The following is a 144,179-nucleotide window of genomic DNA, read 5'->3' on the forward strand; positions in this document are numbered from 1 at the left end:
CGGTCACTTCCTGTCAGTCACTCTGTGTAGTGTCTGCTATCGCAGCGTGATAGCAGTGAGACCTTCACGCTCGCGTACTGCGATGCATACACATGCGCAGAACACAACAATCTGCTGTCTGCGTGTGTAAGCACAGTTGCGATCCATAATGAATCAGGCCCTATGTTGGGTGCAGTAGTACTCCAGACAATAGTTAGACCAGGGTATAATGTGCTTGGTCAAGATGCATGTGGATGTGGTGTTAAGTTGTTGGTGCTGGTGGCGATTAGTACACATGGTCATACTTGCCTACCCTCCCGATTTGGTCGGGAGCCTCCCGAAAATCGGGTGCCGCTCCTGACCTCCCGGGAAGGCAGGCAATCCTCCCGGCCGCCGGCGACCCCTGCTATCCCCCCGCACTTACATGTAAATCCCCCGCAGCGGGGGACAGCGGTGACGCGATTCACATGGAATCGCGTCATTTTGGCCCCGCCCCCTGCTTCACATTGCCTGTAATATCGGCAGTGTGTAGCGGGGGCGGGGCCAAAATGACGTGATTGCATGGCTCCGCCCCCCGCCCCGTCTGCAAACACTCGACTGGCTGGCCCCGCCCAAGTTTGCTGGCCACGCCCCTCCAGTCATGCCGATCTGGCTGCTCCCTCCTGGAAGGGGGCAGCCAGATTGTCGGCAAGTATGCACATGGTACAGCTTAACCAGCTCTTACATTTTTTGGATCAGGTAGAACAATAAGTGGCAAATGACACATGTGTATCACAGGTGTAACAGTGGTATGCAGTATAAATAAATATATATATATATATATATATATATATACACATATAGGCAGCCTGGAGCTATTACTGACTAATACACCAGGAGATGGCAGCTGTGATGCCTTGTACTATAACAGTGGGTGTAAAGTATACTTCTGGTCCAGCTATGTGGCTCTGGATGGCTCTGGGAGTCTGTTTCCGTCCGTACTCATGGAACGCCAGGAGGTAAAGATGCATGGAGGTCAGGCCTTCACCCCATGGGGCAGATGTATGAAGCTCTGGAAAGTGATAAAGTGCAAAGTGATAAACGACCGACCAATCAGCTCACAACTGTCATGTTACAGGCTGTGTTTGAAAAATGACAGGTGGGAGCGGATTGGTTGGTCGTTTATCACTCTGCACTTTATCACTTTCCACAGCTTCATACATCTGCCCCCATAGCTCCAGGATGTCATAGTGACTGACTGTCGGCTCAGTCTTACCTGTCAGCTGCTGGAGGGAGACAGCACAGGAGGGCACTTCTTCCAACTCATTGTAGCCATAGATGTTCCTGTAGCAATTATCTTCCGAGTATTGTATTCTTGATGCTTCCTTAGCATTATCCCACCATCCCATGCATATAGATAGTCTCTGTGGCTGTACAGTAGGTGCACCTGGTACTTATCTTTTCCCCTCATGCAAAGCTCAGCTGAGCGGATCATAGCATTCTGTGGTGCACAATTAACAGTGAAGTCAGCGGTCAGAGACCCATTACATCACTGCAGGGTTACCGGGGGTGCAGAATAGCCAGCCAGGAGGCAATCAGTTCTGCTCTCCAGATAAGCAGCAGGTGGGAACGGTTGCATGGGAAGACATCGTGTCAATGAAAGTCCATTTGCAGCAGTCGAATCTTATGTGAGTTGAGTCGTTAATACATTAATGAACAGAGCTCCAGGTCTTAGAGGGTATGTCTATAAGGTGTGTGAGGAAGGGAGATTAGGGAGCAAGATAGGGGGAAAGCAAGAAAAGTGGGGCTATGGTGGTGCTGCACGTGGAACAGGAGTACCAGATCCTGTTAATTGCAAGTTGGACGAGGGGGGTTTACACGTGCGCTCCTGTATGTGGATACATGCTGCGAGGGGAGGAAAAAAGGGGGGGGGGTTTGTGGGAGAAATGTATGTATATATGATGGTGGGGTGAGGGGTGAGAGGAACGGGAGGGGGGGGAAGGTGACAGGGGAGGGTAGGTGGGAAAGCGGAATATGGGTGGTTATGTAGTAACAATAGATGGCGTGTATTGGTGTTTGTCTACTGTGTGGGTGTTGTTGGTGTGTAATGAAAAGCCAGACACTTGAGATCGAATCCAACCTGTTTATTGGTGAGTCACAGTGCTCCCCAGGCGGTATCGTGAATGAGATTGGGGTTGAGTGGCGGGTTAAGTGATTTCCTGGTCAGGGAGTTGGTGAGCCCTTTTAGGGGGCTCCTTTCCGTGCGGCCCTTACTTCTGCACGTCCCCTCTGCTGGACCTATGGTCACAGTCTTAGAGGACCAGGATAGTGATGATGTCTATGATAAAGTCCCGTGAAGTGGCAGTGGCGGCGTCCCGCACTGATGTTGCAGTTACCTACCGGTAGGTTGCAGTCTCTAGCCCTTGTACAGATGTTGTGTACTCCGTTATCGGTCCGGTGGTCACTGGCACCCTGCGAGCCCGCAGGGTGTGCCGGACGGGCGCTCGTCACTGCTTTGTGATAGAGGATGATGCGGCGGTCCACGTTCGTAATTCTGTGCCACCTTGCCATGGAGTTGATGATGGGGTACAAGGTGGGGTAGTGCAGTAGTCCTGTGCAGGGGTGTGTTGCCTCCAACGCGTTTCGGCCTTAAGCCTTCTTCAAGGAGTTGCATTAAACGTGAAAATCATTCATTGGTAGTGTTCAATTACTGGATGATTCATTTATGTAAATTGGGCATCTACTGCTACAACTTAACTATAGATCAGAATTCAGAATAAATATTTTTAAAAAGTAAATAAAATATGTATTATATAATCTTCTTCAGCATGTGTCCAGCTGCAGAGAAGTTCCTGCTGTTCCCTCACAGCTCTCACAGGCTTGAAGACACACTCATTTTTGCCTTAGCCCCTAGCGCTGTTAGGACAGGACTGTTCTCTACTGTCAGCACCAGCAGCCAGAAGACAAACCAACCCCCCCCCCCCACCACCCGGCTGGAACATTCCTGCCCTAATAGTGTTTCCCCCTGCACCCCAGGGAGTACTGGGGACAGTAGTGTAGGCAGGAGGGTACTGGCGGTGCTACCACCCTCCCTGCTGAAGTGGTGCCTAACTGGTCCCAGTGCACATACTGGCATTGTCTGAAGCAGGCAGTCACATCTGGGTGCCAGTTCTAAAGGGGCTCCACTGCCGTTTGTTCTACTTTATGCTCCCCAGAGTCTGGACTTCAGACCCGATCTCCGGGAGGCATGTTTGTCTGGCCTCCACTGCGCTGTACATGTACTGAGGAGACGCACACAGCTGTCCCTGAAGTCTGAATCCTGATCAACAACATTGAATGGAGGGACACTGGAGGGAGAGGGTTATGCAGTGTTTCTAAGTGGAATTCTGAGGTTCAGGGTTACAGTTTAAACACGTCTTAGGTTTATTTAACCAGGTAGAACAACAGGTAGCATAGAGACACAGGGATATAACATGTGTAATAACAGTATGGTGCATCCTGAAGCGTGAGGGTATTGCTGTGCATTGTAGTGCACCAGGCGTCATGATGGTAAATGCGCCGATGGATGGTAGCACGGTATGCAATCGGGAAGCCGACTGCCTAAATACCGGCAGCCGGCTTCCCGACTGTCATATCCCGGCAAGGGTGAAATGCCGGGCGTCTAGACGTAGACGCCCGCATTTCCCCGACGCCGGGAGACCGGCGCCCGGCATCCCGATCATAGTGATGCCGGGCGCCGCGAGCGGACAGCCGCGGGAGGGGAGGGTTAGGTTTAGGGCTCCCGGGGGGGACTTAGGGTTAGGCACCCCCTGGGAGGGTTTGGGTTAGGCCAGGGGGAGGGAGGGTTAGGGTTAGGCACCCCCGGGGGGGACTTAGGGTTAGGCACCCCCCCGGGGACTTAGGTTTAGGCAGCGGGGAAGGGGGTGGTTAGGGTTAGGCACTTAGAGGGGGGATTAGGGTTAGGCACTTGAGGGGGAAGTGAGGGTTAGGGTTAGGGGGGTTAGGTTAGGCTAGTAGATACTGCGGCCGGCGGTATTTCATACCCATTCCGGTAGCACTATATATATCCCTCTAATATAGCGTGGTACTTGGGGTACCTGTAGGGCTCTATTCTGCAGGCTATAGTCTGGAGTCTCAAAGAATGCATCCATACACAGAGGTACAAGGGAGGAAAAACGCACTAACGCATGTCAGAGTTCAGGCTTCCCTGTTGAGCTGAGGCAGGTACTAGAGACCGCCGGGTCAGTTACCTTTGCAGTGTGGAGGGAGGCAGCGCAGGAGCACTCCTCATCCAACAGGGTGGAGGTGGGGGTGCTGCTGAGGTGTTATTACTGAATGAGGGGTGTGAAGGCTGCTGGGGCGTTACTAGTGAATGAGGGCTGGGGGTGTGGGTGCTGTTGGGATATTATTAGTGAATGAGGAGGTGGGGATGCTACTGGGGTGTAATTGGTGACTGATGGGTAGGGGTGGTTCTGTGGTGTTATTAGTCAATGAGGGGTAAAGTGTGGGTGCTGCTAGGGTATTATTTGTGACTGAGAGTTGGGGAAGTTGGGTACGGGATGCTAGCGCTTGGGTTCCCAGCAGTTAGAATCCCGATGTCGGCATCCCGTCAGGGTTAGGATACTGACCCCTGTCGGTCGGTATCCTAACCCTCCCCCTATCCCTACCCTAACCCACCGTCCCCGGTGCCCGAACCTAACCTCACCCCAGTGCTTAAACCTAACCTGCCACTCCCCGCACCCTAAACCTAATTCTCCATGCTTAGTGCCTGACCCTCCCCCTAGTGCCTAACCTATAACCCTAATGCTAACTCTCCCTCTAACCCCGCTTCTTACAGATATGTCGAGATAGGAGATAAAGTGAACGGAGATAAGGAACCAGCCAATCAGCTCCTAACTGTAATTTTTTAAGCACAGCCTGTCTGATGGCAGTTAGGAGCTGATTGGTTGGTACTTTATCTCCATTCACTTTATCTCCTTCCAAGTACCCTAAAACCACCAGTACAAACGAAATGTCTAAATAGAAATGGCACAGGATACGGTACTCAAAACAGGTAATGGCGGCACATGCGCAAACAATGCATTTCAACCTGGGAATGCACTGTTGCTTTCCAGGTTATATATATATACTGGGCGATGTTTCAGATTATATAAACAACGTCTGGCGGTCTGATCAGCATTATAATGGGCACATGGGGAGGTCTAAACCAGACATGTGGAGTGGTCTGGGGGGCATTAAAGGGGCATGTGGGGAATTCTGATGGCATGCAAGGAAGTTTAAGTGGCATTTAGAGGGCATGTGTGGATATCAAAACAATAAATTATGATGGATCCCAGTGAAGTAGGACCCCAAATATTTGAAGTGATAGATCCCGGAAATGCACATAATTACAACATGGTGTGATCACTGGTAGTGACAACAAGGACACAAGTTGAATTGTGAAACACCCATACCTGGGGAGCCTATTTTTACATGTTCGCTCCCCCTTGTTGCAAACCTGACTGCACCACAGCACAGAGTGTGGACAGAGAGGAGAGAGACTGATAGGGGAGGGACATATATAAGAGCGACCAACACATTAGGAACTGACATAACAAAGAGGGAGATTGGGACAAGGTTAAACCCTCCCTCCCTACGTTACTATTCTCTTCTTTGAGTCTGTTTTGTATGGGGTGGTCTGGCAGATCAGGAATAATTTGTGGTGTATAGTAGGGACACTCTCCTTCACAGTGGTGTTTTGGCTGTTGGCCTCTATCTGTAGGCCAGCGACTCTGTCTAGCTTTTCGGCTATACATCCAGGGGCAGTACTCTGACCCCCTTTTTTTCTTCTCGAGCCCGCTGCGGGTATGCAGTGTCTGCTAATATACGCTTACTGCTGCAGGGTTGCAGGCCCAGATAATATGTGTTGGCCACTGCGTGGCTGGGTTTGATAGTATGCACTGGCAGTTGCAGGGCCTGATATTATATAAGCTGATCTGCCTGACCCCTCTTCCTTGCCACCATTTTTCTATTCTGCTAGTTTAGTTATTATCAAACTAGCTGGGATACCTGGCTTTGCCCGGGTTGAAGACTGGACCCTGATGTACACCTGCAACCTGTATTTGCTTACATTGTCCTCGCCTATAACCTCATTCCATTGATCCTGAAAAGGACCACACTGTTTGCTAACATGCTTGCAAACAGTGTCGAAACTACCGTGGGTGCAAGGTGTTCGGGCTACTATGGTGCCCAAGCTGCCTCTGTGGCCCACTGCTCCCCCTACACCCAATCACGCACACAAGGTGGGCCAGTCCAGTCAGGGGCAGTGAAGGGGGCCCAGGTGTCAGCAATGTTGATTCGGTGCTTGCCTGCCAGCTGATTACAGCTGGCGCACTGGCAGGCTGTCATGGAGAGACTGTGCTGCCGGTCTCAAGACAATCAGAGCTTGCAGACTGGCAGCCAATCAGCAGTGGCAGCTCTTGATTGGCTGCCAGTCCATGAGTTCTGATTGGCTTGCGACCGGCACCAGATTCAAATTGCGCTGGCGCTGTCTGTCCATGTCTGCCACCAGCTGTAATGAGCTGGTGGCCCGGCCCTAAATCCACACCTGCTGGCTGCTGATGGCACACGGGGAGGTGAGAAGTTCCTGGAGGAACATGGGAAGGTGAGTTGCTGGGGCGACATAATGTGTAAGGGGCACTACTATTGTGTGGAATAATGTGTTACAGCCATGGCAAAAAGTATTGGTTTGCTGCTTCAGTGTTTTCAGACCTTTTTGTCAGATGTTACTATGGTATACTGAAGTAAAATGACAAGCATTTCATAAGTGTCAAAGGCTTTTATTGACAATTACATTAAGTTTATGCAAAGAGTCAATATTTGCAGTGTTGACCCTTCTTTTTCAAGACCTCTGCAATTCGCCCTGGCATGCTATCAATCACCTTCTGGGCCACATACTGACTGATGGCCGCCCATTCTTGCCTAATCAATGCTTGGAGTTTGTCAGAATTTGTGGGTTTTTGTTTGTCAACCCGCCTCTTGACGATTGACCACAAGTTCTCAATGGGATTAAGGTCTGGGGAGTTTCCTGGCCATGGACTCAAAATTTTGATGTTTTGTTCCCCGAGACACTTAGTTATAACTTTTGCCTTATGGCAAGATGCTCCATCATGCTGGAAAAGGCATTGTTCATCACCAAACTGTTCTTGGATGGTTGGGAGAAGTTGCTTTTGGAGGATGTTTTGGTACCATTCTTTATTCATGGCTGTGTTCGTAGGCAAAATTGTGAGTGAGCCCACTTCCTTGGCTGAGAAGCAACCCCACACATGAATGGTTGCCGGATGCTTTGTGTAGTTTAATTTATTAGTAAAGAATAAAGCTAATACAAAACTAATCAGTGGTATTGTTACAATATTTGTGTAACTAACCCATGTGCTCACCTGTATAGAAAGGCAGGGTCCTTGGAGTTTAGAGGTGGCGCGTGTGCGTGAATGTGCATGTTATCATTACTTATTTATTTTTGAGTTGCACATGTATTTCCCTTGTCACCTCCTGGTATGTCTCACCAACCCGAAAAGAGAACACAACTAGGATGGCACTATATTTAAAAAGAGGTCAAACTAACCTAACTGTGAAATTTAGTACCTCTTCCATTCCATGTACGCACACATGGGGGATTTCTTAGTACCCAGTACCTTCCCTTTTGCCCACAAAGCTGACCTACCGCACATTTGCAGCAGCTCCTCGAAGAGCTATGATCGTCAGAGAGAGTTCTCTATGTGCCAGATGTCGAAACTGGATTATTGGCTGAGACAAGATCAGTTTAAAATTGAATCGCAGCGACACCATCTTGCGACTGGCTGCAAGACGCCATTTTGCGAAATGGCCGCCTAAGCGCCATTTTAGATAAACTCACACTTTAGTACATGTGGCGATAATACTGTTAGCATCATGCGAATGCATCTGTGACCATCGCTATAGGTTACGGCGATTCACCAAAAGCCCATTTCATTACTTTACGTATTATAAAGGATATATATATTCCAGAAATGGCTTTACAGTATGCCAAAATTGATTGCATTAGATGAATAGAGCAAATGGCTACGTGACAACTAGCTTGTGTAGATAAGCTTCCTGGACAGTGTCTGCCCTAACTACAGCTGGTCTGGCTCGAATACATACCTACATTAGCAGGCTTCCTGCAATTACATGATTTCAAAGACTAGAGTGCCATCTTAGGTCTGTCTCTTGTAGCTGGGCTATTTGCATTTCACACAAGAGACTGGGAGAATAAAGAGTTTTTCTTTTGAAGCCTGGGACAGGTGGGGGGGGACTGCTGACAGAGTGGGCATGTGGAACTATCTGGCTCAGCATGTCACACTGCTAAGATGTTCACTTAGTGAGAGTTAAGTGCACCCTTCCTCATGCACACATTAATACGTCTTTATATCAAACTCCGAATACTCACACATTACATATTCACACATAAGGTTTAATAAGCTTTAAAGTATATGATTTAAGTTGGTTCAGTTAGTTTAAATGCTGTGAAATAAAGATATTTGATAACTAAGGTTCTATACATGTTAAGACAGCTGTGTTTGGTTTTGAACTGATGCATACTCTTTCAACAGAATTCTGGTACTATCAGTGTGGAGATCGCATCATGCATTCCCAACTTATGGACCGCAGAGACTACAAGCAACCAAATGTATATTTTAGGAACAACTGTTAGGATGCAGCATGGGGAGGCGGGAGGGAAAAGACCCTCAGTTGTTAGAGGCTGGGCGAGTCTATTTGAACCAGCCTGTTAAATGCACTGTAACATATGCTTCTCCCCTGGGAACCAATGGCATAAGCAAGAAACTTCTCTATTGTCCTGTCTATTCTGGGGGGGGGGTATAAACATGTGTGCTCAAACACTGGGTCTTTAGTCTTCTTGCTGAATGCTGACTGACGGAGGTTTTCTTTCTGAATGCCGGGATCTGGTCCAGAGGCGCTGCGTATGTATACTGTACTTGGGTCTGTATAATTACTTTGCGCTAAATTGTACACAGATCATAGCGTGTAACTGACTGTACTTTTACTTGAATAATACTTTGTGCTTCGGAACCACATGTTCTGAGTCTGGAGTCTCTATTTATTGTATGACTGCGTACGCAAATTATCGTCATCCTTAGAGGTTTATAGGAAGGATTTTAGAAGGTACAGACAGGGGTATATAGAGGTTCATTTTAATATCATCACAGATAAAGGAAGATTGCAGAGGGGGAGTTGCTGCAGCCTGCGGCGTGTTAGGGCAGTGCCAGTGGAGAGTCACTGTATAATTGAAGTCAAAGAGTGTGTGTGTGGGGAGACAGTAAGCAGTCCGAGTGTGTTTGTATGTGTGGCCAGTATGCAATCCAAGTATCTTTGTGAGTGTGTAATGCGCAGTCCGAGTGTGTGTAGGGAGGGGTTGTTTGCGGTCCAAGTTGGGAATACACCCATGTACTTATACAATACATTGTAAAAATGTATCTATGAGCTGGATGGAAATTGGACGTACAGTATAAGTGCTCCCAAACTGCTCACCACCTATGTGAAGTCTTATTTTTGCTACTAGTTATCAACATCATCCGTGCACATTTGCACCTAACCTACACTTGGTGCAAAATACACATGTCCAAACAGGTGTATGTTACATCCAACTCTGCATATCCTGCAGTTATGTTATAATGACCTCACTGAGGGCACCCTGCTACAACCCAGTTCTGCCTCTTCAGTCGTACTGTAAGTATGAATGTGCTCAAAATCTCTGCATTGCCTGTACTTACGTATCCATCCATTATGTAATACATACGTATTATATCCAGAGCATGTGTAGAGTGAATACAAACAAGATAATCTTTGCAAAAGGCCTACATTCAGCCCCGTATCAGGCTCATTATGAGTACTTTGTATGCACCTACTGCTAGTTCCAGGTTGTCCTGACTTTGCTTGCTCCTTTTTGCCTGGGAACGCTATATATTTTTTTTTCACTCTGGTCTCTGCTCAAACCATGAAACCTTTATTGTCAAGCTGGGTACTAATCTGGCCTAACTTTTTTTTCAGCTTCAACTTTCAAAAAAATCACTCTGTATAGAGACAAAACTTATATATAAATATTAATTCTTCTTCCATCATTGGGCCTGATTCAGAGCCGTTCGCTATTTGTGGTCGTTCGTTCAAAAACAAGGAGTGGCTATTCAAATGATCCGTTCGCAAATTGCAGTCTGTTCCCACCTCTAAGTCTGAACGAGCGAGCAAAACATACGCTCGTTTATTTGATAAAAACGCCCCCTGGCCGCACGCACCATACGTCATGTCCGCTATTTATTAGATTAATCGAGTACATCGTACAGCGTATGAACTGCTCGCTATTCTTGTGGTTGGTGTTTTCAACCGCTATTTTGCGAGCAGTTCTGAGTTAAAAAAAAACAAGTGACGTGGTCAATGACGCTGCTGTATTAATTATGCACTCCCTTAAAACGCCCGTTTTGACCTTTAAGCACGCCTGTGTTCGGATCTCCACTCCCCGTTTTCAAGCACCTTCCCCTGTTACCACCCACATACGCCTCATTCTGTCACTCAAAATAGCAGGCACTCGCTATATTGCGTGCCAACGATTTTCGGCCGCACTGACTGGTTCGCGCATGCGTACTAAAAACCGTATGCATGCGCAGATGTGCGAACATCGCTCGGAACGAGCGTACTGCCGCTAGCGAGTGGCTCTGAATGAGGGCCATTGTTTGTAACTAAAATATGAAATAAAATATAGGGCACAGTAAAACAATATAACACACATTTTAGTAATACAAGGCATGAAGGGCCTGATTCACCTTGGATCACAGTTGAAGTTAGCAATTTCTGAGTGAGGTTTGGCCTTGTGCAAGTGTACGTGAGGCTGCGATGGTACTCGATTGTACCGATGTTTTTGCAGTCTTGCTAAACATTACAGATGTGTGTAAAGTAAAGTGGGCGTCCTTATGCAGTGCTGCGGCAGCATAGCGATCGCAATGAATTAGCGTACTATGGGGCCTATTCATCAACACTAAAATAATGTTTTTAAGGACATTTTCCTTAAATAACGTTATTTTGGTATTCATGAACAGACTTAACACAGGAGATATCACAGATATCTCCTTGCTAAGTTCCCCTGCGTTAATTTCCACACTCCCCATACATTAGTATGGGGATGTGGAAATTGTGGTATTCATCAAATTCCGAAAATTATAAATTTTTGGAATTTGATGCAGTTTCTATTCGCCACTGTGAGGTAGCGAATAGCAGAATCCACTTACCTGTGTCAGCGTGTGCAGGTCCCCCGACGAGTCCCTCCGGCGCTCTGCTCCGTCCTCAGGCTCCGGAGGCTGGTCTATCATGTGTGCTCCCCAGCAGAGCACAAGAAAGTTTAGAAAAAGAAAAAAAAAAATATTTATTTTTCTAATCTGTCATGTGGTCTGCTGGGAAACCACATGACAGACCAGCAGGACGGAGCCGGAGGCTGCTGCGCGGACAGGTAAGTCGGGGGGGGGGGGGGAAGGTGAGCGGAGGGGGGAGGGGGGGTGGGGGGGAGGTACGAAACTTAACGCATCTGTAGGCAGTGCTGCGCATGCGCTGGTTTTACAGATGTAACAGCGCATGCGCAGCACTGTTTCCAGATGCGATAAGGTAGTGTAGGCAGGGAAAAGTATCTATTTCCCGAAAAGCTGTCATCGTAAAAATGACAGCTTTTCGGAATAGATACTTATGGAGAGGTGGAATGATGAATTCCACCTATAATTAGCTAGAACTCCATGAGAGTTCTAAAGCTAATTATCTCCAGAGAATTTTAATGTTTAATGAATAGGCCCCTATAACAGTTGAACTGCATGCGTAATCGCTATTGCAAACGCAAAAGCGATCCTTCAAGACTTAGGCCCTAAGTGTTTTGAGTGAAACTCCTAGATCAGAGAACACAATTTAGGAGCTGACTGTTAGAACAGCCTGTGCAGATTCAGGGTATACTAAATAGCCAGTTCCTGCCATTACATTGAAACTGCACAGAGATTGTTCAAAAGTAAACCAGTGAGTTTTCAATGTGCACTTGGAATAGTATTCTTTTATTCTATTAATAGAATACATAATAAATAAAACAGAAATAGAATAAAGTTTTTAGTTATATGTTAAATTAGTAATAGCAATAATAATAGCAGTAAAAAGAAATCACCTATAAAAATACAGATTAAATACAGAATCAAAGTGGAATGTATAAATGTAATTACCAGGGGTGGGCTGGGCAGTGGAGCAGGGTGGAAAATACCCCCTACCCCCCATTTTCCACTCCACTGGCATACACAATTTTACAGCACTGGCTATGTGCTACCTATTGCCATAATGAGGCAGTGAGAGGCCATATTATGTTACCTAGCAGCACAGAGTGCACCGACTTAAAACACAACTGAGACTGACTGACTGACTGAGGCTCAATGTGACTGACTTCCACTTATCAGCCTGCCCTGCATTCTGCACTGACAGGGACATCGCAGTACAGGAGTAGGCGTGACTAGCAGCTAAAGAGGTAAATATACAGATGTCCACATCTACTCCAAACCCAGCCCAGCCATACATGGTCCCAAATGCCCTGTCCACATGTTATGAGGTCATGAGATTAGAAGGTAGATGCGCTAAATCCTGAATGGAATACATAACCCTTGAGCGAGTGCTAAAAGGTTTATGGCTTATTCTTAAACAGAGCTTTTGATCACAGCATCAGTTGTGAGCTTTACAAAAATGCACAACTTCTGTAACAGCATAGAATGTAACTATTATGGGACCCTCAAATCAGCAGGACCCAGTCTATTTATCCTGTCAAAGTTACATGTGCATATTGTTTTTATTTTTTTTCACCATAGGGCTCATGTACATTGGGGCCCTACCAACATTTTCTTATAATGCCCATAAATGTCTAGCTCTCATCTTACAATCATTTAGCTCACCTCTCCTGTTTCCAAAAAAAAATATTCATTTTATTGAATTTTCAAAAGATAAACGGGTATAGAACATAGGAAAGGTTAGAAAGTGTGTGTGTGTGCGAGGGGGGAGAAGGGAGCAGCACAACATACAAACATGTATATGAGAAATATAAAGAAAATACTGCAGGTAGATGTTCCCTGGCTAAATAAACTTGTAAAGTAATGAACAAATAGCAAAGAAAGGATTACTTAAGGCCTGCACCAACTATATAGTGTTTAGGAGAAAACTGTTCCAGCTTCAGGGTAATAGATATAAACTCAGGGGTTTAAATGTTTACCAAGACCTTCTGTAACATATATATGACAAGTGTACCACTTCATTGTGGGGTAGGGACATTCCAACTTCTCCATTTTAAAGTGGTTGTGGATTTTAGAGACTACCATCAAGATTGAAGGGTCAAGGGCTGTTTCCAGCACTAGGCTATTTCTGCCCATGTTTGGAAAAGTGTATGACCCAAAACATATGTAAGATGTTTAGAGATGATAGAGGGATATAAATGCAATAACGCAATGTCTGGTGACAGTGTGCAATCAACTTGCAAGACTGAGGATATAAAGGTCTCTACTTCTTTTCATAGAGGAAGGATCAGAGGACATTCCAGAATATGTGTAAAATGAGTCCAGAACCACGCCAGCACAGTGGAAACTGACAGGGACATATTTTATGCAGTGTTTCGGGGGCGAAATCACCTCTCCTTTTTAGAAAAGTCTCTCTCCACAGAGTAAAGTTGTCCTTTTTTTTTGTTAATATTTTCTTCATATTCTTTTATTGATTCTGAGCATTTCAGAAATGACACAATATCATGCAATTCTGACAAGAATAAAGTAGTATCATAAAGTATCCCAAAGGATAGTAAATCGAAATGGAATATGGACAAGTGTTGTATAAATATACACGTAGGTACATAAAAAATGATCAGGTATACATTCAATAATGTTCAATAATGTTTGCTGCTGTATGGACTGGGGGGGGGGACCCAGCTGAAGGTGAACCAATAAACCTCCTGGACCAATAGCCAATCAGGCCTCATAATTGCTATGTAAATATAATTACTAAACTTGGCACAAGGAAGAAAAATTGTCAATCCCTTCAAGACCCCCACCAAGACAGTGGCAAGTAACAAAAGCCCTGGGTCAATGGTGTCCCTCCCCGTGGTGACACCTGGTGCGGGGAGATTTGTAGCGTGCATGGCCAAAAAAAGGGGCATGGCCTCACGGGTAAGGGTGTGGCCTTGTGGCCCAAACCCCCGTTTTAGTCACTCCGTGGGTTCTGCAGGTGCTGACTGTCCCCGGGGACCACTCTATGTGCAGTGCCGGCTCCTTCACTATGTCAGGAGCCGAGTGCTGCACGTAATGCTACAGTGCAGCACCCGGCTCTTGTCACTGAGGAGTCAGCACTTTGGTGTCACTCCTCGGTGGGTGATACCCGAGTACGGCCCAAACCCCCCGCACCCCACTTGTGACACTAATGCCCTGAGTTATTTCCACAGGGAGTGCAAGAGACAGGCACAGGAAGGAAAAAGCAGCAAAGACAAAACTGAGATACTTATCTGGTTCAGGTGGAACAGCAACCGTCTCTTGGGAACTTCCAGCACCAAAGAGGCAGACAGAGCCAACCTGCTCTCCTGACTACTAGCATCACTAACCCCACTACCCCGATACTCTGCTTGGTAATAACCAGCAGTGGTTCTTACCATCTTCACACAAGGGGGCTGCCGATGCTGCAGTCCTGATGCAGGAGACACTGGCATCTGTGTAATGAATTTGGCAGATGCCGGCACCGACACATGCACACAAACCCCAGTGCGGCCAGTGGCACTGCATGTGCACAATCACCAGCTTCTAGGTCAGTGTTGGCTAACCTTGACACTCCAGCTGTTGTGGAACTATATATGCCAGCATGCCCTGCCACAGTTTTAGCATGCCCTAATAGCAAAACTGTAGCAGTGCATGCTGGGTTATGTAGTTCCATAACAGCTGGAGTGTCAAGGTTAGCCAACACTGTTCTAGGTACTGCATCAGCTGCAGCCCCTAGAAATTGGGTAGGGCTGACAGTAAAGCAGAGGAGTTGCCTCCTATTGAAAAACTCCTCCCCCTGGGACTGACTGTTCTTTGTGTGATTGGCAGGTTGTACTTCATAAAGGAAGCCACTGGGCTTCATATGGTAATAACATCCTGCCCTGGTTATAACATCCTGTCAATCAAGAAATGTCTTACTCCATAACCACTTATCCACCAAATGATCAATCACCAAAAAGTCCAATACCCTTATGTGCCTTTTCGCACTTATTAAATAGCTTTTAGTCACCGTAACAAAATGATCTCAAAATAAAGCTGGTCCTTCACTGCTCAAAAGTCTCAGAACTTAGCAGTCAGATTCAGATACCATAAACTTGTCTGCCCTATTTTCCTTTGACTTGAGGAAGCAAGCTATCCAGCTACATGTGACATTACTTAGCATGCTGCATGCTCTTCTCAATTCCTACAGATATCCTAGCAATGCCACATGATATCCACTGATCTATACAAATACACTACTGCTATTTATTATAACATGAGATAGTTCTATCACATGCATACAGTTACTGTGTTTTAATTCTCATGTTAATAGTAACAAAGCTGTTACACAGAACTGAATCTAAAAAAAAAATGAGCATTTAAAAATATAAATGTTTAGCCAGAACATGATAGACAAACTGATTTTGAACTACCATAACTAAAACCCATCAAAAGTAAATGTATTTGTATTTACAATGCATAAATAATGTGGTATAAATATATATGTTTAAATAATGTACATTTGTGGGTTAATTAAAGGTTTTTGTTTGGGTAAATTGTGTGGTTTCTAATTACAAAATAAAACAATAGATTTTCAGGGACATAACTTTCATTTATGTTTTTAAATTATTTACACTAATCTCTTGAATTATAACTGTTCCTTTCTGTTCTTCCTACTGGTTTACCAGAACTGCTTCCAGTTTCCATTTTTGCTAGTGATGTACAGAGAATGTGGGTGCACCCGGTCTCACTTGGGAACTATGGGCCTGATTCAGAGATATCTGCAAACTTCTCCAATTGCTGTAATGGGTCTTGCACACATGCGCAAAGGGTTCTGCATGATCTCTCACAGTCCCCCCTTTAGCTGCAGAATAATTGACATGCTGAGGCATTTGGTGGGTGCACTAAAGGACTGTTCTCCAAAATGTGAGCATGTCGGCCCCATTTTGGAGGTGCGTTGAGCCTATGGTCGGACACAGATTTCCTGGACCTGGCTGTCCAGTTCTGACGGCCAGGCTGAGTAGGTCTCAGCTTATGCAGCCTGGCCAAAGCAGTAAATGATGGTCGTGATGGTGATCCGAGGCGTCTATGGACACTGCTTGCAGATTGCAGATGCATGCAGGAGGTGCTTATTTTCTACAGCCACCTCCTGCTGCATTTGTGTTTTAGTTGGATGGTATAGCACAGCCACTTCCCTGTGGCATACTTGCCTACCCTTCCGATTTGGTCGGGAGCCTCCCAAAAATCGGGTGCCGCTCCCGGCCTCTCGGGAAGGCAGGCAAGCCTCCCAGCAGCTGCCGACCCCTCCTGCCACCCCTGCGACTACATGAGAATCCACAGTAGCGGGGGGGGGGGCTTTGGTCTGTGACGGGTCATTTTGACCCCGCCCCTTGCTTCACAATGTCGGGATTATGTGTAGCGAGGGTGGCGCCAAAATTATGCGATCGCGTGACCAGACCCCCACTCCGCCCACAACTGCCGGCCACTCCCCCAATTTTGCCGATCTGGCTGCCCCCTCCCGGAAGGGGTGGCTAGAATGTCTCTGCCCTGCGGCTGTGCGATGCCGTCTATCTATGAATCAGGCCCTAATTGGCCCTAAGTGCCATTTATGGTGAGCCTCCATGTACCACTTAAGCATTTTTTCCATGTAATAAACATTTTACCAGTAATTTAAAATGATCATGGATTATTTATGTAACAGGTATATTTGAACCTATACACATGCTTTGCTGCCACATACAAATATAAAACAAAACAAATAAACAAATTGGTTTACAAAAAGAACATAATGTTGCACTGGATTACAAATAAAAAAGAATATCCTGTTAGTTTCTGATGGATCAAGAACAAATTATTTGTGGTTTGGGGAGTCTTCTATTCAAAACAACTGCAGCCCATTATATATTAAACTTACCATCCTAGAAGTTCCAAACCCTTGCTTTTCAGTGCAGAGCTGGAAGCAAGTCTCTGGGAGATGGCGCATGCTGTTTTATTGCCACTCTACTCCCACAGAGGCCCCAGTTATGACAGAGGAACCCCACGCAGTGGGTTTCTCTGTTAAGCTGGGTACACACTTGTAGTTATATAGTTCGTTCAAACAACAAATGATATATCAGTAGCCTAAAATATTGTTATATTGAAAATATAATGTTTGCTCTCATTATAGGTGAACTGTGAATGTGATTCCTCACCTTCTGGTTGGCCAAATAGTGTTTTTGAGCTATCTCGCTTGTCACAACCACTTTATTTTGTTTGGTGGTTTTATGGCAGTTTTCAAAACTACTGCTTGAAAAACTTGGTGGCTTATAATCTTCAAACGTAAAAAAAAACTTGGACAGTGATGACAGTGGTGTGTTTACGTCAGTAAATCTGGGATGTTCAAAATGCTTGGAAAACCACACAAAAACTGTTGTTTTTGCAAAACTGACACTTGGTAAATTTAGCCTATGATCTCTTTTGTACATATAGCTGAAGGAGGTAATTCAGTATCAGGCTTTGAATGGTGTATGCTAGCAGATTAAAGATTGTGCTGATAATTGAAGGTACCCATTCAGTGTAAAATAGATGGATGTGAAGCCCTCTGTATTCATGTTTCCATCCAGACCTTCGTTTGGTAATTCATATGAGAAGAGCCAGCAGTGGCCATAATATATGATCAACTGAATACTCCTTTGTCTTGTATTATATGTTACTAATCTCCAGGAAGTAATTTGTGCTATAAACTATCCATTACAGAAATATAGCCAGACTGCTTTTATGTGAACTACAGTCATCAACTTTACACAGAGGTTATATGTAAGCTTTTTTTATTTTATCAGTTTAAAGTGAGAAGTGTATATTGTATGATTGACAAATACAGTGATATTGCGCTTTTAATTCTGACAGAGATAGATAGATAGAAATGATCCACTATACTTTCCCCTACTATATTATTTGGGGTATACAGTAAGTGATGACCTAATTATTTCATACCTCCCAACTGTCCCAATTTTAGCAGGGCAGTCTTATTTTACAGGCACTGTCCTGTTGTCCCACCCATTGGGCCGCAGTGTCCCGTGGGCGGGGGAAGGTTGGGGAGGACACCAACACTACCTTGCCGGCTCTGGAAGAGGCTGGGGACTATCCAGCAGTTCCCTGAGTGCTGGGAAAGCCCCCAGCATGATGAAAACGGGGGAGTGGCTCATAGGTACGGCATTTCCTGCTAGTCCATGCCCCTTGTTGATGGGCCACGTCCCCTATTTTCGGGCGCGCGCCGTAGGCAAGTGTACCTCCCCACCAGGATCAAATGTTGGGAAGTATGTTATTTAAACAAGAAATCCTAGAAAGTCTGCACTTGTTACCATATATACTATGAGTATGAACATGGACTGTGTGGGGACTACCAGTTCCCCTGCTCTAGAGACATCTTTTATCTGATATCTGGCTTCATTAGTAAATTAACACCATTTTCTGTTGTGCACCCTAGTAGGCTCTTTTATCTTCTATTGGTTTAATCAATGCTGGTAGTAACAGGAATTACACTACTAATATATTTTCAGCAACACTATTAGTTGCAAGTGATATATTAGGGGTGTGCACCGGCCACTTTTCGTGTTTTGGTTTTGGATCTGGATCTTTCTTCGTGTTTTGGATCTGGATTGGTTTTGCCAAAACCACCCTTCCGTGTTTTGGGTTCTGGGTTTTGTGTTTTGGATCTGTATTTTTTTGAAAAAAAGCATAAAAACAGCTAAAATCACAGAATTAGTAGGTTTTTCTGCTCCTATGCTATTATTAACCTCAATAACCTTAATTTCCACTCATTTCCAGTCTATTCTGAACACCTCACAATAGTGTTTTTATGTCCAAAAGGTTGCACCGAGGTAGCTGGATGACTATGCTAAGCGACACGAGTGGGCGGCACAAACACGTGACCCATCTAGGCGTGAAACTGCAGTGGCAGACAGGATGGCAGTTTGAAAAACTAGGCCCCAAACTGTACATAATGCAAAGAAAAAAAAGAGGTGTAAGATGGAATTGTCCTTGGGCCCTCCCACCCACCCTTATGTTGTATAAACAGGACATGCACACTTTAACAAACCAATCATTTCAGCGCCAGGGTCTGCCACACAACTGTGGCTGAAATGATTGGTTCGTTTGGGCCCCCACAAAACAAGCTGGCAATTAATCTGTCCCTGCACAAACTGGCTCTACGGAGGCAAGATCTCATCCTCATCCACCGATTCCTTACCCTCTTCAGTGTGTACATCCTCATCCTCACAGAGTATTAATTCGTCCCCGCTGGAACCACAGGTTCTGGAGGCTGGTCTCCCTGGAAGAGTTGATAATTCATTTTATGAACATCATCTCCACATTTTATGGAAGCAACCTCCTACGCCTTTCGCTGACAACGTTCCCGGCTGCACTAAACACTGTTTCGGAGTACACACTGGAGGGGGGGCAACTCAGGTAAAATAGAGCCAGTTTGTACAGGGACCTCCAAATTGCTTCTTTTTCCTGCCAGTACAGGTACGGACTGTCTGACATGCCTACTTGGATGCTGTCACCGATGTAATCCTTTAACAGACAGACGCACGCTTGTCGCTGCTGCTTTGAGGATGCAAGTGCGGCTACAGCCCACACAATTCACAAAGACAGAAAAAAAAAAAAAGAATATTTTTATTGTTTGTGGAGCGCACTTTGAGGGTTACACCACCCTTTAACAGAAAGACGCACGCTTGTCGCTGCTGCTTTGAGGATGCAAGTGCGGCTACAGCCCACACAATTCACAAAGACAGAAAAAAGAAGAAGAATATTTTTGTTTGTGTAGCACACTTTGAGGGTGTCACCACCCTTTAACAGACAGACGCACGCTTGTCGCTGCCGCTTTGAGGATGCAGGTGGAATCTAGACGGGATTTGGAACCGGGGACACACTACCTCCATCATCGCAGTCAAGGCCTCAGTTATACGTTTTGCTTCAGGATGACTGCTGTCGTACTTCATCCTCATCGCTAGGGACTGTTTTAGGGTCAATTGTTTAGTAAAAGTAGTGATGTTCCTACTTCCTCTCTGGGATGATGAACAACTCCCAGCAGCAGCAATAGCACTAGGAGGAAGTGGTTCTTGATCTTTCCCTATTTTATTTTTATCGGAGAAAGTTTGGTCCTCCATTTATGTTATATTGATATATACGTGCGGCTAAAGCGCACACAAACACAGAAAATATTTTTTTATTTTTGCTGGAGAGTAGTGCACTTTGTGGGTTACACCACCCTTTAAAAAATGAGCCAGCCGGCTCTTTACTTATGGGACACAGGCGCACGCTTGGCGCTGCTCCTTTGTTGATGCACGTGCAGCCACAGTGCACACAAGTCACAAACACAGAAAATATATATTTTTTTGGTTTGGAGTGTACTTTGGGGGTTACAGCACCCTTTAACGGTCAAGCCAGCCGGCCCTTTACTTATGACACAGGCGCACGCTTGGCACTACTTTGTTGATGCACGTGCGGCTACTGCGCACACAATTCACAAACACAGAAAATAATTTTTTTTTTGGTTTGGACTGGAGTGTACTTTGGGGGTTACAGCACCCTTTAACGGTCAAGCCAGCCGGCCCTTTACTTATGACACAGGCGCACGCTTGGCACTACTTAGTTGATGCACGTGCGGCTACTGCGCACACAATTCACAAACACAGAAAATATATTATTTTTTTTAGCACTTGGGGGGAGCACCCCTGATGGACAGAGCACCCCCTGGACAACACTACAGCACCCCTTTAGGACTGGGACACTGCACAGGATTTTGGAGTGGACACAGCCCCTATGGAGAACTGACTGCACAACACAGTCCAGCCAGCCCCTATGGACTTTGAAGTAGTGGACATAGCCCCTATTAACAACAGCAGCACAGCACAACACAGCCAGCCCCTATGGACTTTGAAGTAGTGGACAACAGCAGCACTACACTACACTACACAGCCCAGCCAGCCCTAACTCCCACCCTCCCTCTTCACTGTCCACAGCCGAGTGAGAAAATGGCGCCGACGCGGGTACCTTATATAGGATCCAATACCTGCGAGACTCGGAAGGCGGGATGATGACGTTTTGCCTCGATTTCAGATCCGAGTCAGGCGGGAAAAGTCGAGCCTGACTCGGATCGGACTCGGATCGGGGGGGCTCGGATTTCCGAACCCGCTCACCCCTAATATATATATATATATATATATATATATATATATATATATATATATATAGTATTTAGAAAGAAGGCACTCAAAAGGGACTTTAAAATAAAACTTATCTTATGGAAAATACAATTTGGCTCAGGACATTACGTCATACTTAATGAGAGGTTCAGGAACTGAGTTCCTGCTTGTTTCTGATGAAAAATAGCACTGCCTATCACCAATACCCAAACAACCGATCTTAACCCCGTCCCTAACCAAACCCCTAACCCTAATAAGCTAACCCTAAATGAGCAGACTAGATGGTCCAAAAGGTTGTTATCAGCCATCAAATTCTATGTTTCTATGACTTGGAAGTGGCCTACTGTACCAGGACCTGCTGGAGGCTGACGATTTTTCGGGTAACCCCCCACACCCCTGGAAGAGTAAGCCCTTCACCTGCCCACTTCCTAGTGAAGTGGGCAGAATGGGGAGAATTTTCCCGAAGATCAGCTGTCCGTGAGTAGGGGGCGGAGCTAAACAATATGATCCTATGAAAATAATGACAGTTGGCCCCGCCTCTATTTTGATATGCAACATTTGCAGTAATTTCCCATGAGGGGCGGGGCTTAATGACACAAAATGTCCGATCACCACCCAGCTGCTTCTCCTCCCCGGGCTTCTCCCAAATAGGAAGAACAAAAAGTAGGTAAATATGGATTACATACAGCCGCAGAGAATAAGAAATAAAAGGAGAGATCAGTGAACAGCAACTGTGCATTTTAGACTCACTTACACTTACCGTAGGGAGCCGGCAGTTGTTATCATAACTGACTTTGCCAAAGTTCAGAGGAAGAGCTGATTCACTAGTGATACTCAGCACTAGGGGGTATATTTATTACAGTTCAATTTTGCTTTTGTGATTTACATCGACTGAAATCTAATCAAATCAACATTTATATTCACTGTCAAAAACCCACATTTACTGAGATTCAATTTTGAATTTGATGTGTGTTGATTTTGAATAGTGGTTTCGTGTTCGGTTTTGGATGTCCATTTCAAAACCGAACTTAAATTCAAATATAAAGTCGAATATAAAATCGAATAAAATAGAATTAAAAATCGATAGACGGTAAAAAGGTACACAATGTCTAGATAGACACCAGATATTAGACAGTCAATAGATCGTCAGGGACAAAAGGTCAACATATAAGAGGTCCACTTGCAGTGATATTTCTCATTATGGTTCTCTGCGTTTTTTTAAATTTCTTAATGTGTATTTATTAAAAGGATAATGAAGTGGCCGTCTACGGGCCCTGCACCTAGGGTCATCAGGAGTGTATGGGTGGGTTCCGTTTATGCCTGCAGCAGGTGAGGTGGACTTGTCCGATGGGTGCCAGGTCGCTGCCTTCATTAACCTGGCAGCATGGAGTGAGATTTGTGATGCTGGAGTTGCCTGCCGGGACCTCAGCGCTTGTGAGCGTTATTTAGCTGAGGCAAGTGCCTGAGGAATTCATTTAACATATACGAACAGTAAGTTAGCTTTACAAATAAAGGTTTCCATCTGATGTCATGGATGATACGCTAAGAAATAGCGCTATTCTAAACTAGCTATAACATACATTAATAAATAACTCTTAAATTTCATCACTAACAAGTTTGAACAGCTCAAACTCGTTAGTAAATGGAGGCCAGAGTTAAGTACCAGGAGGGAGGGTTAGGCACTAGAAGGGACCGTTAGAGTCGGGCACCTACCCCGACAGTTAGGATTAGGCACCTGGAGGGAGGATTAGGGTTAGGCACCAAGGGGAGGGTTAAGGTGAAGATTAGGGTTAGAAAAAAACTAATGTATCAGCCATTTTTGTGTCGACTTTGATAATATTGACCATTTGTACCTATCAACATTTTACCGTTGGCCATTTAGTGTGTCAACCTATTGACTGTCTAACATCTGGTGTCTATGTAAATACTGTCAACCTTTTTACTATCTATCTCTTATACCACACCCGGACAAAACATATCACATGCAAGAAGCTGCTGTGGTTCCTCTAATTCTGGTTTGTGTACATCTCCAATGGTGCGGCGCCTGCGCATGCATAGGACCTGTTTTGTGCATGTGCAGAATGGGTTCTGCATTGTCGCCAGGGTCAGATTAAGCCTTGTGGGGACCCCGGGGCAACTGAGTTGTGGGGCCCTTGTCCCCCTCCAATACAGCCACAGTGCCCCCCCTTGGTGACCCTCTCACAGACCCCGTCTGTCTCTTTGGCACACTGCGTCTCCCTCCCTAGCGCCTCTCTGTTGGGCGATCAGTGAATAATTATCTATGCACATATTTACATGTTTAATAAATATCTTTTTATGGTTTATTGGGCTAGCGCCAATTATTTGTGACACTCTACTACTCCAATACTACTTACCTCATAGCTACAATCTATACTACTCCAATACCACTTACTGCATAGCCAGAGCCGCAACTAGGGTAGTGTGACCAGTGCCATGGCACAGGGCACCGCAGGGCAGGGGGCGCTGTTTGGACCTGTCAATTTTTCTGTTTATTATCATTCTCACTTGTAGTTTCCTCTTCTTTTATCCCCAACATCTCCTGGCCTCCCCTATCTCTTTCCTGGCTCTTCCCCATGAGGCCATGGCACTTTTTCAGGTGCACTAATCTTATGTCCCGATTTAAAAAATTAGAGGGGGGCGCCAATGCTCTCTCTGGCACAGGGCACCAAAAGGTCTAGTTACGGCTCTGGTGCATATCTGCAATCTATACTACTCCAATACCACTTATTGCATAGCTACACTCTATACTACTCCAATACAACTTATTGCATAGCTACAATCTATACTACTCCAATACCACAATCTGCTTAGATACAATCTATACTACTCCAATACCACAACCTGCATAGATACAATCTATACTACTCCAATACCACTTATTGCAGTTACAATCTATACTACTCAGTTTAAAAGCTAATGCAACCGCACATAAAAAGCAGCAGGATATCAGCAACTATTATTTCTTATAGGACATGACAGAAATATTAAACATAACATAGTAACAACATATTATCCAATGTCTTATTCCATGTAATATACTCAGAAAACATGTATCCCTACCTACATCAGTCATTTGTAGATTACACAATTTTCAGAAGGATGTAGTAAATTACAAATAATTCTCTGGCCATAGAAATACAAATACTACACAGGGAGTAAATAATTATCAGTAGTCAATAATAATACTATACAAGAGAACTAGAATCCCAAGGGAGCAACATTGCATTTTTCATGTACAAGAGGAGCAGCCGGAAACTATGGGATTCTGTCAGTGATTTCCAATAACCAGTCTATCCAGGTCTCTCTATCGTGTTGCTCCTCCCAAGATCCAATTACACCCCCTCCCCCAGGATCACAGACCCTGCGACTGCCAGCCTGTGGCTGTGTGCTGCTGTTACTCCCCTATGCATCTCATTAGAGGTGCTGCTGCTGGTGATAAGCTCTGCTGTTACTACGCCATACTGCAGAGAACAGAACTATTGCATTCCCGGGCACAGGGAGAGCGCTCCGTATCCTCGCTGTGTATAGTAACAGGTAAGAGGCTGCTCTGTATTACTCCTCCTCACCGGACCCGTCACTAGTACTAACAGCTCAGCACATTGCACTACTGTCGTTTTATAAGGAACAAGTCTAAATGCAAATGACTAGCTGAGAGGGCGACCGATGTGTGTGATTGTGCTGAGATGGTGCATTGCTCTGCTGGGTGGAGATAAGGTGTTTGGGGCTTGTCTGTGGGTTGAACCACTCCAGCAGAATGGCTTATACATATTCTGTACAGTATGCACTTTAACTTTTTCCACATGTGACATTTCCCTTTTTTAAAAAATCTGTTCCCCTTTTTGTACTGATTTCTATATACAGTAGCTTGCACCAGAGCTGCCGCCCCTGACTATGAAGTTTGTTTCTGAGAGCAATAACCTTCTGACATTGCTATACAACACAGCGGGCACTAAGCAGGGCTGGTGTATGGTTATATGGCTTTCTGTGCATAGCTAACTAACAATCTGAGCCTCATTTTCTGTGTGTAATAATATGTGACACTATTTTGTTACACCAACAGTTCTCCTGCAATTCATTTTATTCCGATTTTGCTTTCAACCTGTCAATTCATTTATATTTTATGTGTGATCATTTGCAATGAATTTATAATGGTCTGTATTTATATAATATAGTATTGTAAAGTTGCCTTCATTATTACTATCAAACATCTCTATTTTTGTACCAAGAAGTATTTTGGATATTTGCACTTGTCTTAATAAATGACTACACCCCTTATTCATTTGAAATGAGCCAGTAGGACTGTAAAGCGCCCCTTTATTTCCTCGCCCACCTGATTCATTTGCTTATCTATTAGATTCCATGTCCCCTCCCTCACTGCCATTGTTTCCCTCTATGTGAGTGCCCCCTCCCTAGTCAGCATTTTTGTCATACAGCTTTGTGATAGCAGCACAGCAGGGCTGGGAGTGAAAGTTTGTTCGTGTGACAAAGAGGGAATGTGTAGGTTTTTTTTGTTTTGTTAATTTACTTGTATTTTTAAGAAGTACACCCTGTTATGGCAGTGCCTACAATTTAATACAGCTAGTATATGTTGATCGCAACAATGACCTTCCTGTCTTATGCCATTACTTCCCTTTCTGAGCAAATTGGGTAATGTAAATGTCTTAATGCAATTATGGTTTACAACAGACCAGTATCTTGTTTCCTCTTGGTCTGATTGTTCCCTATATGTGATCACCTCCACTGTACGCCGCCTTGTCTTATCAAGGAAAATCAGTAGTGTTACATTTCACCAGTGTAAGAATGTTCTACAGAAGTGGTCTAATTGTTTTGTGTGAAGTAAATGTAAAATGGTCCTGGTAATAAACTGAAATTGCAGCCCGCAGACCTGCACCTGTTAGATGGCCAGTGAGTTTAGCCTTTTGGTCCTGTGCCATTGTAAACACATCAGGACTGTTCGTCCTGGGTTATTCTTTTATCATAAGCCTATATACATTATTTTTTTTTCCCTCCCCCTTTTGGTTTTAATTTCACTTCTGAACTGTATATACAGGTATCACTTTAGTATAGACCTATTTGTGAAATCTAAAGACAACATAAGTGGATATCTATACATCTAAAGCTGGGTACACACATGTCCAATTCTCATCCAATCATACCTCAGACCTACCAGTTGGTCAGACGGGAGAGCGTGTACGCTCACACAACCTCTAGTTTCATCCAATCCTGGTTGTCTGATTTTGTCAAAAATTTTTTAAACCTGCTGAAAAATCAGGAGACCAGATCGCCAATCACCAGACTAGGGAGATATTTATCAAAGACGAGAGAGAAAATTGTGAGAGATAAAGCACTAACCAGCTTCTAACTTACATTTTACAAGCTGTGTTTGAAAAATGACCGTTAGGAGCTGATTGGTTAATTCTTTTTCTCTCACAATTTTCTCTCGCATCAAGTTTTAAGTACATAGGTTAGAAGTGTGTACGCTCTTGAGGCTTGTTACTACAATTCTCCCAATTAATCCCTGAGAGTGGCACCCGGTCTGCCAAAAATTGGACGCGTGTGTACGGTGACACAATCCTTTTAGCGTATTGTTTCAGCATATACAGACCTACTGCAAAATTAGTCAGGTGTGAACGCATAGATTGGGTATTGAATCTGCGACAAGGTCTCTTGTAGGATTGTGTCAACAATCGTCTGGAGTTGGATCCCTGGAGGATTGGATAAGTGTATACCCAGCTTAACTTTACTTCTACTTAACCACTTAGGGGTAGATGTATCAAGATGTCGAGCGAGATAAAGTACCAACCAATCAGCTCCTAACTGTCAATTTTCAAACAGTCTGTAAAGAGGCCCATACACTAGGGGACTGATTGCCTGGCCGTACTGCCCGTTCAGCAGTGATCAGCAGCATTACAGACACTTGGGGAGGGTGCAGGGATGCAGAAGGCCGGGAGGTTTATCTTCTGACAGCTTCCCACTGTGCATTTCTGACAGGTCGCGTCATTTGTGACTGTCAGTTAGCGCACTGTTCGGTGTGGTTGCAGACAATGTGACCATGGCAGGCAAATAGTTATTGCTAGTGTTCTTTTTCTCTGTATAGTGCAATCTTTTTTTGCTTCACTAGAACTGCAAAAACGATGTGTTTATTGTTCTTGTTACATACATCTAGGGCATATGTATTAATAATCGCGGCACTGCCGCAATTAGTAACAAGTTCTATAGCACCAGATATTTTCATTTTGAATTAATATATCAATGCTATGTACTAAGCTTAACCCGCAGGGACAGTGGTAGTGATAACCCCAGCCCCTGCAAGCTACTTACCCGGCATTTTGGAGGAAATCTGGGGGAATCTGGCACTGCGAATGCGCGTAGTCTCAGTTTCTGCTGCCGGACGGACCCTACAGGACTGTGATTGAAAGATCTTTCTCCTGCGAATATGTCTCCATAGGCTTAAAGCAGTTTACACTATCTGGAGATGGTGTAAACTAATGGGGCCAAATTGCAAAATGCTGGTTTGTTTTATTGGGGGAGTTTGGTACATATACATAGTCCCCAATGATAATAATGGTGACTGCAATATGCAGCGATAATGAGCCAACTGCAGGAAAGGTCTGTGAAATCCCCTGCATTAGGCTATTAATATATAGCAAAATGTATAAAATTATGCAGAAACTGCAGTTTCTACATAATGTTATATAAAAAGAAACCTTGATAAATAGGTTGTTCCTAGTCACTTGCTTTTTTTTTTTTTTTTTCTGTACACTTTTTCCCATACAGTACATGGATAAATTTCCACATTTCATTGCATTCTCTGAATAGCAGTAAATGATGATACATAAACATGACCCATTGATGCACAATCACTATTTGCTTGCTGACTTTAACAAATTAAAAATAAATAAAACCATTAACCAGGCAGGTGCAAAAGTATGGGCGCCCTGTCACCCAATAATTGTAGCTCTACTTTGGTAGAAATCACAGCCGCTACTCGGATGTTGACTAAGCCTTTATGCAGGTCCTTTGCAGTGGTATGTGGCTCCTGCTTTGCATATATGACCAGTGTTCTAGCTGTCCTATCACATTTGTTTTGATTTTTTTCAGCTCTTGACTCGATGTCAACTATTCCTCCTAACTTCCATTTCTTAAAGATGTTTCTGACAGTAGGAATTCCAAGCTGGAAGAATTTAAAGATTCCTTTTTATAGCCTTCCCCTGCTATGTAACAGTCAATTATCTTTATTTTCATGTCCCCAGTCAGCTGCTTACTGGAGCCCATGGTTGTTAAGTGTAGGGACAATGTTCTTAGGGGTTAGAAGGGTCAGAGTGTTTATTCACTTCTGAAATTGTATTCATCTGGCTTAATTTAAGGCCTGACAAGTCAATCGCACTTTGGGCTCGATTCAATTGACCGCAAATTAAATAGCGCCGCGAGGGAGTGCAGGGGTGCGAGCAGAAATCCGACAAAAGTACAGGCGCAATGCTGTTTTTTGCCCATAGCGCCTGGAAAACTCCATCACGCTGGGAAATTTAGTCGGAGAATGCCCGTTCTCGCGATTAAGGCGCAAGGGGTGGGAGAACGTGCATTCCCCGACCTAACTGCGCGCAGAATTGAATATCTCCGGGAGCTCCCTCCCGGCGCTATTTAATTCGGTCATTTGAATCTAGCCCTTTGAGACCTTAAAAATATGAATAAACTGGGAGGGTGCCCAATTATTTCCACATGCCACAATTGCGATGTGTATATGTGTGTGTGTATGTATATATATGTGTGTGTGTGTGTGTATGTATGTATGTATGTATATATATATATATATATATTAGTGTTATAGTAGAAAGAAGACTGCGGCAATGCAAGCATTTTCAACAGCAAGTAATATATATTGGCATACACTGGCATTGTATGTCAATACATATTACTTGCTGTTGAAAATTCTTGAAGTGCCGCAGTCGTCTTTCCACTGTGTAAACCTTTTTACTGAGGGCACCCAAGTACCTATTGAATCGAGTGAGTGCCGGTCCAACTCCAACCTGCGTGTATGTAAATATAGTGTTCCCGTTAGGCTGTTTTGCCCTGCCCTATTTCTGAAGACACCCGCCCCCCCCACCTTTCATTGGCAACACCCCCTTTTTGGGCGCATTCAGCGTGCGCTTAAATGTCCTTGCTCTAGGTCCGGCGCCCTGCCTGCCGCCGGACCTAGAGTGAACACTAATTAATAAATATATATACTATACATTTTATAGTCATATGGTAGAGGGCAACACACTTAGCAAACTTTAAATGCAAAACACTAGGTGCAAACATCCATAAAAAATCTAAATAAACAAACACATCATAAACAGATAGAAAGGATCAGCACACAAAGTATTGTAAATGAAAGAAATGTTATTTATTTCACATCACTTGAATTAGCCCAACGGACGTTTCAATCAATGTGCTCCTGATGAAAATCCACATTGATTGAAATGGCCGTTGGGCTAATACAAGTGATGTGAAATAAATACAATTTTTCATCTACGATGCTGTGTGTGCTGATCCTTCCTATCTGTTTATGATGGGTGAGTTTGTGTGTGTGTGTGTGTGTATATATATATATGTGTGTGTGTGTGTGTGTGTGTGTGTGTATATATATATATTTATAATATAATTTTTTTATTTAAATTTGTAGCAAATATGGTAACTGCAAACAATGTTATGTCAAAGGGCACGATTCTATTCAACGCGAAGTGAATATCGCCGGGAATCAGCTCCTGCAGCTATTCAATTCATTCGCGCTCCTAAGCCCGACTAAGGACTTTTTCTCGCATCACTCCGGGCTGCGATTAGAAATCCGACAAAAGTCCAGACGCAATGCTGTTTTCTGCCCTTAGAGCCAGGAAAACAGCAGCGCGCCGTGAAGTTTAGTCGGAGAATGCCCGCGTAAACACCCTGTTTAAGGCGCGAGAACGAGCCTTCTCCCGACCTAACTTCTCGCAGAATTGAATAGCTCTGGGAGCTTATTCCCGACGCTATTCACTTTGCGTTTAATTGAATCGTGCCCAAAGTAGTGTTAATATCTTTTCATTTAGAGATTGAGTAAAACATAGATGTTGAGGGGTCCACAAGCTTTGGCATACAAATGTAATATGAATACAGCCTATTTTAGTTAAAGCAGGGACGGTTTGTTTTATTCATTCAAAGTTTTGGGTTATTTGACAGTTTACCATGTTTCTGACCTTAGTTTACTGTGGACCTATTTAATATATAGAATTATGGTTTATTCAAGTACATTGCTGTATTGCCTTTCCATTCTGTGCTGGATTCCAGTACACCCATGTCTCCTGTGGAGAATTACCGTATAATTATTAGAGAAACATTAGCCTCTAATGGAAGAGTCGTCATACAATTTCTCTATTGTTAATATTGTGTAACATGATGATGTAAATGATCCTCGGGGCATTTGCCTTGGATGTTATTGGATATGAGGAAGAAGAAATGTCCATGCTTAAACAGATACATTATAGTAAAACACATGGTAATTTCAGCACTATTTTTATTGCCTCTCAGACAGATGGTGAATAAAAATTTTTTATTTTTTTTTATTTATTTTTTTTTATCTCCCCTGCAATCCGGATTGGACAGGAAAACTAAGTGAAACATTTTTTGCTAGTTAACCTGTAAGATGATAAACGAATCAGCACTGCTCTAAAACATTTTAAGGGCAAAGATCCTTTCAGGATTTTGAAAAAAGTAAATTTAAGCAACAAAACGCCATGAGATATCAGTGACATTTTGTGGCAGTGAAATTTTGGCGACTACAAATAAAGTAATGGTCGGTACATTACACGATATGTTGCCCGATTCGGCAACATACAGTATACCCACTAAAGACAACCCTGCGGGGTCAGTCATCGCATGACAAATTGAACATGCATGCAGCTCAATCTGTCAATTTGATAAACGACCCCATGCTACTAGATGCAGCTGGTTAACAACATATTGTGCGCACGTTCGCCACTTGGTGCGGTGTCAAACGACTTCACGATATGTTGTTAGGCGCATCGTGCGTCGGCCGGGTACACACATCATCTATTATCACTTCAAATTGATTAACATTTGCTAGTTTTATTGGCAAAAGTTTCATAGAGGGCGATTCAATGGTTTGAGATGAATAGCCCTGGGAAGGAGGACCCGGAGCTATTTAATTCACCGACTTAAGTGCTTCTAGTTGGACTTAACAACACACTGTTAAGTCGGAGAATGCCAGTTAGCGTGACTAAAGCAGGATGCTTAGGTGAGAAGATGGTGTAATCTCTCGGGACCAAACCTGGAAAGCTTTCCTTTGATAATAATGGGGACTGCCATTAGTACATAGGTACAATAGATAATTTTATGTAATAAACTGCTTGATACATAGGCCTCTAAGGTCTCGATCTATTGATCGCGAAGTAAATAACCCCGGGAGGGAGCTCCCGGCGCTATTCAATTCAGCGCACTGTTAAGGCTTTCTTCAGAAATCCGACAAAACTACTGGCACAATGCTGTTTTCTGCCCTTAGCGCCGGCGTAATTTACTTCGTGATCAATTGAATCGAGCCCTAAGAGAGAGATTCTTTGTTTAGGAAAAGCACCTAGCTTTTCGTGTGTTTTGGTCTTTATTAAACTGCTATATTTCGATTACTGGAGGTCACTTACAAAGCATGACTGATATTCAGCACAAACCTCTTTGGTTTTGCATCAGTGTGATGGTCTACATTGCATACATGAAGGATTCCACCTATCCTTTCAGAGGCACACTGCGCCAAACTGCAAGTCCATCCTTTTAACACTTTAGTACCACCACTAAGAAATTTTTGCCTCCTTTATGGTTTAAAACAGCCATGAGGCAAATGTGTTCCTAAGAAGGAAGTCTCATTGCTGCAAGGCGCGCCAGTACACCTATTCTGTGCCTCCACTATGTCTGCTCAGACGACTGCGCAAACACACCATATTGCTCTGCAAACCCTTGAGCCCTGGCAGATAGTTATGTGCACTTGCACAAATCGGAGCCCATGGCCATATATGTGACTGCAAAATAAAATATAAAGTTTTGTTTCCTTGCATTAGTTGAGACTGTGGCTAGGTGTGCAAAGGAAAACTTGTGATGTCAGCTCTACCATAAATGGTGGATAAGCACACAACCGGGTATCATGGTGATGGCCAGCGGCACTTCAGCTGAATGGAATCCCCTCCCCCCCCCTCACTTTTTCCCCTACTGTCTACCTTTTATACAATATATTTAATTACAAATAATGAAAGAAGACATAACATGAGTATTTATCAAGAGGTGACTTTTGTGGATCAGGCGTGGTTGACAAGCCAGCACCATGATACAAATCCTGACCATGACTGTTCATTGTTGTGATGTGTATGGCGTGACCTGGCTCGATTTCATATTTGTAACTCTTCTGTAATTACTGTAGATCTCTGGTCTTTACTTCTTATTTTACAAACAAATTGAGGACGTGCTGCTATCCTTGATCCTACTGTTTCAGGTCACTGCTTGTATTTCTGTAGCTAGCCTCTCTCTCCTATATTCGTGCTTCTGAAACTGGCACATACTGTATGAATGGAAATCTACCTACACAGAGCCACAGAGTTTAGTCTAAATGGGATGCAGGGACTCTGCACACTGTATGAATAGGTCACTCCATTTTAGTTATTCCCTTTCTCCTTCTAGATAATTGCCCACTTGGAGGATAGTTAAATCATTAAGTACACAAAGGGCACGATTCAATTAAACGCGAAGTGAATAGCGCCGGGCATGAGCTCCCGGAGCTATTCAATTCTGCGAGAAGTTTAGGTCGGGGAAGGCTCATTCTAGTGCCTTAAACAGGGTGTTTAGGCGTGAGAACGAGCATTCTCCGACTAAACTTCCCGGCGCGTGGACTTTTGTTGGATTTCTGCTCGCATCCCCGGCGGGATGCGAGAAGAAATCCTCAGTCGGGCTTGGCACGAATGAATTGAATAGCTTCGGGCACTGATTCCCGGCGCTATTCACTTCGCGTTGAATAGAATTGTGCCCAATAAATAGGTATATTTTGAAGAACTAGCAGCATGCACTTGGGTGCATGTGTAAAATCTACTTACATTTCTATATCATAGGTATGTATCAGGTCAACATGAAAGTAACATTTCACATTTTAGTTCTCACTAGTTTTATATTTATAATATGCAGTTCTTACCTACTACACGCTATGCTCTGTGTACAAAACTGCATTAAAATGTGTTCCTATTACAAATCTGTGTATGTGTGTGTATGTGTAAAATATATATAATATATATAATTATATAAAAATTTTTATATTTTTTTCTCTCTATACGTGGATAGCTGTATATAAATTGGACTATCTTCTGCTGTATATAAGGGAAGCAGATCTAGCTCTGGCCTGTCTTTCCCATCACCATACATAACTCACCTTTTGGCTTATTGGTCCAGTTCAACTAGCCAAAATACAAAATTAATTCCCTCTGATATTAATAATCGCTTTAGCCACTTCCTTTAAACCATGAAGGGGTTAAACTAAATGTTCTTTGCTGCTGCTCTAAAGATACAATATAGCTACAGCAGACAATGGAAGAAACAGGTCCTTTCATGTGGTACAATTTATGAGGGGGGCAAAAGGCCTAGCCTTCAAAGCTACAAACGTTTATTTCCTGTGTTGCTTCTGCTGTATATTGGGGTTACAAAAATGTAGATTAAAAATGTGTTTGTGGTTTTTTTTTTTTATAGTTGTGACTATTCATACTTTACTTCTGAGTGCCTCTTGGAGCATTAGTTTTTGTTTGACTGCATGAAATAGATTGGCTTAATTAATAATTGCCACACACTACCCCCCCCACCCAGTAATTTAGTATATTTATGACCATTTAAAGATCAACCATTTTTATGTAGAATTGTGTTGTAGGTTTAATGCAGGGGCGGGGAACCTTTTTCCTGCTGAGGGCCATTTTGATATAACCTTATTTGCGGGCCGTGTGCAGGCCATGCCCCCTCATTGTGATGTCATACAGGGGCGGGGTCACAATTTCCGGTGATTACAGCAATGCCCGGAACATCCCGAGGATGATCCAGGAGATGTAAGGGCAACCGTGTGACCGTCTGAAGTGTCCTAAGGACGCTCCAGGTGGCACTGCTGCATATATAATGGCTGCAGGGTGCCGTTCTAGGCACCCTGCTAGCCAGATGAGGCTAGCAGAAAAAAACTCCAAGGGTCAGATCAAATGATTCCGTGGGCTTTATATGGCCCCCAGGCCTGGTGTAATGTAATATTTGAAGTTGAGAAATGCTGCCTATTCCACTGCTGGCCCTCCTGTTTTCATGGCATTTGGCTGAGACTTAATTTAGCATCAATTGGAACATCTGCTTCTTTCCAGATTTATACGCCCACATTAAATGTACTTTTACCTAAGTCGTCCTGCAGGCTGGTGTTATCCTGCTGTAAATTGTTACAAATAATTTAACACTTATATAGAGCCAACATATACTGTTGCACTTTATAATTGGGAACAAACAGTAATAAAAGAGTCCTGGGTAGAAACAGACAGACCTAGAGGTAAGAGGGCATTAAATACATTGTTGAAGTATTTGTTTTCTTTTCCCAAAAATTGGAGGGTACAGAAAAAGCACTTAAGTCAGAGAATTCCAGTTTTTGAGCCTTAAGCAGGGTGTTTAGTCGCGAGAACCGTCATTCTCAGACTAAAGTGACTGCCGCGAGTCTGTTAGCGCTGCGCTAAGCCAGCAAACATCCAACTAAAGTGACGGCCGCGAGTCTTATCTCCTCTCACCTTCAGGAGGGTGTGATGAGAAATCATTAGTTGGACTAAACAGCACGGTCCATTACATAGCTCGGGAACTCCCTCCCACTGCTGTTCACTTCACACTGGATTGAGTCGCCCACAGTAAGACAAAATGAGTGTGCATATGTATTCTAATGCCATAGGTTTTCTTGCGGTTTTTATCTGAAAAGTTTCTAACTAATCCTGCTATATTAAAGCTATGAGATGTATAGGTGAAAGACTGTGGTTTACCATCTAGTTAAATAAAGAAATGCCTTTTAACCAAAGAAGAGGATGCTGATGTGGAATATTAAAGCAGAATTGTTTTGTTTGCAAAACCATTTAGTCATAGTCTGTAGTGCTTCGCATTACTGCCTCACAGCACTGAGGACTAAAGGGGGGTGTCCACTTAGCGATTTAACCAAGCGATTGCACGATAATGATGTCGTTATCGTGCAATTGCTTGCAAATTGCGCATGCATCGATGCGCGTGGGAAGCGACCAGCGGGCACATCGCCCGTACATCTCGTCAGGTTCAGCATGTGCGGGGATGAGGGATGTGCCTGGACTGAACTTTCAGTCTAGGCACATCACTAGATATACAAACTACAGCACGACAGCAATGTCGTAATCGTGCTCTCATTTGTAGATCTATAAGTGGATACCCACCTTTAGGGGTTTATTTACAAAGCGTTCGGTTGTTAAACCTGGCGCTTCTGATCTTGTTTATGCCAATATTTAAAAGAGTGATGCATTTACTAGCCGTGTCTCGCTAGTTAAAAAACTATATATTTAATATCAGCCATAAACCCAACCAGAATCGTTGGGTTGTTATAAATAAACAATATGATTCACACCAAGGTTCTATTTGTGTAGAATTTGTATGCTCTCTGTTTTTGTATTGGGTTCCTCCCATAATCCAAAATCATAGTTCAATTGGGTTCTGACGAAAAAAAATTAAGCCTAGTGTATGTTTGATAGGAAATAATAGTTTTTAAGCTCTTTTGGGCAGGAACTGATGCGAATTACCAAATATTCTGTGTAAAGCACAGCGGAATATGTGTGTGCTATATAAATAACTGTTAATACATAAATATTCAGTTTCCTCTGTGTGAAGTACATTTTATACACTGAGATGTGACTGGTGCTAAATATTTTCTCCAACTTGTCCCCCAAAAATATAGTTTAAAAATGCCAATATGTGTTATAAATGCTCCCGAATTGTTGGGCGATTTTAACATGCAATTCATACCACAACATAAGTCCACATTGGTGAAGTTTAGATGCTACTAAGGAGGAGGGCACATCTGGATGTGTAGCGAGGATGGTTTTGTAACTAGTGCCTTACCTGTAGAAATTTTGTACAAATCCTGTGGGGGTATGAACTTTAAAACACACATGTAACCTCATAAGCTCTTCCTATATTAATGGATGTATGTATGAGAAGTAGAGAAGAAGTTGTGAAAATAAAAATGTAGATTGTAAATGGAGCTGACATTGTCATTGTACACTGAGGGTGTAATTCTTATCATCCCTTGTCAGTTTTCAAACGGATGACAGCTGGAAGGTGTTTGGCTGGAGCACCATTTATCATATGCAATGAGTTTTATCACTCGTTGTGAATGATAAATCTCATTGATAAATGAGGCCATATTAGGGTGCCCGAGGGCCGAGTTGGGAAACCCTTGTTTTATGTTTCTATGGATTAAAATATTTTATGTTTGAAGAAAAGTAGGTATGACAATAATGACGACTCTGAGGTAGGGTGCAGAAATGACTTCTTATGCTGCAGCTAGAATTCACAAAGAAAGGTCTCCATTACTGAAGGAAACTTCAAAAGCTGAGTCACATGGGCGCATCTGATGAGTATATGTTTATGCACCTGGAGGACTGTAGTTTTCATGTGGGGGAGTGGGGAGGTTTTCAGTGTGTTAAAACTTCTGTTTTATTTTTTTTCCACCTGAAGGACAGGTTTAAACTGAGCAGGTAAACTGGAGTGTTTTTCTTGTACTTTTTTTTTTTTTTGCTGGGTGGACAAATGAAAACTGTAACCTTTAATGCCAGTGGCAAAATGTATTTAGGGCTCATATGGTATGTAGTCGGGATGTAGACATTCAGAATGTGGACGTTTAACATATTGATATTCACGACAGTGACCTAATTGTCAATATTTTCAAAATTTCAACATTTTGGGCGCAATTCAATTGTTTTCGCGGCCCCGCATCTCCCGTCTAAAGTGAGAGGAGATTGCGGGCCGCTATGCAATTGTTCTAGATTTTCGTGCTGATAGCGCCCAAAGTGGTCGGGTTTAGCTGCGTAAAGCAGCCAAACCCGACCAAAGTGCTGGGCGCGATCGCGAAAAGTGATATTTGGGCACCCAAACATGTCACTTTTCGCACATTTCAGCTCTTACCCCCCTGGGGCTGCGAGCTGAAATGTAGCGCTGTCAGCTGATCGTGCCCGACAGGAGCAAGAATTGAATAGCTCCGTCGGGCGCGATGGGGGCAGGAATCAATTGAATTCCGCCCTATGTGTTTCATGTTCAGTCACCTGCATGATGTAGCATGTCCGTGTCACTTATAACAAACTGTGAAGGAGATATCAGTTGTACCTGTTTCTTAAAACCTTTGCCAATATTTCTTGAGGTTTAGCAAAACCTTTGTGGTAAAATCTCTTCTATAGCTGTATATAATAGTAACCATGTAAAAGCACACAACTGTTTTAACACCCTTATCCCCCTTAAGTCTTCTAATTTTAAAACTGCTTAAAATCTGTTGCATAGCATGCCTATTGGTGACATGACATGCATGTAATATTTTTAATTTACATGTTTAAGGTTTTGTGTTTTTTTTTTTATGAAATGAATACCCCTCTCCTCCTGTTTCAGTCCCCCTCTTAAGATTTCCAAAATGTTTATTTTGGTACTACATGTGCCAATGTAAATGTAACATTGTTTCAGCCCCTGTAAACCAACCATTTTGTGTTGTCACATTCTTGCATAGAAAGTGACAGAAGGCTGAGAGACAGCAGGGGAACTCGCACTTTCTATACCTCCCATAGTGGTGTTATCATACATTTGTGAGCAGAGTTCTTTTTTAGATTGAATCAAAGTGATGTATGTTACAGTAGTATGCTAACATGCATCTGACTTGGTGTCTCTCATAGACTGTTTACTTGTGTGATTAAAACAAAAGTTGCATAACGGACATGCATTACATTCCATAAAAGCATGAGCCGCACTATTTTTAACACGCGCAGTCATAGATTGCGGCTAATTAAATCGTCCCCTATTTGTGGAAAATTCCCGTGATGAGTGTTTGCACATCGTGGGAGCTTTTGCTGATCTAAATCGGAACCCCATGTGCAATTCAATTAGAAACCTCAAATAAGGTGGTGTCATACGTGAACTCTGCAGTGTGTGCTCTACATGAAGTGCATGAGAACATGAAGAAATCACCCTGTTCCTGCTAAATAAATAGGTGTCTTTAAGGACAGTGTGCATGTAAACATAGAGGCTATTATAAGGTTGAATTTTACTAATTAAGTAAAAATTTATAGTCAATCATTTGTTGAAATACAAATATGTGAAGTATTTTGGGGTAAATATCTATATTAATGTGCCTATGCACCAATCCAACACATGAACATACATATCCTGTATCATCAAACCCATCTCTGCTTTTCAGAGAAAATTACAATTAGCCACATTTTCAGATTGAAATACTATTAATTTGGAGGGATGTGGTACTGGGCTATGTGTTTATATTTTTACAATAAAACTTACTAAAAACTTAAGTATGTTCTCGTCTCTATGGGCTGTAAAGGAAAATCCTGTAATGTTTGAGATTTTGAGTAACCTGAGAATTGGTACGAACACCTACACTCATTGGTCGATTCCCAGTGATGTGCTGTTGTGTTGTGCAACGCTATAAGTGTGTGAGCTAAAATGAGCCATGTTGCGATGTACAGCACCTCGCTCATAATTAAAATGGCTCCTAGAGATATTTCCACTACCAAATACGAAACAATGTGATTATGGATAAATCCAGTGCTTTTTGCTCAGATGTTGTATGTTGTCAGTCAGGATTTAGCATAACTTATTTATTTACTGTGCTTACTGACCATGAAATAAAAAAAATTGAGCTATAAAGTCAGTGTTGGCCCAAACCAGGACAAATGTTGCAGGAGATTGTGTTATTCGTCTGATTTGTCAGTCTCTTGTGAACAAGCCTAAACTAAGTTAATATCCAAATTTTATTAACTGTTCTGCTCAATATATTTAAATTACATTCATTATAATATTTTTACATCAATGGGCTCGATTCTATTGATCGGGAAGTAAATAGTGACGGGTGGGAGCTCCTGGTGCTATTCAATTCAGCGTGCTTTTAAGGATTTCTGATCGCACCCCTCCAGGGGTGCGAGCAGAAATCTGCCAGAACTACAGGCGCGATGCTTATTTCTGCCCCAAGCACCGGGAAAACGGCATCACGCCAAGAAGTTTTTAGTCGGAGAATTCCCTTTCTCACGACGTAACACCCTGTTTAAGGGGTGAGGGGCGGCAGAACGGGCATTCCCCGATCTAACAGTGCGCAGAATTGAATTGTGCCGGGAGCTCCCTCCTGGCGCTATTTACTTCGCGATCAATTGAATCGAGCCCAACGAATATATAAACTGGTTGTAAGTTATCAATAAACTGCAAAACATATTTATCTATTAGACTTTTGCTGACTAAAGCTGGGTGCACAAACTATATTGTTCTACACATGGAACGATTGTACAAACAAACAATATAGATGGGTCGTTAACGATATATTGTTTGGCAGGAAATATCCTCACGATATATCGTCTCTTTCCGTCAGCTGGCACAAAATGGTGACCATGAAAAGTGACAACAAATCGTTCGTCGTCAATGACATTGTTCATTGTGCGTACACACGGAACAATGACTGCCAACCGGTCGAGATCTTTCTGCATGTTCAAGAGATCAACGACCAGGATCGGCAACTTTTTAAACTATTTGTTGTTCCAATTGATCGAGCCAAAATGGCCAAATTGTTTAAAAAATCTCAATGTGCAAATCAAGATTACTTGTACTGTTATGGTACATTTTCATGACTTGGAGTAACTCATAATGCATGAAAATGGGTCTGGTCTTAGATGTGTACAGAAGAATTTAATGACTACTGCTGCTGAGCTTTGATCTTATTTCGTAAACGTTACTGTGCATTGTACATACTGGTCTAGTGTCTGAGACCTGAGCTGGTATTTAACATGTTTGGCTGGACATACACAAATGTATTATGAAGAATGTGTAGCCTACTATGGTTCTCAAAGCTGGTGCAGAAAAAGTGAGAATTTTTCAAGGTCTATGGCGACATGGAGCAATTAAAAAGAGCAATAGCAAAAGATACATTTATAAAAAAAACAAAAACGTTTGAGCCGTCTCAAAGTGGCATCTTCATTCAGTACTGAGCCTGCAGAATGAAGTCAGGAGTGACTGCTCATATATTTTACATGTGGTGCTGAAATCTAATGACAAGTTTCAGGTTCCCTTGCTGAACAGGCGCCTTTTTATCCTGTGAGCTGCTTTTTAAATATTGATGATTTAAAGTGCCCAGCGTGTTGGGACAGATTACACTTTCATTGCTATTATTCAGAAGAGTAACCGTTTCCCTGCACTTACTGTACACCTGTGCTTATGCTGCAGATTTATGTCTTACTAATAAACTCTGAAGCTGGATGTCAATTTAAATTAGCCAAACTATATGGACCTAAAGTTTTCTGTTCAATATCATGAAAAAGGTAAAAATCTTTGTATGTCAGTAAAGTACTATACAGTAAGCTTGCTCAGACCTGTGAGCAATGTGCAATCCTGTCAAACAATGGAGGTTGGTCAGAGAAAGCATGGTCAGTGGAAACGTCATTCTTCCACATTACTAGTATCTCCCTACCACCTCTCACTGGCTGAAGTTAATTGTTGCAGCTCTCTGCTTAGTCCAAGTTTCAGCTTTGTAGTCTCGGCTGCTAGGTGTGCTATCCATATAGGTGTTACAAGGACTATGTGCGAATGCAGGGGTTTCCAAACTCTGTCCTCAGGGCGCCCTAATGCTGGGTACACACTAGGACGATGTCGGGCCGATATGTCTTTCCGATTCGGTCGGATCATCCAGTGTGTACGGTTTATCTGCGCAATCCCGCATTTGTATGCGATGTAGTCTGTCGGCCGTGCTGCATGGTCAACTGGATGATATCGCATGGTGTGCCGTTGCCTGGAGGACAGTTTGGGAACTACTGTACTAATATATGTGTGAGGTTAAACTTGCTCATCATTTTACCACTTCACTGTTTTGTAGAATTTGGAATGTATTTCTCTCTCCTCCCAAATATGAAATGTTCCTTTCCTGACTACTGCATGCTTATATGTTGCTTTGTTTAGAGTAGAATGTTTGGTATATAAGGGGACATGTAGATTACCTGTAGCCTCTGATCAAACCTGTAAATATCAGTTAACCTTATTGTGCAGTCTTCTAGGTAAATAGTGAGGTAAAGTCTAAGCTGAGTGTTATAAAAATACTCATTACAACCCCCTCTGAGATCCATGATTAGGCAATGAAGAAAAGCTATGAGAGATTTGCAGAGGACACTGGCCTAGCCTGAGTTACCTTGTAAATGGCTAATCTAATGTATGTAACATCTGGAGTGTAATCGAATCTGCCATCCATGCTCAAAATACATTTCCCTGTAATTAAATTAATTTAATGACATAACTTCTTTCGTGATGCAGGTATTAAACAGCAGTCATATCATTTATAAAGTACTAGGGACTATTTTTTTTTGTTTTCTATAGAAGTGTCCTTTACAGTATATGACTCTTCAGTGTGTCAGACTGCTGTATAATATATCCTGTATGAAGCAATCAGACCTTTAGTACAATGTATTACACAATCCAATGTATGTATGAAGGTGATCTTGTGTGTAAGCATGTTCTGCAATAAGCTGTAGAATAAGTCGCGTATGGCATGAAAATATTCTATAGTATGCGCTCTGCTTTTTATCTCATAATATAGTTTTGGTTGGATAGGAAAAATAAATTATGTGTGTACTTATATACGTGTATGTTTGTGCATATTAATACTACATGATTAAGGAGTCATTTTAATAGATGTGGGATTTTAGAGGTATTTATTTTTTGGATCTGTTAAATCCTATCAAAAGCAGTCAAAATGGTTGTACCTTTTAAAGGTATTTGTCAATTTTATTACGGTTCTCATATGGCACGATTCTATCCTGCGCGATGTGAATAGCTCCTGGAATCAGCTCCCGGAGCTATTCAATACACCGCGCAGCAAACCCCGACTAAGGATTTCTTCTCGCAACCCTCCGGGGATGCGAGCAGAAATCCGACAAAAGTCCTGGCGCAAGGCTGTTTTCTGCCCTTAGCATCGGGAAAACAGAATCGCGCTGGGAAGTTAGGTCGGGATATGCCCGTTCTCGCGCCTAAACACTCTGTTTAATGCACGAGAACGAGCCTTCCCCGACCTAACTTCGCACAGAATTGAATAGCTCCGGGAGCTATCTCTCGGCGCTATTTACATTGAGGGCTATTGAATCGAACCCATAGTAAATGAGCTGCAAGAAAACATGCTACTTACATTTTTGCAAACTGAAAAGATGCAGATCCCTGTACAATATGATCTGCGCAGTTCAACATAGAACAACACTTTCTATTACTATTAACGTGTATAGAACCAACATATTCTGTAGATCTTTACAAATGTGTACAACAGATTTTTTTTTTTCCATTTTTCTACACATTAATTTACAAAAGTGTCATATTATTTCCATGGCAACCAGTCACATGACTTATGTTTTGAGCAGAAAGCATCTGGAGAGCATCTTCTCTGCATGTACCTTAATGAATGTAATGTAATGATTTTATATAGATCTGTTCCTACCAACAGCTACAATAGATATTCTGTTATCATTTGTATCAATCAATGCCCCACGTCTTAAGGTGCCCACACACTGAAGGATTTTAGGCATGATTTGCATGAAAACGATGCATCGGAACGATACATCGTTTAAAAACTTGCAAATCGTGCAGCTTCCAGGAGTGATAATGAGACGATGCTCGGTCCCGCGGGTTGTTTGTCGTATCCTCAGATTTTACCTACTGCAGGTAAGATATGGCAATCTCCTTAACGATGCACTGGAAATCATTAAGGATGCACGATAGGTCGTTGGTTACATTGCACAGTTTAGCAAGATATCGTCTGTCCAGGAGTGCCGATGAGTTACACAGGGAGTTGTTCAAGGGAAATCGTTGACATCGTATTTTTTGCGAGTATTTCAGTGTGTGGTCACCTTAAGATTCTGTTCAGGGCCACCTTTACCTTGTTTTGTGTCATTGTATGTTGCTTGTTTGTATTCTCCTTTGACTTTGAGACCAGGTAATGCTTTTCAGGGAGCTGCTGGGCTGAGCCCAGACACTTTCTAGCACTGTCAGCCAACTGTTAGTCCTAGTCCTCCTTTTTTATTTTTCTTCTTTCTCTATCTGTTCCATTCAAATTTTAAAACCTTAGTTATTATGGATCGTGAGTTGTGATCTTCCTTGAAATAATTTTTAGGATTTATTGGTTGGCTCAATAGTATTCTAGCGTCAGGTTATATGCTACATTCTGTTTTGCTTTTTCTGTTTTCTTTTTTTAACTAGATTGACACAATTTAACGGACATACTAGGTTTTAAAATTTTTAATTGTAAAATAATGTAATATGTATCTATATAGAAAAAGGAAAAATTATATATAAAATATATATTTTATTATTATAATTTTTTTACGTAACTTGTTAGCCTGTGTACCAGCTTTGGACAATTCTAGCTAATCTTATTTTTACATATATATTTTTTTTCCTGTTAATAAATTTGCAACTCTAGGTCATATATGTACTTTCACTCCCTCGCTTAGTAAATATGCTTTTATGATGTAGCTTACATAGTTACCTCAAGGGGTATAATGAGCTATATTTCTTGATATTGCCTGCAGATTAAATAAACAACTGTTGCAGAAGGAAGTTGTAGAGGTAGTGACATTTTGTAGGCTGGAGGTCTGCCAATAAAGCTAGAAACTGTACATGGGAGCTCAGCATTCGGATGAGTTTTGTGAGCCGTTATTACATACTGTAATACAACTGCTTTTATTAACCATAACTAGAACAGGAAGGGAAACTTGGAAGGGAACGTCTTCAAAGTTGTAGAATCATTGTAACTGGAAGCTGCTTCAGGTTTGACAGATAATACATGACTCTTCTTTTATGTAAGTCGCCTGATGGTGCAGATTGCATCAAACCTGACCAATAATTGTGCCACATAAGCATTTTTTTTTCTTTGTTTTTCTTTCTGTGCCTCCAGTTTAGAAGATGCCACAAAACACATTGCCGTCCCGTTTTCATTCTTCGCATGTGTATTTAAAAAAAAAAAAAAAAAATTAAGCAGAGGTTTTGAATATGGCCTGAAAGTTGCTGCAATAAACTGTGGTGCACATCATTTTGTGTGTACGCACAACCACACAAAGGGCGGAATTCAATTGTTTACGCAGTCCAAATCTACCGTCTAAAGTGACAGGAGATCGCAGGCCGCTATTCAATTGCTGCCATTTTTCGCGCTGATCATGCCCAAAGTAGTCGGGTTTAGCCACGTAAAGCAGCTATCCCCGACCAAAGTACTGGGCGTAACTGCGAAAAGTGATGTTTGGGCGCCCAAACAGGTCACTTTTAGCACATTTCAGCTCGCACCCTGCTGGGGCTGTGAGCTGAAATGGAGCGCTGGCAGCTGATCGTGCCCGACAGGAGCAACAATTGAATAGCTACGTTGGGCGCGAAGGGGGGTAGAAACAATTGAATTCCGCCCATAGGGGGAAATTCAATTTATCGCAATGTTGAATAGCCCGGGAAGGAGGTTCTATTTAATTAACCGCGATTTTAAGCCAACTAAGGATAATTTCAGCTCGCACCCTCCTGAGGTGAGCGTAGAAATCCAACTAAAGAACAGCATCGCACGGCGCTGAAAGCATACCGGCCGGCACTTTAATCGCGAGAACCGTCATTTTTTGACTTAACCTCCTGTTTTAAGGGCCCCATAGAACTGCTATGGATTGCCGCGATGCTGCAACATGGCATCGCAGAAATCCAACGTTTGATTTCACCAATGCGACAATAAAAAAAATTGTGTTTGTCAAATCGGAGAATTTAACAAGTGAAATCTCAGCGACCCTGCAATGGATCACTGAACATCAATGGTTCTCGGTCTGCATTTCTGACCGGCGGATTGGCATTTCCGCTTCCATTGCGACGATCCGTTGCAGATGTATGGGCACCTTTCGTCTCGCTAACTGGCATTCTTTGACCTAACATCGCGCTGTTAAGTCAGACTAGAAGCACTTAAGTCAGAGAATAAAGTAACTCCGGGACCTCCTTACTGGGGCTATACACACGTCGCGATAATTTGAATCTCCCCCATACTGTTCTGGAGAAACTATTAATTTGAAACAATCCCCCAACACAATATATCGTGCCGTCGTTCAGAAGATTGCATAATGTGCATGCTCTATGTGTGTGTTCTGGGATTTGTGAAATTGGAGTTACCGTCACATTGGGAGCGATTTTAAATTCTGCATGAATTGAATAGCGCCAGGAGGGAGCTCCTGGAGCTATTCAATTCTGTGCGCTGTTTAGTTGGACTGATGATTTCTTCTCTCACCCTCATGGGGATCAAGTTGCTCATTTGACAGGCTGAATAGACTTCAAGCATATCCAGGTTTGTTGAAAATAAGCAAAACTGCATTTTTGTTAATATGGTCTACTCACGAACAATCCTTTTATGTTTTGCATTACTGTATACAGTGTGTTTTGTGCAGTATGTGTCTTTATTCTTTTTTTGTTTCGATTTGTGGGTAAGCCTTTTTTACTTATGCAGAGTAGTGTTTACAGTGCAGTATGGTACTTTCAGATAGGAAATAGCAATATCTGTAATTTACAATACACTATTTGCTTAGTTTTAAGAGTTTGTTTTCAATATTTTTTTTGTTCTTAGTTTTACTTTATTTTTAATGGTTTGCCCCAAGCATAATCTGATAGTATTAAATAAAAAAACATTTTGCTAAAAGCTGGTTGGATATGGTTTTTAGAGCATTTATGCATGACCCCAAAGAACTATAAGAGGCCTATTCATTATCCGTGGCAACTTGGCACGGTGGATACTAAAATATCAAAGCAATTCGGTATTCCTCCGGTATGGGGGCATCTGCTCCAAAGAGCAGCCATCCCCTTGATCCCTACCACCACTGATTTTGCTGCTAATTAGTAGTGGCGGAACTTTATATTAACAGGTCTGTCTTGTCTGTGTTAGTGCACATGCATGACCTGAGTTTGCACATGTGTACTTCCATAGGGGGCGCAGGGACCCGATGGGATTCCTCTTTGCAAGCCTGTCATGTTTTTTTGTGGCTTTCTTTAATCATCACAGGTGAGCTAATCTATTTTGCTGGGTCAGTAATTATCCAACCTGAATCCACAGACAGAAATTCCCAAGCCTGTTGAGAACCAATGCTATAGACTACTCTAAAGCTGGCCACACATCTAAAGATTATCTGTCCAACCAGCCAACTAGTAAATTGGTTGGAATGAAAATCTGGTAAGGAATACAATCAGCAACTTGCTCCCAGACGCTGAAAAATTGACCAAAACTGTTGTATGAACAAATAGTTTAGATCAAACATTTAACAAACTTGTCTGAAAGACCATTTTCATCTGTTTTCTGGCATTTAGGAGTAAATTGCTGATCATCATTTACTCTTATTCCTTACCAGATTTTCATTCCAACCAATCAACAAGTTGGCTGGTTGGATGTAAGTTGTTCTAGTGTGTGGCCAGCTTTAAGGTGGCCACACACAAGTTGATCGTGCCACTAAAGCTGGCCACACACTAGACCAGCTTACATCCAACCAGCCAACTTGTTGATTGGTTGGAATGAAAATCTGGTAAGGAATGGGAGTACATGATGATCAGCAATTTGCTCCTAAATGCCAGAAAACAGATGAAAATGGTCGTTCAGACAAGTTTGTTAAATGTTTGGACCAAAACTGTTGTTTGAACAAATAGTTTAGATCATTTTCCAGCGTTTGGGAGCAAATTGCTGATTGAATTCCTTACCAGATTTTCATTCCAACCAATCAACTAGTTGGCTGGTTGGACAGATAATCTTTAGATGTGTGGCCAGCTTAAGTACATGTGTCAAACGCATAAGTGATCAAGCATTTTCCCAGTCAGTAGGGCCTGTTAACAAGGGCGTAATTAGGTTTTATTTGACCCCATAGCATAAGTTTGTAAGAGCCCCTTTTGTACCATCCAATAGTGAAAAATGTATATAACACTTGTAACTTTGACAAGGAAAATGGGCCCCCCTCAGCTCTGGGCCACATCCCTTGCACCTATGGTTGTTATGCCCATGCTCATGCATGGTCAGAAGATAGCCGTGTACAATTTAGCACCCCCCATCTGACAGCGTTTGCCAATGTCAATAAATCATCCAATTTCTGGTTAGGGTCACATGCTGTGATATTGGGCCAATTTCCCACTTATCATCTGGGATATCACATCAAGGGCCTGATTCAGCAGTGCACTGCTGAACGCAGATTCCCGATGGTTGGGAATCTGCTCTGGGGCCTGACCCGTACTGCGCATGTGCAGTATGGGTCCTGAGTGTTCTCACACAGTCTGGCAGCAGACTCAGTGATTGACAGACAGTTGCTGTTTGTGGGCAGGAGGGTGCTAAGACTGCATCCATTTTCCAAAATTGAGGCGTGTCGCCACTGTTTGGGAGGAGGGAAGAGGCCAGGATCTCTGTCGGCTGACTGAGGTTTACTAGCCACTTTCTCTTATCTGCGGCGGCCGACTTGTGTGACACCACAGGTCACTTAGCTGGCCGATGTTCTCACAGATTATCCGATGCCGCGGATAAGTAATGCATGCAGGAGGCATCGTGATGCCTCCTGCTGCGTTACTTTAATTGCAAGGATGGAATTGCAAAGCTGCTTACGTGCAGCTTTGCAATTCCGTCCTAAGCTGAATCAGGCCCCAAGATAGTTACCAGCATACATTGAGCTGAGACTGCTGCAAAACAGAATATTAGCTACCAGTATAATGGACACCAATATAAAACCCATATGACTTGAAAATCCAGAATGTAAGGTTTCTGGGAATGTCACAATGCCTTCAACCAATGCATTATGTTTGGCTAAAGAGGAACCCCTTTTTCTTTTGTACTTACCTGGGATAATGGTGAAAGAGCAGGGAGAAAGCTTTGTTGCATATTCTTAGTACTTGCAGCCTTTGTATGATGCAGATAACTTGGCTGTATTGCGCATGTACATGACTTGGCTGTGACCGCACACCTGCATGGCTGTGGAGTTCTTGCTGCTCAGTCAAGCCTGAAAGTGTGTTCGAGAAAAGACTTGCTGAGTGCGATACATTAGATTTGCTTGCATGAAAGAACAGAGAGGGATATGAAATGGTGACTAAGCAGGTTGCCACTTATCCCAAATAAAAAAAAAATAAAGTATTTTCTTTATAAAATGTAGGGGTGTTTTTTTACGATAAGGAAGTAAAATTGTTCAGTGTGTGTTTATCTTCCATTTCTGTTGTACTTTTCACATGCAGTCTATTGCTCTTTCTTATCAGCATAGGTGACCTGGTAAGCATTCCTCCCTAATTAGGATGGAAAAACACAGGGCTAGCAAGGCTAAAGGTGGAAAATCTTGCATGCTTGGTTACTAGTATTGAAAGAAGTTACAGGTATCGCATCTACAGATAGAGCTGGATTATTTCAGACCATGCAATGTGGTTCTGTACAGCGCTGTGGAAATTTGTGGCGCCTAATAAATAACTGCTAATAGTAATAATGTGAAGCATTTTGGCTTGGAGAAAATCCACTGCTGCTTCCTATTGTCTCTTGCTCTATATAGTGTAACACACTTGGGGCTTCAGGTCTAATAGATGTCCTCTAACTGTACTGTATGAAAACCTAGGGGGAGGGAGGGAAGTTTGAGGTTCCATCTGGACTTTGCCCAATGTGCGGCTGTGCATATAGTGGGTAATTATGGGAAATTATCGCTAGAAGCAAAAATCTAGCAAGGTTATGCTAGCCAGATAACCCACATAATATTAGTGCCCTCGTGGCTAATTGCATTGGAATCTATAGCGCCTTATACATTTTGTGAAGATGCACTACCATCTGCAATAGAATGTGTTTAAATGAAGGTCTAAAAAGCTCATAGGCTGTACTTACCCTATATCTAGATACACCAGGAGTCTGAAAGTAAGCATTCTGAAATCAATATTGCGATTATAAAATTGCAGAAAAATTGTAGACCTTGAAGCCTGTGCACCTCAGGAGTGTAAATAACATCTAGATTACTGATCACTATTCAGGTCACTTTGAAGCCATGCAGTCTGCTCCCTTAAATTATAGAAGAACGCATCTCTCATAATATGCTGTATAAATGTCAACACAAGAACACTTTTGAACATCCACATAATCAATCAAATTCTGAAAAAAATATTTTCATATTAGGAAGTTTGTGCAAGACAATCAATGAAAATTGTATACAAGTAACTGCATTATACTACTTCTAGCTGGTCAATATGTGGCTCCATTCTTTTGACCACTATGCAGCATTGCCTATGCTTTCCACATGGACATCAGATACTTGCAGCAACTATAAATGTTATTGTAATCTCCTCTGAGCTGTACATACATAGTTCTTGTTTTGTTCAGGTGGACTGAATAGGCTGCAGAGCACAGAAGTCTGTTAATCTTGGACACATGTTTTTCCATTTCATAATGTAAGATTGCTTGTGTTGATGTGACAAAATAAACCAAAGCACCCTCATCACCCACCCAAACCTGGTCCCTTCTAGAGGTTGGGGGAGTTCAATCGTTTTTTTGCGTCCACAGTTCCCAGCTAAAGTGTAGGGAACTATTCAAAGGTTTGTGCCACTGGGCACCCATTATTTCTGCTCGCACCCTCCTAAGGTGGTGAGCAGAAATCCACCCAACGTCAGGCTTTTGGCCGCCCGAACTGCTGCTTAGGCAGCGTGCCCATTAGTTTGCACAGGTTTAGCCGCTTTACACAGCTAATCGCAATGCATTTGGGTGCGGCACTCGTGCATAGCAGCACAAACAATTCAATAGCTCCAGTCACTTTAGTCGGGAGGTGTGGCTGCGAAAAAACAATTGCATTCCCCCAGGTGTGTTAGATTGTGGAGCTATGGTTTTAACAAATTTGAAATGAGAGAGCCTGTGCTTTCAACATCACTGTTATCTTGAACAAATCTACTTCAAGGAAAAACAAAATATTTTAAAACTTGCTCATACTACCCTCATGCCAATGATGCCCCTTCAGAATTTCCATTTGTAGGGAATAGGCAAATCATCTGTCAATGATTGGACCAATTTTAAGTTTAGAATAGCTGATTCAAACGGTAATTTGGGTAGATTTAAAAAAAAAAAAAAAAAGTGTGGTTAAATTAGGTTCTGTGTTGTTATTTTTTTTAATCTCAAATTCCTTTTGAACTGTGCATGAAATATACTGTGCAAAGAGTTGATGTGGCTCTATTTCAGATGAGTCCAAGTAGAATGAATGAGATAAATGTAGTGAGAAAAACTGTTTAGACGACAGTGAATCCATTTAAGTAAAGATAACCGAGTGTGGGCGTTATTTTGCAAATCACTAAAATGATATCTGAATTTTAATATTTAAAAAGATATGATCAATTAGATCTCCCTCATGCTACCAAAACTGCTCTGACCCATTGTGGCATGGACTCCATAAAACCTCTGAAGGTGTCTTGTGGTATCTGGTACCAAGACGCTAGAAGCAGACCCTTTAAGTCCTGTAAGTTCTGAGGTGGGGCCTCCATGACTTGGACTTGTGTTTCCAGCAGATCCCACAGATGCTCGATCGCATTGAGATCTTGTGAATTTAGAGGCCAAGGCATCACCTTGAACTCTGTCATGTTCGCCATGCCATTCCTGAACAATTTTTGCAGTGTGACGGGGAGCATTATCCCGCTGAAAGAGGCCACTGACATCAGGAAATTGGGCCATTCCATACTTGACACTGTAAAACAAATCTATAGCTGTGTATCTTTTGAGTTTTCAGCATCAGTTGTCAAGTTAAATTTATAGCTGTTTCTCATAGGTTTTCTTTAAAAAATAAATAACACAGGCCCTTACAAAGATTTGAGGTGAATAATTAAGTATAAGTTTTCTTTGTCCCATACGTGACATGGAATGGCCCAAATACCGTTGACATGAACCTGCTCTGCAGCAGTGTTTAGGTAGGTGGTACGTATCAAAGTAACATCCACATGAATGCCAGGACCAAAGGTTTTCCAGCAGAACATTGCCCAGAACATGACACTGCCTCTTTTGGCTTGCTTTCTTCCCATATTGCTTCCTGGTGCTGTCTCTTCCCCATGTAAATGATCACACACACACGGCCGTCCACATATTGTAAAAGAGAACCTGATTCATCAGACCCGGCCTCCTTCTTTCATTGCTCCATAGACTAGGTTACGTGCCCATTGTAGGAGCTTTCGGTAGTGGACAGGGGTCAGCATGGACTTTGACCGATCAGCAGCTACACAGCCTCATAAGCAGCAAGCTGTGATGCACGATGTGTTCTCACACCTTTTGTTCAGAACCAGCATTCACTTTTTCATCAATTTGTGCTACAGGAGCTCTTCTGTGGGATCATACCGGCATGGCTAGCCTTCACTCCCCACTCTCATCAGTTTGTCTTGGGAGCCCATGACCATATTGCCAGTTCACTGGTTGTACTTTCTTGGGCCACGTGTAGCAGATACTACCCTCTGCCTCTTGGGAACACTCCACAAGACCTGCCATTTCATAGTTGTTCTGATCCAGTTGCTAGACATCATAATTTGCCCGTAATCAAAGTCACTTGGATCCTTATGCTTACCCATTTATCCTGCTTCCAACACAACAGAGTGTTCACTTGATGCCTAATATAGCCCATCCCTTGACAGATGCCATTGTAACAAGATAATAAATGTTATTTCTTCTTAAGGGTCCATAGGCTCCACAGGGAGACCTTGGGGTGTTGGTGATGGCTTGGACATCCGGGCACCACAGTGTTAATTTTTTTTTTCTCCCAGGATGCATCGGGCCACTCTCCCTACACCCCGCCCCCGAGCCAGAGGCACCTCAGTTTCGTTTGGTGCCCGGCCGGAGGCGGGTCACTGAAGAAGCAGGGGGGCCTTTTACAGCCCCAGAAGATTTAAATAAATTTCTTTACAGAGCGGACAACGTTACAGTCCAGTGGACGTCCACACTGCCGCTCCATCACCCCGCCGACGCCGGTACTGATTCTGGAATCGCGGCAGGACCCCGGGGTCTGTGCTAGGAGATTTTGCAAGATCTCCTACATTGGATCGTTCAACAAACAAAACCGCAATACGATGTGTCACATCATACACGATATGGAAAAACGGTAAGATTTCGACCTAAGATCTATGATGCAGATTTACAACGGCGGGGACGCGCATTGTTATCGTACAAATACTGCACGTTTGTACACGATTGATCTAAATCGGCTATATCGTGCTAAAAATCGCACAGTGTATGGGCCGCTTTAGAATGTCTTCCTTTTTTCTTATTTATTTCTATTTTATTTCTTAAATTGGTTTACATGTCTTTTAGCTAGCAAGCATTTGTCAATACAAGCAAGAGAATGTGTTTCCCTTTATTGGCTTTATATAATTCAAGAGTGTGTTAACTTTTGTTGCAGATTAGCCTGACACAAAAAAGATGATAGTAGTGACTAATTATCGGGCCGATTAGCCGATATATGTCTGATCAGCCTGATAATTGAGTAGTGTGTATACATGAGCATTAGCTGATAAACTGCTTCAAACACTCCTGCAGTGGTCACATCAGGAGGAGATGGGGTTCCTGACCCCCCGATCCCAATGAAGGATAAAAAAAGTAAAGTATGCACTGACCAAGAAACTGAAGAAATTGCTCGGTGTTGAACTCTGAAATTGAACGTTATTTGTAGTTTCATTTATTAATTTATATTTTACTAATTTGAAAAGGTTTTTAATTTTTTTAATTTTAAATACTTTATTTAAATTTAGGCTTAGGGCACTGGTGCATGCACACCATTTTGTGTGGTCTTCAGTGTTTCTGTTCCAGGTCCCCCTGTATCTGTCCTGCATTTTATCTAGGGTTATGGAGAAATTGTGCTGCTACAGGTGGGGGAAATAGTTGGATAGAAATAGTTGGGGGAGAACAACTTCCTGTTTCCACTTTGACATAAGTTGTAAACTGCTGTGTACATAATGTCACTGACCACGGACGTGGTAAAAATTTCTGTTGCTTTGTGAGCGTGTTTATTTTCAGCATTACAAATGTGTTAAAAGAAGCTGCTACAAGAGCATTGCCTGCAGTTGCTGTTTTTAGAGCATGATTGTGTAAAGCATGTTTGCACTGAAATGGAACCCTTTCCTTCATGGCCTGTTGATAGATTAGGCTAACTTTAATCCTACATCATCTTCCCTGGCGTCTTTCTCATTTCTGGGGGTTTCTTCAAAGACCTGATTTCAGTATGCTATTTATCTCTTGTGTTTCCCTTTAAATTGCTGATCACGCAATCTATCAAGCACTGAGGAAGTAAACTCCCATACTTCACTGTTTGGCAGTGTGTGTGCTAATCTGCACAAATAGGAAAATCTGGGAAAATACTAATGGATAGAAAACAATGTAGCAAATGTTCAAGTAGCATAGTTATTTAGTTATACCATGACCTAGCTGCTTAATCCTGGCTATACAAATTTGTCCTCATACACTGTTGTTCAAGTTGCACCAAGTAGCCCCTCTCAGGGGGCGCTAGGACCCAGGCGACTCGGTGCGTTCAGCATCTTTCTTGCTCACAATAAATTAAACTGGGAATGACAAAACCGTTAATAACATTGCTATAGACCACAGGTGGTCATACTCAGTCCTCAGGACTCCAAACCGTGCATGTTTTCCAGATCTCCTCTCAGAATCACAAATGAAATAATTGGCTCCACCTGTGAATCTTTTAAAATATGTCAGAGTAATGAATACACCTGTGCACCTGTTGGTTGACCTGGAAAATGTGAACCATGTGGGGTCCTGAGGACCGAGTTTGAGAACCACTGTACTTGGAGAGAAATAAAGTGGACGGAGAAATGGGGTCTCTGTACTAAGTCTTGGAGTGAGATAAAGTGGACAGATATAAATTACCAACCAATCGGATCCTAACTGTCACTTTACAGGCTGTGGGGTCTATTTACTAAGTCTTGGTTGGATATAAAGTGAACGGAGACAGTACCAGCCAAACCGCTCCTAACTGTCTTTTTTTTCAGACACAGCCTGTGAAATGGCAGTTAGGAGCTGATTGGTTGGTACTTTATCTCAATCCACTTTATCTCTCTCCAAGGCTTAGTACACAGGAGATGATTGGTTGGTACTTTGGGGTGTGTCACTTTATAGACTGAGGGGAAGATGCATTCTACTGATCGTGCCGCTAGAACTCTTCCTGTTTCACCTCTTTACCGAGGCGAAGCAGCACCGATGAGATGTATTAACATCTCATCTGTCAGAGTGGGGGAGTGAAAACTTTCCCCTCCCGCAATCCCTGCCAGAGCACACAGCGCATCAGCATAATGCTGATGCGCTGTCTCTCCCTTCCCGGCCGTCTCCACTGGTCTTGCACTATATCTCGCAAGCATTGCGAGATCTTTCGTGTAGCAGGCAGCCGCTGCAGCCAGGGGCAGTGCTGTCTCTGCTGTGGTGATAGGGCAACGACATCTGCAGCTGTCAATATTGATAGCTGCAGCTGTTGGAAAGGTCAGTGCCACTGTCTGTTCATACATTGCCCAGCATTTTGGTGCTGCTGACGCGATATGTTTGTTAACATTGTTCACACTGGCTGACATACACATGATATATTTGCCTTTCAATTGAACGGCCAATATGTCAGCAGTGTGTAGCCAGCATTAGGAGCTGATTGGTTTGTACTTTATTTCTACTTTATCTCGCTCCAAGGCTTAGTACATAGGGCTTGATTCAAGAACGGGCATTCTCCGACCTAACAGCGCGCTGAATTGAATTGCTCCGGGAGCTCCCTCCCGGCGCTATTTAATTTGCATTCAATTGATTCGAGCCCATAAACCCATGAAACCAAGGGCCAAATGTAATGGGGTGAGAGTTTAGCCGTAAACTCTCTCATTGGTCAAGTTTTATCTTCAAAATGGGAAAACCTCTGAATGAGAGGTTAAATCGTGAGTTGTTTTTTTTTTTTAGTCTAAAAACATGTGAGTTTGCATGTTCTTGGACTCTATTACATTGGCCAAGTTTAAAAAGTCTGAGAGTTTACTGCTAAGCTCTTACATTTTCTAAACTTTCACCCTATTACATTTGGCTCTAATGCGGGCCATATACTGTGCGATAAAGCAGCCGATCTGACGGATTGGTACCATTTGGCTGCTATATCGCACATTGTATGGGCCTGATGTTGGACCGAGCGCTCACCCGTGGGGTCATACATTGCACCCACTGATCTTACTGCAGGATCAGTTGATCAGGGGATGCGATGTGCGATCCCATGCAGCACTAGTTGAGGGGGGGACCCGGCATATCGGGCGGTCGGCCACCCGATTGCACCGTTTGTGGGGACTGCCAGTTATGTCGGACGTTGGATCTCCTGTCACGTGGCGCGGTGCCATCGCACCGTGTATGTCCCACTTTAGTGTTATTTAAGTGACTACACTGGAGGGACAGCAGGTGGCGCTGTTGCTAAATATGTTAGTGTTATCAATCTGTTACAGTATTGAACTCTGTTGTAGAAGATGTGACGGTGAAGTAATGTCTGTTGTTCATGTGTAATACCTGTCATGTCTGTATGCTTATAAACAAGCCAGTTTTACCACACAGAATTTACCAGTGTGTTCCTACTGACAGTCTAATGCTGGGTACACACTTGGCACACCTACCTAATGATAAGTGCATACACACTTACCAGTCTTCTACCGATGTATCTGCATTTTCCTGCCCTGTTGAGACTTCAATCACCGCCAGGTCCCTGCAGCAAGTGTACGGGTGGTCAGCAGGTCACCGGTACACACAGCCAGGCATGGCGATAAATCTGCAAGATATATCTGTAGTGTTCACTCTAGGTCCGGCGGCAGGCAGGGTGCCCGAAAAAGGGGACGTGGCCAAGGAAAAGGTAGCGTGTCTTTTATGACTCGTCACCTTTTCGGCACTCTTGGGGGCGTGCCCGGCACTTATGGACATGCCGGGTAGCCCCCAAGTGCTGCGGTCACTTTAAATGGATGCCAGACGCATTTGACTGGCATCCATTCACCAGCGGTGACCGCTGCACAGACGTTTTTCCCACCCGTGGGACACTGCTGCCGGTGGGAGTGGACAGAACCCGCAGGCTGTTTCAGCGGGGTGCTACACTGGAGGGCAGGGTGCTTTCTGCCCTTCAGAAATAGGGCAGGGTGCGGCGCCCAGCTGAAACAGTCTAGCGGAAACGCTATATCTGCATTAGTTGTGCTGCAAGGCAGATGTGATATATCTGTGAACTACAGATCTATCTTCTATTCAATTGAACGGCCAATATATCTGTCAGTGTGTGCATAGCTTAAGAAAGGTGAGATTTGATCTGCTAATACCACAACCTCTGCTACTAAAAACTACATTGTTAGCTAGCACTGATCAATTTGATGTTCAACCTTTTGTATATCTGTGTGCAACTACGGGTGGGATGTATCATGCATCGCATTGTGTTCCGGCTAGAATGCGGGCAGGGCGCTGACTAACAGGTAGGGTATCCTATGTGTGCGTTCCTGAAAAGGGTGTGTGGCTGACCGGGAGGGGAGTGTTCTTGTGACACTTGAGGGCATGCCCAGCACTTAAAAGTTGCTGGAGTTTCCCCAAGCTCTCCTCTTCACAGTGAATAGATAGTGTGCATGCGCACGGCATCTATTCACCCGGCGGAGGTCGGTACTGCAAGTTTTCCCATCCGTGTGTCACTGCGGCCCGTGGGTGGGTAAGGCACAGGGCACGCTAAAAGGGCAGGATGCATTTTGCTCCTTCAAAATTAGGCAGGGCACAGTGCCCTGCTTAAACAGCCTAGCGGTAACACTACATTGCATATTGCATGATATACAGCCCTCCTCTTATTGCATGCATAGTGGTGTTTATTAACACACTTTGCATTTACAGATGTGATTAAAAATGCAAGGACAGCTTTTCCGATAAGAGCTGTCCTTTACATTTTAAGGACTTCCGTGTTTATGACCCAGGAGTACTATTGCACAGTCATCGGCCAGCACATGCATGAGCCATGGGGGACACTGGGAGGGATCCTGTTGGATCACACTCGGGGATTTATGCGAAAAGCCATTTTTTGGAGGTATAACCACATTTCAGTGTTGGTACATCCCGCAATGAATATGCATCTGTGTAAGGACTCCAATGCAAGTGGCTGTATCTGTTTCTTCTGCTAAATTCCGTTTATAATTAATTACTATTTAGCCCATTGTCTCTAGTACACAGTGAGTGGTGTTTCGCTACGTCTTCCATGCAAATAAGATGCAAAATTGAAAGAAAAATAAAGTACCCTACTCCTCTCGGAGCATCTTAGTCACGCAGGGTGTCTTGCACAATATAGCTTAAAGATGCTAGGTGTCTGAGGACACCTGTATACATATAATTGTGTAAGGCCGTGCCGGCTCCACAATACGCATGTGGTGTTATCCTGGGTGCTTGTCCTGACAGCCCCTAATGCATTGGACATTGATGTATCTAGAATGGGTGCAGGGTGAGCGGTGCACATGGGTCTTGGGGGAGGGGGGAGTGGGGGCGGCCCGCACCTCACCGTACACCCTGCACCCATATAATTATTATACTTATCTCTCCAGGGTCCTGCATCAACCAATCACTGGGAAAATGGCGATGCGGCCATTTTCCTAGTGATTAGTGCATGACCACTAGAGCTGTCTCCAGGAACATAGCGCAGACACCATATTCCTGGAAACTTGCACATGTGCAGTACACTGCAATAAAGCTAAAGTCTTCTGCAATGCCAGAGAGGAGGGAGCCCAAACGGATCCCCTTCTCTCTTAAACCGTCCCCAGTTATGGAGAAAGGGTAGGGTCAGAGCTGTGTTTGAAGGAGGGGGGCGGGGAACAGCAGAGATGGAACAGGGCTGGACATAGAAGGGTTAGTCCCTATTAGTAGAACTGTGAATTTTATTTTTGTTGACAAATTTTATTGTGGTCTCTTCATATGGCACAGTGAAAAATGACAAAGGGCATGTAGATTAGTTGAATGTAATTGTAAAAAAACTGCTGTTTGCAGTATATGGCATTGTAGCTTTCTACAGTCATTGTCTGAAAAGTTATGTTCTGAAGGTTCCAATCCAAATTTTATTTGATATTCTGTAAAATTATATATGTACAGATATGTAAATGTCTGTCTGTTTCTAAAAAGGGTTGTTTTTTTTTTTAATGATTTCCAGCTTGCAGACGTAGACTTTTTTTTCTACAGCTGTCACCTTGCCTCCAGATATGTCTGACTCCTTTTTAACCATATTGAGCAAAGTAGTGAAGCATCACATCATGTGTAACATAGTGACCTCCTTCTGCTGACTAATTCTGTAATAAAAATAATTTTAATACATTAGCTTATGGGGCCTAATACTTGTGTAGTTTAGCCTGTTTAACAAACTGTCCAAGCAATAGATTTGGCTGAGTCAAATGTCTACATAGACTATTTCTTGTCTGTAAAAAACAATTGTGCAACTGATTAGCTCATGTGCTGTGGGGTTTCTCATTGTTACTGTAGTTACCCCTGGGTCCTGATTGCCGGTGTTCTGTCCACGGCCGAATCTTCATCCACGGTTTTGGAATGTTTCTGACCTCAAAATAACCTGGACACTTCTGTTTTTATTTTATTTTTTATAAACTGGGTGACAATTTTATTAGGGGCGACCAGGATAGAAAAAGGTGTCCACAATTTAAATACCTATTTGTTTATGTATAATTTTAAAACCCTAAATTACTTTAAGGGGTAAATTTACTAAAGGTTGATTTTAGATCAATTTAATTTTGATCATTATCGACTAGCTTTTCTAACGCAAAATCCACATTTATCATCCATTTAGTTTCAACTTCAATTGAAGTTGAAACCCAACGGATGATAAATATGCAGGTTTTGCATTTGGAAAGCCCGTCGATCGATTTAGATCGCTTTTTAAATCGATCTAAATCGACCTTTTTAGTCAATTTTAAAGATGTGCGGGTTCAGTTTTACTTGGATATGTTTGGATCTCAAAAACTGCATCTTATTGGCTATCACATGTTTTGGATAGCCAATAAAATTAAATCCGAACTTGCGGTAATTTTGGCAAAAAGAACGGAGTAAAACCGAACCCGCACTTCTCTAGTAAATTTACCACTGAAAGAGAACAGTTAACGAATGTCTGTCTATATCACTATCAATCCAATTCACTATTACAAATCGTTCATGGGTTTGGGCCTAAAGTTGTTCAGAGGTAAGTCACATTTCCTAGTAATGCTGCTTTATAACGTGAATAAAGCCGGGTACACCATAACCGACCCGCCAATGCAACCCTGACGGAAGGGTTGGGACCTAATTTCATATAAACATAGCGTAATGACTGTACATAATAATCGCTGCTTATCGCAAATAGTATTACGCTATGTTTATATGAAATTAGGTCCCAGGACAGATGATGCGTAAAAAGGGCTGCCCTGGCAATCATTACTTATGGATGTGAAAGCCGAATGTGATGAATGCGGGTCCATGACATCAGGCACTGATCGTACAGCCGGCCAGGGGGTGTGGCGAAAAGTACGAAGAAAACTTCTCTACCGTGCTTTTCTCCATTTCAGCAGGTAAAAATATGCAACACCATCTAGAGATGGCATTTGTCAGAATAGATATGAGAAGCTTTGCTTTTTTCATATCTTTGCTTTGCTATATAAATACTGTTCCTGCCCAGCCCCCATTGCTACCTGCGGAAACTGCAGGAATTTGACAAATCTGTGATTTTGCTGGAGAAAAGCTTATTTTTTTTTGTATTTTAGTTGACTAAATGGAGCACTAAGTTCCACTTCTCTTTCCCTCTTCTACACTTCCCCCTCTTCCATTACATTTCCCTGTTCCAGTATTCTCTTTTGTACTTTCTGACACTTCTATATTCTCTACTGTGCTAATTCTTTCTCCATTACTCTTCCCATTTCACTTCTCTCCTTGGCACCCCTAGTCTCCTCTTAAGTCGCAGTTTCTTTGAAATCCCTTTCTCTTAGCTGGGTTCTGTCAAAAATATCTGCAACTCAAGCTCTTGACAGATGAAGCTGGCCTGTGACAGCCGCAGAAGGGTCACTTTACCAAGTTAATTGAAAAGGAAGGTGGAAACCGTTGGCAAAGGACCAAGAGGTCTATTTATTAACGAAAGAAATGGCTTGTCTCAAGAGTTTTAGCTGGAGAAAACCATACTCTTTTCTCTTTATTTAGTTAGTTGAAAATTGCAGAGAAATCACTGACTTCTCCGTATTTTCGTTTTTCCATTCTGATCCTGCAGCTCCCATAGGTTTTAATAGGGGCTACGCAGGAATGTTATTGACATAGATGAGAAGCTTCTCTAGATTACGTCATGGGGTCGATTTCCACTGTTTTTTTTAAGGTTCTCTAATTAATGGGTGCCCAATGTTACAATTCAATTGTTTTTGGGAGTCCATTAATTAGCGTACTTGCCATGCTTCATTATACCTGGTTTAGCTGCGTAAAATGGCTAAACCCGCCTAAAGTCCTGGTTAGGAAGCCCAAATAGCAGTTTGGGCGTCCAAAAACCAGGACTTATTGAATATTTCTGCTCGCCACCTCAGGATGGGGTGAACAGAAATGTTGCCAGCTGTTTGCGCCTGTACGGAGCAACAATTGAATTGCTCCGTCATGCGCCCACCACTGCCAGCTTTAGCAATTGAATTACTCTGTGTATCCTTCGTAACTGCAGAATTGGAGAAAATCAGGGAAGAGACGTTCTCTTCCTGCATTTACCCAATGCAGCCAGGTGCGTCAGGGTGGGTGCCCTGTGGACCCTATGGACCTCGAAGAAAAAGAGTTATCAAGGTAAGTCCACCATAACTCTAATTGTCGTCTTCAGGGTCCATAAAGTTCCACAGGGATACAATGGGGATACCCTAAGCAGGTCCCCTAAGGGTGAGGGACGCTCCTGAGCAGAAAGGAGAACTCCGTCGCACAAAGGAAGCATCCTGAGAGGCAAAAGTATCAAAGGCGTAGAGCCTAAGAAAAGTGTGGACAGAAGACCACGTAGCTGCCTTGCACAATTGTTCAGCAGAGGCACCACTACTAAAAGCCCACGATGGCCCTACAGACCGAGTAGAATGCGTTGTCATCGTGTTTGGGACAGGGAGATCAACCTGTGTATGAGATTGTCTGTCTGTCTGTCTGTCTGTCTGTCTGTCTGTCATACGTAACCATCAAGCCATGGTCTGCTTATTATTAACTCATTTGTGAAAATCATACAATACAAAAAGAGCATCTGATTGTCTAACAGAGTATGTACTCTCCACATGTATACGGAGAGCGCGAACTACATCCAGGGAGGCTTCACCTACAGAGATGTCTGGAGCCTGAAAATCTGGAACTACAATTTCTTAATTTACATGAAAACGGGACACTACCTTAGGTAACCCTCCCTTGTACGAAGAACAGCTCTATTCTGGTGAAAAATAAAAATGGGGAGCGACAAGAGCGCTGCCAAATCAGAGACTCTGCGTGAATAAGAGATAGCAAGGAGAAGTGTCTTTGCTGTCAACCATTTCAAATCCATAGAGTCCAAAGGTTCAAATCGGGGAGCTTGTAGCCCCTTAAGAACCAAAGACAGAACACACGTTGCTACTGGTGGGACAAAAGGAGGCTGAACTCATAGAAATCCCTGACAAAAAATTCTAACTGTTAAAGAAGCCATATTTCTCTGGAACCAGACTGTCAATGCAGAATCCTGCACTCTCAAAGTGGCTAGGCGGAGACCAAGGTCTAAACCAGCCTGGAGAAAAGCGTGAACACCATTGACCAAAAGAATGCTAAACCCTGTAATAAATATGGGAGGAGGCAGGCTTTCGTGGCCTAAGCATCCTTTGAATCACAGAACTGGAAAAACCTTTTGGCTTTTAAGATGAAAGATTCAAGAGCCACGCCGTCAAAGTCAGACGCTGTAAGTCCTGATGCCAGCAAGGACCCTGTGTTAACAGATCCTGCCATAGAGGAAGAGGATACGGGCTGACTATGGATAGATTCTGTATGTTGGTGAACCAATGATGTCTGGGCCAAGCCGGAGCCACTAGTATTATTATTCCACCTTGCTTGAATTTCCTGAGGACTCTTGGGAGGAGGGAAATTGGAGGAAATAGATACAACTTGAAGTCCCATCTTACTGCCAGTGCGTCCACGAATGCTACTGTTGGGTCTCTGGATCTGGACCCGTACCTGGGGACCTTGTGGTTGTGACGTGATGCCATGAGATCTATGTGTGGTAGACCCCATTTGTTCACCAAGAGCTTGAAACACTTCTGGGTGGAGAGACCACTCTCTAGCGTGTGTGTCTTGACGAGTTAGGAAGTCTGCTTCCCAATTGAGGACTCATGGTATGAATATTGCCGAGATGGCCGGAAGATGATGTACTGCCCAAATCAGAACCTTTGTCACTTCCTTCATTGCTGCATGACTGTGTGCCTCCCTGATGATTGAGAGAGGCCATTGTAGTTGGGCTGGATTTGGACCGGCCTGCCCTGTAGCAGGTCCTGCGCCATAAGTTCTTTTTTATACTGCTCGCAGTTCCAGAATATTTATTGGAAGATGACTTTCCTGATTTGTCCATCTTCCCTGAAAAGCGTGATGACCCGTCACTGACTCCACTTCCGTGAAGACTGACGTCCGTGGTGAGCAGCAACCAATTTGGAATCCAGCATGGGCGCCCTTTGTCCAGATGATCCATTCTTAGCCTCAACAGGAGGGAGAGACGAATCTCTGGAGTGAGAAGGATCCTCTGGGACTTTATTAGATGATACTGTCCATTCCACCTGGAGAAAATCAATTTTTGCAGAGGCCTGGAATGAAACTGCGTATATCCCACTATGTCGAAGGTGGATACCATTGATCCGAGGACCTGCATCGCTGATATGATGGATACCCTTTGCTTGCATAGCAGTTTACGTACTCTCAATGATAGGGCTGCAATCTTGTCTTGGTAGAAAGATCCATTGTGCCTGAGAGTCCAGAAGTGCTCCCTGATGTACCATCTGCTGTGTTGGAGAAAGGGGATTTCTTCCAATTGATGATCCAGCTGTGCTTTTGTAGGCCGGCTATGGTCAGCTGAAGATGGTGTTGTAAAACAACTAGAGTTTGTGCCAATATCAGAAGGTCGTCCAGAAATGGTAGTATTCTGATTCCCTGACGCCTGAAAGAGGCTGTCATGACTGCCATTTTCTTGGTAAATACCCGAGGGGCTGTTGATAGGCCAAAGGGCAGCTCCTGGAATTGATAATGTTGCTGTAGGAGAGCAAATCATAGAAATTGTTGGTGGGATAGCGTAATAGAAACATGCAGATACGCATCCTGAATATCCAGGGAAATGCCTCTGGAAAGTGAGAGTATACCCCTGAGAGACCACTTCTTAGACCCAAGCATCTGTTGTTGTTTGATACTAGTAATCCGCAAACTGAAGAAGTCGGCCCCCCACCCTGGGATCCCCCAGGAGGAGGCCTGCCCCATCAGGCCGAGGTTTTGTTGTCCTGCTTAGAAGCTGTACGTCTGGCCTGTCCAGACCTCTTAGTTTGTCGCCTGGTTGACCTGCGAAAACTAGACAGCCTGGAGGAAGACTGTTCCTTTGCTCGTCCCTGAGGACAAAAAGACCAAAAAGAAAACAGCTTAGACTTCAATGTAGCCGTAGATGGCAGACTTGAAGATTTTGAAGCTGTAAGAGGATATATTATCTTGGCTAACTCTGCTCCAAAATGTCTATTTCCATAAAAAGGTAAGGATTCCAGAGCCTTCGTTGATCCTTTATCAGCTTTCCAGGATCTTAACCAAAGGACCCTGCTTGCCACTACTGATGCTGCTGATGCTTTAGAAGCTAAAATTCCAGCATCTACGGCAGCTCCTCTCAAATAGGAGGCCGCTTCCCGTATGTGGGAGATATACTTCCTGTGGTAGCATCTGGTAGAGAGTCTTCCATTGCCCCCGTCCATTCTTCAACAGCTTTGGCTACCCAGGCTCCATCCATAGCTGGACGAGAAACAGCTCCTGATGATGAAAATATTGCCATAGGACATGTTTCAATTTTCCTATCTGTAGAATCCTTAAGAGAAGATGCTTACGGAATAGGCACATAGCATTTCTGACTAAGTGCATCACGTGAGCATCCACAGTAGGAGGTACCTCCCACTTAGTACATTCAGAAGCTTGGAAAGGATACAACAATGTTAATCTTTTATGAACATAAAACAGTTTATCCGGGATACTCCATGCCTTTTCCATAAGCTGAATGAGCTGCTAGAATTTAGGAAATTTCGTTTTGACCAACTTCTGTTGTTTAAACACTGGAGCCTTCTTACTAGGGGCTGGTTCATCATCCTTAAATACCTAGGATGGATTTAACCGCCCTCACCAAAGAAGGAACATCCACTATGGATGGTCCTCCTCTCCCGAGCTAGACCTTGGAGAAGTACCCTGCGCATCAACTGATTCTTCTGATGATGCGTCTGAACCCATATGCTGAGAAGACTGAGAAAAAGATAACTTGCGTTTAGGCGCCTTAGTAACTACCAGTCTGCTTGCAGCAGCCGACTGAGCCATACTCTGACTTGAGTGGGCATAAGCATCCATCCAGGAAGGATGTATAGGAGGTGTAAACTTAGCATGCTATGGGTACCCCATACAAGGAGGCATTATGGGAGTAACCGTATGATCCACAAACTGCTTCACAACCTGAGACAAAGAGGACACCCAAGATGGCTCTTGTACAGGGACTGGTATACTGGACTTGTGAGGTGGCTCTTTATAAAAGACGGCACACAAACCATCCTTTATCAAGTCCTGAGAGATCAAGCCCGCTAAACAGGTTTTACATGAAACCAGCACAGGGGCCTCCCCCTCCTGATTGCCTTTACTGTTTGACATATCAATTGTAAAGGTAACAATGCAATGTAATGTGACAACCTTCACGAATAACAATTAAATGTGAAGTACAAGAAAAAAAAAACACATCTGCAACAGAGGGATGAGGAGAAAGACAGACAGTGATAGTTATAACTGACAGTCAGAAATAAAAGACAGTATTAACACAGCAGTTAGCAGCCCGGGTCGCAGCATTGCTGCTAGCAAGCTCAGCCGAGACCCGCCTAAATCACCAGCTCTATTACTGATGTTGCGGCCCGGCGGAGGTAGATGGAGTCGCGGTACATGCGTCTTAATTCAGACGCTCTGTACTGCCAACCCAAAAACATAAAAAAATTAAATAACACAAAATAAAAGCTTAGGACTGCCTGAGCAGTCCCCTGTTTAAAAGGTGCGTCTGAATCCTGAACGCACCAAACTAACAACTGAAGACCTGTGGCTGGGGTATATTTGGAGGAGGACTCGAGGTGTCCTGGGAGCTGAAAGCTTTAACTGTTTGATGCCTGGATCTCTCCAACCACATTACCCATGGTATCCCTGTGGATCCCTATGGACCCTGAAGACGAAATATTAATTTGTACTACAGTTGATATAAAATTTTACATGCAATTTTTAGGTTTGACTGTACCATTTTTTTCTGCAAAAAATATTAAGGCTAAGTATGTTTGTGTGTGTGTTACAGTGATCACTTTATCTGCCGGAAACCTCCTTAATAGTCACTATGCTGGAAGCAAAATTACCCCTTTCAGTGATTACATGTCAGACCCATTGTTTACTGGAGCTTTTTTCTTTTCCTTTTTTTTTTTTTTTTTTTTTTTTAAATTATTGCTTCCCTCAGATTGTCATACAGTTTACAGCACACCATACAATTGCAGGGCATTTGCATCACTTCCATCTCTGCAGTGTTATGTGATGCCCTATACGTTTGCCACATGACATATTGTATAACCCAGTCAAAACACATCCTCTTAAAGAGACTTCCGAAATTGAAATGAGAGCATTAGGAAATTGCAGGAGATTCCCATACACGCTTGGCAGACTGTGCCCCTTGCTATGCAGTTTATATAAGAATAAAGTAGCGGTTATACTAAATTGTTAATGAGCAACCATATGGCCTTGTGTTAGTTTGTAGGTGAATCTGCAATAAGATGTATGTATTTGCAGCTGACCCTACAGTATATAGGGCTTTAAACACTGAAGGAGATTTTCTAAATTATTTTACAATTGGATATTAAGAAGTCGGGCAAGAAAATAGCAGATTAAGCTTCATGCAACGTAATTAGTTTGTGCTTTTAGGCAGTGATAACCCTTATGTTGCTTACACGTTAACTGGGATACAACTGAGGAAATCTGAGATGGAAAGAGAATTAGTACACTAATAAAATCTTTAGATGCTTCAAAACAGGCATAGTTGAATGCGATGCCAACCACATTACAGCTGTGTAAATCAATTGTCAGACCAAATCTCAAATATGGCATATGATGTTTGGCACCAATCTACAAAACATTCACAATAGTAAAACAAGGACTCATTTCGGATTAATGTAATGCAGTAATTGTGGATTCTAAATGATGGATTGCCCATGTAATCTACAATATAATTTGCAGTTGTATGTATTAAGATATATACATATTTAATAACTCAGGCATTTATTTTTGTGAGTGAAACCGGTAACAATATTATCAGTTTAGTTTAAACACTATTAGTACAGTACCTGTTGTGTGTGATGTTTGTCATATGGATATGACTTGTCACATGCCACAAAAGAAATGTGTGGTAATTCTGTTCTATTGCTGAAATGTCCAGGCTACAAAACTGGTCTGTCACGTGGTGATTGTGCAAGTCAGTAATAACACACTGGTAACCTTAGTCCCTCACTGGGCATTTCAGTGTTGCCATATAACCTATATTAGGCTTTACATGGGTATTTTCACATCTATTCTACTGTCCCATATTAAATGTAATGTTACCCATTGCCCACAGTGTACTATAAAAGGACCAATCAATAAAACCTTCACCCAAGGCTGGTTGCTAGGAAGCATCCATTTCACTTGTGCAGTGTCTGTCAATCGATTCATTGTTACAGAGCAAAGCATGCTAATGCTGTACTGTATTTCAGCTCATTTGTGACCTAATTTTCTATTTTAATGTATGTAATCTATCAGACATCAGGGTCGCTGGAAGTAGGCAACTGTTTTACTGTACTCTAGTAGGTTTTACTATTATAGTAAATGTTGTGATATTTATCAAATATTTCTTTCTGACTAAGAAGCCTTCCTGTACTAAATGAAGAGTATTCTTTGGTATGCTTAACTGCGGTTTAGTGCATTGTTTTGAATGCTGGTCTTATTTTAGTACATATCTGCCGCACAGCAACACAGTTGTAAACTTGCATTCATCTCATTAAGAGTGCATTATAAACACAATGAGATGCTTTCAAATATTAATTTGTATGTGTGTTTGTCATAAACAAGATAATGTCCTGTTACAACAAAGGAATGCCAATAAAAGCTAAAAATGGATAAAAGCAAACAGATTCTATAGAATATTTATTCCTCATAAAATGTGCGGCATCTCAGGGAAGAGCTCTTTCTGTGTGTCCTCACCTTTGTGTATACTTGTTGGCCAAAGTCAACACACCTCTAAAACAGTTCTGCTAAGATTGCAGTGAGTGTCATTTGTACGTCGGCATGTCAGGGTTATGGAATATCCCTCTTTTGCAGTACTATCCTGTAAAAACAACAAGAAATGTTTTATGACCTGGCACTCCATTCTAACGGGGTTATTATTCTTCCTATCATTACTTTTATATATTATTATCATTTATTTATATGGCGCCACAAATGTTCCGCAGCACCTTACAAAGTACATAAACAAGTTGTAGACAAGCGACTTACAGAACAATACACTACAGGACCAGGACATGGATAATATATATTGCTACATTAGCGACCATAACACCCAGATAAGCAACAGAGCATAAGCAACCAAGTGTTAGGTGCCCTAGTGGGTGGGGAGTAAGAAGTAGATGAAACTAAAGTAGGGAGAAGCACAAGAGGGTAGAGGGTCCTAATCGTAAGAGCTTACATTCTAAAAATATAGAACTCTTATTGAAAGAAATCCAGGCTGAGACTGAAACTGTTACTACTATAATTATTTTAAGTAAGCAAGTATATATGATTTTTCTATAGCATTTCAAATAGATTTTTAACCTTTGTTAATAATGGAGAGCTCTCTTGATGCACTCAGTAACTAATGTATTATTATTTCTTTGTTATGTAACACACCACTGTAATTATTCTGTGCAGTGCCGCTGTGCAGTACTATTTTACTTCTGTGCTCTAAGGATGTTGACTTTGGGGCTATTTCAAGGTAACTGTATGGAATTGGCACTTTGACTGATTTCTGATGGGAACTTTTGAACACCACCCAATAAAATTTGGTGCTCTAAATAATGTTGTAAGAAGTGTTTTAAAGAGAGAGGGAATAAGCTGTAGATCGCCATTATTTCTAATGTAACAAAGGTAGAAGTACTGATTCTTTCTAATGTATCAGAGCAAGGGAATTTGTACTGATCATAAACTTTTATTTTATTTATTTTTGATACTCTAAATCTGACTTTGTACTGCCGCCATGCTAAATACATCTCTGAACTTAATGGGTTCAATTATCCTAAACACATTGACATAGTTTCCATCTATAAAAGCATTACATCAAAGAAAACAAGCTGTTAAGAACAGAAGCTATTTAGGAGGCCCTTTAGGTATGTATTGTATCTATGCCACTCTGAACTCTAGCTTCCGACAAAGCTTATTTTTTGGCATCTCCCCAAGACATGTAACACAGAAATGTTAGTTCTATCAGGTACTTAACAAACCTGCTCCTAAACATGACCTGTTACTGAAATGTAATTTCCCTTTTATCTGTGTATGGCATAAGTGCAAAGTATGGTGTTAGGAAGTAGAATTCAAAACATATATTTTTGTTTGTTTTTCCTTTTGCAGGACGGAATAAGACACAAGGACCTCTGCATCACAACTGAGATGTGCAAACTAACAAGTAGGTTTGTTCACTACATAGGCCACTTAATAAAAAAATAATTCTATACCTGCTGTATGTAGGTTTGTTTGCTGGCTAAGGGATCTATTTACTAAGCAGTGTTAGGACACAGAGTGAAAAAAGTGATAAGTGATAAGGTGCCAGCCAATCAGCTCCCAACTGTCATCTCACAGGCTGTGTTTGAAAATGACAGTTGGGAGCTGATTGGCTGGCACCTTATCACTTATCACTTTTTTCACTCTGTGTCCTAACACTGCTTAGTAAATAGACCCCTAAATGTCACACGCACGTTTTTTAGAGCCACATATGACACAAAGATCTCCTTTTGGATGTCTCTACGTTATATTAGGACCATTTAAAGACCACCAATCCTCAAATACATATATATCCTATCTGAAAATCTAATTTAATATTCAAAAGCAATTTCTTTTGGGATTTGTATTTCTATTTCCAGTACCATGCTAGGTGGATAAGAATCTGTACCGGTTCTGTCCCTAAATAACCTTATGTTCTGCAAAACATACCAGTGTGTCCTCACCAAATAGCTTTCCTCTTGCATATGAAATTGATTGCACTTTGATTTAATTAAATAATACCTGTATAGCATTATAATTTTATTTCTTTGTTGTAGTTTTACCACATTTATACTTTTATTAAAGACTAATCCAAAAAAGTGATCAAACTTTATTTTTCTACTTCAGGGTCCATAGGGTATCCACAGGATACCTTGGGGTATAGGTGTGACGTCAGTCGCAGGGCACCAAAGAGTTAAGCTTTCAGCCTCCCAGGATGCACTAGGTCCCCCTCCTATACCCCGCCCCCGGGCCAAGGCACCTCAGTTTTAGTTTGGTGCCCGGCCGGAGTCGGGTGCACCTGTTGGAGTGGGGGCTAGAAGAGCCCCTGAAGCTTATTCTTCATGCAGCTGTGGCTGCACAACTGGATGAACAGCATGGACAGTCAGTCATGACGTCCATGCTGTCTTCCCTACACCCCGCCGGTACCAGAACGCCGGTACTGATCCGGGGATGCTGGTGGGCGTCTGGGGTCACAGCTAGCGGTGACCCCAGATGCTCCGGACCATGGCCGGATTCAAGGGGGACAGAGGTAAGCAGCGGGGTCCCGCGGTGGGTCCCCGCTGATCACATGGTCCTAAGTCCCCAGGCAGGGGGCTCCCTGGGGACTGGCTGCAGCGTGGAGCCAGGCGACCAACCTGCGCTTCCACTACCCCCTGGGACAGCGGACCGCAGCAGAGCGGTAGCGCTGCGGCGTCCCAGGGGTTAAATGCATGCCAGGGGAGCGCGCCTTCCCTGTCTCACAGCCGGCGCCTCCCCCGCTGCACACAGCCCTCTCTGCACTGTGCTGACTGGTCCTGTGTCAGCGCTCCTCCCCCAGGCCAGCCTCCTCTCTGCTCCTCGGCAGCCATCTTCTCCAGAACGCATGGTGAACGCTGCTGGAAGCGCTGGACGGAAGCATCGTGGTCTGGGTCCCCCCGCATACCTCTCCTCCGCTGTGGTCAGGTCTGTGTATGCAGCGCTGTGTCCTACCAGGCCCTGTGTCTGTGTAGTTGAGTGATCAGCGCTGTTAGTGCAGGAATTGTTATTTTTCTGCATTGTATGTGACTGTGCTAGCGCTGCTGCCTGTAATCTTTTCTTCTCTAAACTGTCAGCTTTATTACTGTCCCTGTTCTTTCTGCTAAAGCCCTTGCGGTGCGGTGCTGCAGGGTGGTCTCTCGCCTATTTAATACTTAATTGGTGAGAGAGGTCACATACGTGGTGCCATCATGTCTGAAAGTGATTTTCCCCTCCGGCTACAGTGTACCACGTGCAAAGTACCGTTAGCGGAGGGGGAGGGTAGCGCGGAGGGCCTTTGCCGGCAGTGTTTGTCCATGGCGCGGCCTATTACGGTTACAGCACCGGTACAGGAGCCGCCCTGGGCTTGTTTCGCTCAGGCGTTAACAGCTTTAGTGGGCCAGTTAGCTCCGCAGCCCGCGTTTACTCCGATGGGTTTGTCCCAGCAGTCTGTGGTGTCGTCACCCATGCAGGGGTTCCCACGACAATTGGTGGTACCCCACAGTCTCCCTATTTCCCCGCTCCCGGGTTCTCAGGAGCCAGCGTGGGTTAACTCCCTGACGAGTTCTGTACAGCACTTGTCGGATGTGTTGCAAGGGGAGTCTGTGATGCGGTCTCATAAAAGGCCGGTGGCGTCTCTGTCCGCTCCTTATGAGGATGACGAAGGGACGTCTGATGATGGGGAGATTCTAGATCCTTACGATCAGGAACCTCTCCATACTAAGGACGCTGATGCTAAGTCCAAAGTATATATTCCTGGACTTATTCGGGCGGTCCGCACAGCCTTGGTGATTGAGGACGAAGTTCCCCCAGCGGCTAAATCTAAGTATGCCTTTTTCAAAGATGTGAAGGGCGATGCCACAGTCTTTCCTCTTTCGGGTCAGTTGGTGGACCATTTAGAGGAGGCGTGGAAACAACCTGGCAAAAGATACCAGCCGCAGAGACGCCTGGCGGTAGCTTATCCGTTCGCGGATAATTATTTTGCGAAGTGGGAATCCCCTCCACAGGTGGATTCTCACGTGACCCGTCTTGTCCGTAGTGCCACATTGCCGATGCCATCCATGTCCTCCCTTAAGGATGCTACGGACCGCAAGGTAGAAATCTGCCTGAAGTCCGCTTATTCCCTTGCAGGGGGGGCAGCACGGCCGGCTATGGCCATTTGCTGGGTTGCCAGAGCGATGGAGCGCTGGGCGGATTCATTAGAGGCTTCTTTTGAATCCGACTGTCCGGCCGATCAGGCGGAGTTGATTGGCAATCTCCGTGATTCGGCCACCTACATCAACGAGGCGGCTCTAGACATTAGTACTCTGGTGTCTAGAATTTCTTCAGCAGCGGTAGCTGCTCGTAGCACCTTGTGGCTGCGATCCTGGAAGGCGGACGCAGATTCCAAGAAAGGTCTGGAAGCGTTGCCGTTTACCGGAGAAGTTCTCTTCGGTCCGGATCTGGATAAGATTGTGGCCACGCTGGCGGCAGCCAAATCTGCCTGTCTCCCGTCGGCCGCTGCTCCTTCTGGTTCGGGACCATCGTCCTTTCGGTCATCTAGGGCCCAGGGCAGGCCCAAACCACAGTCGTTTCTTCGACAGGCTGGCCCTAAGAAATCGGTCAAGCCCCGGAAGCAGGCATGGAGTACCAGACGTCCGGCCCCCAAGCCAGATGACAAGCCTGCGGCCTGACGGTCCGGGCCTCCCTTTGGGGGATCCCAGGGTGGGAGGCCGCCTGCTACAGTTCGCCCAGTGTTGGTCGACCACTACGACAGACACTTGGGTTCTGGAGGTGGTTTCCCACCGATACGCCCTCTCCTTCCGGCACAGACCCCCGGCTCGCTTCTTCACCACGGGTCTCCCATCAGACCGGAACAAGGCTACGGAGCTGCGGAAGGTATTGCACACTATGCTCCAGGCTGGAGTTATAGTGGCGGTTCCATTCTCCCAGAGGGGCCAGGGTTTCTATTCAAATCTATTTTTGGTACAGAAACCCAATGGGTCATATCGTCCGATTCTCAACCTCAAAGCACTCAACAAGTCTTTGCGGGTCCCGAAGTTTCGGATGGAGACCCTACGGTCCATCATTCTGGCGCTGGAACCTGGGGACTACTTGGTGTCATTGGACATACAGGACGCTTACCTGCATGTCCCTATTCTTTGGCGCCATCAACAGTTCCTCAGGTTTGCAATCAGCAGCGACCACTTCCAGTTTCGGGCGTTACCTTTTGGCCTGGCAACAGCACCACGTGTTTTCACCAAGGTGATGGCGGTCATGGCGGCTTCTCTGCGGCTGCAGGGAGTCCGCATGTTGCCGTATTTGGACGACCTGTTATTGGTGGCAGGATCTCCAGAGCTCCTGTTACGCCACTTGGACCTGACCATTGCACTGCTGCAACGGCACGGCTGGCTAATCAACTGGCAGAAGTCCACTCTAATCCCGTCTCGGAGGATTCTGCATCTTGGAGCCTTATTGGACTCGGGACAGCAAAGGATCTTCGTGACGGAGGACAAGATCTCTGCTTTACAGTCAAGGGTGCGCAGTTGTCTGCACAGCCGCCGGGTGTCCTTACACTCGGCGATGAGGTTACTGGGCTCCATGGTGTCGGTGTTCGACATGGTGGAATACGCCCAGTTTCACTCCAGACCTCTGCAGCACCTGATCCTGTCCAAGTGGAACGGGCTGACTCAGTCTCTGAAGTCCCAGACGATTGTGCTCACCCAGGAGGTTCGCCTGTCCCTTACGTGGTGGTTACAGACGACCCACCTCAACAAGGGACGTCCGTTCTGGGTTCCAAATTGGGTCCTGTTGACAACGGACGCCAGTCTTCGGGGCTGGGGAGCAGTTTCGGGTCCACACTTGTTCCAGGGCAGGTGGACGCCGACAGAAGCGGAGCTTCCAATAAATATCTTGGAACTCCGTGCGGTCTTCAATGCTCTCCAGCAGGCACAGCGGTTTCTCCAGGGTCGCCCGGTGCAGGTCCAGTCGGACAACGCTACCACCGTGGCCTACATAAACAGGCAAGGAGGAACTCGCAGTCGGGCGGCTCTCGTAGAGGTCTCTCGGATCCTGGTTTGGGCGGAGCGCAATCTTCCGGCCATATCAGCGGTCTTCATCCCGGGAGTGCTCAATTGGGAGGCGGACTTTCTAAGTCGCCAGGACGTTCATCCGGGGGAATGGTCCCTGCACCCGGACGTTTTTCAACTACTGGTGGACAGGTGAGGTCTTCCAGAAATTGACCTCATGGCGTCCCGGCACAACAACAAGTTGCCGGTGTACGGGTCTCGCACAAGAGACGAAGGGGCGTCTCTGGTGGATGCTCTGTCCGTCCGGTGGACGTTCCGGTTCGCACACCTGTTCCCTCCGGTCTCCCTTCTTCCACGGGTAATCCGGAAATTCAAACAGGAAGGAGGGACGCTCCTGTTGATAGCTCCCGCGTGGCCCAGACGGCACTGGTTCTCAGATCTTCAGGGTCTGTCCGTGGACATTCCTCTGCGGTTGCCGTTACGACCGGACCTTCTGTCTCAGGGTCCTTGCCTTCACCCGGACCTAACTCGGCTGTCTTTGACGGCGTGGCTGTTGAGACGGCCATGCTGAGGTCCCGGGGGTTTTCCAGCTCTGTGGTGCGTACCATGTTACGAGCTCGGAAACCGTCTTCCGCGAGGATATACCATCGCGTGTGGCATACGTTCTTCCAGTGGTGTCGACCGAGAGGTTATGCACCGCGGGAGTTTCGTCTGTCTCGGATTCTCGCCTTCCTGCAAGCGGGACTAGATCATGGGCTTCGCCTTGCTTCTTTGAAGGTACAAGTTTCGGCCCTATCTGTCTGGTTTCACCGTAGGATTGCTACAATCCCGGATGTGCGCACCTTTATGCAGGGTGTTCTCCGCATTCAGCCGCCCTTTGTTCCACCTGTGGCGCCTTGGGATTTGGCTGTGGTCCTGAGGGCTCTCCAAGGACCGCCGTTTGAACCACTGGGCTCAGTGGATCTTAAATGGCTAACAGCTAAGACTGTTTTCCTTCTGGCCATTGCTTCGGCCAGACGTGTTTCTGAGTTAGGGGCTCTTTCTTGTAGACCCCCTTTCTTGGTTTTTTATGGGAACAGGGCAGTGCTCCGCACTCGGCCCGAGTTTCTTCCCAAAGTTGTTTCCCAGTTTCATATTAACGAGGAAATAGTTGTTCCGGCCTTTAACTCACCGGGTCTTTCCGTGGGTGAGGCCTCTTTGGATGTTGTGCGGGCCTTAAGGACTTATGTTGACCGCACTTCTTCGTTTAGGAAGTCGGACGCTTTGTTTGTCCTCTTTGGCTTCCGTAAAAAGGGTTGGCCTGCTTCAAAGCAAACTTTGGCAGCCTGGATCCGTATGGCTATTTCTGAAGCTTATCTTCATGAAGGCCTACCGGTCCCTCCTTCTCTGAAGGCTCATTCCACTAGGTCTGTGGGTCCTTCGTGGGCAGCTCGACGTGGTGCCTCGGCAGTTCAGATGTGCAAGGCTGCTACGTGGTCTTCTGTCCATACCTTCGTGAGGTATTACAGGTTTGACACCTTCGCCTCTCAGGATGCTTCCTTCGGGCGGCGGATTCTCCTTTCTGCACAGGAGCGTCCCCACCCTTAAAGGATACTGCTTTGGGACATCCCCAAGGTATCCTGTGGATACCCTATGGACCCTGAAGTAGAAAATATGAGATATGGTAAGAACTTACCCTTGTTATCTCTATTTCTACGAAGTCCATAGGGTTCCACAGGACTCCCGCCCTGTCGCACCTGTGCTGCAGATGGGCTTTGCTCTGGTCACCGGTTTTCCGTCTCCCTCTGGTGAGAATGTGATTCTTGTATGTGTCCAGATCTTTGTTCTCTCTCTTCCTTCTCCTCCTCCGGCCTATGGCTTGGTAACTAACTGAGGTGCCTTGGCCCGGGGGCGGGGTATAGGAGGGGGACCTAGTGCATCCTGGGAGGCTGAAAGCTTAACTCTTTGGTGCCCCGCGACTGACGTCACACCTATACCCCAAGGTATCCTGTGGAACCCTATGGACTTCGTAGAAATAGAGATAACAAGGGTAAGTTCTTACCATATCTCATATTATTCTCTATTATTAATGTTGGTAATATTCATTTTTAATTTAGGTTTGTTCTATTTAGTTCTGTTTTGTTTAGCACATAACCTGGACTGGGGAGTTGAGATAATGTATCCTGTGTAAAGTCTGTAATCTGATTTATGTTTATATAAGTTTTTTTTTTTATATATAAATAACTCTTTGCACTTTTGAAATTTTTAAACTTTTTTTTTTAAAAAACATTTGTTGGTGAGCGATATCATCCTGCACATATTTTCCTTTTTTAAATTTTAAGTGACTTTGCGGTACACTTATTTCACTCTCACTGCTTGCAGTTTAATAAATGATGAGCATCAACAAGCTGCTTAAGAATTGAAAGGTTTCCTAGCAACTGGCTGTATGAGAGATGGCAGCCCAGATTTAGCCAGCCTTTGTTTCATCGTGCTTGTTGGTATCGGAGTACAATTGTTCAGTAAAGAGAATGATAAACGTCCTGCCAAATGGATGCTGGGGAAATGTGAGACGTTGACCTGCTCAGGAATACAGAACAAAGACCAACTCACCCAGCTAGTGTTTAGTATGCATGTACCAGATTTCGCTCACACTGGTAAACTGCATACTTGAATGATTTTCTTCATATTTAGAATAGCAAAACCTAAATGTAATTGTACTGGACCATACAACAGCCATTTATTCTCAGCTGGAAAGAACTGAACACATTTTATTACTGCTAATACAGAGTGCAGTTTCTCTCCCAGAGAGATACAGTGGGTAGTCTATAGTATTTGCGTCAGATGCTCCCTGAAATATTGTACTGTGGGTGATCTTGCCACGCATTTCACTCACTCCCATTCCTCTATTTTGTACTGAAGCTTCCATGGAGTGGTAACTATTAGGCCTGTTGCACACAGGTTTATGCATGTGTACACTCAGAGTCCGCAAATGGACCGGTATATAAGTTGGTCCAACAAAAGCTAAATAAACCAGCACATATCAGGTATCCTGCAAGGACACCTGCATTCTATACATTTGGCTACCATTGCTGTCTTCATCTCAGGCACTTCAAAATGCCATCAATGATAAGTGTTTGGCTGCAGTTTAGAAGCATGTTGATGTATCTAACCTTAGTTGAACTCAGTATGTATGCATTTATTTATTTTGATACATTTACACTACTTTCTATACTTTGGTTAAGTCGTGGGACACCCATTTTATTAGTTTCTGATATCTCTCATTTCCTGTTTCTGGAAGTATTACGATGAAATTATACTAAAATAAAGTGTCGGTACTGTTGAGTAGCATCAGAAAAAAAACAGAGTGTGTAGAGGAAGTAGTCTGACACTTTGTAATGTTCTTACACACTTCCTATATTGCTTTCTCAGATGGATAAAAGAAGAGTGGTGTTCACATGTCAGTCACATCGAGGCATACGTCGCCCGGCAGAGCTCTCTACTCAGAGTTGATCGGCCATACTTGCTTCTGATCGGTTTGTCCTATCCACTTCAACACAATTGTTGCATTGTATCCTGTGCTTTCTGGATTTGCAGCTATGTTTTCATGTCACAAGGCGTTTGAAATGGCATTACACTTACTCTGCATGCTCCTGTGTTTTGTACTGGGGGCTGAAGCTCCAGAGCCAAGGATCACATGGCAAGAAACAGGTAAAGATTGATTTGCTGCTTGGATTATTTGGTAGATGAGTCACACTTCTAAGCTATCTGCTTCTCTGATTTCTCAGTGATGTGACACCTCTTAAACGTATTATTTTTACTGTGATTGGTAAACTCTTGCCCTCACAGCTGTTCTTCTAGCTCCAATGCATAATTATAGCTTTCAAGTTTTCTAAATTCCTGCTATACTTTATTTCATTTTAACCTCTTCCTTGTGATAAGTGTTTAACTAACTGTAACTCTTCTCTAAATATAATGGAATCGTACCTTTTAAGAGTACAAGTTTGGTGTTCCATATTGGTTAAAGTAGTCACACTGTACATTTTTATTTGTTTTGTGTACTTTTCAAAGGAAATTTTTTTTTCTAGTTGTTAGGATGCAGTTATGTGTTATAGATTTTATATATGTTTTGATAAGTGACTTGTTCTAAAGCCGAGCATGTCTGTGTGAAGGCATTCACACATTTCATTCCTCCCCCACTTCCCCCTACCTCCTGTAAGTGATCTCATAAGCTAATGCTCCCCATCCACTAGAAGACAGGCAAAAGACTGCACGATTATAGACATTATAATCATGCAGTCGTTTGTCTGTTTATTATGTGATGTGCCTACACTGAACGAGCAGCCGTTCAGTGTAGGAACATCAATCATCTGCTAACATGCTGTCAGGTTTGCACGATGATAGATGGTCTAAAACGACCAGCGGGCACGCGCCTCGCTGGTCGTTCTAGACATTTTAGTGAACGATCTTCAAACGATTAATGAACAATAACAACAACGTTATCGTTCAATCGCTCAATTTAATCACCTAGTGGATGGGCACCTTAAGAGGTGGTGCCAGTTATCTGTGGGCATGGCTGTCCTTCAGTGATGACATATAAAGCAAGTTGCCTGCAAGAACATTCCTTTTTTCCATAAATTTTTTTTTTTTTCAATCCTTTCCTGGCCGGCATTTTTCATGGAAATATCAGGTATTGATTGTCAGTGGTAAAATTTCAAATAGCATTAAAGTATATATGTTTAGTCTGTATTTAGAATCAGCATCTGTTTGTAAGGTTTACTGCTTTGAACACCTATTTTGAACACATTTCTTTATATGTGTACAACTGTCCAGACATTTGCTAGGATGACTTTCCTACGTACTCTAAATACATTTTCAACTTATTTAAGGTTTAGGACTAAATGAAGACTTCCTTATTTATATTTACAGAAATTAACGTAATTCGTTTCCAAGAGCAAGGAGTATTTAATTATTCCATGTTGTTACTAAGTGAGGAGAAGGATGTTCTATTCATTGGGGCTCGAGAAGTCATTTTTGCAGTAAATTCTGTGAATATTTCAGAGAAGCAGCATGAGGTGAGTAATCATTTGTTTTAGTTCCCTAAATGTTGTATCTGAATTTATAGACACAAGGACCTACAAATATCTAGTGACTGTACTTCAGCGCAGTAGATGAGGGTTCTAGTGGGTGAGGGATCTAGTGCCTGTACTGTGGCACAGTGGGTGAAGGATCTAGTGCCTGTACTGTGGCGCAGTGGGTAGGGGATCTAGTTCCGCCTCCTGTGATTTATGCAGTTTTTAAAGCAACTTCTGTTAAGTGTCGTGCAAGCTCCGTCCACTGAATGCAGTGCACATTGCAAAATTTTTCCCACATAACCGCATTCTGTCAAATCTACAGATGTCTACATACATCTTATTTCCTTGGGCGTTAAACAACCGTTCTAGTCACGCCATGCCGTTGCGTGACTCTAATGCTGAGCGTCTATTCTTGTATGCGAATAGAATTCAGGAGCTTCTGCTGATTAAAATGATATGCGGTGTGCCTATATTGCGTGTGCGTCTGCGGGTGTATCTGCATGCAAAATGCTACGTTAGTGTCACAGCTGTAGATACTACTATAACATAACATTACGCATGCAGATACACTCGCACACAGATTATAGGCATGCTGAAAATAATTTTAATTAGCAGAATCTGCTTCTGCATTCTATTCGCATTTTTGTGCTAACAAGACTCATTTGAAATTAAAAGTTGCTCAAAAACATGCTCTGCACAACAGACTTGCACAAAGCTCACACTTTATATAACACGACTTGTAGCGCACGGAGGTAAGCTGTATGTGGATATGTAAATACTAATTTCCCTTCCCTTTTCAAATGTACTTGTGTGCAGATTATAAGCCATCTTGCTTTTTCTTTTTTCTTTAATTTTTTTTTTTTTTTACAGAGTTTTTTTTTTATGCAAGGGGTTACTAAGTAGACGGAAAATTGGAGCAGCAATCTGTGGGCAACAAAATACAGGGAGAAAATAACAATAATTCACACTTGTTAGTTAATTGTGCATGAAGTGACACTTTATAGCGTATACCACCACGCAAATGCTCATATTTTACTCTCCGTAAGAATTGAAATGAGTGCAATATCAGTTACTGCCTGGGCAGAATAACTGTACTTTAATAGTCATTGCAGGGTTTTGTTGGTTTTCTCTTCATGCAGTTATAGAGATCTCTTGTGCCAGACACTAACAGATTCCTAAATAAACGGTTCTCAATTTCTCTGTTCTAGGTTTACTGGAATGCCTCGGAACAGAGCAAAGAGTGTGTCCGGAAAGGCAAATCCGAACAGGTACAGTCATTTTTCATCGTACAGCGGACGGATTCGCAGTTGAAACTTTTTTTTTTGTTAAACAAATAGTAATACAACTGTTATGCTTACAAAAATGTACATGTGGTGTATTACTTCTCCTCGCCAAGAAGCCGTGACTCTCCATACTGCAGGAATCCATACATGCATAGACTTTTTATTGTCAGTAGAGCTTTTAATTATGCTTGTTTATCCTGAAGGGAATGTGAACAGGTTGTGGCAAAATTCTGCTCCAAACTCTAGGTAACAGGGCATCCCCCTTCCCATCCATGGTAATTGCTGCTACCATTATCTGTCACAGCAATCTGCTTGCAGCACAATGTTCTCTAATATACTCTTTAGGTTGCAATCGGAATTGACTATTGTCATGTATGCTCACCCATGATTTTATTTCATAAGAGCAGATTGCAACAACCTGGTACTACTTGTAATCTGGTTTGATTATTTTACACTCGTGGGTCATACATAAATGTTCTAAATGTTTCTTTCTCTTTAGAATGAATGTTTGAACTACATCCGAGTGCTGCAGCAGCTGAACGAGAACATGCTGTATGTTTGCGGAACTAATGCTTTTCAGCCCAATTGCACCTCTCTGGTTAGTTTTGATACAGTGTGCTCTGTTTTAGTGTGGTCATGTTACATGGGATAATGAGGCAATCATTTGCTACTGGGTTGTGCTATATTTCACTTCATTAGGAGCTCTCAGAGGACTCCTTATGGCAGACACAGGAACATTTTGGCTTTAGAAATTATTATTCAGTATAATCAATCCAGCAAAATGACATTGAGATTTCTTGCACAATGCCTCCTTGTCCTGCAATCTACTATGCTGCCATGTGGTTATTACCAGTACTATAGACCAGACCATTCCGGACATTTAGATTGTGTGTGAATATTTAGAGACCTTCCTGAATCCAGTTTTATGTATTTATAGGTACTAAGTACTTTTACTTTAAAGGAAAAATATGAAGATGGTAAAGGAAGGTGTCCTTTTGATCCTGCACAAAGTTACACTTCCGTCTTGGTTGGTAAGTGAGAAATTCTATCTGTTCTTAAGTGTGCAAACAAAATAAGAGAAGAACAAGTGGGGGGACACCATTACATGCGAGCTGCGTGTATATCAGCCATTTACGGTAGGCTGATCCCTGCTTGCACCTACACAGCCTGCGAGGAGAGAGAAGCCTGCTGTACGCAGCTATTGAATCTGGCCTGTACATTTTTAGTATCTGCATGGAGCCTTTGAAGGATCAAATAATGTTGTTATTATTATTATTATTACTGCATAAATACATATTCACCACCTTATTTCAAGGCCAAAGACATAAGTTGTCATATTGAAAACAGTATAGAATTAGGGTATGCTCATTGACCGTGCTTTTATACTAACAATTAATGAGCTCCAAATTAACAAATTTAAAGCTGCACAGTATCAAAATGTATTGATCCTTTTTTTTTTTTTTTTTTTTTAAATAAACAAAATCCTACATTTGATATTATTTTTATTATATTCTATTGTTCTCTTGACTAATCCTGATTTCATTTTCCCCCCTAAAGATGGGGAACTGTATTCTGGAACCTCCTTAAACTTCCTAGGCAGCGAGCCAATCATATATAGACACACCCAGCAAAGTCAAATAAGAACAGAGTATGCTGTGCCTTGGCTTAATGGTAAGTAAACAAGTTACAGATGTGTCCTCATACACTATTGCTGTAGTTACGCCAAACAGTCTTTGTCAGCGTGCCAGGTCCTGTGGCACTCTGATTGCGCCGAGCTCTGTCCTCGCTAGTGGCTTTTATAGGTCTTAATACTGGACAAAAAGTGATTTGTTCATAATCACTCTCTTTAAACCACTATACAGGTTGAGTCCCCCCATATCCAAATATTCCAAAATACGGAATTTCCTGAAATACAGAATTTTGTGAGCGCGACTGAATTAGTGACACCTTTGCTTTCTGATGGTTCAATGTACACAAACTTTGTTTGATGCACAAAATTCTTAAATATTGTATATCTTCAGGCTGTGTGTATAAGGCGTTTATGAAACGTAAATTGTGTGTATGTACACAAACTTTGTGTGATGAACAAAATAATTAAAAAAATATTGTGTAAAATTACCTTCAGGCTATGGGGTCAATCCTATTATTCGCGAGTTGCCGTTGCAACGGCGTTAAAACGGCAGCAACAGACCGGCACCTCGCACCCTTTGCGGCCGGTTCCGAGCCCGAATTCACTGAATTTTGCTTGGAGCTCTATGGGGCTGTGAGCAAAATTCAGCGAATCAGGGTTGCAGTAAAGTGCGGCCATTGCCATGATGACTCACACCACCGGCGAGATCTTCGCGGCTAATAGTGTGTCTAAGGTGTATATGAAACATTAAATCCATTCTGTGTTTAGAATTGGGTCCCATCCCCAAGATATCTCATTACGGTATGCTAATATTCCAAATTGCTTGGGTTCAGATGTATTTTGGATATGGGAGAGTCTGTACTAGTAAACTGTTTAGACTTGAAAAAACAAAACCTCACATTTATAGTAATATTGCTCTGTTCTAGTCGTTCTACCTAATTTATGTACAATGTGAATAATTGTCAAACAGGGAGACCTACATTGGTTGCATTCAATGTTGTACTGAATACGCACACCTCAGGCCAAGCACAGATCAAACACGCTTTCACTTCCACAAATACACTTTTCAGGGTTGAGAGGGATACAATTATGAATTGCAAAAATAAAACCTTTTAGGTGCTACTTACTTTGTCGATAGCAAAACTTATCTGGTATAGCGCTATAAAAAAATATATATTTTCAGGTACTGTATGTTACTTTGTTTTTCTTATCATGGCTTTTCTTCTATTGTGTGTGTGTATATAGAACCCATATTTGTGCATTCAGATGTAATCCGTGCACCTCAGAATAATCCAGATGGCGAGGATGACAAGGTGTATTTCTTCTTTAATGAAGTGTCTGTGGAGTATGAATTTTTTAATAAGCTTCTAATACCAAGAATAGCCAGAGTGTGCAAGGTGAGTAGAAAATCAGTCTGCCATATTAAGAGTTGAGATTTCTAACCGATCTACATATAGTCCACATACAAGTGCACAGCTTATCGTGGATGATGCCTGCTTTGCTCTCTTGCTATTTATAATATTATAGGTCTATATTTGCGTTTTTATATTGTTACAGTAAAAAGTTTATGTAAATTATTGGCATTTGTAATCCTCTGCAATTGGGATTTTATATACTCCTTCATTGAGTACTTGCCTTCTTCCCTTTAAAATCACACTAATCCCATGGCAGCTTTAGATGGCTTAGTGCCTGATTCAGAGCTGTACACTAATGGCATAGCTGCTGTGTCTTTGGACACAGCAGCGATTCTAAAATATGCCAATACCGCAGGAGGTGTCTGAAGAAAAATGCCACCTTCTGTCAGCATCACAGATCCGCGTGCTGTGTCCGAGTTTGCTCCGGAAGATGCAGACCCTGGCCTCTGCACTCTCACAAAATGGATGCGGTATGTCTCCGTTTTGGGGAAACGGACGCAACCTGTCAACCGGGCTGCGGCATCCAGAGCACTGCGACCGGCGACGTCAGAAGATTATATTTTTAAATTTGTATTATCATAATTCCATAATCCCAAACTCGGAGAGACGATCTATTCATGGCCGGCACTGCACTTGCTCTTTTTTTTTTTTTTAGTTTTGGTGTCCAAAGTTGTCTGACCAGTGGGAAAACTTCACCGGTGTGGGATATGCCATGTGGTCTGTGTTGCCTAATTGGTTTTTTTTGCTACCCTTAATCTGGTATGCAGTCGGGAAGGTGGTGGACCCAATCCCGACAGCCGGCTTTCCGACTGTCATATCCCAGCAAGGGTTTAAAGACAGACTTCTATATGCCGACGCCTGTCATTAGACATATGCCAGGAGCCCGACGCCCGGCATCCAGATCGAAGGGACGCCGAGCATAGATAGCCGCGCGGTGGGGGACTTAGGGTTAGCTCCCACTTCCCCAGGGAGGTTAGGCTTAGGCTAGGGGAAGAGGGGTTAGCGTTAGGCACCCCCGGGGGGACTTAGGTTTAGGTGGCGGGGAAGGGGGGGTTAGGTTTAGGCACTGGGGTGGGGGAGGTTAAGGTTAGGCACCCCTTTGGGAGGGTTAGGGGGTAGAAATAGGTTAGTCAATACTTTACCTTTGGACGATCGGGATTTCCTGCTCTGCCGGGTTGCCGCTGTCTGGATTCCAACCACCGGGGATGGGTCTGGCGGTAAATCATACAGATTCCCCTTAATCCATTACACTGAAGCATATTTGGGGACACATACGATAGCCCTTACTTTAATGGTGCTCCGGTCACATGGTTGACGGTGACCATGTTGACATTCATAATGTCGGCACCATGTCATCATCCTTAGAATATTAACATGTCCAGAATGTCGACATCTTAAATGTTTACATGTAATATGCTTACATTCTCAGATTAGGCTTGTGGAGGGGGGGTAGTTTATGGTTAGGCATAAGGTGGAGGGTAAGGCATAGGAACCCGCCAGAACCCGGAGGAAGATGCTGGTGTCCATGCAGCTGCTTGGACCAGGTAAGTGACGTTAGGTCTACATTATATCACGTCGACATGCCATCCGTGTAGACCTTATGCACATCAACATGATAAATGTGGAGCTAACATTTTAATGTTCTGTATGCTTGGTTATACAGGCGTTGGTAAGGGTTTCAGAAAGATTTATAGGGGAAAGAGTTTTATAATTTTTTTTACCCTACCACCTCTTAGAAAGTGAAGTCTGGCAGCCTAACCATATTACTATTGGTTTTGTGCACTTCACGCCTACATGAATGGAAATGATTCAATAGGAACATTTCTACTTCAGGGTCCATAGGGGTCCACAGGGTGACCTTGGGGTATAGCTGGATCCTGGATCCTCGGGCACCACGGAGTTAAAGCTTTCAGCTGCTCCCAGGATGCACTTGGGTCCAACCTCCCCTATACCCCGCCCCCGAGCCACAGGCACCTCAGTTTTAGATGGTGCCCGGCCGGAGTCGGGTCACCCTGCGGGGTGGGCTGCTGGAGCAGCCCCCTAAAGCTTTTAATTTTTTATTTAACTTAGTTAAATTTATTTATTTATTTTTTACTAACAGTTTTTCTACAGAGCGGCAGCGCTGGGCTGTCTGTACAGACGCCCACGCTGCCGCTCCTTCTCCCTGCTGGCGCCGCGACGCCAGCACTGAACTGGGGATCGCGGCGGGGGAAGCCAGAGTCTGTACTAGCCGGACTCTGGTTTCCCCCGGGACTGCTGCCGGAAGACGCCGGGGAGATCAGGTAAGCCGCGCACCGCTGATTAGCGGCGGTGCGCGGGTTCCTTTCAAATGCAGTCCCATGCCCCCGGTCTAGGGGACAGACCGGGGGCGCTAGCGGTGGCGGCGGGCCCCCCCTCCAGCGGAGGCATACCCCGCCAGACCACTAGACCACCAGGGTAAATTAAGCGGCAAGCGGGATGCCGGCAAGCCCTGGGGTTAATATGCTAGCCAGGGGAGGAAGCCTTCCCTGTCTAGCGGCTCCTCCCCTCAGCTCAGCGCGCCTTTCAGCTCGGAGTCTGGCGTCGCTGAGCTGCAGCTACACGGCCACTCCTCCTCTGAGGTCTCCAGCGGCCATTTTCTCTGTGGCAGCGTGGATACTCTCAGGGAGCACGCGGACCGGTCCCCCTGTGTACCTCTCCCCTGCAGAAGGACAGTGTACACAGCACTATAGCCCTCCCAGACACTGAATCTGGGCAGGTTGATTGTAGTGGAAAGGTGCAGTGAGTATATCTTCCTGCATGGTATGTGACTTTTGCTAGTGCTGCCTGTCTGTGTCTTTTTTCTACTTACTGTCAGCCTGTACCTATCCCTTTCCTTCTCCTACAAGCCCTACAGGTGTGCGGGGGAAGGGTGTTTCTACTGACCTCACCTATATAGATCACGTATTTGTGAGGTCCGTCACATACAGTTGTGTGCTACACGGTGCCATATTGTGGGCTGTTGTTCAGCACACTGGTGAGTGCGCACGTTTTCTTCCTAAGTCATGTCTGAGGAGGAGATTGAGCACTCCGGGGCTCCAGCATTGTTCTCCTGCAGGCGCTGTTCTGCAGGAGTGGATAGGGAGGATTTGTCACAGGACGGCCTGTGCGGACGGTGCCAGGCGGTCCCTGGTACGTCTAAACCTCCCATTTCGCAGGAGCCACCATGGGCGATGTTTTCCCAGGTGCTGGTGTCCATCGCGGACCGTCTGTCGGTCCCGACTGCCGCCCCTACTAGGGCGTTGCCCCAGCCTGCCATCCCCCATTCCCCGGGTGTCCCACAATTATTGCAGACTCCCCCGGGGTCTCAGCCTGTTGGTCCCTATGCGGGGTTGCCAATGTATATTCAGTCCACCCCTGTGGCACAGCCGGCTGTGGTGCCGTTTCAGGCTCCTGTGACAGCTCCTCCACCCTGGGTGGATGCGCTTTCCCACACTGTCCAAGATTTGGCGGCAGCATCTTCGGCTTTTCAGTCGATGTTGCGCAGTGACGTGCCCTCCAGGGCGTCTAAACGCTCAGTCATGGCACAGGCTGCGCATCTTTCGGATTCTGAGGGGTTCTCGGATGATGGTGAGGTACAGGATGACTCAGCCTCAGATGCCTCAGTCCAGGAGGTAGACACTAAGTCTTCCATCAATGTGCGGGCTCTGGTTAAGGCGGTGCGGGCTATTCTTCTGATTGAGGATGAGGCACCCGCTCCCAAGTCAAGGTATCCCAGTTTTAAAAAAGCTAAGGTTACTTCTACAGCGTTCCCCTTGTCTGATCAGTTGACTGATCACATGGCGGTGGCCTGGCAGACGCCCAGTAAGCGTTTCCTGCCACAGAAACGCTTGGCGTCCAATTATCCATTCCCGGAAGCGCATTGTAAGAAATGGGAAACTCCGCCTGCAGTCGATTCCCATGTAACACGCCTCATCAGGAGTGCTACTTTGCCATTGCCGTCTATATCCTCGCTGAAGGATCCTACGGACGGGAAGGTGGAGACTTGTCTAAAGTCTATTTATTCTCTCTCAGGGGCTGTAGCCCGGCCGTCCATGGCCATCTCCTGGGTGGCCAAGGCCATTGAGGGGTGGGCCAACGCCTTGGAGGACACGTTTACGGATGAATCTCCGGACGTCCAGAGGGCGTTGTTAGGACAGATGAGAGATGCCGCCTCCTACATTGGAGAAGCATCTTTGGATGGTAGCCTATTGACCTCTAGGGTTTCGGCGGCAGCAGTGTCTGCTCGTAGATCCTTGTGGTTGCGGTCTTGGAGAGCAGACGCGGATTCAAAGAAAGGCTTGGAGGCCTTACCTTTTAATGGGGAATTACTATTTGGTCCGGACCTGGACAAAATAGTAGATACCCTGGCAAAATCCAAGTCGGCCTTCCTCCCTTCAGCTACTACACCTGCTAAAGTCCGGAGCTCGGCGTTTCGTTCCTTTCGGGTTCAGGGCAAGGCAAAGGGTCAGTCCTTCCCGAGGCAGTCCGCACCCAAGACCGCCTCAAAGCCAAAGAAGCAAGCCTGGAGTGCTAGGCGCCCTTCTTCCAAGCCAGAAGATAAGCCTTCTGCGTGATGGGACGGGCCTCCCTCTGGGGGACCCCAGAGTGGGAGGCCGACTTCTTCAATTCGCCCAGTGCTGGCACAATACCACCACGGATGCCTGGGTGCGAGAAGTGGTCTCCCAGGGGTACGCCCTGTCTTTTCGGCACAGGCCGCCTTGCCAGTTTTTTTGCACAAGTCCTTCTCAGGACAAAACCAAGGCCTTGCAGGTTCAGGAAGCCATAGAGGCCTTGCTGACGGCGGGGGTCATTATACCCGTACCACAGTCTCAACGTGGGATGGGGTATTACTCTACTCTGTTTCTGGTGCAGAAACCCAATGGCTCTCATCGCCCCATCCTCAATTTGAAGTCCCTGAACAGGTTTCTCAGGGTTCCCAAATTCAGGATGGAAACTTTGCGTTCCATCATACTGGCGATGGAACCGGGGGATTATATGGTCTCCCTGGATATCCAGGACGCCTACCTCCATGTGCCTATAGCAACATCGCACCAACGGTTTCTGCGGTTTGCTATTCTCCACAACCACTACCAATTCAGGGCTCTACCCTTTGGTCTCTCCACGGCACCAAGGGTATTTACCAAGGTGATGGCGGTCATGGCGGCTCACCTTCGGAGCCAGGGGATACGGTTGCTACCGTATCTAGACGACCTCCTCTTACTGGCAAGCTCCCCGGAGGTACTGATCCAGCATCTCCACCTGACGGTCGCTTGTCTACAGGCGCACGGCTGGTTGATCAACTGGAAGAAATCCTCCCTCATCCCATCACAACGGATGGTTCATTTGGGGGATGGTTCATTTGGGGGCCCTGCTGGACTCTCGTCAGCAACGGACTTTTCTGACTCCAGAGAAGGTCTCCTCCTTACAGCTGCGGATTCACAGTTGTCTGAGCAGTGGCAGAGTGTCGGTGCACTCAGCGATGAGAGTTTTGGGGTCCATGGTGTCGGCATTCGACATGGTGGAGTTTGCCCAGTTCCATTCCAGGCCCCTGCAGGGGCTGATTCTTTCAGAATGGAACGGATTGCCACACAGGATCCGCTCTCAGATGCTGGTGTTGTCCTCGGAGGTGCGTCTGTCCCTAGCCTGGTGGCTGCAGACAGCGCATCTCCTGGAGGGGCGCCCCTTTTGGATCCCGGAATGGGTTCTGCTCACGACAGATGCCAGTCTCCGGGGTTGGGGGGCGGTGACAGGCTCCTTGTCACTTCAGGGTCGTTGGTCGGCGGAGGAATCGATTCTTCCCATCAACATCCTGGAACTGCGGGCAGTATACAGAGCCCTGCAGTCGTCCGGCACCGCTCTTCACGGAAGGGCCGTTCAGGTGCAGTCGGACAACGCCACCACGGTGGCGTACATCAATCACCAGGGAGGGACTCGCAGTCGAGCTGCGATGTCGGAGGTGTCCCGCGTCCTGGCTTGGGCGGAGCGCTATCTTCCAGCTCTCTCGGCAGTTTTCATCCCAGGAGTCCTCAATTGGGAGGCAGACTTCCTCAGCCGTTACGATGTGCATCCCGGGGAATGGTCGCTTCATCCAGAGGTATTCCAACTACTCGTGGACAAGTGGGGGCTGCCAGAGCTGGACCTGATGGCGTCCCGTTACAATCACAAGCTGCCTGTGTACGGGTCAAGGACAAGGGACGCAGGCGCAAGTCTGATAGACGCGCTGTCGGTGAAATGGCTGTTTCAACTGGCTTACTTGTTCCCTCCGATATCTCTGCTGCCTCGGGTCCTGCGCAAGTTCCAACAGGACGGAGGCACACTGATCATGGTGGCCCAGAAGGCCGTGGTACTCCGATCTGCGGAGCCTGTCCATCGACGCTCCGTACCTCCTACCTCAACGGCGGGACCTGTTGTCTCAGGGGCCCTGTCTTCACCCGGATCTGGGTCGACTATCTTTGACGGCGTGGCTCTTGAGACAGCCGTCCTGAGGTCTCGGGGCTTTTCTAGCTCCATTATTACCACCATGCTGAGGGCGCGCAAGCCTGCTTCCGCGAGGATCTATCACAGAGTGTGGCACACTTACTTTCAGTGGTGCGAGGCCAGAAACTATGATCCCCAGGTGTTCCGAGTTTCGCGTATTCTGGCTTTCCTTCAGTCCGGTTTGGACTTAGGATTACGCCTTTCTTCACTGAAGGTACACGTGTCTGGTCTGTCGGTGTGGTTCCAGCGCAGGATCGCTGCTATGCCGGACGTACACACCTTTTTCCAGGGTGTTTTGAGAATCCAGCCTCCCTTTGTGCCACCTGTGGCCCCGTGGGATTTGGCGGTGGTTCTTAGGGCCTTACAGGGTCCTCCTTTTGAGCCCTTGGAGTCAGTGGAGCTCAAGTGGCTAACTTTTAAAACTGTTTTCCTCTTGGCAATTGCTTCTGCCAGGAGGGTTTCAGATTTGGGGGCGCTTTCTTGTCGTCCCCCTTTTCTGATTTTTCATCAGGACAGAGCGGTGCTTCGCACTCGTCCTGATTTCCTGCCTAAGGTGGTTTCCAGGTTCCACATTAATCAGGAAATTGTTGTACCAGCCTTTCAGTCACCTGATCTTTCGGCTGGGGAGACTTCCTTAGACGTTGTAAGGGCACTCCAGGTTTATGTGGACCGGACTAGTTCTGTGAGGAAGTCGGATTCTTTGTTTATCCTCTTTGGTTTTCACAAGAGGGGTTGGCCTGCCAACAAACAGACTCTAGCCCGTTGGCTTCGTTCTGTTATTATTGAGGCTTATATGCAGGAGGGTTTTACCTGTTCCAGCCTCTGTTAAGGCTCATTCCACTCGGTCCGTGGGCCCTTCTTGGGCTGCTAGCCGTGGCGCCTCTGCTGTTCAGCTCTGTAAGGCGGCCACCTGGTCTTCCATTCAGACCTTTTTGAGGTTCTATGCGTTTGACACCTTTGCCTCTCAGGATGCATCCTTTGGGCGCCGGGTTCTCCTATCAGCACAGGAGCGTCCCCGCTCTTAGTTGGACTGCTTTGGGACATCCCCAAGGTCACCCTGTGGACCCCTATGGACCCTGAAGTAGAAAACAAGAGATATGGTAAGAACTTACCTTTGTTATCTCTGTTTCTACGAAGTCCATAGGGTCCACAGGGCACCCGCCCTGACGCACCTGGCTTCATATGGGCTCTGTGACTGGTCACCGGTTTTCCGTCTCCCATTTCTGTGAGTATGGTTCTTGTGTGTTCCAGTCTTCCTTCTCTCTGTTTCGTCTCCTCCTCCGGCATGGGCTGCTTACCAACTGAGGTGCCTGTGGCTCGGGGGCGGGGTATAAGGGAGGTTGGACCCAAGTGCATCCTGGGAGCAGCTGGAAGCTTTAACTCCGTGGTGCCCGAGGATCCAGGATCCAGCTATACCCCAAGGTCACCCTGTGGACCCTATGGACTTCGTAGAAACAGAGATAACAAAGGTAAGTTCTTACCATATCTCTTGTTTTCTGGCTTATATAGTTATTAAAAAGGATCCCTGGTCACATGTCCGTTTTATGTTGGAAATGGCTGGCTGTATTTGAATTTAGGGGGGTTAATGTTTGTTTTTTTTGTGCACAAGTGAAGCATGAACACACATTTACATAGCTTGGCTACTGTACTTGTAATAAGAGCTATTTGTGTCAGTTATTTATGTGCACCTCGTAAGGCCAAAGCTAAGTGCTTAAGGAGGATTAAGCCAGAGCTCCACACTAAAACTCATTGCATTTAGTATAGATAATGCTGTGTAGGACCTATTTTTTATTTATTTTTTATTCTTCTAATTTCTTTAAAGTGCGATACTAATTAAATTACGTGCACATTTTTGTAGCTTCATGGATATTTTCCTCCATGTGATTAAATTAACACTGCAGCCACTTTTCTGTAGGTTTTCTTTACTGATTATAAAAGCTGTTTGTGCAAATTCCAGTTGAATTAACTGCTTCACATGCTTAATATTGACACACACGATTTTTTTTTTTGCTGAATAGTGATGAAAACATTGCAGTGATAAGTGCTGATAAAACCAAGCATGGTTATTACGGTTTGTTAGTAAATAGGTCCCTGAATCTCAATCTAGTCACCTCATCAAATATTTTTATTTCCAAACCATTGTATTTCTGTGCACTCAGCAATGCAGTATTGGGACACCTGTTACAATCTGATTGTGCTAAATCAAAACCAATCTGTATTTCTCCAGGGATGCAGTCAGGAAGCAGGCGGTCAAAATGCTGACCGCTGGCTTCCCGACTGTCTAATCCTGGCAGGGGTCTAATGACAGGCGTCGAGATACCTTAGGGTTAGGCACCCCCCGGGAGGGTTAGGCTAGGGGAAGGGGGGGTTAGGCACCCCGGGGGGCGGTTAGGGTTAGGCACCTTCCCCCCCAAAACTCCCCCTCCCCCGGAGGGATTAGGCTGCGGAAAAGAGGGGGGGGGGGGGTTAGGTTTAGACACTTACAGTGGGTGTTAGGGTTAGGCACTTGGCTGGTGAGGTTATGGTTAGGCACCCCTAAGGCAGGGTTAGAGGGGGCGGGGGGGTTAACTTAGTAAATAGAGAAAATACGTACCTGTCGGGATCTTCACTGCTGGTGTTCCAGCGTCGGGATTCGAACCGCCGGACATGCGGATCCCTTTCTTCACATACAATTACAGTTTTCATCTGGCAAAGCAAATAAGTATTGTTTGTGCGCATGCACATTTAGGACATTACAAGGATCCTGAAGCTTGAATTAAATGAATCCTTATAAGATGAACAATGTCCACCTAATAAATTCACTCATATTGGATCTTTTGTCACATCTTTGTGTTTTTTAACATTTGTTTTAACATTTAAACCTGCTTGCATGCATATATGCACAATTGTTCAGCCTGGTGAAAGCTGCCAACATTATTACTTGTAGTTGTTTGTTTTTTCCACTAACTCCTTACTCCTCTCACATGTTTAGGCAAGCATTTATATAAGTCAGTGCATAGCTTGTGCGTATTACTTGGGATGCTTTGAAACATATTTTAAACAAAATTTTTTTTTTAACAGACTCCACATAAGGGAAACTGTATTAAAGGTGGAAGACATATCCCTTTACTATATACTGCTGTAAATGCAAATCCACTTGTCACATTATTGTGGCTAAGCTTTTTACAGTGTCAACTATTTATCTACTACAAATATGTCCGCCCCCTTGAAACCAGTGTACATTGGTCTTTCTAAAAATCGTTTGCTTTCAGTTAATTTGCACTGACAGACAAAGGCATTTTAAAACACATTCCATCTTTTGTATTTACATTGGTGAACCTAAACCATTTGACTGCCTGCCTAATATGCTGTTACTCATCAGTGTACAACCAAATTAGTTCTGACCCTCTGTGGTATGGACCTTTTACAAGACCTCTGAAGGCGTCCTGTGATCTCTATCACCAGGACGTTACCAGCAGATCCTTTAACTCTTGTAAGTTGCAAGGTGAAGCTGCTGGGGATCGGACTTGTTTTTCCAACACGTACCACAGATGCTTGATTGGAATGAGATCTCATGATTTTGGAGATCAGAGCAACAACTTGAAAACTTTGTCATGCTTCTCAAACCCTTCACAAACAATCTGTGCATTGTAGCCGAGCACATTATCCTGCAGAAAGAGGCCTTTTCCATTGGAGAGTATCATTGCCACAAGAACCCATCATTTTCATGTCCACATAAAACGACAGGAACTAGAGTTTCTTAGCAAAACATTACTCTCCCTCCACCAGCTTGTTTTCTTCCCACAATGAATCTTGGCGTCTCATTTCTTTCCTAGGTAAACCACGCACACATACTGAGATTCATTGGACCAGGTGACCTTCCATTGATCTAAGGTCCAGTTCCGTTGTTCGCATGCCAATTGTACACTCTTTCGATGATGGACATAATTACACATTATTCCCATCACCATCATTAAAATTTTCAGCAATTTGTGTCACTGTAGCCCTTCTGTTGGTTCGTACCAGACAGAATGTTCACCTTGTGCATTGATAAGTCTTGGTACCAACAACCTGTTAGCGGTTCATGCTTTTTTTTTTCTCTGACCACTGTCTGTAGGTAATCACCGTAGCTGGCCTTGAGTGTCCCACAAACCTTATCATTTCTAAACATGCTCTAATCCAGACATATGGCCATATAGACTTGGCACTTACCAAAGTCACTCATATCTTTACAGTTGCCTATAACTTCTGCATTCAACACTATGACTGTGTACCAAATGTCATCCTACCGGCTGATCTTGACATGAGTCGCTTGTTATAAGCTAGTTGATGTCAATCGCTTCATGTGGGAGTGGTGATAAAGTTTTGGCTCATGGGTGTTTATCGCCATAATATATTGCATTTTAATTGTTATCTTTTGAATTGCACTGAATCTGAAACATACACCTTAAAGTAAATAAGTTGATTTTAGATTCAAATGTGTGACCAGACTATTTTATCAATACTAAGATTTGACATCTAATTGTTTGGACAATGTTGGTTGTACTAATATTACTATAGTGATCAGCAGGACATATTATTTCTGGCTTCTGTAAAGACATTGGTATATAGAAGGTCCCAATGCATTATGTAGCAGCCTGTGTCATGATGCACAGAATGAAGTACAAATGTGTACTAGAATGTCTTTCCGAAAGACAAGCCTCATCCAGTTTGTGAATGGCTTCTAGCAGCTTCTATTATGTACATGTCACTCCTGTTGTAAATTGTTATATAATGGCAAAGAGCTCCTTGCAGACTGCATACTAGAGACAACCAATAAATATTTTAAACCCTAAGATTTCCTATCTAGCCAGTCATCGGCAGCCATGAATCTAATTTGGTGTTGATCGAAGCACTGCTTGCTTTTTTATTAAAATTGGAGGCTAGTGTGTCCAGGTAATAACAGCATTCTGCCTCTAACACCCCACAAGCGTTCATTTGCAATTTAGCACACTGGCTATGTTGAATATGTATTAGAGCTCTCCCTTCCCATATTTTCTTTAAGTGTTTTAAGATGCCTCTGACAGACTGTTTTTGTCTTAACTGGTGATGACAGGTGGAAATTCATACTAAGCTGTCATCACTCAAACTAAAAAATGAGCCCGGCTGTCTGCTTCTATCACTTGGTCATAGAAGAAGCTGCAGAGTTTCATAACTGGCACTCTCCATTGTATGTGCAGATGCATTTTATTGCTTTTCATGAGCATCTTCAGCAGTTGTGCTAATGGTACCTTAATTATAGTAATTAAACAAGGCATCATTCCTCCTATAGATGTATTTGCAGAGATATTTTAATGGTTGTTATTAACAGAAAGCAGAAAAACTATTTGAACTGTTCGGGTGAGGGCAGTTTCTATATTCTGCCTAATATTACGTCTTTACAGTCGGATATAGTCTTTACAGTCGGATGCAGGGAAGGATCAGGTTTATCCCTTATTCCTGCGACTCTAGAGATATTAGTTGAGCTCCATTCCCCGCACATAAGCATAGCTTTGTCACTAACAAATTATCTACACATATATTAATAATCTTAGAATCTTTTCTTTTTACATATAACACTTAATGGCAGGGACAGCCAAGCTAAAAAAAAATTTGACCAAGAAACTAAAAAGTTTTACAAAACAGTGAGTAGAGAACACAGTTCCCCTGTTATCCAGTCCCTTTTAGCTGCGTTTTGACAATGGAATCACTATAGTTTGACGGGAGAACAGCGATCTAGTTTCTCACTCACAGCAGTGTCAGGTGGGCCTTTTAGAGTGCCCCATTTTCTATGCCATGTTTAAAAAATAAAATGTGACTATTCACCTAGAGCAAACCTATGAATTTTGGTATATATTTGGTTAAACTGTGCCAGTTCAAAATGCTGGTGGTCTGCAGCTAAAAAGGTCTCCTCTAATGCTGAACATTTCCAGGACAACCTTCGCCCCTGAGAGAAACTAGCCCCAACAACTACTGACTTCAGCTGTGATCTACTGATCCAGCCACCGGTGTGAGTGTGTAAAGGATTCACTTCAAGCCCCAGACCACTGTCTTTGAATGCAACTATAATTATATGTAATGTGATACTCCCTGATGGATTCTTTCCTTGATATCCGACATTGCTATGATACTGCGGTCTAAGGATAATTTTCTAAGCAGTGCCCATTACTGCAGCTTTAATAGTGCTAGTTCTTATTTGCAGACATTTTGTAAATGGAGTTATTAGTAGGTTTTTGTTTTTTTTAGAATACCAACATATTCAGGATAAACAATTGGGTCTATGATATTCATGCATAAATATCTATCTATTATATATAATTCCAATTGGTGCCTGAGGTTCTATTTACTAAGCCTTGGATGGAGATAGTGAATGGAGATAACGTCCCAGCCAGTCAGCTCCTAACTGCCATATCACTGGCTGAGCTTGAAAAAATTACAGTTAAGAGCTGATTGGCTGGGACTTTATCTCCGTTCACTTTATCTTCATTCAAGACTTAGTAAATAGACCCCTTAATGATCCATCGCCCCACTACATGCCTCTCAGCTTATGTCCAACTTCTAATTCATGGTAGAGTGCCATTGTCATAATAAAATCATGTCTTTTTTTCTTTGTTTACCTTTGTCGACCTATCCATGCCAGGTCAGGATCAAGGCAGCTTATTTAAAGAAATGGCTGCTTGCTTTAAACTAGTTGTTCGGGTGGGTAGGGTACGGCGTGAGGGATGCCAGCGGTCAGAATACAGAGAGCGGCATCCCGACTGTCAGATTCTCGACTATTTTGGAAGTATCCTAACCCTCCCCCTAACCCACCGTTCCCTCTGAATAACCCTGGCCTTATTGCCGTGAATGTGAATGTTGTCGCAGGATTCTGATCGCCGGTATCCTGATCTCCCGATGCCGACTACATCCCTTTCTGGTTACACATTCTGGGTTGTATTGTTGAAACCTCTCAAGAGACTTATTTTGTTCTCATGGAGGTTTATTTACTAAAGTGAGAGTTTTTAGAAGTGGAGATGTTGCCCATAGCAACCAGTCAGATTCTATTTAACATTTGACAAGTAACTTCTAGAAGATAATCACTAGAATCTGGTTGCTATAGGCAACATATCAACTTCTAAAAACTCTCACTTTAGTAAATATACCCCCTATTGTCTTTGTGTTAGTATTTTGAGTCCTCATGTTAAATCCCTACTTTATCACTGCCCTACATCTTGCTACACACCTATTTTAAACCTGCCCTACATAATGTTACAGCTTTACTTTAAATTGACCCTACATAATGTTGCAACCCTACTTTATGCCTGTTCAATTTCATCCCATATACATGATGTGACGATAAATGTCGTAGCTCCACACAGCAGTTTACATACCAAGCTGAGAACTTTAATGTCTTCCCACCAGTCACCTTGCAAAATGTAAATTTTATTTTCCTTACTAATCCTACAACTGAGAAGGGTAAAGCTTCCTGAAAAACATTGGCTGCTGAACCCTGCGTCTCCAGTTTTATTGGTAACCCATTCAGCTCTCTGCTTAGGTATAGGAAGTGGTTGTGTGCGATCATTCAGTGTATTAACAGTTTTAGGAGGCTGTAATAACTGATCCTTGAAGATAATCCCAAGCACCTCAAGAAGCCATTAGAACATCCCTGAGTCTCCCCAAAAGCTCACATTCTCACCACTGATAGCAGTGATTACTAATCAGGAAGGGGTTGTGTGCTGATTGCACACAACCCCTTACTATACTGAAGTGAGGGAGCCAAGAAGACTCTTGGGGCCTCAAAATGAGCGAGTGTTTCAGGGGAGAGATTAAGGGTTTCCTCTATATAGGAAACTGTATGGGCTCTGACCTTGCAAAGCGGCTGTTCCTCAATTTAAATCTTGATGAAGAAAGTGCTGCCCTATCATTTACAATAGGGGGTGTTATAATTTTACAGCTCTACTTTTTGTCCGGATCTTTGCTTTGTTGATGCTGGAATGCTGACATGAGTATTACTATTGAATTCTTTATTGCATAATCAGAGGTGTCCTCATACATCTTGCCTCCTTGCGCGTTAACAGCCATTCTAGTCGTGCCATACCGTGGCGTGATCCTGTAGCGCTGAGCGTCTTTTTGTGCGACTTTTTACCTTCAAATGCGTCTTTATTTGCAGAGTGATGTGGATAGGACGCACAACCAGCTTCTGCTGTTTAAAATATGTGGCAAGCCTATAGTCTGTGTGCTACTGCGGGTCACAACCGCTTCACTGTAACGTAGCATTTGCATGCAGATGCACACGCAGTCGCACACAGAACATAGGCATGCTGCATATAATTTTGATCAACAGAAGTTGCTTGTGCATCCAGTTTGCATGACTGTGAATAATACACACTAAAAGGTAAAAAGTTGCATGAAGAGAGGCTCAACACTACCGAGTCACACAGCTTTCACGCTTTGTGTAACGCCACTTGTAGCGCACAATAGATGTATGTGGATACATCTGTACATTTCAGCCTAATGGGAATATTGCATTCATCTAGAATTAACACTGTTTTCATCTGGAAGCCATGATCTTCAGTTATAATGGAACATAAACTCATTGGTCTCAAAATACATTGTGGTTATATTTGAATGACTCTCTCCTAGTAATTAAAACTAATTTATTGTCCAAAAATGTAATGCAGTTTCAAGAGAACCAAATTTACCCTCTGGAATAATTAATCTATTAAGGGGTGACTGATGTTGGGAGAGATGAGGTATTTAGCTCTTGCAGAAACCAAGTAATCTGTTGCTATATGACACAACCTGAAAGGAGGTTTAAAACCTTAATATATTTGTCTACTTCTACAACACATTCCAATGATCTCTGCCTGTTTTCTGTACACATAGACTGAATGGAGTCCTATATCCGATTCCTTATTAACACCTGGGGATCACACATACTGTAGTGTTAGTTTTGCAAAATGTTACTGTTGTGTTAGAAATGTTCTCATGTATTACCACGCACCATCAGTATCAATTGTACTGGTAACCGCACAATACAGGAAAAGTGCATGGAAAATAAAATAATAAAATTTAATAAAATAAAAAAATGATGAATCATGTGTCTAAATGTCTCATTTTCATGCGATTTTATCCATTTTCCTCAGCTCATGTGTATGAATTAGACCTGTGTCATTCGTGGGACTTTTACTAGCCCCACATAGAGAAACCTAGAATTATCACTAAACCATTTCCTGTAAAATTAAAACATTGGGTTACATTTATATACAAAATGTTTCACAGAAATATGGTGATTGATGTTCTGGTTGCGGTGGGCATCGCATATTCTCCTCCTATGGATTAGTTTTGCAATTGTGTTATACAGTATACTCCATTTAGAAATCTTTGTTCAGAGTCTTTGGTGTTTTAGTTTTTATGATGCTGGTTTTTTATATATTGTATAAATTACATTTTCCAGGGTGACCAGGGGGGTCTAAGAACATTACAGAAGAGATGGACAACATTCCTCAAAGCCAAACTGATCTGTCACTCGCCAGACAATAATTTAATTTTCAATGTCGTCAATGATGTTTTTATTCTGAAACCACCACAAGTAAATGAGCCTGTAATCTATGGAGTATTTACATCTCATTTGTAAGTAGAAATCAGTATATTCTAACTACTTTTCCTTGTTATACAATGCAAAAAATGAATGTGGCTGTGCTCTTCATGTGTGTGGCCTTCTAACCGAGTTCTCTACTCTATTGTATTGTGAGAGGATTATCACACTTTAATACAGATTCTGAAGGCCCAAAAATATGACAGAGCATATCCCCCCCCCCCCACCCCCCTGCATCCATAACCCAGGCCTGGCCATCCTGTTACTCCCCAGCTGTGATGAAACTACAAGACCCAGAATGTCCTGCCAAAGTGTTAGCATATTATGCAAAACTGTGGCAGGGCATGCTGGGAATTGTAGTTTCAACAGATGTAGAGCCACACGTTGGCCAGGCCCGCATTATCCCCTGTCTATAGTATCTTGACTTGCTGGGCTGACCTAAAACAGCTGCCCCACCAAATAACAGCCTGGCGCTAATATACTACAAATGAATAATAGACCACAGCTGCAAACACCTATGGGTCTGTGTAACCCCAATAAAAGATCACCTGCTGATGATCCCAAACAAAGATAATACACTGATGGTGTTGCGCTAATTGGATTTGTAATTACAAATAAATACTTAACGTGGCAGAAATGAATTCAAGACATCAAATAAATCTACCATGAATTTAATAAATACACATTAAGCATATCAGTAATGGTACACAAATGACATATAACAATCACCTTAATATTGTAAAAGTCTGTACAGACTATCATATATATACCTTTGGAAAACATTCCAGCACTACCCCTTGTCAAAACCCGTTGGTAAATTCAAAGGGGTTATTAGGACTCTCATATGTGGACTTTGATCGGGTGAGAACTGTCAGATTAAGATTGGTCACGGTTTACATGCAATATACAATTTTTTTATATTTTTATGTTTTCTTTAGTAAACCTGTCAGTTATGCAGGTTTCTATTAGGAATCAAGAGGTTCCATGGTAATATATGATAGTCTGTACAGACTTTTACAATATTACGGTGATTGTTATATGTCATTTGTGTACCATTACTGATATGCTTAATGTGTATTTATTAAATTCATGGTAGATTTATTTGGTGTCTTGAATTCATTTCTGCCACGTTAAGTATTTATTTGTATTTGTAATTACAAATCCAATTAGCGCAACACCATCAGTGTGTTATCTAAAACAGCTGCCGCCTAGAAAGCCTGAAAGTGCCCCCACCCAGAGCTCCCAAGTTCCAATATCTGGCTACAACCTCGGAGGGCGCAAAGTGTGATGACTCCATGGTAGAGTAGAAATGGGCACTGCTTTGCACCTTTACCACCACTTGGCACTACAGGGCACTTTACTATGCAGAGTTGCAGCTTTCCTGTGATGTGATGATGCCCCAGCCCTACATGATCTACAACATTGGTGAAAATAAAAATTGGCAATACTGCTTTACCATAACATTTATGTTCCTGCATTATTTTTTTTGTTGTTGGAACGGAACCTCCTCAGCTTTTCTCTTCATTTAGTGGGGAAACGTCTGCTGCAAAGTAGACAAAACTCTAACCTTGCTCAGACCCTGCACAAAAGGATATCTGCAAATGTTGTCAACCTTATGACTTCTCTTGTGCTGGGCACAATTTAGTAAATTCTGTCTTGTTGTAGTTTCTATTAAGCATCATTTAAAGAGTGTATCACATTGTGAAAATCGTATCCTATATAGTATAGTAATTGATGTGATTGTGTATACTATGCATGCTCTTATTATACAAGCCGTTCTTTCACACAATTATTCTTGCTGATGCACCTTGAAGAACTAAGCCCTCGACCTTCTTAAGACACCCATTTAGAAACTGCACAATTTTATAATGTTTGTTAAGCATTACATTTCTATTAGTCACTTTGTAATTGGAATTTTTTTTTTTAATTGCATTAAAAATCTTTTGAAATCTCCTTTTGTTTTGAAAGGAACAATGTTGGTATGTCAGCAGTGTGTGCATACAGTGTATCTACTGTGGAAGACATCTTTGCAAAGGGAAAGTACATGCAGAGTGCCACGGTGGAACAAGCGCACACCAAATGGGTGCAGTTTAATGGGGAGGTTCCCAAGCCTCGCCCGGGAGCTGTAAGTTTCTGTTTTTCATAATTACAGGAAGTGTTGATTTAATAAGGGACTGCTATAATTAAACTTTACACCGCTGTTGCTTTATTACTTGTATTACATGGAGGAACCTTTTTATGTGCAGCACAATTAATATGAATGTAACATTGTGTTATAATAGCATTTTCTCTTAGTAACATTTGAAAAAGTTTTTGTTAAATTAGGCAATATTAGTCAGTAAAACTATTGAATTTTCCTTAATAGTAAATATATTGATTATTTGAAATTTTTGCCCAGATCAATATAAAATATGCTCCATACTGTATGTATATGTTTAAATTCACAAGTGGCGTTATGAAGAGCAGACGAGTGCCAGCAGAATGTTGTATGACCTGGTTAATGTGCTTTATTTAGACCGTTTCTGAGTACATGCTTATCCTCGCACACAGGAATCCACAACAGTAGTGCATGGAAAACACATAGATTTTTGATACATTGAGTAGGTCTCCCAGCTAGCATGTAATGCTTTTATAGTATTACTAAATATTTCCTGGAGCACTGCAAATACAACAGACTTCTCTTAATTTACACACTATTTAAAATTATTTATTCTATTAATGTATAGCAAAATGCTCAGGTGCCGAAGTAAAGATACCGTTTTTTCCCAATGAAGTTTTACATTTAGTACATTGAAATTTTATATTTCCATGTTGATAATCCTTCATTTGAAGACTTTTAGCAGCTCACTAGTGTATGCAGGAAAAATATCGCACTCTTAAAAAAAAAAAAAAAAAAAAAAAAAAAAAAAAAATCCTAACTTGCAAGAAGATTATTTTTGGAATACATATCCATGGCAATGAAAAGAACATGTTCTCTGCACTCTGTAGGCAGCTGTGTTGGATTTCATCCTAAATAACACAGATTTGTGTTCTATTTTTCAGTGTATAAACAATGAGGCTAGATCCATGAATTACAACAGCTCACTTAACATGCCGGACAAGACTTTACAGTTTATTAAAGACCACCCTCTGATGGATGACCCCGTGATTCCTATAGGAAAGAAACCCAGGCTAGTGGTCCACAATGTGACGTACACGCAGATAGTTGTGGACCAGGTCAAAGCACTGGATGGCAACACTTATGACGTCATGTTTATCAGTACAGGTATATATTTTTTTAGTTTTTGTGCACTACTAGCAATAAACTTTTTTTTTTTTGTATCACTCACACATGCAGAGTTTCTTAGGACTGTCCTAGTTTCCCATTAAAAAATATTTGACAAAGAGAGATCCAACCTAGGGATGGCACTCCTCTAAACAATAGAAACTACCTTTCCTGGGAGCCCATCAAAAGATGCTGCAAAGGTGGCACTCATGCCTCCATGCTAATCAAAATATCAGCCCAGTTTTATTTCCAAAGAAAAAATAGGCTGATGTGGTTTTGATTAGCAAGTCCTGTGAGTGTCACCTTTGCTGTGTGTGTGTGTGTGTGTGTGTGTGTGTGTGTGTGTGTGTGTGTGTGTGTGTGTGTGTGTGTGTCTTAATATGTAGGCCTGTTTTCTTAATAGGTTTACTGTTACTAATTTCCAAGTCATCTGTTTAATACCATGTTAGTATTATGTTTACACAGTTATTCCGGCCCAAATAGATAACAGTCTAACGGAATGCATGAATAATATTACTTCTTGCCACATCACTTTGTAAGGATACCGATTGTATTACATATAGACAAAAACCTTGATACACAAGGTTTTCTCTGCTATAGTTTCCTAATTGGACCCTACACTAGACCTGTGTTACATATTTAGCTTGAATGCAATTCACCTTTTCTTTTTTTACTTTTTATTTTATTCAGATTAATTAATTTATTTTTTTTTGGCTCTATGTAGATAAAGGTGTGTTACAGAAAGCTGTCAGCCATGACCATGAAATGCGAATTATTGAAGAAATATTGCTATTTCCTGACCATCAGTCAGTCCAGATGTTGGTCATTTCAGACAAGCAGGTAAAAATAACTTTTTCATTTTCTTGAGACAAAAAAAAGTTAGATGTGATTTGTGCATGCTGCAGTGGCGGGAGAAGACTGGGAACAGAGGGCTAGTTTAACGGATGGCAGGGGAAGGAGTAGCTCAGGTGACCCGGCAGATGCTGGATTCATTTATTTACTAGTGTCATATATTTTGTATATGTGTGTTTATATGTGTATAACTGATGCTCTTCATGTTCTGACCGTTTTATTTTATATTTTAAATAAGATCTTCTTGATCAAGATACCCTGAACCTCATGGACATTTTACTTACCTTTTCTCTGAACACCATTCAGTCAGTGTGAGAATAGACTTTTCACTAATTGATGTTTGAATATGAATGCTTCCACTACTCTACTGAAACTGCCCTGACAATCATCACCAGTGACCTTCTCCCCACCAACCCTATGGATCTCTTCTCTCTCCTCATTTTCCTTGGTGTGTCTGTCTCCTTCAACACTGTCGACCGCCCCCTCTCCAACCTCCACACCATCAATGCCACAGACAGCCACAGCTGTTTATTCTTGGTTCTCCTACCTTTCTAACCAATACTTGGTCTCTAACTCTACCTCCCCCTCTTTTCCTCTACCTGTGCACTTGGTCACCTTTATGTTCTCTCTCTTTCTACACCTCCTCCCTTGGAAATCACATCATGATGACTCTTAAATATACCTTTTTGGTCTCCTTGACCTCTATCTGTGTGTGCTTGTGTCTCAAACTGCCTTTCTACCATCTGATCCTGGATGTCTGTTCACTTCCTGAAACTTAACATGGTTAATGCTGGGCATACACTATACAATCACCTGGGCAACCTGCAGTTTGCACAATTAATTGCACTATGTATGCATGTGACCGATCCAAAAAATATCGATCGGTCGGGCATGCTGGATCGTCCTACGTGTTCATCCAATACAATATTTTGTAAGTTAAGAGTAGGCCACTTCGGGCAGTGTATGCAGAGGCACGGCTGATGGATCGACACTTCCCTTGTTCCTTCACAGGGAAGGGACGGGGAAATGTCTCCTCCCCAGGGGAGTAGAGCAGATATCGGTTGTCTGTGAAATATCTCAGTGTATGCCCTTGATATCTGTTGGGTATTAGTCTGCCAGATAAAATGCCTGTCAGACCAATAGGCATTTTATCTGCCAGTGTATGCCCAGCATAATACTGAACTCCTTGTTTTCCTCACCTCCAGGGTCCTAACACCCCCCTCCCCCTTACCTCTCCTTTGACAACATCACACTCTTCTGTGTCTTGTAGCTTTCACAATCCTCAACTGGATGCATGAAGGACTCTTACATGGCAAAATATCTTTTTATCTATTTTTAACATTTTCTTTATCTCCAGTGATCATAGGATACCTGTTTTCAGTTCTGTACTTAGTAGACAGTCTTCTTAATGTCATGATGTCACAGGAATAGTTGTCCTTCCCACTCTGTTCTCAGCTGTGCATTTTCCGCACCTTCTGAATGAAAGTCAGTAAAGCTGCACATCCACTAGGCGATATTAATGAGCGATTGAACGATAGACATCATAGTTCAATCGCTCTTTAATTGTGCACTATAATGTTGGAAACGACCAGCGATGCGCTCTCCCACTGGTCGTTTCCGACATCAATAATCGCCTGAACATGCTGGTCAATCTGCCGATAACGTCAGATTGACCGTGTTCAGGGATGAGAGTGGGTGTCTGCACTGAACGATATATCGTTCAGTGTAGACACTACAGGATATCGGGAACGACTGTACGATTACGATCAACTATTACTATCTGCTAGTGGATGTGCCCCTAAAGCTTTCCACTTGGTTTATGCTGACCCCCAGCTGCTCCCTGCCAGTCACATACCTTCTGTTGCTCCATTGCAGTGCGGGAGATGGATCCTGCCATCCGGTATCGGTCAAGTTGGTTGGGGCTTGACTACTGTCTGGGCTCTCCCCATACATCCTATCTATCGTTAAAGCTGCTTTTCCTCTCATTTGCCTTTCTCTACACACACCACCTGCCTCCGCCCTCTGCAAACTCCTACACTGGCTAACTAACTCCCTCAGAATCAAGTTCAAATTGTGCAAACTTGCTTATCAATTAGTTTATCACTCAACCTACATTGCCAACCTCATATCTGTCCCCTCACTCCCACCTGCCCTCTCCGTACCTCCTTAGACTGTCCCCTTACCCCTACTCTGGTCACTTCCTCCCATGCCTCCCTCCTCTGGAATGCACTCCCTTGCCAAGTCCGACAGTATTCCATTCTCCCTAGCTTTGAAAGTTCACTGAAGACACACCTTTTCACCAAAGCCCATCATCCCTCCTCTTAACTCCTCCCTCATTTTCTCCACCTACCCTTCTTGTCCACCTTCCAACTGTTAACCCTCCTCCTTTCTGTAGAATGTAAGCTCTAGGGCAGGGCCTACTTCCCTCTTGTATTTCCGCTTGCACTATCCTTACCACCAGTTCCTCTTGTTTCAATGCTGTCTGCTCACCCATTTGATGTGTACAGAATCATGGAGAGCTGTTATGCATTCCCACTGTGACTCACCACTGCCTGCTGACTACAGCGAGTAGCCCTGCCCTACCCTTGTACTTATCACTCCTTGACTGTGTTTATTGAAATGTTTGTAGTTGTGCTTTGTACTCCTGTGATGGGTTACTGTTGTGCATTGTATTACTGTCTTTGTTACCGCTTGTACAGAGCTGCCCACACTTTATGGCACCTAACAAATAAAAGCCAAAGCTTCAGTTTTAATCATCTTCTGTTCTGTCAAAGTTCTGTGGGCACACACATTCCATCCAGAGCTCAGTTCACCATTTTGTGTATGGTGTGCATCCACAACGGAGCCCAGACTGAAATAAACTCCATAGGTGTATATATCCAATGTGGAAACCCCTCAGTTACCAGTGACCTCAGAGTCTAACCTGACTGAAGAGAAAGCATAACATTAGATATTAGATGTGTAAAAAAAAAAAGGGGGCATATTGAAACCAAAAAAGATAAAATGTGCAGTTCTAGTGTCTGCACACGTTTATGTAGATAAATAGATTTACGATGAGCCGTGTAAATGTTTGTATATATTAATATTGGTTTACACTGGCCTCTTAATTTATCTTTTCTTTGTTTCTCTACACTTCTTATAATGGTTTATATTCTTTTTATATCAGAACAAAAGATATATCTATGCCAGCTCCAACACTGGGGTGGTGCAGTCTGCTGCTGCTTTCTGTGAGAAGTTTGCCTCTTGTGCAGAGTGTGTTCTGACCAGGGACCCTTACTGTGCCTGGAATCCACTCAAGAATTCTTGTGTTGATATTCTTCAGGAGACTGACAGGTATATATAATTCATCTGCAGATCATTTTAGTGTGTGCACCAGCCATAAGCCAATCGACAAAATGAAAGGGTATTGTGATACCTTATTAATATACTTCCAAAATGTTACTGGCTTTAGTATTCATAGAAGGTTATTCTATGAAGCCATTACAAAAATAAAAGTTATTAGTACAATGTATGTAAGAGTGTTCTGTAGCTTGTTAATAATGGGAAGAAGGATAATTGAGACAAGTCTGCATATACTTCCTATTTGTACGTTTATTGATGGACTCCACATGGTGCAACTTCGGGCCTGAAATTATATTGTAATAAACATTTGTTCTGTCAGTTCATACAATGTATGGAAAGTTTTGATATTATATCATTATATTTGTGTGTGGTAAAATTACTTTGGGGTTCTATGTGTGGTTTATTATTTTTTATTCATTAAAACATCTAAATTTTAAAGTTCTATATAAACTACTTTCGTTGCAAAAATTCATATATCTTACATATACAGGTATGTTTTCAATCCATCATAAAAATACACTGTACATTAACAAATGTATAGGGAAGTCTCAGAACATTTAACGTGTGTATTTTCCTCCTGCAGTAAATACTTCCATGTGCAGTGTACCGGAGTGTCAGTAACATAAAATCTATATTTACTAATCACGGATCACAAAGTGGATTAACAAAATTTAATCTAGGATAAAAAGAGATAAGAAATACTGATCTAGCCTAAGCATACAGGATTGATGCTGGCTCGGCTTTTTGTGTTGTCTGTTTACAGCTTTAATATACCTTTTTTTTGTCTTTTTTTTTTTTTTTTTCAGATCTTTGATTCAGTCATTACATGGAGACTCCTCTCAGTGCCCAGGTACATTTCATTTGCATAAATTAATTAGCAAAGTGAGAATGTTTTCTAATAAGTTTTAGTGAGATTGTAGGACATTTTGGGTTTGCTTACAGGTAATCAAAATTCAGAATGACTAGTGGGGTTCTATCGTAGATATGTCTAGATTTGCCAACTCATTAGTCAGTGACATAAAACATATCGGTGTACATCATGCTGATCTATAAATGGGCCCTAGCACGGTATTGGTTCACATCAATGTAAATCTACTGTGGGGCATGAACATGTGGAGTTAAACAAAATCTGCTTTAAGGAATTAAGGTTTCCTCCAGTGGTTTTATTTATTTATTTTTTAAATGAACCATTAAAATTTCAGATTCATTTAACAAAATGGTTGTTCATGTATACCCCACTTTTTTAGATCCTACTGATAAAGGAATCCGGGAAAGTGTGAGATATACTGTCAAGGAAGGAAGCTCTGTAGAACTGAAATGCTTTTTCAAGTCTAATCTGGCTTCAGTATTTTGGACATTTAATAATGAAAGCCTGAAAATGAAGCCGCCTAAATATCTACTGCACAATACTTTATTCATATTCAATGTGACTAAATCGGACGTTGGCACCTACCAGTGCTGGTCACAAGAGCTTGTGATGGATAAAGTTTATTCCCAGCTGGTTATCAAACATATGTTGGAGTTGGAAAAGACGCCACTTCCTTTGCCAAGCACAGCACATCCACCAACACATAGAGAAGGATTAATTGAAACGACTCGGGTTTATACAATAGCGAAAGAAAAGACCACCAAAACCTCAACGACCCAGGCAGCAACTTCATCTGTTGGTGTAACCCACCTAAACAACAAAGTGACAACACACATGGTCCCTCTGACAGAGGTGTTTTATTCCAAACCTGATGTTGGCATGGGAAAGGCTTTGTATTTGTCCAACGCTAATGATTGCTCCCCACTTATTATCCTGGTCATAGTGTTCTTTCTTCTTTTCATAAGTTTGCTGATATACAATTGCTACAAGGGATTCCTCCCAGCCAAGTGTCTAAAGTATCGTGATAATGTGCTTCCTGGCAAGAAGTCTCCTCTGAACTTGAAAGACTGTGAGCAGGGTGTGAAGGAGACCTTGGTGGAGAAAGTGTGTACTGAGAACCAGTGTGGTGGGCCACCTAAAGCACCTCATGACACAGGTTATGAAACTGAGCCAGACTGTAGGAACGGAACCATCACACATAAAGAGGATGAGACTATAGAGGAAACAGAAAAGGACCAACCATTTGACGTCAATTGTGAAATAAAATATGCGGATTCTGATGGTGATTGAAAGGGAGCCTCTCTACGGATTGAATCTTTCTGAGCCACAATCAATAGGGCTACTGTGCAGTCCAGTCTCACTCCATTTCATAAAATGATATATGGATTTTATTATATATCTCTTAAAGCCTGGTGTGCTATGATCTATTTGTTTTTTTCTATTTTATTTACATTCCTATTTGTTTTTTTGTTTTTTTTTCTTCTTTGCAGAAGACTGATCAGGTCTATTCAGTCATTGTAGAATGCTGAATTATAACGTTAATTCCAAATTGGAAGTTAATTATTTATCAGATTGGTAAAGATCTTCCCACCTTGGGTCACATCTCTTCTTTATAGTACTTGAAGGTGTAATGTTCAGAGCAAAATTTATAATACTGTACATATAATTTGTTTAATTTTACCTGTGATTTTGCAGCAAATCTGTTTTCAGTTGAATTGCTTTCTCTGCGGGGGGGAAGACAAAAAGTAGTAAGTTTCCTTCCTTTTACCATGTACAATGTGACCTGTGCCAGAGTATACGTGGAACAAAGAGTTGGAGTGCAGGAACAGACCGTGATGAACGGTTATAGGTTGTGGCTGGAAGCGGAACATTGACATTATTTGTTTAAATAGGAAAGTAAATAGTAACCTATTTCCTGTGGACACCAATGACCTGTATATTGGTTTGAGAATTTCAAGCATGTCCAGAAATCCCTGCAATACTAAGACGTTGGTTATTCGTACGCTAAGCCATCACAATGGTATATGGACTATAAGGGAGAAAATATTAACTATTTCAAGACTTTCTTTTTTTTATTTTTTTATTTACCTGTGGACACACTGGAGTGACACTGCAGAGACTGATAAACTGCAGAGTGCTGACCAAACCACTGAGGGACTGGAATTGGAAAGCATTGTAAGAGTAATATTATTAAGGGCTTACTATTTACCAGACCGTTGTAGCACAGCTCTTTGCAAAAGACAAAAAAGCACCCTGTTCTTGCTGTTTATATACTTTCTGAAAATAATTCTTTATTTTTCTATATGAATTCTGTATAAATGTTCATTCCGAATGCCCGAATATTAAAGTATTGTTTTATGAAACGTGTAAAGCCTTATAATTTTACTGTGTTTTCTGAGTCTTTCACCCATTTGCTGAATCTCTCAATTTTTCATATTTCACATCCGTTTGATCTCTTTAGTGCATGAATTTCTTCTCAGCAGTATTATGTTCCTTTATAGTTTTTCTTTTCATAGAACCCTCTTTCTCTCTCTCTCTTCTGTCCCTGTCTATCACACAGCCTCATCTCCCATACCTTATTCTCCTTCTACCACCTCCTTTGTGTCTTCTATGGCTTCCGAATTACATCCTTCACTGTCCAGCATGCAGCCCAAAGTACTGCCTAGTACAAATACGGAAATAATCAAATTGCTGCCTCCTTATCTAAGTGATCAGGGCCAGTTTGTTCACCTACATGGAGAATTTCACCTCTTCTGTCATGCAACTGGTAAGTTTAAAATTGTATTGTCCTCCATGTTTTGAATAAATTAGTTTACATTATTTCTTCTTAAAGATACGTTAACCCTATTTATTCTGTCCTCTTTTGGATTTGCCAATGTAACAAATAAGAGAAGAATATATAATTGTTTAATGCACTAATTTACCTTCTACTGACGTGAGTAAACTGCATGCACAGAGCCATTGATTTTGTCTGAGAAATGATGGTAATGTTACAGAACAATGGCCTCTGATTTTATGATCATCTTCTCATATCAAAATAGCTTGTGGGCATATTCTAAGAGAGTCTGACATTATTGGGACTGTGGTATGATGTAATTGGGGTGGGGGGACACTAATTTAGGGCTCTGAAAAGAACGAATAATGGGGAGCTAGTCGTAAACCATGTAGGCGCTGCAGTGGTGGGTAGCATACACGTGAACTACATGGACTAGGAGCACGCATGTGTATCTAAAGTACAGTTTTAAGCATGGACTGCCTTTTAAACATAGTATGTTAATCTGGGCAGAGGATTAGTTGCAGCACTACACAATATTGTTATGGTAGCTTGGCAATTGTCATTAGTAACTTATACAAACGCCTCTTTTGACATCTCCTTTGGCCAGTTAAATGGAGTCGCATATAAATCCTTAAAGTAGACCTGTAGCCAATACATGATGGAAGAATTAATTTTGTGGGCTTAACTCCATTCGTTAGGAACTAGTGACATTACTTAAGAATATTCATTAATATTAATGAAGCCTAATTTTATATTCATACACGTGTTCTTGCCCACCTAGTCTCAATATGCCATGCAGCGTAATATGCCTGGCGTGAGCCGTCAGGTCCAGTGCAACTCTGCTAGCTTTTTTTTTTTTTGGTGGAAAACTACTAGCACACAGATCAGGGGCATTTTAAGAGCGGATGGGGTCCGTGTACAGACTCCGTGTGGGCCCCCTCCTCTCTCTAGCAGTGCCACGGCGGGTGCAGTAGACAGTGGCGTAACTATAAATTTTGCTCCCCCTGCCAAAAATATTTGACGCCCCCCCCCATGGCATTTTGGTAAAAATAATTACAGGGCCATTTATACGCAATTTGGCTCCCAGTGCAAAAGTTAAAAATGTGCTCCACGCCCCTAGACAGTTTGCAGTATTTTTCCTCCTTGTAGTAATACCCCTTACACATTATGCCACACACTAATGCCTATTACCAAAGTGCCACTTACATATTTGCCCCCTGACACCATTTTATACCCCACAGTAAGGCTTCTAATTACTTTTAAATTACCTGCTCGTTGTCAGGGGTCTTATACAGTGCCCCCAGTAGTGTCCCCACTATGCAGTGCCCCTTATATAGTGCCCCAGGTAGTGGTCCCCCTATGCAGTGCCCCTTATATAATTCCCCCAGTAGTAGTCCCCCTTATATAGTGCCCCCAGTAGTCCACCCCCAGCAGCAGTCCCCCACCTATGCAGTGCCCCCAGCAGTAATCCTCACCTATTCAGTGCCCTCGGTTGTGGTCCCACCAGTGCAGAGCCCCCAGTAGTAGTGCCCCCAGCAATAGTCCCCTCCCCCCAAGCAATGCCCCCAGTAGTAGTAGTCCCCCCCCCAGCAGTGCACCCAGCAGTACCCTTAGTAGCAGTCCCACCCAGTATTAGTCCCCCCAACAGTTCTCCTAGCAGCAGTCCCACCCAGCAGTGCCCCTAGTAGTCCCCCCCAGCAGTACCAGTAGTAGTAACCCCCCAGCAGTAGTCCCCACCAGCAATGCCCCCCAGTAGCAGTAACCTCCCAGCAATGCCCCCCAGTAGTAGTCCATCCCCCAGCAGTAGTAGTAGTAGTCCATCCCCCAAACCACAAGAGGGGCTGCGGGGGTGGTAGTTACACCACTGGCAGTAGAGTAGATTCAGGCTTAGTGCCAGAATCTACTGCACTGGCGCGCATCTCCAGGAAAATGGTGCCCGCCCCCTTTTCCTGGGGACAGCAGTACTGCGCATGCGTAAATCACCGGGAAAATGGCCACCACCATTTTCCCAGTGATTTCTGCTGCTCTGCAGCATGGCCTGGCGCTGCAGAGCAGCACTCTGGAGACAACGGAGAGGTAAGTTTAAAGACTATGTGGGTGTGCGGTGTGGGCTCCCCTGGACTCGGGCCCATGTGCACTGCACGCCCTGCACCCATTATAGATACACCCCTGATACAGGTGTGTCTTTGCCGCACACATATACAAGTGTCACATATCAGATTAATAAGCACAGTCTCCAGGTGCATCCTAGTTGCATCACATTGCTATTTAGACACATCTTCGGCAAAAAAAACGGAGTCTCGCAGAACCAGATGTGCAGAGAAGGGCTGTTTGATGCACCTACAGCAAATACACATCTGTGTGCTGCTGCTTCCTAATGGGCAGGCTGTATTCTCATTAGCATTATTACTTTATTTTTAAAGAGCCGACATACTATGCAGCACTGTACCTTGAGGGGTATCTTATTAAAAATAACATACAATGACATGAAACAATCTAATAAGTGTGGGGGAACAATTTATAGATAGAATAGTGGAATAACTTTTTTAGCTGTTGGAAGGAAAGGGAGTGTGACTACTGCAAGGCAAAAGCATTATCAACCATAATATTAAAGCAGCCACTGACATTAAATTAACCTCCTTCCTCTTTTGGTTCTGGTGAATACTCCTGTGGTCATCCCCCACCTACGAGTAGTTGTGAGCCTGGTAATGTCTTTGGCATCATGCTCACTGCTTGACATAATCAGAACACTTGTTCCTCCAGTGACAAAATTCGGGGTGGTCGCTGCTGTAACCAAGAAGGCAACAAAGATCACCTGGGAGGATAAAAATGACAACCGTAATGGCAGTGACTGGGCCCAGCAGCACTTCCAAGCTATAAGAATGACTGTCTATTTCTGCTAGCGCATGATTTCATAGGCCTGGAAAAGTGGGTCAGTCCCATCAGGTTAGAAATAGTCAGCAAGAAAAAAATGTATGTGAGAAAGAGTAACAGACTATTATAGCCTAGTAGCGCTGCACCGATACAAAGGTACAGTTCCTATAACATCAATGATAAAGCGCACATCTATTTTAAGAATTGCACGCACATACTATGACTATCATTACCAGAGCCATAACTAGACTTTTTGGTGCCCTGTGCCAGAGGGAGAATGCCCCCCCACCCCCATTTTTTAAATAGGGACATAAGAGAGGGCACCTGAAAAAGGGCCATGGCCTCATGGGGGAAGGGTCAGGGAAGAGATAGGAGAGGCCAGGAGATGCTGGGAGTAAAAGAAGAGCAAGCTACACGTGAGAATGATGATAAAAAGGAAAATTGACATGCCCAAACAGCGCCCCCTGCCCTGTGCCTTGTCACTACCCTAGTTACGGCCCTGATCATTACCATCAGTACAGCCAGTATATACAATACTGGTTTTGGTTAAATATCTATCTTAAGGTGGATGGTTCTGAATGATGATTGTCCTTTAGTGTGAAAATGCTGATAAAAAAAAGGCCAATAACGGTTGTTTCAGCTTGTTGGTTACATCAAACATGTTTGGTTTAACCGACCAAACCAGCCAATTCTTGTTCCAATGTAGGTGGAAAGCACAGAAGTAGGCGGTTGTCTAACTTTGGTATTTTACTATATTACAGAAATGTTTCTGGCTCTATAATGATTTGGATAATCAGGGGCAACAAGAGGAAAGATGGTTTTAAAACACCTGGGCTGTCCTGGGGACCGTGTTGCTTTATGCTTGGGTACACACTATACGATGTATCGTACAATATATCGTTCGGACATGGATCGGAATGATATTTCATACACAAGTGTGGATGCCAAATCGATCGTTCACCGCAATGTCCCATCTGCTGCTCTGCACGGCAGATGCGATGATGCAATAAACGACGCGCTGCTGTTACATGCAGCATGTAATTACACATTGTGTCATCATACAACGGTTTGTGCAGTATGTGCGATATATCCTTACATCGCATAACACCGTCGCTGGGTCGCTCCATCGCATGGTGTGTACCCAAATTTAGAGGTGTAGTTGCTCCCCCAAGGTGTCATGGCCTCTCCCCATCTAGCACTTTGCCAGTGGCGAAGCTAACATATTCACGATGTGACATAACATCCCCTGCACGACTTTCAATAGACGTAACATGCTCTATGCCACTGTTTCCGAAACAGTGGCGGTTCTTGGGGCGGGCATGCAGGGCTATTGCCTGGGGCGTTGCTTCCTAAGGGTGCAGCAACAGTGTCCCCGCCGGCGCCATCTCAGTGCCCGCCCGGCCGTTGTACCACCGTTTTACCCTACAGCAGCTGTCCCTTGCTCCCTCCCAGAGTGAGGGGCGTGGCCACCAACATCACTGAGCGCAGAGGAGATAGGACCGCAGGGACGGACCACCGAGAGAAGTGCGGACAGCAGCCATTGAGCAGAGCCCATGATGGCGGCACTGGGTGCGAGTGAAGTCATCGCGCTGCCTGGTGAGCGGGGAGTGGCAGGGGTTGCGGACATCCCAGGTGGGGTGGAGCTCTATATTGGACAGGCAGCTGGCGATGACCGCTGGGCACGGGGTGCAGGTGCCCACACTGACCCCGGGTCCTCTGTTCCCTGATCTCCCCTTTAGAGACTTCAGGATCACACGGCTGTGATAGAGCCTGATCTCCCTGTGGATGTGACCCTCGCTTTATCCTCCTTGTACTATTTTAATGATGATGGCTGGGTGCTGCAGACCTGGCATTTGCCAGGGCATAAGATGTGGCCCCTGCTGTAAGTTACACAGGCATATTATAGTGTCACTTATGTGCAGTCATCCTGAGACCCTCCTTACAATGAAAAGGGATAGTGTACAAATGCTGGAAGTGATCATTTATAGCCCATATCCCCATGTTCCTTTCTGTCTTGTTAATGTTTTGCCTATAAACTTTTTTGCTCTATATTAGTGTGGCATAATGTATTATAAAGGGCATTACATGTGTGTGACATAATTGTGTGTGATGAATTGGGGGAGTTCTACAAGGACATGCCCCTTCCCCAATCTGCCATGCACCCTTTCCGGAAGCGCTGTGACGCTCGCAGAGGAACACCATCTGTAAAGACTTCTTCTTTTTTTTTTTTGGGGGGGGGGGGGTTTTCAACTGGGAACTTCCGCCCTGAGCTCCACAATGTCTAGAACCGTCCCTGCTCCCAAACTCTGCGCCATGGCATTCAGCCCCCTCCGTTGAAACTCTGTTACTGGCCATATTGGTTAAATTGACAAGTGTAGTCTCGCTACTCTGTTACCTCTAAGAGTGAACAGATACAATCACATTGTTTGTCTGCCTGACAAGTTAGGTTTACATCGTCCTCTCTTACAGTCTTTCCCACATCTCGTAACTGAAGTGATTAATCACAGAGCAGTAAGGTTAACTCAAACATAGTCAGGCACATAGTCAGGCCCTCTCCTAAAATATGCAAGCAAGTACCAAATATCCAACACCACTGGGCCCTTGAGACACCTTTTTGTGCTCGTTACAAAAGAATAAGCAGCACTGTCGCTTTCAGGTCTCTTTGCCAGCCTGGAAAACCATAGAGGGGTACCTGCAGTATAGGCCCCCCCTCCCCCAATCATGATTCCAACCAGCCCCAGGCCACTTGCCATGGTTTCCCCAGGGGAGTTGGGTCCACAAAAATGCATGCATATGGGATTTGCCAACCCTGGTACCAATAGCACCAGGGCTCTTTATCATAATCGAAGGCCATAGTTGCTGCGTTTTCAGCAACTATGACAAAGCCAGGAGGCATGGTACAGCCAAGTTCTGCCCCGGGGTTGTGACGTCACGCTCACGTCGTCATGACCCCACCCCCCAGATATACAAAGTCGCAATTGCTGGAATTGTAAAGCAGAGGGCAGGACTATGGAGACACGATTCATTTGGCAGTTAATGAAATATCTCCTGCTGCTAAAAGTGTTGCACTGTTACATTTCTCACACGGAGATGAGACTGCAGGACTGCTGACCAAGGAAAAGGCTGGGTAGAGGAGTGGCAGTCCTTCCACAACTAGAGCTGGCTGGACTGAGGCTGCAGAAAGATGGCACAACACAGAGAACACTGTGCTAGCAGCGGCTGGTCACTATGGTCTGAGGAATGTCTAGAGCAGGGGTTCCCAACCATGGTCCTCAAGGCGTACTAACAGTCCAGGTTTTAAGGATAGCCATACTTGAGCACATGCAACTTAATTAGTACCTCAGTTATTTTGATTAAACCATCTGTGCTTTAGCATGGAGATCACCAAAACCAGGACTGTTAATGTGCCTTGAGGACCGAGGTTGGGAATCACTGGTCTAGAGACTGTAGTGCAGCTAGGACGCTAGACAAGGAATGAATAGACATGGTAAGCTGCAGGGCAGGAGCGACCAGGACTGTGGTATGCAGGATTTTAGACAAGGCGGACAGGACTGGACTGGCAAAGACAAGACAGAGAGGACTAGAGTACGGGCAAGGCTGGAGTAACCAGAAAAATACAAGGCACAATGATGTGGCAAGAATACTGGTGGGAGTTCAGACACAGTCCAAGGTGCGGCTAGCAGGCTGTGGTGCAGCTAATAGAGTCAAGATGGTTGCAGACTATGATGTGGCCAAGTAGCCAGAGACGAGACTTGAACAGAGTGGCCTTGAGGGCTGTGAGTGACTGTAACAACTGAGGTGTGATTACTGAGCCTCCAAGGTACGGACAGAGGGTCTCATTTAGACCCGCTCGCGAGCGCAGGACGCTCGCAAGCGGGTCGATAGTACCCAAATGCGCACGACGGCTGCTCATGTGCGAGACCCGGCGAGCGACGGGGAAGCCGTCGCTCGGGGTCTTGCACCAAAGGGGGCGTGCTGTCGATGGTGAGTGACAGCACGCCCCCTTTGGTGGGCGTGCCTGCCCAGACAGAGGCGTTCCCATGGGAACGCCTACCTTCTGGGTCCGGCCCCACTGACATCACTAGTGATGTCAGTGGGAGTGATTTTGGGTCTGATAGAGCCAAAATCACTCCAGGGCTTACGGCAGCGAGACCCTACCGCAGGGTCTCGTCGCAAGCCCGATGGTCGCGATGGTCTTGACCATCGCGACCATCATCATGGACGCTCGCATATGCTGTGGGTGGTAACCCACAGCTATGCGAGCGTCCAGGAGGACGCACCAAAAAAAAACAAACGCTCTGATTCAGAGCTGGTGCTCCTTCAGAGCGTCCGGTTCTGAATCAGGCCCAGATTTCAAAGCTGCCTTGTGGGTCGCAATGCGGCTAGTGAGCCGTGCTTGTATAGACAGAGTCCAATGCTGCCTAACAGGCCGTGATGCGACTTAGATGCAGCTTTGAGAGCTGTAATATACTTGCCAAGGGTGTAGCCTAGTGGCCGAGATGTAGCTTTGAGAGCTGTAATATACTTGCCAAGGGTGCAGCCTAGTGGCTGAGATGCAGCTTTGAGAGCTGTAATATACTTGCCAAGGGTGTAGCCTAGTGGCCAAGATGTAGCTTTGAGAGCTGTAATATACTTGCCAAGGGTTCAGCCTAGTGGCCGAGATGCAGCTTTGAGAGTTGTGATATACATGGCAAGGGTGCGGCCTAAGAGCCATGATGTGTACAAACACAGTTCGAAGCCTAGCAGACCATAATGCAGGAACCAGACAGGAGACAGGAGAACTCAGAAGCGGCAGGAACACAAACTGGAGGCAACAAGGTGGAGAACACTGCAGGTAACATTAGCTGAATACAGACTGACACAACTAGACAGGAGTGGTCATAATACAGCAGGGATGAATACTGACAGAATCAGGATACAAGAACAGTTGAACTTGGTAGACCGGCAAGAATTTAGGTAACGGTGAACAGAGCAACATACACTGGTAGTCAGACAGTATAACCGGCCCTGAGTGCGGGGCTTGCTGTAACTTATGTTATGTAGGATCCAATCAGAGCCATTCCCTGCAGAGAGCCTTTCCTAATGAAAGGCTAGTGTGCAGCTGAAGTCTGCACACAGGCAAGATTACAGCTTAGAGCTGATAACAGAAGACATGATTTCCAGCTGCCTGCAACAGTCGGAACAATGACAAGATATGATGCAGTGTTCCAGTATAACTATAACTGGGAACTGCCACCAAGATTATCTGCTAACCGCAGATCCTAACATGCACACCTGTTAGCCTTTGCACGCTAATGCAAAGTTATTGCTTAGAGGGAGACATACAGGTTAGGTGAGGTTTGTTAGGACAGTGGTTCCCAAATTGGGTGCCATGGGGCACTGGCAGGGGTTCCACAGGTTGTTGCTCCAGGACCAAATCAATTTATGGCCAATGTAATAGGCAAAACCAGTGATAGTAGCTGCCAATCGCAAAATGTGTGGACAAAACTGTAGCATAATCCCGTCCACCACCATATAATTGAACCTAATGCTGGGTACACACTGGCCGATATATCAGCCGTTTAACTGGCCGATATATCGTGGGTGCACAGCAGGTGTGTAACAGCGATATGTCTGAACGACGTCGTTCAGACATCGTGTCGGCTGTGCAGCACAGCCGATGGCTGATATATCTGCAGATAAATCGGCACATGCTGTGTGTACGGCAATCAGCCAACCGCCCATACACTTGCTGCAGATGCCGTCGGTGACGGACATCGCAACTAGACAGGCACATGTAAATGAACGCCCATTTATGACGTCCGGCATGACACACTGACGATTGGTAAGTAGTTGTAGTGTGTACCCATCGTACAGGTAAGCACAATTTACTTAATTTATTTTTTCAAAATTTACAATCTAAAAAATTGTGTTTATAGATGCCGTGAAATACATGCTGATATTTTAGGGTGCCGTGATTAAGAGAGTTTGGAACCCACTGCTCTAATATATCTGCTGTGATGCCTTGTCCTCCTTTCTATGGGGGCTGCTTAATTGCCGAATTTACTAAACTGGACTTTGGCGCATGCTCAGTTCTGCAGTTGGGGGCAGAAGCAGAAAGTAAAGTGATGGCATATGCAATTACTTCTTACTCATTGAGTAATAATTAGTAACACACTTGTTTGATATAAATGTAACAGGATGTGTACGCAAAGTATCTTTGTATGCAGTTGCTGTATTTACATTAAAGCCATACGGCCTAATGGGATGTGGTAATAATGTTGACATGTACAGTGTTGAAATGTCAACATTAAACATGTCAGCATCTACAGTGTCGATGTGAAATGTTGTATATTCTGCACAAACCGGCAGTGGAGGGTTATGTTTAGGCACCAGGAGAGGGTTAGGCTATAGGAGAGGAGGTTATGGGTCAGGGTTAGTCATACTTACCAGGTGGAAGCGACACAGGATCAGCCGGAAGTAAACCTGAGGACAATGCTGGACCCGCCGAACTAGCCATACCAGGTAAGTCACCTCTAGACCTCCAGGAACATTTTGTTGACATTCTAATCATGTTGACATTTCATCAGTGTTGAGGTGGTCAATGTTAACGTGCTGCTTGTTGACAATATGTATATTTACAAAATGTGTGTGTCAGGATGGTAGTTATCATCAGCATCATTTATGACCCCATTGGCAAATTATAACTTTCAGAAAATATATTGTTTCATTCTCCGCTATATTCTGTGTTTTCTGTTTTTGGATTTCATATGTTCGCACTCTTAAATCTAACAGTATGATTTTTTTTTTCTTTACATATCTATCCTGTCATTCTGATTTTCTTTTTATTTAATTCTAAGCAACCAATATTGGCTTGACAAGAGTAAGTACAATATTCAGGTCCTACAGAAAATGTTACAGCTATGCTGTTTTCTCAGTCACAATCTGAAGTGTGTGTTTATACAATTTGTGTGCTTAGAGCAGACAGATTTTATCATGGTGTCACATAGAATACCATTGTACAAGTGCACAGAACCTTGCAGTTGCATGCTAAAGCTGTCAATATCGTGTCCTTTCAACTAAATAATGCACCTCGAGCGACAATAATTCACTGAATTGAAAAGAACCACCACTAAAACAAATGTGATATCACTATATTATCTTCTCTGGTTGTGCCTAATTTACATAATTTTGGTCAGTACTAAAGGTGCATACACATGTAACGATTTTCTGTCAGATTTTCCCTTGAAAAAGTGAAAGATTTTTGCAGTGTAATGAAAGATTTTTACAACGATGAACGAAAAATGTTCCTTCCCTTAATGAAAATCGTTATGTTGGTCAGTCTGAAATGGACGATGAACGATAACTACAAATGGGAGCGCACTTGAACGATTATCGTTTATCGTTATAACTCAGAAACTGAACGATTTTTTTGAACGATAACTACTTCGTTAACGACAAATCATTCAAAAAATCGTTGTGTGTATGCACCTTAAGGCTTAAGGCCCCCATACAGCTACAATGTATTGGGCCAATCCACCGATCCCCAGACACTCGGGTAAGGCATCAGTGAAATCCAACATAGATTGATTTGCCGATCATAACAAAATATGATCGTGATCAACAAATCACTGATTTTCTGGCGGTTGAGTGTTTGATGGCTGATGGACGGCATTTCCAACTCACGGATCAGCGTTTTTGGTTCAATCGGGGGATCAGTGAAACGCCCACCTACCGTATGGGGCCCTTAACTCCTGTATTAAATTGCCTAGTTTTTTAGTTAATAGACAATTGGAGGTACCAGAACATAATCTTTGCACAGGCAAAAGAAAATTCCCTTTGAGTGCCCCACAAAGGGAATTTTTTATTTTTTTCTTTTGCCTGTGCAAAGACTATATATTAGCCAATATATTTTTTTTCCCGGGAGCACCACCAACACCTTTCCATTTGGTAGGAGTTCACTCCATTGTTGGTTCATTAATACTACAAATTATGTAATTATCATTTTGTTTAAACAGATCCTGTGCATCTTTTCCCAGATCCCTTTTCCCCTAAGGTTTTTACTAGGTACCAGAACATGTCAGTTGCTGCAGTTTGGCAGACCTGTCATAACATCTGTAGCGATGGAAACCAATTTGCCAAATGGGATCGGTATGAAATACCGACGGTCGGGATCCTGACAGTCAAAATCCCGACCTTGGTATCACAACAGGATTAACATACCGACACTTGTTGTTCGGTATGCTAACCCTACCCCTAACTCTTCCTCTTTGGTGCCTAACCCTAACTTCCACCCCCTAGTGCCTAAACCTAACCTTCCCCTCCTAGCACCCTCAACCTAACCCTCCCCCTAGTGCCTAACACCTAAACCTAACTTTCCCCCCAACCCCGCTACTTACCTTTGGCATCCCAGCGTTCGGGATGCTGGCGCCGGGATTATGACCGGCGTCTTTATTCCAGCACCAGTAATATAAGCGCTGGCACCCCGACCTCCGGGATGCCGAACACATCCCATGTTTACTTATTCTAGTAGGTAGAGTGTGGGAGGAGGTCATCAGTGAAGATTAGAGGCTACAGTCATTGGAAAGGTGAAGCTGAGCAGGCGGGAGAGAGCAGGTGTGGATAGCGAGACAGGAGAGGTTGAGGACTTTGAGGTGAGTGGGAGGAGTTTCAGTATGAATCGGAGTGGGAAAGGGAACCAGTAGAGCAATTGGAAGAGAAGGACAACACAGGTGGTGGAGCAGCAGGAGAGGAACATGAGGCAGCCAGCAGGATAGACTGAAGGGGGCAATGAGGTGAGAGGTAGGCCAGTGAGAAGTAATACAGGCAAAAAATTAACAGAACTTTAGTGCGTTCCAGGGTGAGAAAGGGACAGGTCCTGGAAATGTGGCAATTGAACCAACCGGATTGAGAGATGGACTGATTGTGAGAAGAGAAGAGATGGCAAAATCAAAGATAACAACATTTAGATACAGGTTTTGGGCAACAGGTTTAGTCATTGGTGAGGGGGTAGGCGGGACAATGATTTTAGTTTTATAGAGGTTTGTTTTAGGAATCTGACCAGGAAGATTAAATAGCTGCTGTTTTTCAGAGGTCCCTTTATTGCAGTCAAAACTAATAGATAATACGTTTTGCATCAAAATAAATGTAAAAAAAAAACAAGCACTTTTGACCTGGTTAGATGTATGTGTATCTGATGTAAACCTTCATACATCAAGATCTGCCCATCGGCCACACGAGATGTGTGCAACTTGGCATACGGAGGTAAATATGTTATTTGTACGGAATCTGTATGTAATACCGGCAGCTGCATCCCTATTTTTACATGTAGCTTTTTTATCTTAAGTTTTAGAAACCTATGCGCCCCTACTTCACATCAGTCCCTTAATATTTATGAATATATGCTGAGATTATAGTTTGTGTATATTCCTGGCTGCTATCTAATTTTCGCATTAGCAAGGACTGTTATGCTGGGTACACATTGGCCGATATATTAGCCGATCAATTGATCAGCCAATGTAGGTTGTGCCTGTCGGCCAGAGTGTACCAGCGATATGTCTGTGAACGACATTGCTCACAGACCTATCGCGTCGGCTCTGCTGTACAGCCGATGGACAGATATATCTGCAGACATATCTGTCCATCGGCTAGTGTGTATGGGCGATCAGCCGATCGGCCGTACACATGCAGCGGCAGCGCCCCCGACCTGCCCCACGGCCAGCGGGACCTGTAGCCGCCGGATAGATGATTGTCGTTCAGTGTGTATGGACGACCATCATCTACAGATATATCTGCAGATCACTTGATCTGCAGATATATGTCAGGTGTGTACCCACCTTTACTGGAGAGGACAGAATGTGCAAGGTGAATGTGGATGTGATTACCTCTGTACAGATTGGCTGGGGGCAGTTCTTTGTAATCTGCCCAGCCTGGTTTCTGGAGCTTTTTTTGGTTAATGTAAGTAAGCAGCTTTAACAGAACTACTAATTATATCAACTGACAAGTGGCTTAAACAGTGAGAATCATCAGCCTGCATAGTTGCATTTATATGTTCTGTAGGTGTGGATAGTTTTTATTCTTACCTAGGTGTCATATTAACGTTTTCTTTCCCTCTCTCTCTTCAGGGCCAAAAGATGCACATTTCACATGGGAGAAGGATGGTGTTACAATGGAGAGCTGTGCCAAGGAAGAGTTACACCCACTGGCTGATGGGAATGTGCACATCCTCAGCTGGGTGAGAGATATTGCCACTAAGGATGCAGAGTATCATTGTACTGTTGAATCAGAAGCTGGACTGAAGTCATCAAAAGTGTTTATCAGAGTTACAGGTAAATGCCTAATGCAATATGTGCAAAGGTTTTGTTTTAGAAGTATTAACCCGTGTAATGTCACCAAGTTCCCAACCCATTGTAGGTCTGAGAGACGGCAGCTATAAGGAAAGGGGGAGATTTAGGTAAGTTGTCTCCCCTATTTGAACCCCTGCAGCATCCTTAGGTTAAGGTGGCTTATAAATAGATATCTGAGGGGTGAAGGTGTATAAATTGTAAACACCCCAGTGATGCATTTCTACGCTAATTTGCTGACATTAGACCTCTTTGTATGTGTATCTATGACATAAGTGCCATTTAGAAAGTGCTGTAGTCACTGTCAGTATCTGTTAGCTAAGCCTTTATTGGGGTTAAGGGTGTTTTGTATGTTTAGAGCAAATACATAAATGTTAGAACAGTGGTCAGTCTTTCTCTGTTTGGCTGTTTTTACAATTTCTGTGTTAAGCCTCCTGAAGCTACTAGGTTAGCCGTGTACTGGTCACTTACCCAGCAACGCCTGGTGAGCAGGAAGTTGTAAAGGATTCCTTTTGTGCTGGTCTGATAACCAAAATGCAATTCACCATGTTCTGTAACACTTGTCCTTCTCATTTCCTTTTTATATAGGCTCGTTAAATCAGGGCTGGTCAAATGAACTTTCCAGATGGAAAAGTGCAGTTAGTGAGCACAGCACCATCATGGAGGGCTGGAAGAAGACCTGGGTATAGTCATTATGGTTATCATTGTAGATTTACGTTTGTGTTATATTATCTAATGATTCTAACCAATTAGTGTGTTTGAGATCTAGAATGCTTTTGAAAGGATTAAAAGAAACAATATGCTGTTAAGAACTTTCACTAATATGTATGTAAGTTTGCATGTGCTGTGCAGTTGATTGTAATATATTATACATGATTTTGGGGATGCCTGCTTCCGGTTCCCTCCAAAACAACAGAAATCTAATATGCACTAGGAGAAGTGTTCCCCATCATCCACTTTAATTCACATATCTGTATTTTCATTTTAGTGATCCTTTAAATATGAAATGGTGTGTACTCAAATACAAGGGTGCAAAAGGTTTTATATAGCTTCTCTTCTGTGTTGCTGCTATTGTTTGAACTTGTCTGCACAGGGCATCCTCCCTCCTGCCTGGGGTTGGTGGTCCTCCCTCCTGCCTGGGTTTGGTGGTCCTCCCTCCTGCCTGGGTTTGGTGGTCCTCCCTCCTGCCTGGGTTTGGTGGTCCTCCCTCCTGCCTGGGGTTGGTGGTCCTCCCTCCTGCCTGGGGTTGGTGGTCCTCCCTCCTTCCTGGGGTGGGTGGACCCTGGAAGCTGCTAGTGGCATTGTCTTTCTCTTTCCAATAACTACATATCAGTCTCCTGTTAGTCTGCACAATCGCATCCCTTCGAGGCCCCCAAGACACTGTTGCAATGGGGCCCAAGATTGCTGCTGACAGTCGATAGGGATAAACTCAGTAGAAAAGAATCCGGCTTTCCAAGTGTAAATTAGAATGCAGGTCTAAAAGCAGCATATTTTCCTTGGTGAGAAATATTAATCTAGTCCATGTATGCAGTCTACATGCACTTACCAGCTGAAATGTACCATATTAAGCCTCCAAATAATATGTAACTTTTGTCTGATTCATTTTATTTCTATGTATGCATGTCATTCGGTTTCATACCACACTGCCTACACTTGCCCCAATTGAGTTGTTGGCTGCCCCAAGCTATGCTGAGAGATATTGAAACCATTCTCTATTGTTTTAGGAGAGTTGCAACAAGAAAGAGGTCAACTAAAGACAATGAGAAAAATGCAGCAAGATGATTGTGGATAAGCAGCCAAGCTCCCATGAATAGTGTTTTATGATGGGGCAGGAATGGAACTGCCTTCCAGTGTACAGTAACCCTGGAGAAGTATACATTCATCTCAGAAACTGTGTTGCTGCTTTGTGCGTTTTTATACTTGTGCAGTTGTCAGGGGGAAATTTGTCATATCATAGTATGAACTCTTAATACACACACATCTCCTTGGATGGCTTGTCAGATGGATCCAGAACCCAATCATATGGATAGACAATTGTTTTCCATAAAAATAGCTTACATTTCATATTATTTGGAGTGATTTCACATTTTTTTTAATTGTAGTAATATACCAATTAATCATTTGTTTTGAAGTTTTACTTTATTGTACTGATGGATAATGGACATTCCCTATTACATTATTAGGTTTGTATTACCCATTCAGGATTGCAATAGAGTAATGAATATTTTGACCATTCCCATTAAGTAAGTAATTTATACATAAACTATCAGGCTATATATTTAAAGACTGTTTTGCACATCTATATTTTGCCATGTAATATAGATTTTTTTTATTTTATTTGCTACTACTACACTTAATGGTCAAGTATAAAGTATACTGGAGATAAACTTGATATGCTAATGATTATGAACAGCAACACCCCATCCACTGTATTATTATTACTATTATTTTTTTATTTATGGGTTCTTTAAACTTAAAATACTCAGGGCCTGATTCAGTAAGGATCACTATTGCAATTGCGCACGCAGTCAGACGATTGTTGTGTTCTGTACATGCGTATGCATCGCAGTGTGCATGCATGAAGACTCCACTGCGATCGGTACTGCGATCGCAGTGACTACGCAGACCCATCGCTGAGTGATTGACAGGAAGTTCTGTTTGGGGGGTGGGGTCAGAGAAACGCAGTGTCAGTGCATTTGAACAGGGACATGCATAATTTAGCCACTGGGATGCCCTACACAGCTTGAGCTCTCACTGTGTGCAATGAAGTTAGCAATTTCTAAGTAAGTTCAGGGCTGCTGTAACTTTGCGTGATGGACCGATGGTACTGCTATTTAGCGAAGTATTATGGATGTGCGTAAGGGGATGTGGGCATCCTTATGTTAGGCTGCGACTGCAATAGTTATCATATTTTCGCAGTGGATCTGCTTGCGATTACGGTGCTGCGATCGCAATAGCGATCCTTACTGAATGAGATCCTCAGTTTCATGTGAGTTTCCCTCGGTCTTGTTCAGTCAGGAGTTAGATAAAAATCCCCATTTTTATTCCTCTATATTTAATTTATTTATCTTTAAGCATCCAATAAGTAGGCAGGCTTAATTATAAAGCAGTCCTATGTCCTTAAAGGCATAACATTTTTGAAGTTTAAGACCAGAGATGCGGGTTGGTTTAATTGTAATAGTGATAAATTCCTTGAGCTGCTTTTGTCTACAATGCTGCTGCCAAGTGCTAGGATCACTGTCCAAGCTTGGCTGAAAAGGGCAGATCACTTCACCTGTCATTGAAACCTGTAAGGTTGGGAGATGACAAAGGGGTCAATACAATTTTAGGTGTGAGTTGGTTTGTGCGAGCTGTTTTCATGGCAAACTCGCACTACTTTCCCAGAAGAAATCGTCTTTTGTTTTTTTTGTTTGCACCCCTCTGAGGGTGTGAAAACATGTGTGAAGGTAAATATGTCGGGGGACAGTGCAGAACCCCTATGATACCCCACCACCCAATATTTTTGAGTGTTAAAAAAATGGCCTCAAATGACTCCAAAATCAACTTTTTCATCAGTTTAGGCCCCGCAAGTTTACTTAAAGTACTTTTTAAATGAAAAACAAGTGCATTTGTTTTTATAATTTTCTTACATTTCTTTGAAATTCATTCACTCAATCAAATTACCACTAAATCATCTTTTATTTTCTACTTTTTTTTTTTTGCATTTTTCTTTTTAATTTGTTTGAGAGTAAAGGAAAAACAATGAATAAATCAGCCATTTGACACTGTTTAAAAACCTCCAGTACTTTTCTTGTGCCCACTAACAGCCTTCTATATGATTCTGTTAACAAAATTGTCACTTTTGGGGGGTCCAGGATGGTCACCCCACTTATTTTTATGCACTTCTCCCAGGCTGCATGTTGTAGAAAATTTGCACACACAGCGATTCTCACGGATAGGCATTTCTAATTGGATCTCGCATTTCTATAGATTGTAAGCTTACGAGCAGGGCCCTCTTACCTTCATGTCTGTCTGTTACTACCCAGTTTTGTTCTTACAGTTGTTTCTAATTGTAAAGCGCCACGGAATATGCTGCGCTATATAAGAAACTGTTAATAAATAAATAAAATTATTTCTCGGGAGTGCGCACTCATGCAACGTTTACGAGTTCATGAAACTCACTTTTGCATACTCGCACCTAATTGGATTGGCCCCATAGTGTCTATTTTTTACATTTATAGAATGATTACTGGGCTTTGGTTCTGTGTGCACAGAGTTTTATGTAGCATCTTTATTATTAGTATTACAATATTGTATTGCTTCCTCTCTCTGAACCTGTAGCTTCCACAATTTAATTATTTTACCCGTTTTTTTTTTTTTTATAACTATAACTTGCATTGTTATTAGGTAAAATGAAAGAAAAATAGATATTTTCTAAAGTCTGGTAGGGTTTAGCAAACAATGGACAAGGTATGTATGAAATATGTGGGGTTAAATGCAACTTTAGATTAACCCATTCTCCTTCACCAGTTTTTTTTTTTTTTTTTAAATGTTATACTTATTGAAGAAACTTTTAAGGTTAATAAAATAATAAACAAGATCAAACAAACAACTATATTGCTTTCTTGTGTGTGTTTTTGTTTTGTAAAGCACATACATAGGCGCACAACAGTAAAAATGAACAGTCTAGACCAATTATGATCAGAGGATGGGAACGTTTTAGCGAATTAATTTTGGGTATAATACATATGTAAGAGGTCCTATATGTTCTATTTTTTTATTTTGAGTTGATTTTGAGCTGGTGACTATTCCATCCCTGGCCTCCTTCCAACAAGATTTGTCAAGAGGTAGCCCGTTCCCTCTCATGGTGGCCTGGAGAGTCAAGAGAAACCTTTATAATTAGATTATAATTTGGAGTCTTCAGGCAACTTTTATCAAACCGGAATAGTTCCCTTAAGGTATCACTAGTGGGGGGAGAGGAAAGGAAATTCCTAAAATTGTGAAAACACAAAGAACAGGATAAGAGGGGAAATATTCTCAAGGACATCATCCAGAGATGCTCATTATTTTGTATGTATGACCACTTTTATTCGGGACTGAATCCAATATTTAAACTGAGTATTGGACAGTCCTGAGCATAGGCAAACGCAGGGGGGGTTTCCGGCTGCCTGGAAACCCCTCTCACCAGCCTATACCATGACCACAATAGAAATAGTAATATAATAGAAATGTACTATCGCTGCATGTTCTTCTCAGTATCACAAATGAAATAATTAGCACCACCTGTGGATATTTTAAAATGTATCAGCCAATAATAAATAACCTGTGCACCAACTATGAGATTTGGAAAACATGCACTGTTAGGGATGTGATCCTGGTCCTGTATATGCTGGAATTATGATACACAATACACTTTGTATGACACACATTAAAGCTGGGTAAGTGCTAATTATGCCCTCATCATGGACTGGCCACACTCACTCTAAAATCAAGCATTTGGAAACCCCCCTCTAGAAATCCAGCGTTTGCCGCTGCTGAGCAGAAATCTGGATTTATCCTAAAGTAGAGTAATGGGGAGATTTGCTGTGGAAAGTTTAAACAGGAGTTTGGTCATAGAGTTCAGTCAAGGCAGCATGTGAATGTTAGGTCACAAATGAACTGTCAATATTCTGTGATGTTTGGGGACCTTGTTCTTTCACTTCATAACTGTGCCTAGCTTCTTATTTGCCTCCCATTTCCCTTCTATCATCCTTGCGTAGCCACATACTAGCTTAATCACATTGGGTTAGATATGATATCCCTACAGTCACAAAAATCTGTCAGTATTCTAAGTAGTATAACCCTTACCCTAGCCCTCCCCCTAACCCACCCCTCCCACTGCCTAACACTCCCCCCACTGCCTAACACTCCCCCTAACCCTAAGTCTCCCCCTGAGCCTAATACCTCCACAATCTGTCAGGATGTCGCTGTCCGCATTGTGACCGCCGGCATGCTGACTGTTGGGATGCTGACTACATCTATATTGATGGATAGGTTACTGCCTCCAGCAAGATTGTTCTGCTGTGAAAATTCAGCTGAACTTACTGGCTGTATGCTCTATCCCTGCCCACTTCAATCCTGGAAGAAAAGACCAGAATTTTAATTGGATATAAAAAGATGCTAAGACCCTAGCCAAATGCAAAGAAATTGAAAAATTATTTGATAATAAATTATTTAAATGTACCGTATATACTCGAGTATAAGTCGACCCGAATATAAGCCGAGGTACCTAATTTTACCACAAAAGACTGGGAAAACTTATTGACTCGAGTATAAGCCTAGGGTGGGAAATGCAGCAGCTACTGGTAGTAATCCCCCCCCCTGGTAGTGCCCCCAGTAGTAATATCCCCCCTGGTAGTGCCCCCAGTAGTAATTCCCCCCCCCCCCCTGGTAGTGCCCCCAGTAGTAATCCCCCCCCTGGTAATGCCCCCAGTAGTAATCCCCCCCCTGGTAATGCCCCCAGTAGTAATCCCCCCCTGGTACTGCCCCCAGTAGTAGCCCCGTCCCCAGTAGAGAGAGACGTACCAGTAATTAAAAAAAAAAAATAAACTTACCTGAAACCCCGCTCCTGGTCCCCGACGCTGCTACCGGCTCCTCCGGCCGCTTTGCATTATGGGAGAGACGTCATGACGTCTCTCCCATTACCCACTGCGGGAGCCGGAAGATGGCTCCCGCAGTGGGAGCAGCAGCAGCCGATGAGAGTCTGACAGACTCTCATCGGCTGCTAATTACAACAAACACACAGCTGCCGTTGCCGGCGGCTGTGTGTTTGGCACTGTGTAGTGCTGACCGAACCCTGTCCGGTCAGCGCTACACACGCGGTGCAGCTGTGTCACAGAGACACAGTCTGCACTGTGGCTCGCATGGTACGCAGCTGAGTGAGGTGCCTCCAATATGTGGCGTCCTACTCAGCTGCGTAACGGGAGAACTGGTCCTGAAGCATCACTCGAGTATAAGCCGAGGGGGGGCTTTTTCAGCACAAAAAATATGCTGAAAAACTCGGCTTATACTCGAGTATATATGATAAGTATTGCAGAAGTAGTAATCTGTTTATAAAAAGTAGAGATGATGAATATTGATTGTATAAATGCAGTTTGCATAAGTGTTAAGATTACTTAAGGGGCGCCTAATGAAATATTGTAAAACCTAATTTTCGTTCCTGAAATTAATAACCTTGTGTCTTGTACATTAAAATTACATCCAGTCTGATTAATTTTGTTTAACAAAAGGTATTCATCCCGATTATATGGTTTACAGGTTCAAACTTCTGCGGTAATTGTTTTACTAATTCCAATTTTATATATATATATATATATATATATATAATCACATTTATTTATTGCTGTATGACAGTAATGGGCAGTATCTCTGCAAACACAAACAATGTAAATCAGAGAATAGAAGAAATGAAATCCCTTTTGACCAGATACAAGCTACATTCCAGGGAAAGATGCCTCTTGCGTGTGTTGTTGTGTCTGCACTTATTGTGCAGCAGGAAATGGGAAGCTGTTTGCTCATTTCCACACTCGCAGTGCTCAGGGCCTTTCTGCCCACAGTAGTTTCTGCCTTCTGTTCTGGAAGGTAAATATGGAATGTTTCCATATACATTTATAAATGATATAAAGTAAATGATTAGTGTCTCCTTTTGAATTAGTTTAATAATCCAGTTTTTGATGGGATTCAGAGTTTCATAAATTAATGTATTCCCCAAACCTGAATTGGTTGAGGTTATAATTATATATTTCTTATATTTTTTACATAATGTTTAATAGTCTTCATTCTAGCACCCTGCACCTGTCACAACCCGTGCAGTTCCTCTTTCCTGCCTGGGGTGGTCACCCTCTGCTCTGGTGCTTCTAGCACACTCAGCTGATGCAACAAACTGCTCAGATACAGACCAGACTAGCAGCACCAGAGCAGAAAGCGACACCCCAGGCAGGAAAGAGGAATTGCACGAGTTGTGACAGGTGCAGGGTGCTAGAATGAACACTATTTCATTTATACCAGTTATTTGCTATTGAGCAGTTTTGGAAGTGTGCATTTATCCATTTTAGCAGAAAGTGTGTATCACCAAATCTCTATATAACAAGTTATCAGTGCAGACCCTATTACTTGTAGTCTGGGATAGTACATCATGAAGCTGCGATTCATTATAAAATAGAGAGATAAAGAACCCTGGCACAGAGTTTGTGCAATTAATTTGTTCTGCTGCTGTTACCGAATGGTCAGTCTTATTATAACACTCGTACAAAAGAAGAGTGGAGAAACCGCACTGAAATAATCAATTTAATACATTTTATTTAATAAATAAAATAGTTATCTGCAAATGGCACACATTAAGGGGCCTATTTATCAACCCTTCTTTTTTTATTTAATAATAAAATTATATAGAAACATCCATTTCTTTGTTGCTATGTGCTAACAGCCTTATGCAGGATATTTCACAGAAATCTCTTACAGAAGAGCAATTAGCACTGCAGATCACAGTCCACATTATTATCAATGGTGACTGATCTGACCCCTAAGTACCAAACTCCGAAAAGCGTACCCATCCTCAGAGGGTGTAAACCGCTTTGTCTATGGAAGCAATATCACAGGAGAAGGATCTTAGGATACCCCTCCAGCCGGCTCCTGAATCTGATACTGTGCTAGATTCCCCCGGAAAAGTCTCACAAATATGAAAGATTCCACCAATATGCCAGAGATGTATCTTGCAGGAACAGAGGATATCACTATCGCTGTCACTGTGAGTTACATTTCTTACATAGTGGGGGATAATCACGTCAAAAATTATTCCTGCTGCGATGTACACTGAAAAATATTGCTACATTTCTTTGTACATGGGCCCTAAATACTAAATGTGTGCCATTTGCAGATAAACTGGCTTAATTTAATAAATACAATCGTTATTATTCATAAGAATAACAGGACTAGCTGCCATGGCCGCAGTTTCTTGTAGTAGTGACATCAATCTCCTATTGCACTGTGTTGCCACTACAGGACACAAGGATATCCCACACACACTATTGTCCCCTGAATCTGCTTGTGTCATTTTTGCCATGAACACTTAATGGCAACACCAGTCTGTGTGCGCACCATGCAGGGCCGGCCCTAGCCCAAATTTTTTGGTAAGCGAATATATTTCTTGGCGCCCCCAGGCATATTGTTGCGTGCGCCTGAAAAGGGGCCACAGTCTCATGGAAAAAGCCATACCCATGAGCCACACCCCATTTTTGTCACACTGGATGATTACCCAGTACTCCGGGAGCTGCTGAGAATTCCCCCAGTCCCTCTCTAGTGAATAGATGCGGCACGCATGCGCATGGCAATTATTCACCGCTTGCTCAATGTAGCTTACCCGCCTTTTGTTTTGCTTTACGGAGGTTAGCTATGGCTACTATGTAGGTGTATAGAAGTCACCCATTATCACACACACGTCAGACGTTGTCTTACATACCCACAGCAGTCATTCATTGACACACACACACCAGTCTCTCTCGCACTCTGTGTCCCATTGTCTGGGACACAAGGTAGTTTATTATGAGTATCTGGGTAATATAATGGAGCAGAGCAGGCTTAGGTGTCAGTCTAATATAAGAAGAACCAGGGACAATAAGTTAGTGAACTTTAACCATTGGGGTCTGATCCCAATATCAGAATACTTGTTAAGGGTTCGAATACCCAGATTACATTAAAAAGCCGTAAGAAGACCTCAGGTAGTGACCCTGTAAAATTCTTCACCCTTCCAGTCCTGCCACCTGCAGTGTCTCAGTAATTGTTTAATGTGTATGACACAGGAAACTGAGGCAGAGCCTGTCTCATACAGATCAGAAAGAAAAAAAAAAACGGAGTGTGTCCCCCTGATTTATGTTTTGTGTAATAATACTATATGAAGACAATTTGACGCTGGGGCACAACCTTTACCTGCCTCCTGGTGCCTGAAGAGGGCTAGCTGCACCCTTAACCCTGAGGCTACTTCTGCGACCCACAGTTCCATAATTGCACCAGCCTGGGGGGGAGCCAGAACAACATGACGGGGGGGCACCATGACAGGTGGGAAAGTGGGTGTGGCCTCACAGCAAGGGGCTTGACCTATAATGGAATGCCGTATCCACAAGCGCCGATCCATCTCAAACGCGGGCTGCAGCTCCCACTTGTCCAGCCCTGTCTGCGCCTGCGACGTCATGACATCACGTCGCTCTTTACAAGGGGGCGCCCATTACATACAAGTGCGATGCAGCTGTGTCAAAGTGAGTCTGCCCGCCCGCTACCTTGTGTTCGTTAAACAAATAAATTACCATGGTCGCAGCCAAGGCGCTCTCCACTATCTGGCGCCCTACGCAGCTGCGTACCATGCGTAATTATAGAACCGGCCCTGGCACCATGGCTGTGTGCGCTTTGATGGAGGCTAATTAAAAGCTGCTGAAAGGAACTACTACAGAGGTGAGTACAACTTTTGAAGGTCCTTTTCACAAATACATTTCACTAGAAATAAATATTTGTGTGGAGGTCCGGAATTAGGGTAATCCGGGCCGCTCATCTCTAATAAATATATATATTTAACAGGGCCATAACTAGGGGTGTGTGAGCAGTGCGGCCGTGCAGAGCTCTGTGGGCAGCACTGCGGCTCTCCCATGGCCCCTGCATTGGCTTTCCAGGCACCCTGCAGCCATAATCTCTGCACCAGAGATTCTGGCTGCAGGGTGAGCACACCTGAAGCATCCTTAGGATGCTTCAGGCATGCGCACCACTGCCATTACAGTCCCCCGGAGCATCCTGAGGATGCTCCAGACATTGCTGTAATTCCCAGCGTCTGTGGCTCTGCCCCCTCCCATTAACTTCACATGGAGGTGGTGAGGTTTGCGCCGGGACCACTGGTTTCGGCTGAGAGAAGATATATATATCTCATGTGCAAGTCCGATGATTGGCACTCTCACATCTGTAAAGTGGCTGCCCGGGCAGTGGCGGAACTAGGTGCGGCGCAGCCGGTGCCTTGCACTGGGGCCTGCTGTGGTGCCACCTGCATCCAACAACGCTGCTGCACCCGCTGCCAGTGTCCCCCGGGCCCCACAGTATTTAAGTGTACTGCAGACCGCAGTGAGAGCAGTCCGCACTACACAGTAACAAACACACTGCCGCCAGCGGCGGCGGCGTATTTGTTATAGTAGCCAAAGATAGTCAGACAGACTCTCATTGGCTGCTGCGTCCATGGAGGGAGCCGGGCTCACTCATGAGCTCTGTCTCCCGTAGTGAGTGATGGGAGAGACGTCATGATGTCTCTTCCAGAGCAGAGGAGCTGACAGCGGTGGGCGCAGGAGCAGGGATTTAGGTACGTGGGTTTTTTTTGTGTGTGTCATATATGTAGGGGGGGGCATTACTGGGGGCACTATATAAGGGGCACTGCATAGGGGGGACAAAGCATATTCTTGGCAAAGCACCTGGGCCCACTAATCTCTAGTTCCACCACTGTGCCCGGGTCTCAGTCTAAAGGGGCCTATCCATTACACGACTTTGTGAAGAATCTGACCAAAACCAGGAGGTTTTGGTCGCATTGTTCACAAAGTCATGTAATGGATAGCCGGGAAGGACCAGCGATGACTGTGCACGCTGGGTCCTTAACGACCCAGACTATCTACTGAACATGCCTGTCAACCTGACGATGCTCAGGGCCATATCTTCCATTGGGCAGTTGCCCAAGGGCCCGAAGCTTGTATGGACCCACCAACCCGCCACCCTGCAGCTGTGGCCAGTTTGTAAATTTGTGATATTTTTATAAGCCGGCCACCGGTGCACTGTATTCTGATCTAACCTCCCCCACCCCATGCTCCCCCTCGGTGAAGAGTACTCACCTCAGTCCTAGTTTCACTTCATCTGCGGGCTTCAGACCAGTCTCTCTGCATGTGTGGGAGGTCTGATGGGCATGCAGGAGGGTTTAATTTTATTGACCATTTACATTTTTCCAGTGAATGGGTGGGTAGGGGCCCACACTGCTGTAGGAAACAACCCTGACGACGCTAGTTTGGTTCGGAATGTTCAGAGATAGGAGGTCGGACTCCTGCACTGAATGATGTTCAGTGAACGCCGTTCAGTGCGGGCACCGCACCTCGTTGACCTGAAGGTCTGAACGCTAGACATTCAGTCTTTCAGGTCGCCTAGTGGATAGGCCCCTTAAAACAGAAAGCGAATGCGGCGGCACTCCTAGGACTTCTTAATAACTAGAAATAAAAATCAAAGAGCCAAATGTATATACCAACATTTCGCGTATTTAATTACCCTTTTCAAGGAACCAACAAAGGGTAATTAAAGACCCGAAATGGTATATACAGTTGGCTCTTTGACTTTTATTTGGAGTTATTAAGAAGTCCCCGGAGTGCCGCCGCATTCATTATATAATAATAGTGAGAAACCAGCACTCCCTTTGATCTCAGGTGCCTTTCCCCAATATGTGTATAGTCGCTATCCCATGGATGGCATTCAAAGAGACTTATCGGCACAGAATAATTACGTCATCGGATCTCTCTGGGGACAGAGCAGTGTGGACACATGCACTGGGTGATCATTATAAAAGGTATGTCACTGAGTGCAGTCTGGTGACTATGTATGTATGTGTATATATATATCTCTATATATATCTCCTCTACACAAATTGATATCCCCCTCATCTCAACTGTAGAATGTTCTGACGCATGGAGATCATTGTTTAAGTCAAATTTACCCTTTCTGTTTAAAAATAAGTTATCATACATTCAGAGTAACTCGGCTCCGGACCTGAACCCCAGGATTGTGGAGCTAGAACCTGTACTTGATTTTCTGGGGTAGGAGCCTTTGTAAATGTCCCCCGACTAAATATTACAGTAGAAGAAACTACTTGCTTTTCTCTACCAAGCATACAGTACTGGAAACAACATCATGTGAGTTGTTAGCACCACCTGCTGGATGTTGCAGAATGTGGTTATCATTGATGAGATGCAGCTTTAAAGATTAGATTGAATAAGCAACTTTACAATCTGGTCCAAAAGGCGTGGGTCAGACCTCTGACAAGTTTATACATGCTAGCAGCAGCAAAATGTTATAAGTGCCTGAATATAATGGAGGATATCTACCTTCCAAAGATTACAAATAGAAATTTGCCTATTGCAACCAATCAGATTCTGGCCATCATGTTATAGAATGTACTAGATAAATGATAGCTAGATTCTTAATGATTAATATGGAGAACATCTGTACTTGACCTCTTTAGAAGGTTTAATAAGTCTCTCCCATAATCTCAGTACGAGTGACTGGAGTGAGACACACGTTGCTGGGCTCCTCTACTCAACACAACTTTTTTTTTTTTTTTTTTTTTATATATTGGTACATTAGTGTCTAGCAACTGGACTATTTTTGTCTCTCATTGCCAGTTCTGGTCTCTGAGTGTTTGCATCTAATTATGTGTTTGACTGTATTACTCTTCTTTTTATACTTTGATTAAATTGATTATATATATATATATATATATATATATTTATTAATTAATGTTAGAGATGAGCGGGTTCGGATTCCAGAGATCCGAACCCACCCGAACTTAGGGGATCCGAGTCGGCTCAGGTTTTCCCGCCTGACTCTGATCTCAAAACGTCATCATCCCGCTGTCAGATTCTCGCGGGTTTTGGATTGTATAAAAGGTCCCGCTATCGCCGCCATTTTTCATTCCGGCTGTGGAGAGTGCAGAGGAAAGGAGCTGTGCTGCTGTGCATAGGGGCTGGCTACAGTTGTGTTGTCACTCAGGGGCTGGCTGCTTAATGTCCATAGGGGCTGGCTGTTGTCCATAATCCATATAGGGGCAGGCTGGCTGTTGTCCTGTCCATAGGGGCTTACTGGCTGTTCTGCTGTGTTGTCCAGGGGGTTGCTCTGTACATCAGGGGTGCTCTTCACCCCCAGTGTAGAAAAAAATAAACCAAACATTTTTATTTCTGTGTGCGTAAGCCACACTTATAATCAGCAACGTAGGTGCACAGGTGTACTGCCTGTGTCATTTATCAAAGGGCTGCTGCATAATTCAGGGGTGTCCCCCCCCCAAAAAAAAAATATATATATATATTTTTTTTTCCCTGTGTGTGCATGTTAACTCCCCAGTGTGAAAAAAAAATAAAAAAATTGTGTGGTTGGTTGTGTGCATTAGCTGCGCTATAATTGCTTGGTAACATTGATGTAAGACCGCAATGAGTATGGAGGACAGTCACATGACACGAGAGAAGAATCTACATACCAGTAGCTGCCAGCAGCAGTAATGATGAAGATGCAAGGCCGTCAACATCATATATGAAGGCCGATGTACCGGGGCTTAAGTCAGGCCATGTAAAAAAAAATGTAAAAAAATCAACTTTTACCCTGTTAAAGAAAAAAAAATGTAAAGCTAAGTCAGCTTTAGAGAAACAAAAAATTTGCAATATGTCATTCACTACACGAAGTGGCAAGGAAAGGATAAGGCCTTGGCCTTTATTTATGACTGATGGTTCTAGTTGTGATTATTTAAGTCCTTCTGCTTGTAGCAGAGGTGCAAAAAAATATTAAAATTGTCTCCGAAAAGTCACAGATCCCTGAGGAGAGTCCAAGTGAGTCCGCGGTTGCCATGTGGGAGCCTGACCTTTCTAATACTGTACTTGAAGAGGATCCTCCTTCCACCATTTGTGTGCCCTCTGCAAATGTGGGGATGAGCAGCAGAAGTCAACATGCTGAGGTAGAAATTGAGGATGCTTCTGTGGAATTGCATGAGGAGGATATTTATGTAGTTGGCGATAACAACAAAGATGATGAGGATGTTGATGCCAAGAATGTTTGTGTAAAAACTGTAAATCATACAACAGTTGTTGCCCATGGTGGGAAAAATACCATTGTTTGTATGCCTGGGCAAAGGACCAAAAACTCCACATCTCATGTGCGGAATCATTTCCACCCAAATCCGGACAACCTTTGCCAAGCCATTTGTAACCATTGCCATGTAACAGTGAGTAGAGGTAAGGACCTTAACCATCTTGGAACCTCCTTCCTGTTACATCACTTGCAGTGCATTTATCAAATTGGAAAGGGTATTGAAACTTTGGGGACAAAAACCCAAACAACAATCAGTCCAGTGTCCCCTAGCTGCTCCCTTCTATCTGAATCCAAGCGCCTGCAATATCCACCACCAACACCTGCATCATCAACAACCTCCTCATTCGTGATCAGAAGTAGTCCTGCATCCAATATCATAAAGACTGACTCCTCTCCTATCCATTGTTCCTCAGAAGGATCCTTGAGTGTTACACCTGCTGCTGTTATGAGTGGATCTTCATCACAGAAGGGGACCAGGAAGAAGACTACTTTTAGTTGTTCTAGTTCAACCAAACAATTGACTGTCACACAATCCTTTGCATTGGTGAACAAGTATGTCAGCAGTCACCCAGTTGCACAGCGGATTACTGACGCCATAACAGCTATGCTAGTATTAGATGTGAATCCAGTATCCACCATTAGTGCAGTGGGTTTTACACAGATAATGGAGATCCTGTGTCCCCACTACTATGTTCCTTCTAGATTCCACTTCTCTAGAATAACAATTCCCAATCTGTACAAGGACATTAAAAAAAAAACTTATTAATGTCCTCCGAAATGCTGTTGTCCCACTTGTCCACATATCTGTCCACTTAACCACAGATATGTGGACAAGTGGAACAGGGCAAACTAAAGTTTACATGACTGTGACAGCCCACTGGATAGGTGTATTGCCTACAACAGTGCAAACAGCAGCAGCATCTAACAAATGCAAACTCATTCATAGGCAGGCTACTCTGTGTATCACCGGTTTCGCTAAGAAGCATAATGCTGAGAACCTCTTAGAAAAACTCAGGGAAATCATTGCAAAATGGCTTACCCCATGGACTCTCCTCAGGATTTGTGATTTCTGGCAATGCCAGCAATACTGTGCGAGCATTACATGTGGGCGAATTCGAACACATCCCATGTTTTGCTCACACAATTAATTTGGTGGTACAACATTTGTTTTTAAATAACAGGGGCGTGCAGGAGATGCTCTCGGTGGCCCGAAAGATTTCTAGATATTTTCGACATTTAGCAACTGCGTGTCGATAATTGCAGCACCAGCAAGAACTGTTGAATTTGCCTTGTCATCAGCTGAAGCAAGAGGTAGCAATTAGGTGGAGTTGTACCCTCTATATGCTTCTGCAGATGGAGGAGGTGCAAAAGGCCTTCCAAGGCTACACAACGGCCTATGACATAGGGAAAGGATCGGGAATGCACCTTAAGTCAATCACAGTGGAGAATAATTTCTGTGTTGTGCAAGGTTCTTAAACCCTTTGAACTTGCCACATGTGAAGTTAGTTCAGACACTGTCAGCTTGAGTCAGGTCATTCCCCTAATCAGACTTTTGCAAAAGCAGCTAGAGAAACTGAAGGAGGAGTTGAACTAGAGTGATTCTGCTAAGTATGTTGGACTGGTAGATCAAGCCACCTCATTCACTTCAACAGGATCCAAGGATCGTCAATCTCTTGAAATCAGATCACTATATTTTGGCGACCATACTTTTATCCTCGGTTTAAGTCATATCTTGTGTCTTTCTTTCTGACTGACATAAATCCAGAAATTGTAATGGCAACAGACAGCATCTCCTGCATGCCACTTTCATTTTTTTTAAAGAAAATTCTGAATTAACTGCTGCTTGGTGTGTCAACCTGGCGGCACAAGTCGTACAACAGTAACATTCAGCCAAGGGTTCTCAGCCCTCAAGGCTGCTTCATGGCCCAAAGGCCACCTGTCGTCACTCCTCACCAGTCCTCAAGGCTGTAACGGTCACAACTTACCAAGAGTTCCGGCCCTCAAGGCTGTTGCAGGACTGGTTCCTTCCTAATCATAGGTCTGCATTCCACTACTATTCAGCCCGGAGGCTGCATCAAAAATTAAGTATCAACTACCAATTCTACAGCCAGTGGCTGCACCAATTATTAAGTATCAACTCTTCTTAAATCAGCCAGTGGCTGCACCAATTATCAATTCTTCAGTCAGTGGCAGCACCAATTATCAACTCTTCTTACTTGATAATTGATGCAGCCACTGGCTGAAGTATAAACTCTTCTTACTTCAGCCAGTGTCTGCACCAATTATCAGCTCTTCTTACTTGATAATTGATGCAGCCACTGGCTGAAGTATCAACTCTTCTTATTTCAGCCAGTGGCAGCACCAATTATCAACTCTTCTTACTTCAGCCAGTGGCTGCATCAATTATCAAGTAAGAAGAGTTGATAATTGGTGCTGCCACTGGCTGAAATAAGAAGAGTTGATATTTCAGCCAGTGGCTGCATCAATTATCAAGTATCAACTCTTCTTACTTCAGCCAGTGTCTGCACCAACTATCAATCCTCAAGGGGTACCCCAACCATCATCTTTGCACAGTCCTCAAATCTATTTATCACTCAGTTCTGAGCCAGCTAGCTGGATGCAACCTTTTGGCCCTTAACTGGATGAAAAAAATCAATATTGAAAGCTGTGAGGTGGTCATAATTGACTGGAAACAAGTGGAAATAAATGTTATTGAAGTTAATAATACTGTAGGAATAAAAATAGGCCCATTTTATGTGATTTTAGCTGTTTTCATGATTTTTTTTAAAGAAAAAAATCCAGATCCTAAACCAAAACACGGAGGTGAGGTTTTGGCAAAACCAAACCAGATCCAAAACCAAAACACAAGGGTTGGCGCACATCTCTAACATATATCACACATTGGTGTCACAAGGAGGGTGCGAGCCGCATCCGTGAGTCACCCGCCGAGGGGCGACACCAAAGTGCTGACTCCTCAGTGACAGGAGCTGGGTGCTGCATTCTGCTCCTGCCAGTGAGGGAGCCAGCCCCGCACACAGACTGGTCCCTGGGTGCAGTCCGCATCTCCAGAACCCCCAGAGCAACTAAAACAGGGATTCGGCATGTGAGGCCACACATCCTTTTTGCCACACCAGGTGTCACCCCTCCTCCCAGTATCAGTCAATAAAGAGAGCCAGGAATGAGTGAGGAGGCAGTGAGAGACAGAAGGGAGGGGGGGGGGGGGGTTGTTGTTGGGTGCATGGAGACAGTTGGGAGTAGGACGGAAAGCAGGGTGGAGACTGAGAGAAAATAAATAAATGAAAGCCCAGCAACACCAGGCATTGCAGCCAGTATATAAATTACACTTACACATATACAAACACCAGTAAATCGTGAGGTGGGGCTTCCATGGCTCAGACTTATTTTTTTCAGGACATCCTAGAGATGCTCGATCAGATTAAGTTCTGGAGTTTAGGAGGCCAAGTCAACATCTTGTATTTTGTCATGTTCCTTAAACCACTCCTGAACATTATTTGCAGTGTGGCAGGGCTCATTATCCTGCTGAAAGAGGCCACTGCTATCAGGGAATACTGTTGCCATAAAGGGGTGTACTCTGCAATAATGATTAGGTAGGCAGTAGATGTCAAAGTAACATCCACATGAATGGCAGGACCCAAGGTTTCCCAGCACAACACCCGACGGTCCACATGATGTAAAATAAAATGACTCATCAGATCAGACCACTTTCTTCCATTACTTTCATGCATTTCGTCGTTAGACTTCATCAGAGGGCGTCTGATGAAGTCTAACAACTAAATGCATTAGGGATGGGCTTGACGAGGTGCTTCTGACAGTGCTCCGGCTGTCCGAAGGCGTCCATGTGTTCCCAGAGTGTGGGTAAGCCCATACATGTGTGGAGAGGATCCGTGAGTCCAGGGGATAAGCAGGAGATTGCCGGGTCTGTTATACTTATGCCATGTGGTATCCAGTCCACACAGGGTGAGACTTGGTACGAGACTTCTAGATCATTCAATGTTTGTTGGAGATTTTATCTGTTTTAATAAAAGGATAATCCACTATACAGTGCTCTCATTCTACTTATTTTAAACCAGATTCCTATTTTCCTGGAGAGGTCACAGGATTTAAAGTGCAGAGGGAAAGCAGCAGGTTGAACAACTTTGGAAGCCTAGTGCACTACAAGTGCCAGAAGTTTCCGGCAGCACAGTGTGGATTTTATATTTGTTGTAACAGCTCTAAAATCACTAAGCGCATACCCTCAACAAATGTTTTATTGCACATATATATTACACACACACAGACATTTTAATTTATATATATATATATATATATGAGAGATAAAATATTCCTTTAGTAGTGTCAGTGTACAGTGAGCGGAGCCAGGAAGAGAGATAGTGTGGAGTCTCGAGAGGAATTACGTATAATCTTACAATGGTCTGAATTTGCATTCGTGGATGTAAGGGTGAGGGGGGCTTTTGGCGGTGGGCATGAAGGGGGCTCTGAGGCATATATAGGGTAATGTGTATTTTTGTTTTTACCCTGTGGAAGCAAATGTATGTGTGGTTTTTTTTTTCACCCAGTCAGGGCCAATGTGTGTTTTTTGTTTCCGGTGGGAAGGGGGAAGGAGCGCTCCAAAAAATCTTGCAGAGGGTGTTGGTAGACCTGGGGCCAGCCCTGGCAGAGCCTGTGTCCCAGCAACTGCACATTGGTAAATAGCCCCCCATAAAAATATTTATTGATGTGCTATGCCTAAATAAAGAATGCTAATTGCTGGGGCTACACTACAATTTTTCATAGAGACCACATTAAGAGTTAAATTGAACACATTTTTCTGTTTCATAAAGATATAATAGTGTCTGAGTATGTCAATGTAACCAGACAGTGTTACACAGTAGCTGGACCTTGGTTCTCTGAAACATATTTGTCTTTCATGTACATAATGTAAAGAATCAGACATTCCTTAACAAAAGCTCTCCCTGGGCATGTAAACATGATATATATTCGGTTGATAGACTATTGTGATGTATTAAGGCAATATTTTATCTTTATTTACGTAAATTTGAACAAAAAAAAAGGGATATATTAGGACACCATTTTATAACTATAGCAAATGCAATATAGGATTTAAAATAATGGTGCATTCTCCAGGATTAGAGAAAACACATCTATATTAATATGAATCAATTAAATAACCTAAACCAAAACATTTCTCTATGGTAACCACTTATAATATGTATATATGAAATTATAGGAATCACATTATTGAAGTATTGAGCAGTCTTTATGTTGTACAGATAATGAATGGCAGGTTTGTAATATAGAACAGGTTAACCCCATGTGTGATTTAGAAACAAAAGTTTC

General features: G+C 43.5%; 1 protein-coding gene and 1 long non-coding RNA gene across 2 annotated transcripts; both read left to right on the plus strand.

Annotated features, from left to right (window-relative positions):
* Positions 1-24,769: 24,769 nt before the first annotated feature.
* Positions 24,770-110,341, plus strand: SEMA4D (semaphorin 4D). The gene is made up of 16 exons (XM_088470047.1): positions 24,770-24,985; positions 69,591-69,645; positions 77,630-77,908; positions 79,127-79,272; positions 80,481-80,540; positions 81,055-81,153; positions 81,493-81,586; positions 82,113-82,226; positions 83,431-83,582; positions 99,511-99,686; positions 101,620-101,776; positions 102,694-102,916; positions 103,641-103,756; positions 106,935-107,101; positions 107,917-107,960; positions 108,358-110,341. Exons 3-16 carry the CDS (start codon positions 77,797-77,799, stop codon positions 109,266-109,268), a joined length of 2,571 nt encoding a protein of 856 aa, XP_088326173.1. The 5' UTR covers positions 24,770-24,985; positions 69,591-69,645; positions 77,630-77,796; the 3' UTR covers positions 109,269-110,341.
* Positions 110,342-123,607: 13,266 nt separating this feature from the next.
* Positions 123,608-128,528, plus strand: LOC148526665 (uncharacterized). The gene is made up of 3 exons (XR_015878226.1): positions 123,608-123,935; positions 124,539-124,633; positions 125,675-128,528. It is a non-coding gene; the product is annotated as an uncharacterized LOC148526665 (long non-coding RNA).
* The last annotated feature ends 15,651 nt before the right edge of the window (positions 128,529-144,179 follow it).

Source organism: Taudactylus pleione, unplaced genomic scaffold (assembly GCF_031769625.1).
Source record: "Taudactylus pleione unplaced genomic scaffold, aTauple2 ptg000095l, whole genome shotgun sequence".
Classification (NCBI taxonomy): domain Eukaryota; kingdom Metazoa; phylum Chordata; class Amphibia; order Anura; family Myobatrachidae; genus Taudactylus; species Taudactylus pleione.

Bases quoted from the DNA above. Each gene is read 5' to 3' on its own strand.
- SEMA4D (XM_088470047.1), top strand. From the start codon at position 77,797: ATGTTTTCATGTCACAAGGCGTTTGAAATGGCATTACACTTACTCTGC. The intron at 80,541-81,054 runs GTACAGTCATTT...CTTTCTCTTTAG, and splicing joins GGAAAGGCAAATCCGAACAG to AATGAATGTTTGAACTACAT. The intron at 81,587-82,112 runs GTAAGTGAGAAA...TCCCCCCTAAAG, and splicing joins TTACACTTCCGTCTTGGTTG to ATGGGGAACTGTATTCTGGA.